This window comes from Pongo abelii, chromosome 11, assembly GCF_028885655.2.
Source record: "Pongo abelii isolate AG06213 chromosome 11, NHGRI_mPonAbe1-v2.0_pri, whole genome shotgun sequence".
Lineage (NCBI taxonomy): Eukaryota > Metazoa > Chordata > Mammalia > Primates > Hominidae > Pongo > Pongo abelii.
In genome coordinates, this window is record NC_071996.2 from 59,723,759 (window position 1) to 59,867,937 (window position 144,179).

Consider the following 144,179-nt stretch of genomic DNA (forward strand, 5'->3'; position numbering starts at 1 on the left):
GTAATAACAGCTTAAAACATAAACACATTGCACAGCTGTACAAAAAATATTTTCTTTCTTTATATACTTATTCTACAGGCTTGTTTCTATTTTCAAAATTTTTTATGTTTTACTTTACAAACATTTTGTTAAAAACTAAGACACAACACACACATTAACCTAGGCTTACACAGAGCCAGGATCATCCATATCACCATCCTCCACAACCATGTCTTAACCCAGAGGAAGGTCTTCAGGGATGAGAACACACATGAAGTTTTATCTCCTATGATAACAATGACTTCTTCTGGAATTCCTCCTGAAGGACCCACCTGAGACTGTTTTATAGTTAACTTTTGTTAATGAGTAGAGGAAGTACACTCTAAAATGATGATAAAAAGTATAGTATAGTAAATATGATAATAAATTATAGTAAATATAACTTTACTACAGTGAATACATAAACCAGAAACATAATCACTTATTATCATTGTCAAGTATTATGTACTGTACATAATTACATGTGCTACAATTTTATATGACTGGCAGCACAGTAGGTTTGTTTACACCAGCATCCCCACAAACATATGAGTAATGCATTGAGCTATGAAGTTAAGATGGCTGTAATATCACGAGGCAATAGAAATTTTTCAGCTTCATTAAAATTTTATGGGACCACCGTCATATATGAGGTCTGTTCCTCACCAAAGTATAGTTATGTGGTATATGACTATATGTTTGCTTAAGTGTGAGGAAGAGAAAAAGAACAAGGCAAATTAATTTTATCTTGCCAAAGCTTAGGTGTGTTCATGTGATATCACAAAAACTTCACAACATCAAGGGGTCCATAAGCCACACTTTCATAAGTACTGGTTCATTATTATCTAGTTCCCTAAAAATCAGTTAAAGCATATAGAGACTTTCATACACTCAGCATATAAGATGAATCCAAGTATTCCATTTCCAGCCATTTCAGAAAAATTAAAATCATAGATGACACTGTTGAATGTGTTTTATGTGTCTGTGCTTTTCTAAGCACTTGACTCATATTAATTCATTTAATTCTGACAATAATGTGAGGTTGGTGCTCTTATTGCCCTTCATATTACAGATGAGAAAACAAACACCCAAGAAGCTTAAAGTATTTATCCAAGATCCCAAAGCTAAAAATGGCAGAACCAGGATTCAAACCCAGACAGTCTGTCTCCACAGCCTTTGCCTAGTGTTCTTCAATGGGGCCCTGTTATGTAGGGTAGTATAATACATGATTGGATGGCACTGACATGCATATTGCAGGACATAGAGTGTTCCTCCCCTTCTGCCATTAATTACTACTAGCACCCCCTAGGCATCGTGACAACAAGAAGTGGTACCTAACTTCCAGCATTTCCAAACATCTGAGGGTCTACTCACCTACTCACACATTCTCTCTCTCTCTGTCTCTATCCCACCCCCCGCAAACACAAACACACACACAATCCAGTATACATATATGCATTCACATACTCACACACAGCCAAAATTTGAAGTGAAAATTAAAAGTTAACTGAGTTCAAAGTTTTCCTTTCTCTATTCTTTTTTCTTCCTTGTTGCTTTCTTGACAAACATTGCCTTTACTCCATCCCTTATATCTAGAGGGCATGGGGAGGAAGAAGAAAAGAAAGGAAAAGATAATAGAAACACAAGAATTAAAGGTAAAGAGAAAAGGAGGAAGAACAGAAATCAAACAGAAGGCAAAAAAATAGATATCTATAGGAACTATTGAGATAGGAGTTTTCTGCTCCTAAGCTACTGAATGAAGTAAAAGCAATCAGTAAACCAAAACCATTATCTGACTTGCCTTGCCTCAAAACTCATTTATGTATTTCAGAGAACCATTGAATTTCAGAATGGAGCTGGTCCAGCTAATGCTGTAGTCCAAACCCCCACCTAATGGAAGAATACCCCCTACTGTTTCTGTGACAGATGGCCATTCATCCTCTGCCACATGTCATTTACAAGAGCAGGCATATCATTAACTACTTTTAGAAGAAATCCACGTGTCTTTTGTTTAGTACTAATTGTTAGAAAGTCATTCTCATTTAGAACAGAAATCTGCTATGCTTCAGTCTCAGTTCTCTCTTCTGGAACCATATGGAATCAGTTAAACCCTTCTTCCACATGATATTCCTCTAAAATTTTGAAGCGGTTACTATGTTGTTCCTGAGTCTCCTCCTACCCAAAATAAACATATGCAAAACATATGATCTGCCCTCCAAAAAGTAGTATACCTGGTAGTGTATGGCCAATGTCCTCAAAACGCCTGTTTCATTTCTTCCCGAGTAGTAAATTTTTTCTTACAGAGCTCAAAGTCAGCACCTCTGGTGTGTATTTGTGTGGGTATGCTCTGTGAACTCTACATATATACATATGTATAAATATGAATACACACAAACATGAAGCACACATGGAGTTTGTACATTTGTATATAAATATGTAGACACAAATGTGTACATCCATGTAAAATATGCACATCGCTCCTCCTTCCTTCTCTTTCAAGTGTTCCTTTCTTGTGTGTTTCCAGGCCAGCCCCAATACAACCAGAGCTCACCTATTTTTAGGCTTATTTCATCCCTCTGGAACTGAGTTGGGTGCTTTCAAGTTCTATGTACATTTTTTAGCTTAACCAGGAGTGGATGCTTGACAAACCCTTTTCTCCTGTGTGCCCAGCCCTGAGTATTAATCCTCAGCTTCCAAGAGTAAGAAAAACACTCAAGCACTTGGCATCACAAGACCTGAATGTCTCTGAAAGTATGTGATAACAGCAACGAAGTTAAGAGCCTGGAATAACCAAACCTGACATTAATCTGAACCCATTTTTCTTTTCCTCTCTTAGTTTGATTTCTAATTAGGCATTGCTTCTGCCTTTTTCTCTGTTTATCACTTACCCATTTCCTACCCTATTTTCAGAGGAGAGAAATAAAAACTTTTCTTTGATATTGAAGGAAATGTCCAAAGGGTCCTGAGTTCAAGTCTCTTTCGTTTCTCTAACTGTAACCTGAGTTTCACAGTTCAGTGACTTTGCAAGCCTCAGATGGAAAGGTAATTTCCAGGTTATGATAACATTATTGGATCCAAAGTCACTGTCATCATTTCATTCCACAGAAAGTTATTTTGCACTTTCCCCTGGGAGCAGGAATTGAGTTGGTGGGGAGCAGGGCAGGGGGAGATCTGAAACAGCTTCCAGCTTTTTCAAAAAGATTTTCATTTCATCCCATTTCTTCAGAGCACATGAAAAGAGCCCTCAGATGCCCTCCATAGCACCTGCCGTCTGCTCCTCCCACAGGACTTATTTTTCTACTCCTCTCTTCTTCCTTCTCTTTTCTTTGCTATAATGGAGGCCATAAAGAGGATAGGATCGTTTCAGGAGGATGGATGAGAAGAGGAAGGAGAGTCAGGATCAGATGACATGACCCGTTCTGAGGGCATTCCCAAGGCAGCACCTGGGAGGCTGCAGGGCAGCAGTAAGTTGGATAGGGGTCGCTGCTTGGATGGAGGTTGTCAGGGCCAAGGGTCCTGGACCCAGCACTCATGTTGTTCTGCGTGACGACTTTGCTTAGGCCTAGCCCTACAGAAACTCGCTCAGGTCTTTGTTGTCTTAACTCAAGCTTTGCATATGAATCATTGAAACTTTTAAATGAGTGATTCAGAGAGCAGCTGAAGATTTAATTCAGTTTCTGCCAAAAGAGACAAAGGAAGGATTTTTATATCATTACTAATAGATTTTCAAAGGGCAAAATCCTAACATGCCTGCAGTCGTTAAAGAATGTCTCTTTCTACAAATAAACAACAAAAATCTCTAGTGCCTTCGTTTTATTCTAGCCTGTAGAATTTCTCCTAATGCTTTTAGATATGGCAATTCCACTTTCTAAAATCCTTTCATGATATCCCCTTCTTTCCACGTTTGTCAGAAATTACTCCATATCTGCTTCCCTGTCACCTTTTATCACTCTGTCTCAGGAATGCTGTGGGAGAGTCCACATGCCTTCTTTGTTCTACTGTCACTCAGTGTGTTCTCTCCTTGCTTAGAGGCATTGGTTAAAATGCCAGCAGGACTCTCGAAGCTCTCTGAGAAGTCCTTACTCTTGTTCTGAGGTAGCACATTTCTTTCTCCTCATAACAGCTGATTCCAAACTTTACCAAGTGCATCCACCCCATACCCACTGTTCAATAAAATTTATAGGAAGCCATTGAGTTGGACTGAGCTCCTGAACTAGGCCCCAACAGATCAAATCAAAATGGAGTCACTCGTGCTAAAGTTCCTTGGTACCAAACTAAAGAAGTTGCTTATTTCACCTTTCAAGAAATCAGGAGAGAAAGACCATTGCCAAGTACCCAAACAGGCCAGTTTTAGCTGGTAGAGTCAGGAAACATCCTATCTTTTAACCCTGCAAGGAAAGTAACCTGAAGTAACCTTATGCTAACCCATCTGCTTTTTGTATTATGCTATATGTTTGGTCCTGCTTAGACTGTCTTATAAAAACCAACTGTTCTACCATGCCCATCAGAGCACCTTTTCTAAATTTGTGGAGGAGATACTGCCCCAATCCTGTTAAATCTTTAAACTAAATTTGTTACAGTGTTGTCTTTTGACATTACTCACCCTCAACTCTTCACTGTTCACCACTGGTCTATCTTGTACTTCTCTGAGAAAATCAGAAGTCACCAGGCCCGAACTCTGAACTTTGCTTTCTTCCACTCATTTTTATCTGTCCTGGAACTGGTACAATTTCAAAATAAAAGGTGTCTCTAATCTTTTTTTACAATTAAATAATAAGCCTGTGTTTGTAAACTCACTTCTTGTCTCCTCTGGGGACACATTTTTATCTGATTAGGCCATATCCACTCTCTTTATACTACCAAAGCCCTCACCGTCATTCTTAGAAAGAACCCCTGGCCCAATCTTGACTCTAGACCTGGAGTCTGGAGCTCCTACCCAACTCTGCTCCAAAAATATCAGATTTTATAAAGATTTTCTTCAAACAATACTGTAATTGAAGCCTATAGGCCTTCATTTTAAATGTTATACAACTCAATGATAACATAACAATTTGAATGTAGATGCAATGGGACGAACTCTAATTTTGAGACTGGCTTCCATTTAAATGTTTTAAAAGAATTGGTGGGTACTTTGTGCCTGGGGAACAGAGTGAGAAGGGCATCTGGCTGGGCCCATCCAGGGAGCACACAATGGCCTGCTCTCTTTAACAGCCTAAGGCAGCACTGCACAAACCAGAAACTCTGTACTGACCTTGTGGAGACCAGAACTGCAGCTCCTTCTTAGGACCAAAGAAGTAGGGACCTCATTTCTTGAGAATCTAGAAGCTGTAATAATGGCATCGCCCACTTTTTCCTGCTTGGAATAGTAAGAAACTAAAACACTGCACTCTTTTTTTGGTCCAGGAATTGTCCTTATTCTTTCCTTAGATTTTTTTTTAAAAAAACAGCTTTATTTAGGTATAATATATACACAATAAAGTGCACATTTCTAGGGTGTACAATTGAATACATTTTGATATTGTGTCCATACCTATGAAAGCATCACCAGGATGAAGACAGTAGACATACCTATCATCCTTAAAGGTTTCTTTGTGTCCCTAAATGATAAGAAAACCAATCCATTAACAAATGGATCAAAAATTTGAAGACATAATTCACCAAAGAATGTAGACAGTTGGCAAATAAGCACAGAAAAATCTGCTCAAAATTATTAGTCATTAGGGAAATGTAAATTAAAACACAAATAGATACCACTATATACCCACAAAAATGACTACAATTAAAAAGTTAAGTGTTACTGAAAATGTGGGGAAGTGTCAGTGGGAATATGAAATGATACAAGCACTTTGGGGACATTTTGGCAGTTTCTTAAAAGTTAAACACACGTTAGGTTTAGAAACAGAGGGCATAGCTTGTATATTTGTGCCTTATGTGCACTTTAAGAAACTGTGTCTTTAATGAAGACCCACTCTATTAGTAGAAATGATCCTGCTTCCAGTCTTCCCTCTTGATCTAGAAAAATATCTCTTAAACAGATTAACATGTACAATTAAAGTTCAGATTTTATTCCATGTGTGATTAGACTGTTTGAAAGAAGGGCAATAAATATGTAGCACTTATGTTAATTGGTCTCCCAGCCTGCAGCTTGCTTACTACCAATTTATTCTTCATACACCCACCCGCTCTCTATCCAAAACCCTAAGAGTACCACACTCCAACTTTAAAAAGCTTCTAGCCCTTGAACAGTAAAAATCCAAAATCTTGAACAAATACAACTGAAGCTCAGCCAACAATCTTTACCTCGTTGCTTGCCAATCTACTGTAAAATCTAGTACTATCAAACAAATCTTAATTATCCATTCATGTTATTCTCATGCCTTCCTCCCTCAATGTTTTGAGCCTGCTTTTACCTCTGCATAGACTGCTCTTCCTAAATTACCCTCTCCCTATTCATAAGAGGAATTCACACTCAGTCATCACACCCAGGACACCTTTCCAAACACCTCTTCAAATAAGCTATTCCAGTTTTCTTATTTTAATATTAATATGCTTCTGCCGCTGAACCTGTGAGCCTCAATGTATGGTTGCTGGTCCAACTCTATCAGAATCATTATCTACTCCAGTTAAAATCCAGATTGCTAGGCCCTACAACCGACCTCGAAATCTCTGAGGGGAGAACGTCAGAATCTATATTTTAACAGCCCTTCCTCATGAAATGTTTCATGGACACATACACAAATGAAAACAACTACACTAAATTATGGGCTTTGGCTTCTTTATTTTCCCAAAGCTTAGCACAGGACCTAGTCTAGTATGTGGTCAGTACTCCATAAATATTTTTTAAATATACACCTAGTTACAAAATCTTCATATATTTCAAATACAACATATTTAAATTTGAACTTTTCTTTTCTCTCAATCTATCATTGTTCCCCCTACCATTCCTGTTTAAGTTATTGAAGTTCTTACAGAGCCACCCTGAGCTATTTTCTCCTTTTATCCCCAAAGCTATAATTAACCAATACTAATAACTCAGTTAACTAAGATTATGAGTTGCCAGTTTTGGGCTCATTGACAATATGTCCTTCAGGAACCTGCTTACTTTCTTCATTTTAATGACTAGCACAGTTCTTTGTCCAAGGAAGATACTCAATTAATGTTTTTCTTTTAAATTTATTAAATTTTTCCTAATTAAACTAAAATATTTTTTAAGTAAAAATTGGCTAGGGACCTGTAAAGTAGTATAGTACAAACGTTGGCTTAGCCGCACTACTCAAAAATCAATGAAAACTGAGGTCTAAACACAATAAATTGTCTTTCAATAATAGGGTTCTTGTTTTTTTAAACTTAGGCTTAACCAATTATGATTTATCACTAATATAGGCAACCCTTTTCAAGAACAAATGTCTAAAGGGTATCCTGATTCTCTTGGTCTTAGGAAATAAGGTCATTTGTTAGTCAGCTTCCAAATTTTATTTAAAAAGAGACATAAACCAATGTTTAATGACTGCCAGAAGTTGTGGCTATTCATCTTCATTGGAAGAATTAGTTAAAATGGAATAATATTTCCATTTGTATTTTTACTCTACCTGTTGATATTGCAATAAAGCCTGCCTTTTAGTATATGATTTTAAAACTTTTCTTTCCTTTTATGGATTTGTTTCACAGGATGTTATTATCCAGTTGATTACAACTTGTCTCTTCTCTAAAAAAGAGAAAGAGAGAATTTGGAAAGGAAAAAAAAATCACATTAAAATCCGAAAAAAATAGTAATTAGTATTTACTTGGTTTTCCCATTTAAATTTTCTAGATGAATAGTATCTTCATCCTGTATTGTCTGAAGTCCCAGTGAGTTGAAATTAATTATCCATGTGGATATCCAATTTTTCCAACACCATTTATTGAAGAAACTACCTTTTCTACTTTATGCATTCTTGGCTGTTTTGTCAAAGAACAACTGATTGTAAACTTGTGGATTTATTTCTGGGCTCTCTGTTCTGTGCCATTGGTCTATGTGACTGATTTTATGACAGTATCATATACCTTTTTTTTTTGACACAGAGTCTTGCTCTGTCACCCAAGCTGGAGTACAGCAGTACAAACTCAGTTCACTGCAACCTCGACCTCTTGAGCTCAAGCTATCCTCCCACCTCTGCCTCCCAAGTAGCTAGGACCATAGAGGTGCACCACGATGCCCTGCTAATTTTTTAATTTTTTGTAGAGATGGGGGTCTCATAATGTTGCCCAGGCTTGTCTCAAGACAGTATCACACTATTTTGATTGCTATAACTTGGTAGTATATTTTTGAAGTCAGGTATCATGATGCCTCTAGCTTTTTCTTTCTCAAGATTTTTTTTACTATTCAATATCTTTTATGGTTCCATACAAATTTTAGGATTTTTTTCTATGTCTGTGAAAAATGCCAGAATTTTGATAGACATTTTATTGAATTTATAGATGACTTTGGTTTGTATGAACATTTTAAGAATATTAATTATTTCAATCTGTGAACACAGTATACATTTCCATTTGTTTATGTCTTCCATTTCTTTCATCAATATTTTATAGTTTTCAGTACACAGAGATTTCACCTTCTTGGTTAAAAATGCTTTCATCTCCTTGGTTAAGAAATATTTATTCCTAAGTACTTTTATGCTATTGTAAATAGGCTTGTTTGCTTAATTCCTTTGTGGTTTAAAATCAACACAATGTTGATTAAAGACCTAAACAGAAGACCTAAAAGTGTAAAACTACTAAAAGCAAACACAGGGAAAAATCTTCTTGACATTGGTCTGAGTGGTGATTATTTGGAACTCCGAAAGCACAGATAACAAAAACAAAAATAGACAAATGACACTGCAGGAAACTAAAAAGTTGCTGCACAGCCAAGAAAACAATCAACAGAGTGAAAAGACAACCTATGGATGACAGACTATATTTGCAAACTATACATCCAATAAGGAGTTAATATCTCAAATATATAACCATGTTTATTGCGCTCCTACTGATTGACAAAGAGCTCAACTCAGTATCAAGAAAGCAACTGGATTTAAAAATAGGCAAAAAAAAAATGAGTAGACCTTTTTCAAAAGAAGACATACAAATGGCCAACAGGTATATTTTTAAAATGCTTAACATCACTAATCAGTAAGGAAGTGCAAATCAAAACCACAATAAGATATCACCTTATACATTTTGGAATGGCTATGATGAAAAAGATATAAGATAACAAGTGTTGGTAAGGATATGTAGAAAGGGGAACACTTGTACGCTGATGGTGGGAATGTAAATTAGTACAACCATTATGGAAAATAGTGTGGAGCTTCCTCAAAAAAACTAAAAAATAGAATTACCATATGACCCAGCAATCACACTTCTGGTTATATATCCAGAGGAAATTAAATCAGTACCTTGAAGAGATAGCTGCAGTCTCATGTTCATTGCACCATTATGCATAATAGCCTAGATATGGAATTCACCTAAGTGTCCATCAACAGATGAATGAAGAAAGTGCAACATACATACATATATACATCACACACACACACTAGAATGTTATTTTGCCTCAAAAAAGAAGAAAATCCTATCATTTGCAACACTGTGAATGAACCTGGAGGACATTACACTAAGTGAAATAAGTCAGGCATAGAAAGACAAATACTGCATGATCTCACTCTATGCCAAAGCTAAAAAATTGAACTCATAGAAGTAGAGAGTAGAATGGTGGTTACTGCGGGTTGGGGGATGGAGAAAGTTGGAAGATATTGGTCAAAGAATACAAAGTTTCAGTTATGCAGGATTCGTAAGTTCTGGAGAGCTAATGTACAGCATGATGACCATAGTTGATAATAATATATTGTATACTTGAAACTTGCTAAGAGAGTAGATCTTAAATATTCTCACCACACACAAAAAAAGATAATTATGTGAGATAATGGAGATCAGCTGCATTGAGGCAATCATACCACAATGTATAAGGTTATCAAAAGTCATGTTGTACACCTTAAATATTTAATATATGTATCATTTTATTAGTCAATTATAGCTCAATAAAACTGGGGAAAAAGAAATTCAGTGATGCATCCATGGATAATCATTATTCTCTGTAAAATATACATTTAAATTAATTTTCCTTTTACATCTTTCTTTTTACTTAGGAGTGAGTAGTTGAGTAAATATCATAAAACAAAACAGATAGTAGTTACTTAGGATATACTCACATAGTCAAGAAATTTTCAAATACCCAGAGAAAGTAACTCTAGATGCAAAGCCAGAGAGCTGGAACCAGTGTTTCTAAGATTCTGTACTTCCATCAGGGAGATTTACGGCTAGATATAAATCAGTGTTTACTGAGCTCCTACTTGATTAACAATGAGGATGATTCAAAGACATTTGCCATGAGAATATAACACAAATATACTTTTCACTCTAACTTTATGCAGATCTGTTTTGCTGAACAGTTTATGATCTAGTCTGTGAAAATTAAATGTTGAGGACTAAATGAGATAATGTGAAGTGACTAGTGGCAGGCCCTCAGTAAATTCCCAGTGAATGGTTGCTATTAATACGATTATCCTGACAACAACCAAATAGATTAGAGGGCAAGTCCTCCTCCTATTATACCTGTTTTACAGAAGAAGAAACTAAAATCTGTTTTTAAATGTTTAGTACAAGCTGGAGTCAGACTGATAATTGGAATAACCCCTCCAAATGTCTCCCAAGGATAATTCATAACTCCAGATTTTCAGACGGATATCATCTCCAACTAAGTATGTACAGATTCTTGAGAAATTTGACCAGCCAAAGGTACCTGCATTCTACCACTTGGGATGACAAGCCAGCCGCCCTAACTGTGGGGTACCTCAAATAACCAACCCACTTACATATTTAGTTTCCTGCTGGTAACATGGAAATTAATACAACTAAAATTTTAGAAGCACTGTCATTTACCAATATATAAAGGTCACGTGTTGGGCAATATGTATGTTGATGAAAAGGTAGAATTTCCTAATATCCTTTTTTTCTATTCCTTTTACCTATGCAATTCATTGATCTGAGATGTGAAACAGCATGTGTGTCAGAAAAGAGAAGAAAAAGGAGAGAGATGTATAGCTATGAGGACCACAGAAATTATTACTGAGTGCCTGAAGACACATAGTGTTGAATCAGTGGTATGGTTTATAACCAGCTTCTACTATCATCGCAGATTATCATAAACTCACAAGGGAAAAGACCAAGAAGAGGCTGGGAAGAGAACCTTACACAAGCTTGTCCATGTGTGACACATCCATAGTCATATGGCTATTAGTGGCCAAGTCAGTACTTTAGACCAGGTCTGACAACCAATCTACTCCTCCATTTCTAGGATATTTAATCAATGTTTCCTTACTCTCCTACCCACTCTTCACATTTCATTCTGAATTGTATGTCAAATAGACTGAAGACTAAGCCAGAGTTAATATGTTGCTTTACCCATGATAGATAAACCAAGATTCCCTTTTAATTTTCTTAACATGTCGCTCTCCTGTTGCATGTCATTTGTGTTTTGATTCGCAAGGACAAACCAGAGAGGGATAAAAGAAATCAGTACTCTTTGATAAAATTTATATAGAAACAAGAATATATTTCAAGCAGTGTTTTAAACTGCCAAGCATAGAATGTAACAAGTGTTGACTTTCCTAAAAGACATTTGAGTAATTCCAACTGCCATTTGGGGTGGGATGGTGGCTGGACAAGATTGAATCATGCAGAGTAAAATAATTTTAAAGCATTCTATTTTCATGTTTAAAACAATATTGTAATGCAAACCATTTATCCATGATGCTAAAAAAATTCTCACTTTATTTTGGAATGTGGATGCTAAAGATGTTTGCTATGTTTTTTGCTGGTGGCGTTCTACTGAGGGGAGTTTTAAGGTTGTTAGGGGCAGAGACAATGTCACCTACTTCATGTTTTGGGCATGTAGGGAGTTCTCAGTGAACAATGGTCTTGTTAAATCTATAATTAGAGGAAATAAGAATGGCAAGAATAAAATAAAATACTCAGATTTGTTTCTTCCCCATTGCCAGAATCATGTTAGTCACTAGTTTTCTACTTGTTTTTTTGGGAAGAGCTGGTACATTGCCTCCCACATGCACCCAACACTCCTATTGCAGCAAAGTATTAGCAACAATATGAATGGCTAACATTTAAGGAGTACCTTCAATATAACAATAACTGAAACCATTTTTAAATATATTCACATTAATCTGCAAAGCAGATTTTTTTTATTGCTCAGTAACCACATAAAATTAACTAGCCTGCAAGATCATACAGCTAGAGAGCAGTATTGTGTGATATTGAAACACAGGGACCACAGTCATGTATTCAAGACCCAACTCCTCCAGTCTCTACCAGAAGTTGCTTTACCTCTCTAAGGTTTCATTTGCTGACTACAAAATACATATTGTAATTTTCTCCTTCCCATTAGATTCTTGTGAGGATTGAGTGGGATAGTCAATGGAAAGAACTTAGCAAAGTGCTTGAGATATATATACATACATATATATGAATTTGGAATCTCTCCTTCCCCTACCAAGTCATTGGGAACATAAGTTTACCTCAAAGCATGGAAGCTAGACCCTCCCCACACTAGCGTAATGAACGGCAGTGTTGTCCACAAATCACTCAGAGTTCCTCAGAGAGAAGGACAGTGGTCCTGAGAAGTGCTTCTCAAACTCTATGGACAATCTTTACAACTGGCAATGTCAAAATGTATATTCTGATTTGGGCAAATGTATATTCTGATTTGGCAATGTCAAAATGTATATTCTGATTTGGGCAAATGTTGTTATGGGAATGCATAGATTTTATTAGACTGTACTTTATTTGTCAGGGAAGGAATGTCACACAAGTTGTAGACTGTATTGGCCAGGATTTTTCAGAGAAACAGAACCAACAGGATTCATAGAAATAGATAAATAACCGGCAGTTTATTCAGTTTATTAGAAGAATTGGCTCCTGTGGTTACGGAGACTGAGAAACCTCAGGCCAGGCCACCTGCAAGCTGGAGAACCAGGAAAGCCAGTAACATGGCACATTCTGAGTCCAAAGGCCTGAGAACCAGGGAAGCCAATAACATCACTCTCAGTCTGAGGCCAAAGGCCTGAGAACCTAGTGGGGGATGTGGAGGTTGTGGGGGCAGACTGGTACAAGCCCCCAAGGCCAAAGCCAGAGAATCTAAAGTTCTAGTCCAAAGGCAGAAGAAGAAAGATGTCCCAGCTCACTAAGAAAGAGAGAATCCACCTTTCCTCTGCCTTTTTTTTCTATCTGGGCCCTCAACCAATTAGTGGTACCTGCCCACGTTGGGTGAGGGCATCTCCTCCCCACTCAGTGCACTGAGTCAAATGCCAATCTCTTCTGGAAACACCCTCACAGATATACCTAAAAATAATGCTTTACTGGTTCTCTGGGTATTCCTTAGCCCAGTCAAGTAGACACCTAAAATTAAATGTCTCATAGGCAATATTCAAAAACCAAACAAAAAAAAAAATTGAGACTTTTTTTCTAGACCAGTGTTTCTCAACTTTAGCTGCACATTTGAAAGACCTGGGAAGCTTTGTAAAAAAAAAAAAAATATATATATATATATATATTTTTTTTTTTAATACAATATCAGCCCAACTGTCATCTCCACCTCCTCTCTCATCAATTGACCAGAGTTTTGGGGATCTTCTTTCAAGTGGTTCTAATGAAAAGCCTGTGAGGGAACCACTACCCTACCAGTCAACCAGCATCACTCAAAATCTGGTCCAAGTCCTGGTGTGGTCTTCAAACTGTTTCTTGCTGGTTTATGATGAGATAAGTACTGAAACTGAGAGTAAGTGTGTCTTAATCTGTTCAGGCTACTATAGAAAAATAACATGGACTAAGTGACTCATAAACAACAGAAATTTATTTCTCACAGTTCTGGAGACTGGGAAGTCAGAGATCAAGGCACCAGCAGATTCGTTGACTGGTGAAGAAGGCCCATTTCCTGGTTCATAGATGGCACCTTCTCGTTATGTCCTCACTTTGTGGAATGGCAAGGCAATAGGGCCTCTTTTGTAAGGGTGCTGATCCCATTCATGAGGGCTCTATCCTTATAATGAAATCAGCTTCAAAAGCCCTACCTCCTAATTCTATCACATTTATGATTAGGTTTCAACATATGAATTTTGGGTGGACATAAACATTCAGACCATAACAAAGTGTTTAGAAACTTTTATAGCAATATGACAAATTAAGTTTATTTTTAATCGAATATAATAATAAAAACAGATGGATTAGTGAAAAAAAAAAGTTGGCTTACAAAGAAATACGTTGAAACCCCCTGAATGAATGATCTAAATAACTAAACATATACATCTCTGGAAGTGAGGATATACCAGGCCCCTTCTTTAAGCTGTTATGTCTTAAAGCTGAAATGTTAACTTCAGTGATAAATTCCTCAGGCAGAGCATTGGCACCTGGGTACAACAGGGTTAATGAGCAGGAGTAGGGTAGGTGGGGTTACAAACCAGGAACACATGCCCTCCAAGTTAGATAGCTTTTTTTCCTCTTTAATTGCCGTTTAAACACACATGCTCTCACATAACACAGAAGGTGAGAGCTGAATGAAGTTTTCTGGGTAATGGCATGAAATGTTTTCCTTATGAGAAGTGGTGTTGAGTTACAGCGTGCAGACGGAGAACGGGGAGGAGAGAAACAGCAGTCTCAATCTGGCCCCCACCTTTTCTTGGGCTTGTAGGAAGGTAGACATGGGCTCCCGGAGACAAGACAAGTGATATGTTGAACTATTCGGTGGCTGGAATCAACTGCTCCTGGAGTGACCTAAGGCCAGTGTTTACCAGAACTTAGCCAGGGCCAGCCAAGCAGGCACAGATGCTCTGCTATGAAATGCCACGCAGGCAGAGACTGACAAGCGGTAGGAACTGAGCTTTCCCCTTGGACTGCTGCTTCCTGCTGTGTTCAGGGGAGGGGGTCACTTTCTGGCAACTCTGCTGCTGCTGCTGCTGCTGCTGCTGCTGCTGCTGCTACTTCAGCTCCCTCTCCACTCAAGGTAAGCAGGCTAAGGGAGGGCAGGCTGCTAGGGAAAGCTTTGTACCATGAACAGGATCCGAAAGTTTTTCCGAGGAAGTGGGCGAGTCTTGGCATTTATCTTTGTAGCTTCTGTCATCTGGCTGCTCTTTGACATGGCAGCTCTCCGCCTCTCATTCAGTGAGATCAACACTCGGGTCATCAAGGAAGACATTGTGAGGAGGGAGCGGATAGGATTCAGAGTTCAGCCAGACCAAGGGAAAATTTTTTACAGCAGCATAAAAGAGATGAAACCTCCCCTAAGGGGACATGGGAAAGGGGCATGGGGCAAAGAGAACGTTAGAAAAACTGAGGAGAGTGTGCTCAAGGTTGAGGTGGACTTGGACCAAACCCAGAGGGAAAGAAAAATGCAGAATGCCCTGGGAAGGGGCAAGGTTTTGCCGTTGTGGCATCCTGCACATCTGCAGACCCTCCCTGTGACTCCTAACAAGCAGAAGACAGACGGGAGAGGCACCAAACCTGAAGCCTCCTCTCACCAGGGGACACCAAAGCAAACGACAGCTCAGCGGGCTCCAAAGATCTCATTCATAGCAGCAAAAGGAACTCAGGTAGTCAAAATATCAGTACACATGGGACGTGTCAGTTTGAAACAGGAGCCCCTGAAGAGTCATAGTCCCAGCAGTGACACATCAAAACTAGCAGCTGAAAGGGACTTGAATGTGACCATCAGTCTTAGTACTGACAGACCAAAGCAGCGATCACAGGCAGTAGCAAAAGAGAGGGCACACCCTGCCAGCACAGCAGTGCCGAAGTCTGGGGAAGCCATGGCCTTAAACAAAACTAAGACTCAGAGCAAAGAAGTCAATGCAAATAAACACAAAGCCAATAGGAGTCTTCCTTTTCCTAAGTTCATTGTCAATTCAAATCGCTTAAGGAAGCAATCTATTAATGAGACACCTTTGGGAAGTTTGTCAAAGGATGATGGAGCTAGAGGGGCTCATGGGAAGAAACTCAATTTCTCTGAAAGCCATTTTGTGATTATAACCAAAGAGGAAGAGCAAAAGGCAGACCCCAAAGAGGTCTCTAATTCTAAAACCAAAACAATTTTTCCTAAAGTATTGGGTAAAAGCCAAGGTAAACACATTTCCAGGAATAGAAGTGAGATGTCTTTCTCTTCACTTGCTCCACAGAGAGTACCACTGTCCCAAACTAACCATGCTTTAACTGGAGGGCTAGAGCCAGCAAAAATCAACATAACTGCCAAAGCCCCCCCTACAGAATACAACCAGAGTCATATAAAAGCCCTTTTACCTGAAGACAGTGGAATGCACCAGGTGTTAAGAATTGATGTGACACTTTCTCCAAGGGACCCCAAAGCTCCAGGGCAGTTTGGGCGTCCTGTAGTTGTCCCCCATGGAAAGGAGAAGGAGGCAGAAAGAAGATGGAAAGAAGGAAACTTCAATGTCTACCTTAGCGATTTGATCCCAGTGGATAGAGCCATTGAAGACACCAGACCTGCTGGGTAAGGCCTATTTCTCTTCTCTTTCCTCAACCCCAAGTGCTTTGGCTCTTATGTAGAGAGGATTAATTGCTAGATAATTTTGTGTGATTTTTGGTCACCTAGAGAATTAAAGAAACATTAATCATTGGATATCATTCAAATATTTCACCAGCTACACAGAGAAAAATTCTCTTATTAGCAGTTGCAGAGTTCTCGTTCTCTGAGACTTTGGTCCCCACCATTAGCTCATGTTCAATTTCCTTCCCTCTGTTGAAAACCTATTAAAATGATTAGATGAACTCAGTTCATAATAAAGTGTATATAAATGGTAGAGCTTAAAGTATAATTCCATTAGAATAGTGACAATGAAGTGAATTCCCAATTTTGGAACTTTTCATTATTAGCAAGTTTGTCAGGAATATATTTGGGAAAGAAGCACACAGAAGGACTCTTCTAGGCCTCCCTGGAATCATATCTTAACCAGCAGAATTCTGCCTAATCATAAGTAATGATAACCAGGATAGCAAGAGAAGAAGTGACTTTACTCCCTAAAATTTAATGTCCTTTATAGGTGGAGATGATAGACATTTCAGGAGATGAGTTACATAGGAATAATAATGTTGGAAAAAGTCAATCAGTCCATGACCAGCAAACACCTACAGGAGGTATAAAAAGCATAATAATAATCACTTATATTTGTAGACATTCACTATTTACAAAGAGCCTGTATACACATAGATGAACTCCATATGAGCCCTGGAAAGGAGGAGGCAGGCATTATGGTTCAAATTAACAAGCTGGCGAGGGCGCTCAGAAGTTACAACACTTTCTCAAGGTAATGCAGTTCTAAAGCTACCCAATGGGCCTTCAGGAACCAGTCCTTCAAGAAGTTAAATTCCTATAACTATATCACCAGACGTGGATCAAAGCATAGATATTTAATCTGATTCAAATATAATTGGGTTCCTGGCATTTTTTTTCTTGGCCCACTGATAAGTGAAAGTACTCAACAGCCGTATGTTCAATATCTGTTAACTCAGTTCCCTAAGTCAAACAATATTTGCCAGGAAGTTGGATTGGGGAATGTCAAGATTGAGACTTAGCATATGTGGCATGTAAACAATGGCCTTGTTTGGCTTCTGTAGAAAATTCTTCTTTGTGATCTAGGTAATCAGCATTACATTTTAGTCAGTGTTACTAGGAAGAAGGCAGATACAGGGGAAGCTTTATCCATATTAGAAAGAAGAGTCTCTTCATTGTGATGTCGGCTACAACCAGGTCGTTTTCCATCTCTTAGCCATCAGCAAACAGCTATCAGCCATGCACTGCTTATACCAAGCACTGTGCCATTCATGCTTCACATCCTGGTGATAATCACAGCCTTGAGGAGAATGCAGATATACTCAAAGATGAGGAAACTGAGGCCCTGGAATGCTAGATTGCCTGTGGTCACAAAGCTAGTCATTGTAGAGAAATGATTAAAATTCATGCTCAAAATTATTCTGCACTCTCTTCCATCTCTTGCCAATCTCCCCTCAAAAAGGATCCTAAAATTATGTTGGCCCAGCTCTAATCTAAAGTCCTGTGTACCACAGGATTACACATGCCAGCTTTAAACACAAAGTGCAAGGAAATGAAGTAGCTGTTAAAGCAGTTTCATTTTAACATGCCCTTATTGACCCAGCAGGCTGCTAGGGAGTCTGGGGAGGAATTAGACACTGCACAGAAGCACAAGCTCCAGTTCCAAACCAGAGAAAAGGCACGTGCGTGGCGGGGGTGGGGGTGCTCAAAACAAGTAATAACGATGTTATCACTAGTGTGGCTCACTGAAGGCTCGGGGACTCCCAGTGCTTCTTAGTTTCTATACTTTGGTCTGTAGAAGTTGAGCATTGCAGCCCAGGAAAGTTACAGTCAGGCTCTGTCTTCTGAAGGAGGTTGTCCCAACTGTAGGAAAAACTGACACGTGTGCTTGAGAGGATGAGTCAGAGAGCATGTGGCCAGGCCTCCTCCCTCTTATCACATAACCCACCTTGGCTAAATATAGGTGTGTCTCAAGCTGCCTGGCGGATGCTACGCTCCACTCAGGGGTCTACCACCAGGGATCCTGGACCTGGGGCCTCCCAAAGTATTTTTCAGTCCTTTTGTAGCCCTCTTCTTTGAAAGAGGATAAATCATTTTTTGTTCTTTTACCCAAACACCTTGACTATAAATATGTGTAAATTATGTATTCATGTAGATAAAGGTTAAAGAAAATATGATCGAAAAACATTTGATTTATCAGGTTGGCAAGATTTGGAGTGTTTTTTTGTTGTTGTTGTTGTTGTTGTTTTTACTTTGGCTTTATTTATTTTCAGCCTGGCTCAAAAAGTGTTTGAGGTAGCTGCTTACAGGAATGCACACAATAAGATTTTTTAAGATAATGTTTTCAAAGTCAGCATAAGGGGAAATTGTTATAAAATAGAATAAGAAAATGAGTGTGTGTGTTTGAAAGAGAGAGAGAGAGAAATAACTATAAGAACACAGGAGGGCTAGCTTAAAATTAGCTGGAATAGCATCCTACCACACAACCTTTAAATTTTAAGAGTTTTGGAGAATATCTTCCTTTTTGACCTATTCATTTCCCCAAAATCCACTGTTGTAGATGAATTCACACATAACTGGCATATCACAACTACTCATTGATACAGAATGAACCAAAACATGTAAAAAAAAAAAAAAAGCACATAGATTTGGTATAATTATTTAAATTCAACTTCACCCAGTGAAGATAATAACTAGTCAGTAGTTAACATCATCTTAAAGATGAATTAGCTGATGTGCTAGGGTGAGGTTACCATTAAGAAGTAGAGGACAGGCATGGTGACTCAAGCCTGTAATCTCAGCACTTTGGGAGGCCATGGTTAGAGGATCCCTTGAGCCCGGGAGTTTGAGATCAGCCTGGGCAATATAGTGAGACCTCATCATTACAAAAAATTTAAAATTACCCAAGGGTAGTGGTGCATGCCTCTAGTCTCAGTCACTCAGGAGGCTGAGGTGGGAGGATCACTTGAGCCTGAGAGGTCGAGGTTGCAGTGAACCAAGATTGTGCCACTAGCCTGGGTGACAGGATAAGACCTTGTCTCAGAAAACAACAACAACAAAAAGGTAGAGGAGACAGGCAGGGATTTCCAGGACAACTTCTCTTACTCTAGTTCTAAAATCAGATTCCCTTTTCCAAATCTGCTTTTTCCTCCTTTTTCTCTGGAGTCCCAAAGGACCATTGCTAAAATGTTAAGATTCAATTTCACACCTTTTTTTTTTTTTTTTTTTTTTTTTTTTTTTTGAGACGGAGTCTCGCTCTGTCACCCGGGCTGGAGTGCAGTGGTGCGATCTCGGCTCACTGCAAGCTCCGCCTCCCGGGTTCACACCATTCTCCTGCCTCAGCCTCCCGAGTAGCTGGGACTACAGGCACCCACCACCATGCCCAGCCAATTTTTTGTATTTTTAGTAGAGACGGGGTTTCACCGTGTTAGCCAGGACGGTCTCGATCTCCTGACCTCATGATCTGCCCGCCTTGGCCTCCCTAAGTGCTGGGATTACAGGCGTGAGCCATCGCGCTGGGCCCACACCTCTTTTCTAAAGCACGAGAACTCCTTTCTGTTCTCAGGGTTACTCACACTGTCCTCTTCTGTCTGCCCATGTTTCTCCCCTTTGTGGTATAGCAATAGCACCCTGTACATGACATTTTCTCCAAGCTGGGCCCTTAGCATAAGAAAAGCTAATCTCTTTGCTCTTCTCCACCCTTTATGGTTGTAACCATTCACTAAGGTTTTCATTCACTGGTCCCTTCCCACAGCCTCCCTCCATCCTCACCTTTCTCTTGCGCACATTCTAATTCAACATTACTCAGAATCCAACTGTGGCTTCCTTCCACCTGGACCATGAGGTAGCTGTGACCTCTAAATTGCAATTACTGTTAGTGTACACAGGCATCCTAGTTACTGAAACACTCTTTATTCTGTGTTCTTCATTAACTGAATCCTTCATTAACTGAATCCTTGAACGTCTGTTTTTCCTTCCTAGTGAAATTATAAGCTTCTGAAGGAAAGTCTGTCTTTAGCTTTATTTTGTACTCCTTTAGCACTGATCACAGTGCTGTACATTCAGAAGCAACAGGTTTACACAGTATGAATTTAAAATTTGTTTCTCTGAATTTGTTTCTCTGAAATGATTTTTGAAAATTGATACTACTTTAAAAATAATCAAAAGGTAGCAATTCAAATGAAACCTGCAGCAAGTCTGTTTATAAATTAATAATGACTTCTTAATTTTTCATTATGAATATATAGAATATATTAAAATCTGATTTAAGGCAGATACATTCTGTTTAACACTATAATCTATTCATTAATTTGTGTTTATTCCTTATTTTATATTTTTGTTATTGTTTTGGTTCTTAATTTTAATGTTTTGGCTTTCAAGAGAGGAAAGCCTATTTTATTTACAAGAATGTTTTACGTCAGCATGTAAAATACAACTTCATTGTTGCCTAGAAATTTTGCCGATAAAATTTGCTTGAAATAAAATGCTTTTTTGACAGTTACAGTTCCATATTTAATCTTTTTTTAATTAAAAGCTAATCCTTTCAGTTCTTGCTCCTATGATTGAAGTTTGTTTCTATCAGCAACAATCAACACACACACACACATATACACACGTACACACAGGTTTTGCTAAAATGTGATCCTATGCAGGGCAGTTCTACTTGGAGAAGTCTGTCTTTTGGCCTGAAGCTATAGTTAAGATGGAACTCCAAAAATGAACTTATTTTAAGAGTGCACTTCCTGAATCTGAATTTAGAGAAAAATGACTCAAAGGAATTTTTGCTGCCAGCATTTAGTTTTTAAAGTACAATAAGAATCCTTGCGTGCTTGTCTACCACTGCTGTGTCCTCATAACGTTACTCAATTGCTTAATTTAATGCTTTGCTTTCCCTACAAAACTCTGGCAAGCCCCTCAATAAAGCAATTAAAATGGGTCTTTATTCTCTTAGCCCAGAGCCAGGACTGTCAACCAATAATTTGATTGCTTCCTACACAGCTAAAGAAAGGTTTTTTTTTTGGCACATTTGAAAAGCAAAAGATAGCATCATGCATTTGCCACAAACCAATCTAAATTACTGAGGGGAAAGAAAAACTTCCTGGAACCTTAATTTTGATCCTAGTAGGGTCAAAAACTATAACGAATGAGTTACTGGAGGAGGAAGAGGAGGAGGGGGAGGGGACAGAAGAGAGAAAATAAATTGATCTGGTATCCTCCCAAACTTTGAGCTTCTAAAAGTTTATCAGGCTGAGAGAAAAAAAGAAACTTTAAAGTTAAATTAAATTTAATTTTAAATTTTTACATGGGATACAAATCTTAATTGATGAAATGAATGTGATTTTGTGACTAATAGTGATTGGAGAATATTAATTAAAATTGATTGGAGAAGCTATGAGATCTTGAGAAACTAATTGGAGGCAGGGAAAAAAAAAACCCATGAGATGAATTCAAAAGGATTTACATCCTGCTTTCACCTCTATGGGTAAAAGCAATGCAGTGGTGCCTTTTGAATAGTGTGTATGTGTTCATTTGTGTGTGCATGTGTGTGCATTTGTGAGCATATGCATGTGTTTGTGTGTTAGAACACAGTACTCTTTTTCACTCAAAAGTCATGTAGGAGAGCAGGAAATAAAAAGGAAAACTTGTTAAAAGGGTTCAGACTAGACTGTAACATAATGAAGGTGAAATATGGCCAAGGGACAATGAACTGGGCCTTTGAATACTTTTATTTATCCCACTCTCCTTATAACAAAGGGAATAAATAACAAAGACAAGGATTGGAGGAGAAGAATGGAAAGCACAATTCTGCTACTAGTTCAAATTCTGCTACTAGTTTCTTTCTAAAAAGAAAACAGCTAAACAGTGCCTAATTAATAGAAAACTGAGAAATGTTAAAGCGAACTCCTGACTTTTCCTCCTAAATACTGCGAAAGCCCTAGAAACACTCCTGGGAGAGAGTAGTTAGTAAATGCAGGAATTTGAAAGAAGTATACTTTTTCATATACTGAACACAAGGCCCAGTTTAACCATCAGCATAATATATCAAACTTTTGCTGTAATATTGCCCTGCTACTCTTGGCCCTGAAAATAACTTCCTATTGGGCTTTTCTGGCTGATCCGATCAGAACAGAGCCTCTCAAGAGAGAAACAACTTTTTTGCTCAAGGTTCACAAAATTCAAGGAAAATAGCAATGTTTAGAAGCTGTATTTTGCTGTTTGCTTTCGAAATGAAAGGAGCTTTTTAGAGTCTCCTGGAAAAACAGCTATATTATACCAAACTCAAGTACCTTCTCAATTGGCCATGCTTCTAAAATGTTGATAATATATGGACATGTGTGAGAAGCAGCAATATAAGGAAACAGTGTTTACAAAGACCTTCACAACTTGCCTTCTCATTTAATCCTTAAAACAATTCCTCAAGGTAGATACTATCATCATCCCAGCTTTACCTATAGAAAAACTGAGACTTACAGGGGAAGCTGAGGTTTCAGATAATAGCAGATATTTCAGACAGTGGCAGTTCATTTCATTGCACGTGATATTTGCTCATTGCCTATCAATCAGGAGCGGTGCACCATGCCAGGCAGTTGAGGCCTTTCATCCTTCAGGTATATTATTTCATCTGATCCTTGTGGCCATGCCAGATTAGCAAAGTGTTACCTCTCTTTATTAACAGATGAGGGGGCAAAAAAAAGAGCAAACGGTAAAGTAATTTGCCCAAGGCCTCACAGCTCACAAGTGCCAATGTTGGGACCCAACCTCTAGTTTTCTGACTCTTCCTCACTCAGTAATAATTCCACTGCACCAGTCTGGTTCCCTCTCCACCTCCAGCAACTCTCCTCACGTAGTGACCATCATCACCTGCAAGTCTCCTTAGCTTGCCAAGGCCCTGTGCATAAAGGGGAATCCCTCCATTGCTCAGCTTCACACACAAAGAAAATGCTTAGTTTTGTTTCAGTCAGTGATGTGTGTGTATGCATATATGTATGCATGTAGACATGTGTGTTTGTGTGTGTTTGTATATAAGCAATCCTCACAGCAACACTATGAGATATTAACTTTCATATGTTTTACAGTTCAGAAGAGTGAGACTATAAAAAAAAAATGATTTATCCGTTGTCCCAGCAAGCTAATAGCAAATTTGGGATTCAAAAGAAAATTTCCCAATTTTTAATTCTAGTGTTCTTTCCACAGGGGACAGCCCTTCCTTCCTTTGTTTCCTTATAGTCATATGACATTGGCAGAAATTAAAACACCTCTCTTCCTTATACATGGGTAAGAGATGCATGAGGGGAATTAAGTTTGCATGACATGTACCTCATCAGAGAAAAAAATTATAGAAAAGCATTTCCTATGCAGCACTAAGCAAAGGTGATTCTTTAAAACTCGGCCATAACCACAGCCCTGCAGTGAACAAATCTCTCTGGGCTGCTACTGCAAAGTATGGCATCAGAGCATGGCCATTGACTTCAAGGTGTGTACAGCAAAATGTGATGCTGAAACACAGGGGACTATTGGGAAAAAGGAGATAAAAAGCTAAACCTGTCCTGGGAGAGAACAGAAATGTTTGAGCTGCAACCTGAAAGAGTAGAGTCAGAGAAATGGAGAAAGCAGTAAAAAGGATGATCCATTGAGAAACTGAGGGAAATCTGACATGGGTTGCAGGAGAGCAATGAGGACATAAATGAGGCCATAGAAGTAAGTAGAGTCCAGATCACTCAGGACCTTCAGGTTCTTCCAAGGGCCAGTGGGAAACCGTTAAATGATTTAAAACCATAGAAATGACAATTTAATTTGCCTTTTCTCAGGGGACTTATAACCCAAAGGAAAGCACTTACAGGTAAATGCTAAAGTTGCATAGAAAACCACAGAATGTTAATACTAGGTGAAGATTTGAAAGTTATCTAATCTAGTCCTTTATGTTACAGAGAACGTTCCAGAAGAAAAATGACTTGCCCAAGGTCATACACAGCAGGAAAGACAGAACATCCCCACCTAGTACTATTTCTGCCACATCACACCACCTCCTCCTCTTCTCCCTGCTGTCCCAATTTCACTGTGACAGCTTCCTGCTCAAAATAGACTATTGTTGAAGTGGTGAATGTTTATACTGGTGGCTTATATTTCTAAGCCTGAGTCCTGTCACTTTGATGACTTTACATTTACCACGGCAACCACAGCCGCAGTTGGCTAAGAACTTTGGAGTAGAAGTGATGAGTGTGATTTAAATTTTCTGAATCAGTAGCCAGGTGACTTTGACTGAATGTCATGGATAGTCTACCCTAGAAAGAACAAAACATGAAAATACAGTTTTTATATCAGTGTACCTTCTTATCAGTGAGAGGGAAAGCAGCCCCAACAATTCTAAGGTCTGGGAGAAAAGAATACAATCCCAGGCAGAGCTCTTCAGCTGTGTGCTCAATTCTCCTCCTGATGTTCCTGAGATACCAGTGCTTGGGGAGTGAAGGCCCCTGAAGGCTCATATCAAGGCAGTAGTTGAATTGCAAATAGAAGTTAAGAAATATTCTCCTTGACCTTCTGTTCAAACCTGTGAAGCCTGAGACTTGACCCACATAGTACATCTTGACTATCTCGGAATAAAATGAAAAATTCATAGAAATGAGAGAATGTTATCATTCTCTCAATCTTATGATTTAAAACCTTCTCTATTTGATAGGCTACATTCAAATCATGTTAGTGGCTCAGCATTAAGCACACAGAAGCCAGGAGGGTGGGATGCATCACTTTCTGGGTCTCTCGATAAATGGTTGAGTACTTGATAGATTCAGATTAAAGGACTGCCTCAGAAAAGGACAGTGTGCTCCCTCAAAATGTGTGTATTTGCATTATGGGTAATCGTAGGTTCTCACATGAGTTTTTCAGCATGAAACTCACAAAATATTTTTACATCCATTATCTCATCAAATCTTCACCACCGTTCTGTGATGAAGGCATTGTAATCTTCATCCTAAAAGTGAGGAAACTAAGGTTCTAGGGGCCTAACTGACTTGCCCATGGTCATAGGGCCAATAAATGCTAAAATGAACTAAAAACTTAGCCCCTCGTCATCTTTCTCAAGTCCAGAGTCTTTCTGTCCACCACAGTAGTATGTCAGCTAAGTGCAGGATAGTGAAACTCCCCACATTAGAGGCCCCATTTGTTTTTAGAACTTGGATTGGCTGCAGTAATCTAAGCCTAGTTTCCCCCCAGACAAAGAGATTGGATTAATTTTTTAAGTATAGCATGGGACCAGTAGACTCTAAATACCTAATTTGTATAATAAATAGGCATATAGAATATAAATGTGATTTCTTAGCCTCAAAAAAATTACAAACCTAGAAATATCTGGCATTCAAATTAGACTTTAGCAGCAATTCCTACTCCCACGATATAGGCAGAAATTAAGGAAAAATTGAAATAGAGGAAACTTGCTTGAATTAGGTTGATGTAGGATAACTTGAAATGGTTTTTAAAACCTATGCCAACTAGATGACATAGTGTCTGTCCAGAATATTCTCCATTCTCCTCAAGCCCCTACCCTATTACATTAGTAAGTAACCTTTCTTCCAGTATGAAAGACTAGAGTAAGAGTTTAAAATGCTGAAAGCTTTGCGGGGTTTTCCCACTGTTCCTTTGAACAAAACAAGCACACTAATTTTTCTAGATACCCAGAAACATGTTTAATCTGTTTAGTAATGCAGGAGAACAGGCCTCTGTAAATGTCAGAGTGCCTTGACATGTCAGTCATCCCAAATCAAGGCACACCCTGAAACTTTGTATTGGAAATCTCAGGCATCTCTTTCTGGGTCCCTCTTTCCCATCCTGTAATATTGCTTTTACCAGGCACTAATACAATCTGTACCATATAATCTTCCACAGAATTTCTTCATTGTAATTCTTTAAACACATCTAAGATATATATTTGTCAACAATTGGCAGAGGTACTACTTATTTGCTGGGATATTAGCATCTAGTGGAATCTCTCATGATCTACCCATGTAGGGTACTAATGGCGAAATTAAGGCACCATGACACAATTGGGGGAATGGAGGATTAGATATTTGGTGATTAGAGGTGCCTTCCCCAAATCTCTCAAATTTCTGAGAGTTTTTCTTACCTCCAATTTCAGACTGTCTAGCACTTTTTAGAACTTGCTTCTAAAAAGACAAAAACTACTAATTTAAAATATAGGAAGAGTCATTTGCACGAGCCTGCTTAGTTAACTCCTCCTGATACAATTCCTTTTGTTACTGGATGTTTCTAAGACCAACCAAATTTTAACCATAAAGCAACTCTCAGGACTTCACAGCTGGGCTTGTTTGTTTATGCAGAATTTGTGTAATTGATCCTTTCTTTTTAGAACTGATTTGATTTTTTTTCTGCACCAAATACCATTAAAAAAATGTAACTGTGAAATGTGAATTTCTCATTAATTTATATTATAAAATTAGAGATGAGGAAGTCATAGGCCGTAGCTGTTTTCTTCTGTACCCTCCCTTTCACTCAGGCTATTAAACTCCTCTTAGCTTTACTTCCTCTTTCCCTGACCCAGAGCCCATGCCAGAACATTCAACCACCTTACACCAGTCCCCTCAAACCTCACTACCCATTCTCTTTCTACCTCATGTGCTCTGATGTCCCTTAGACTCATATTAATCCAGCAATTTGCTTTATCTCTTCTTACACGCAGGCTGGCAGGCACTGGTGGAGCAAATCATATATTGAAATTTCGTAAAATTTTGGCATCTCCAGTTTCAGGAAAGTGCTCACTGTCCCTCTGAAATCCTAGCTAGCTGGCTAGCATTCTCTCCCATTGCCCATGGTATCTGTCCAAAATATTCTCCATTCTCCTCAAGCCCCTAGCCTATTACATTAACAGATAACCCTTCCTCCAGTATGAGCTATGAATATTTTCAACTTCTCATCCCATGTGCATAAATATATTTGTATACATTACCACCTTTTTGTACTTTCTATCTCAAAGGGAAATATTTCTTCCACTATTTAAGCTTTAAATTTAAGCTCCATCTCATCTCCATCCATCCATTCATGCATTCAATACATATTTATCAAATATTTATTGTGTAACTGTGCTGGAAGCTTGTGGTACTGTAGTAAGCAAGGCAGATTCGTCCTGCCCTCAGAAAATTTTGGATGCAGAAGATAAGGAAATAAGATTGATAAATGAATGCTGTGACAGAAACACAATAATAGGGAATAATAAAAGAATAGCTAAATTTTGAGAGGGTAGGCCGGGTGCAGTGGCTCACGCCTGTAATCCCAGCATTTTGGGAGGCCAAGGCGGGTGGATCATAAGGTCAGGAGATCGAGACCATCCTGGCTAATATGGTGAAACCCCGTCTCTACTAAAAATACACAAAAATTAGCCAGGCGTGGTGGCAGGTGCCTGCAGTCCCAGCTACCCAGGAGGGTGAAGTAGGAGAATGGCGTAAACCCGGGAGGCGGAGCCTGCAGTGAGCAGTGATCATGCCACTGCACTCCAGCCCAGACTCTGTCTCAAAAAAAAAAAAAAAATTGAAAGGGTAGTCAGAGACGGCATCTCTATGAAGGGAATATTTAAGATAGGAACTAAATGAACAGAAGCAGCCAGCCACGAAGACATGGGAAGGGTAGCAAAAATGCTAGAAGTTAAGCAAATAACAAAAGCTGGAGCGTTCTTCAAGGAACTGAAAGACGGCCAAGGTGGAGTGTGTGAGGGGAGAGTGGAATGACAGGCAGTTGAAAAGTTGAGCAGGGGTCCTATACACTAAAGAATTTGGATTTTTTTCCTTTTCACTTTGTCCCATAGAAATTGACTGAGGATTTTAAACAGAAGAGTGGTGTTGATCTGACAAACTGTGAAAGTAGTGTCCCGTTAGGAGACTCCAGCAATAATCCTGGAGAAAGAGAGTGGATGCTCAAGACCTAGGGGAGGCAACTGTGGAGGTATAAAGATGTTATAGTTGAGATATCTGTTGGCAATACACAGAATAGAAGTTGATGGATTGATTGTATTTATGGTCACGAAGAGGGTGACGTCTAGATGAGAATCCATATTTCTGCAGCAAGGTGGGTGGCGATGCCATTATGAGGGAAATGCAGAGGCGCTGGTTGGGTTGAGTGGGGTGAAGTCAAGGTTTCTGTTTCAGACACATTATGAGTGAGATGCCTGTGAAACATTCAGAGGAGATGTTCAGAAATTGTTTGGATATAAGTTAAGTCTGCAATTCAGATGGGAAATCTGACCTGGATATAAACTAGGAAGATATTATCACACTTAAAACTGTGAGCGTGATGGGCTCATACAATCATATCATACATAGAAGCCCCAGACCCAGCTCTGAGAATCTTGTGTTTCTTAAGAGGAAAGGAAAGCTGAGAAGGAAACTGAAGGTGAAAAGCCAGTGAGTGATGGGTGAAAACTAGGAGGGTGTAGTGTCTCATGGGAAAAAAAATTTAAAAATGGAGAGTGGCCAAAGGAAACTAGACTTGTTAATTGCATCAATTGCCACTGTAAGGTGGGTTAACATAAAGAGACCTTGCTTCACTGATAATCCTATCAATTACTGATTTTTTTTCAACTCTCAGCTCTATCTGTACCTACTCTGATGCTCATAAATATGATTCTGTCCGTTTCTACTCAAGAGAGGAAGGGAGAACAGAGATGACAAATTTTCCTGGTATCCCACCTATCTACCCTCCTATTTCTTTCTTTTCTAGGTTTTCTCCCAAAATTGTCCGCAAAATACTACCCTTTCCTTTATTTACCTTTTACTCCTTTTTTAAATAATTTCAACATTTTAGATTCAGGAAGTACATGTGCAGGTTTGTTACAGGGTATATTGCGTGCTGCTGAGGTTTAGGATACAAATGATTCTGTCACCCAGGTACTGAGAATAGTACCCAACAGTTAGTTTTTCAACTGTTACCCCTCCTTCCTTACCCTCTCTAGTAGTCCCCAGTGTCTATCATTGCCATCTTTATATCTATGAGTACCCAATGCTTAGCTCCCACTTATAAGTGAGAACATGTGATATTTGGTTTTCTGGTCCTGTGTTAATTTGCTAAGGATAATGTCCTCCAGCTGCATTCATGTTGCTGCTAAGGAAATGATTTTATTCTTTTTTATGGCTTCATAGGATTCCATGGTATATATGTATCACATTTTCTTTATCCAATCCACCATTGAGGGGCACCTAAGTTGATTACATGTCTTTGCTATTGTGAATAGTGCTGAATTGTTTTGGTAGAATGATTTATTTTCATTTGGATATATACCTAGTAATTGGATTGCTTGCTCAAATGGTAGTTCTGTGTTAAGTTCTTTGAGATACCTCCAAACTACCTTCTACAGTGGCTAAACTAATTGGTAGGAACTACATTCCTACCAACAGTATGGAAGTGTATAAGCATTCTCTTTTCTCCACAGCCTTTACAGCATCTGTTGTTTTTTGACTTTTTAATAACTGCCATTCTAACTGGTATGAGATGGTGTCTCATTGTTCATTTACCTTTTACTTTGTAGTTCATTGTGCTCTAGCCCCACCAATTCTCTCGTTGGGCAACTTTAGTCTCATCACTCTGGTCTTTAATGGTCATCACAAGAGATTCTGAGAATTAGAATCTTATTTTGGAGATGTTTCCTTTTTTGCCTTATGAAAAACATTTCAGAGTTTAAAGTTTGTCCAGTTCCAAAATTGTCCTTTAATTGTTGGAATTGTTGGTAATTATGCAACCAAATAAACCAATTTTTTAGTACTTCTTGGAAATCCCTCAATTTATATTCTTTCTTCTTTTTTTCTAATTATCTTTCTTTTCTAAAATAGAGTTTCAATATGATAGTTCATAATTTGGTATCACCAATTAACACTTTCGTGGACTTCAGTGTGCAAATTCCTCAAACTTAAAAGAAGCTTCAAATTTAGGAAAAAAAACCCAGCATGACTAACAATTCTGTAAATTCAAAATAAACCTACATTTTGTTGAGAGATAGAGAAGCAATTTTAAATTTTTTATTTGAAAACAACATATTTCTTGCTTTTTTTTTTTTTTTTTTTTTGAGACAGAATTTTGCTCTTGTTGCCCAGGCTGGAGTGCAATGGCACAATCTCAGCTCACCGCAACCTCCACCTCCCGGGTTCAAGCGATTCTCCTGCCTCAGCCTCCCAGGTAGCTGGGATTACAAGTACCCGCCACCATGCCAGGGTAATTTTTTGTGTTTTTTTTTTTTTATTATACTTTAAGTTCTAGGGTACATGTGCCCAATGTGCAGGTTTGATACATAGGTATACATGTGCCATATTGGTTTGCTGCACCCATCAACTCGTCATTTACATTAGGTATTTCTCCTAATGCTATCCCTCCTCCAGCCCCCCACCCCCTAAAAGGCCCCAGTGTGTGATGTTCCCCGCCTTGTGTCCAAGTGTTCTCATTGTTCAATTCCCACCTATAAGTGAAAACATGTGGTGTTTGGTTTTCTGTCCTTGTGATAGTTTGCTGAGAATGATGGTTTTCAGCTTCATCCATGTCCCTACAAAGGACATGAACTCATCCTTTTCTATGGCTGCATAGTATTCCATGGTGTATATGTGCCATGTTTTCTTAATCCATTCTATCATTGATGGACATTTACGTTGGTTCCAAGTCTTTACAATCATTAATAGTGCCGCAATAAACATATGTGTGCATGTGTCTTTATAGTAGCAGGATTTATAATCCTTTGGGTATATACCCAGTAATGGGATCGCTGGGTCAAATGGTATTTCTAGTTCTAGATCCCTAAGGAATCGCCGCACTGTCTTCCACAATGGTTGAACTAGTTTACAGTCCCACCAACAGTGTAAAAGCCTTCCTATTTCTCCACATCCTCTCCAGCATCTGTTGTTTCCTGACTTTTTAATGATCACCATTCTAACTGGTGTGAGATGGTATCTCTTGTGGTTTTGATTTGCATTTCTCTGATGACCAGTGATGATGAATATTTTTTCATGTGTCTGTTGACTGCATAAATATCTTCTTTTGAGAAGTGTCTGTTGATATCCTTTGATATTAAACCCACTTTTTGATGGGGTTGTTTTGTTTTTTTTCTTGTACATTTGTTTGAATTCTTTGTAGATTCTGGATATTAGCACTTTGTCAGATGGGTAGATTGCAAAAATTTTCTCCCATTCTGTAGGTTGCCTGTTCACTCTGATGGTAGTTTCTTTTGCTGTGCAGAAGCTCTTTAGTTTAATTAGATCCCATTTGTCTGTTTTGGCTTTTGTTGCCATTGCTTTTGGTGTTTTAGACATGAAGTCCTTGCCCATGCCTATGTCCTGAATGGTATTGCCTAGATTTACTTCTAGGGTTTTTATGGTTTTAGGTCTAACATTTAAGTCTTTAATCCATCTTGAATTAATTTTTGTATAAAGTGTAAGGAAGGGATCAAGTTTCAGCTTTCTACATATGGCTAGCCAGTTTTCCCAGCACCATTTATTAAATAGGGAATCCTTTCTCCATTTCTTGTTTTTGTCAGGTTTGTCAAAGATCAGATGGTTGTAGATGTGTGGTGTTATTTCTGAGGCCTCTGTTCTGTTCCATTCGTCCATATATCTGTTTTGGTACCAGTACCATGCTGTTTTGCTTACTGCAGCCTTATAGTATAGTTTGATGTCAGGTAGCGTGATGCCTCCAGCTTTGTTCTTTTTGCTTAGGATTGTCTTGGCAACACAGGCTCTTTTTTTGGTTCCATATGAACTTTAAAGGAGTTTTTTCCAATTCTGTGAATAAAGTCATTGGTAGCTTGATGGGGATGGCATTGAATCTATAAATTACTTTGGGCAGTATGGCCATTTTCACTATATTGATTCTTCCTATCCATGAGAATGGAATGTTCTTCGATTTGTTTGTGTCCTCTTTCATTTCATCGAGCAGTGGTTTGTATTTCTCCTTGAAGAGGTCCTCCACATCCCTTGTAAGTTGGATTCTTAGGTATTTTATTCTCATTGTGGCAATTGTGAATAGGAGTTCACTCATGATTTGGCTTTCTGTTTGTCTGTTATTTGTGTATAGGAATGCTTGTGATTTTTGCACATTGATTTTGTATCCTGAGACTTTGCTGAATTTGCTGGTCAGCTTAAGGAGATTTTGGGCTGAAACAATGGAGTTTTTTAAACATACAATCATGTCATCTGCAAACCGGGACAATTTGACTTCTTCTTTTCCTAATTGAATACCCTTTATTTCTTTCTCTTGCCAGATTGCCCTGGCCATTCCAACACTACGTTGAGTAGGAGTGGTGAGAGAGGGTATCCTTGTCTTGTGCCAGTTTTCAAAGGGAATGATTCCAGTTTTTGCCCATTCAGTATGATATTAGCTGTGGGTTTGTCATAAATAGCTCTTATTATTTTGAGATATGTTCCATCAAAGCCTAGTTTATTGAGAGTTTTTAGCATGAAGAGCTGTTGAATTTTGTCAAAGGCCTTTTCTGCATTTATTCAGATAACCATGTGGTTTTTGTCCTTGGCTCTGTTTATGTGATGGATCACATTTATTGATTTGTGTGTGTTGAACTAGCCTTGCATCCCAGGGATGAAACCAACTTGATCATGGTGGATAAGCTTTTTGATGTGCCTCTGGATTCAATTTGCCAGTATTTTATTGAGGATTTTCGCATTGATGTTCATCAGGGATATTGGTCTAAAATTCTTTTTTTGTTGTTGTGTCTCTGCCAGGTTTTGGTATCAGGATGATGCTGGCCTCATAAAATGAGTTACGTAGGATTCCTGCTTTTTGTATTGATTGGAATCGTTTCAGAAGGAATGGTACCAGCTCCTCTTTGTACCTCTGGTAGAGTTCGGCTGTGAATCCATCTGGTCCTGGACTTTTTTTGATTGGTAGGTTATTAATTATTGCCTCAATTTCAGAGCCTGTTATTGGTCTATTCAGGGATTTAACTTCTTCCTGGTTTAGTCTTGGGAGGTATATGTGTCCAGGAGTTTATCCATTTCTTCTAGATTTCCTAGTTTATTTGCATAGAGGTGTTTACAGTATTCTTTGATGGCAGTTTGTATTTCTGTGGGATCAGTGGTGATATCCCCTTTATCATTTTTTATTGCGTCTATTTGATTCTTCTCTCTTTTCTTCTGTATTAGTCTTGCTGGTGGTCTATCAATTTTGTTGATCTTTTCAAAAAACCAGCTCCTGGATTCATTGATTTTTTTGAAGGGTTTTTTACGTCTCTATCACCTTCAGTTCTGCTCTGATCTTAGTTATTTCTTGCCTTCTGCTAGCTTTTGAATGTGTTTGCTCCTGCTTCTCTAGTTCTTTTAATTGTGATATTAAGGTGTCAATTTTAGATCTTTCCTGCTTTCTCTTGTGGGCATTTAGTGCTATAAATTTCCCTCTACACACTGCTTTAAATGTGTCCCAGAGATTCTGGTATGTTGTGTCTTTGTTCTCATTGGTTTCAAAAAACATCTTTATTTTTGCTTTAATTTCGTTATGTACTCAGTGGTCATTCAGGAGCAGGTTGTTCAGTCTCCATGTAGTTGTGCAGTTTTGAGTAAATTTCTTAATCCTGAGTTCTAATTTGATTGCACTGTGTTGTGAGAGACAGTTTGTTGTGATTTCTGTTATTTTACATTTGCTGAGGAATGCTTTACTTCCAATTATGTGATCAATTTTAGAATAAGTACGATGTGGTGCTAAGAAGAATGTATATTCTGTTGATTTGGGGTGGAGAGTTCTGTAGATGTCTATTAGGTCTGCTTGATGCAGAGCTGAGTTCAAGTCCTGGATATCCCTGTTAACCTTCTGTCTCATTGATCTGTCTAATATTGACAGCGGGGTGTTAAAGTCTCCCATTATTATTGTGTGGGAGTCTAAGTCTCTTTGTAGATCTCTAAGGACTTGCTTTATGAATCTGGGTGCTGCTGTATTGGGTGCATATATATTTAGGATAGTTAGCTCTTCTTGTTCAACTGATCCCTTTACCATTATGTAATGGCCTTCTTTGTCTCTTTCGATCTTTGTTGGTTTAAAGTCTGTTTTACCAGAGACTAAGATTGCAACCCATGCTTTTTATTTGCTTTCCATTTGCCTGGTAGATCCTCCTCCATCCCTTTATTTTGAGCCTATGTGTGTCTCTGCACATGAGATGGGTCTCCTGAATACAGCACACTGATGGGTCTTGACTCTTTATCCAATTTGCCAGTCTGTGTCTTTTAATTGGAGCATTCAGCCCATTTACATTTAAGATTAATATTGTTATGTTTGAATTTGATCCTTTCATTATGATGTTAGCTGGTTATTTTGCCCATTAATTGATGCAGTTTCTTCATAGCATCGATGGTCTTTACAATTTGGTCTGTTTTTGCAGTGACTGGTACCGGTTGTTTCTTTCCATGTTTAGTGCTTCCTTTAGGAGCTCTTGTAAGGCAGGCCTGGTGGTGACAAAATCTTTCAGCATTTGCTTGTCTGTAAAGAATTTTATTTTTCCTTCACTCACAAAGCTTAGTTTGGCTGGATATGAAATTCTGGGTTGAAAATTCTTTTCCTTAAGAATGTTGAATATTGGACCTCACTCTCTTCTGGCTTGTAGAGTTTCTGCTGAGAGATCCACTGTTAGTCTGATGGGCTTCCCTTTGTGGGTAAGCCAACCTTTCTCTCTGGCTGTCCTTAACATTTTTTCCTTCATGTCAACTTTGGTGAATCTGACAATTATGTGTCTTGGAGTTGCTCTTCTCATGGAGTATCTTTGTGGTGTTCTCTGTATTTCCTGAATTTGAATGTTGGCCTGCCTTTCTAGTTGGGGATGTTCTCCTGGATAATATCCTGCAGAGTGTTTTCCAACTTGGTTCCATTCTCCCCATCACTTTCAGGTACACTAATCAAACATAGATTTGGTCTTTTCACATAGTCCCATATTTCTTGGAGGCTTTGTTCATTTCTTTTTCCTTTTTTTTCTCTAAACTTGTCTTCTCACTCCATTTCATTAATTTGATCTTCAATCACTGATACCCTTTCTTCCACTTGATTAAATCGGCTATTGAAGCTTGTGCATGCATCACGAAGTTCTCTTGCCATGGTTTTCAGCTCCATCAGGTCATTTCAGGTCTTGTCTACACTGCTTATTCTAGTTAGCCATTCGTCTAGTCTTTTTTCAAGGTTTTTAGCTTCCTTGTGATGGGTTTAAACATGCTCCTTTAGCTCAGAGAAGTTTGTTATTATCGACCTTCTGAATCCTACTTCTATCAATTTGTCAAAGTCATTCTCCATCCAGCTTTGTTCCATTGCTGGCTAGGAGCTGCAATCCTTTGGAGGAGAAGAGGCGCTCTAGTTTTTAGGATTTTCAGCTTTTCTGCCTTGGTTTCTCACCATCTTTGTGGTTTTATCTACCTTTGGTCTTTGATGTTGGTGACCTACAGATGGGGTTTTGATGTAGATGTCCTTTTTGTTGATGTTGATGCTATTCCTTTCTGTTTGTTAGTTTTCCTTCTAACAGTCAGGACCCTCAGCGGCAGATCTGTTGGAGTTTGCTGGAGGTCCACTCCAGACCCTGTTTACATGGGTATCACCAGTGGAGGCTGCAGAACAGCAAATAATGCTGCCTGATCCTTCCTCTGCCTGAAGCTTCGTCCCAGTGGGGCACCCGCCTATATGACGTGTCTGTCAGCCCCTACCAGGAGGTGTCTCCCAATTAGGCTACATCGGGGTCAGGGACCCACTTGAGGAGGCAGTCTGTCCATTCTCAGAGCTCAAACGCCATGCTGGGAGAACCACTGCTCTTTTCAGAGTGGTCAGACAGGGACATTTAAATCTGCAGAAGTTGTCTGCTGCCTTTTGTTCAGCTATGCCCTACTCACAGAGGTGGAGTCTATAGAGGCAGTAGGCCTTGCTGAGCTGCGGTGGGCTCCACCCAGTTTGAGCTTCCCGGCTGCTTTGTTTACCTACTCAAGCCTCAGCAATGGTGGACGTCCCTCCCCGAGCCAGGCTGCCACCTCCCAGTTTGATCTCAGACTGCTGCACTAGCAGTGAGCAAGGTTCCATGGGTGTGGGACCTGCCAAGCCAGGCACAGGAGAGAATCTCTGGGTCTGCCAGTTGCTGAGACTGTGGGAAAAGCACAGTATTTGGGCAGAAGTGTCCCATTTTTTCAGGTACAATCTGTCACAGTTTCCCTTGGCTAAAAACGGGAAATCCCCAGACCCCTTGCACTTCGCAGGTGAGGTGATGCCCCACCCTGCTTTGGCTCACCCTCTGTGGGCTGCACTCACTGTCCAACCACTCCCAATGAGAGGAACCAGGTACCTCGGTTGGAAATGCAGAAATAACCCATCTTCTGTGTCAATCACACTGGGAGCTGCAGATCGGAGCTGTTCCTATTTGGCCATCTTGGAACAGACCTCAGTTTTTTGTATTTTTTAGTAGAGATGGAGTTTCTCCATGTTGGTCAGGCTGGTCTCGAACTCCCGACCTCAGGTGATCCACCCACCTTGGCCTCCCAAAGCACTGGGATTACAGGCATGAGCTACCTCACCCAGCCTATTTCTTGCCTTAACTCATTAAGCCCTTGTGTCAGGCTAAAAGACATGGTTCTCCAAAAATATATTTACTTCCTAATTCTCAGAACCTGTGATTATTACCTCACCTGGAAAAAGAGTGAATATTACCTTCTGAAGCAAGAGATGTGATGAAGGATCTTGAGAGGAGACATTTACCCTGAATTACCCAGATAGGCCCCAAATGCCCTAAATCACATGTATCCTTATAAAAGAGAGCCAGGCAGAGGTTTCATCCAGAGAGACACAGAGGAGAAAGTGATGTGAAGACAGAGAGACAGATTTGAGTGATTCAACAAGTCAAGGATTGCCAGCAGAAGCTGAAAGAGGCAAGGAACAGAATGTCCCCTACAACATGTCGAGGGACTGAGGTCCTATTGACATCTTGGTTTTAGAATTCTGGACCCCAGAAATGTGACAGAATATGTTACCAAGTTTGTGGTAATTTGTCATGGCAGTCAGAAGAAACTAATATAAATTTTGGTATCAAGGAGTGAGGTGCTGCTATAACAAATACCCAAAAATACAGAAGTATCATCCAAGAAATAGCCAAGTGATATGGTTTGGATGTTTGTCCCCTTCAAATCTCATGTTGAAATGTGACCTCCAATGTTGGAGGTGAGACTTGGTGGGAGGTACTGGATCATGGAGGCAGATCTGTAATGGATGACTTAGTGCCATCCCATTGGTGATATGTGTGTTCTCCCTCAGTTCACATAAGATTTGGTTGCTTAAAAATGTCAGAGACCTCACCTTACTGTCTCTTGCTTGCTCTGTCATGTGACATGCCTGCTCCCACTTTGTCTTCTGCCATGGGTAAAAGTTCCCTGAGGCCTCACCAGGAGCTGAGCAGATGCCAGAGCCATGCTTCCTGTACAGCCTGCAGAACCGTGAGCCAATTAAACCTCTTTTCCTTACAAATTAGCTAGTCTCAGGTATTTCTTTCTTTCTTTTTTTTTTTTTTTAGATGGAGTCTCACTCTGTCACCCAGGCTGGAGTGCAGTGGTGCGATCTCAGCTCACTGCACACTACAACCTCCACCTCAAGGGTTCAAGCGATTCTCCCTGCCTCAGCCTCTCAAGTAGCTGGGATTACAGGCACCTGCAACCATGCCAAGCTAATTTTTGTATTTTTAGTAGAGACTGGATTTCACCATGTTGGCCAGGCTGGTCTTGAACTCCTGACCTCAAGTGATCTGCCCACCTTGGCCTCCCAGAGTGCTGGGATTACAGGCACCCAGCCAGGTGGATTTCTTTATAGCAACACAAAAATGGCCTAATACACCAAGGAATTCGCTAATAGGTAGAGGCTGGAAGAATTCTGTGAAGCATCACAGAAAAAGCCTAGAATGCCCTGAAGTCACTGTTGGTAGCAATATGGATATCAAGGATGCTGTTGGTGAGGGCTCAGAAGGAAGTGAGTGGCACAGTAGAGAAAGCTCCTATCAAATTGTGCCATGGTACTCCCGCCTGGGTGACAGAGAAAGACTCTATTTCAGAAAAAAAAAAAAGAAAGAAAGCTTCTATCAATCATCTTTGAAAATATGTATGCCATCTTGAGCAGAATGTTGGCAAAAATATGAGCATTGTAAGTACTTCTGGTGCAGGCTTAGAAGGAAATATAGACCACATGATTGAGAAATGGAGGAAAAATGATCCGTGTTACATAGTGGCAGTGAGCTTGGCTTAATTGTGTCCTATAGTCATGCGAAAATTAGCAGAACCTGCCAATGATGAACTCGGATATTTAGCTGAGGAGAGTACCAAGCAAAATGTTGAGGGTGCATACTGCTATCTTCTTTCCGTTCAGAGTAAAAATGTGAGAGAAAATAGATACATTCAGGAAGGAACTGTTAAGCAGAATTTTCAGTAATTTGTTATGGCAGCCAAAGTAAACTGATAAAGCTCTTAAGTGAAGAGAGGAATATCTTCTCATATTATTCAGAAGTGCTAATGCATGGATCCTTTGTGTAGACTAATATTAGTTGAGACAGTCTGATATTTTAAGTTAGCATTAGATACCTGATCACTACATGAAGATACTGAATCAAAATGTGTTATTTTAATTCTCTGTCACTTCAACATTTAGGACATGCTCCTATCAGCCGTCATTTTTTTTTTTAATATTAGCCTCAAATAATAAGAATAAATTAACTTTATCTTGAGCTCAAGTTCTTAAACTCACCAATCAATGATTTCTGAGTCATTCTTTTGTTTGTTGGTTGGTTGGTTTCTTTGTGTTTTGTTTTATTTGTTTGTATTTTAAGACATGGATTCTTGGGCCCTCTGCAAACCTTGTAAATTGATTTTTTGGGGCTGAGGATTGGATATTTATGTTTTTCTAAGGCTTTGTCAATTATTATGATAAACAACCATTTAGGAAACCATTGAAATTATGAAGCATAGCTGGATTTGTCTACCATTTCTTAAGTACCCCCTATGTGTCAGATATATATTAGATGGGTTTTACATAATATTTATAAGTAATCTTACAGGTACATGTTTAATTTCAGCTTTGTAGCTGGCAAATTGAGGTTCAAAGAAGTAGTAAAGCTGTTCCAAATCAGTAATTAGAAAAACTGATATTTGAGCACATATCTATTTCCAAAGCCCATTCTCCTACAGAAAAACCAGCAGTGGAGTGAAAATATTATTTGTTCACATTTCCTTATATATCCTATCTAGGTGGATGATGTGGGTAAGTCATTTAACTTCCCAGGATTTGAAGAAGTGTATAATAATATATATCTCAAGCAGTTGTTATGAAGACTGAATTCAATTATGTACAGAATAGCACTTTGGCAACACTTGAGTGTCATGCAAATGTGATTTGCTTTACTATGGTTTTTGCTCTTACCTATTTTTTATTTATGGAATAAGTAAAGTGTAACCATGTTATTTGGCAGAAGTGCCAGCTCTCACAAAATGTCGCATCTACTGCCAGCTGCTTCTATTCTTGTGGTCTAAGGCTTCTTCAATGGTTACTTTTGGAGCCAGACTGGATCAGTGTTCGAGTCCCAGCTCTGCCATTTACTAACAATAGAATCATGGACTAGTCTTTCCATGATTTTGATTATTCACCAATAAAAAGGGAAAGAGATGCTGGTAATTTGAGGTCGACATTGAAATAATATAGAATGCTTATAATATTTATGATCATCATCATTAATGATCACATTACTGACGGTAGCTGTGTTAGTAAGATGGCAAATACATTTTGTGAGGTTCCACTGGACACTGCCTATGAAGAGTGGCACAGGCAGGGGGTGAAAGAATGCCAGCAGTGAGGCAGTGTATTCCACAGGGCATGGGAAAAAACCCAGGCCAGTTGCAACCTACCTGAATACTAACTCCCACTGTAGCCTGGATTGCATTCCTATGCCAGCAAAATGGTTTTTCAACTGTGGCTATTCTGTAGCAGAGTATCAGCAAGGGAGCCCCGGATATGGAAGCTAAAAAGAGTTTAATTATTTGGCACATATATATTATGCCATAAGTACATACACAAGCAGAATGGGAGAAAAGAATAAATCCCATGGCACTTGGCAGATAGCCAGTTGGAAAGGCAATCATAAACCACTTCGGAACATTAAATAAGTCAGAATGCTATCTTCTAGCATATAATCTAGTAATGATAGCAATAACTACCATTTCATAAATTCCTGTGCCAGGAACCCTGCTAGGCTTTGTATGTACATTATCACTAGGCTACAAAACTCTATTGAATAAGAACCATTTATTACCTCATTCTGCAGATGAGGAAACTGAGGCACAGAGAAGTTAAAGAAGGCATTAATGGTTAAAGACCTGAGAAATATTGGCCATGAGATTTGAAACAGAGTCTAACTACCTGTAAACCCATGTCCTTTCCACTGCAGTGTGATGTCTGCATGGGACATTCTCATGTCTTGCATCTCTAGTCCTTTTATAACAATCACTGTTACGGGTAATTCTTCTGCTTTTTTATTTTGCATGTACCCCTCCCCCAAAAAAGGCACATGATAAATAATAAAATCATCATTGGTATATATAAATAGATGATAGATAGACCAGACAGATCGATGACAGATTGAGTGTGTGTGTGTATGCACACCATCACACTCTGTGACTTTTAAAACTTTCTTGTGGATCTCCTTAGCACATCTCTTGTGCTCTACTTATATTCTGGCCCAGATGTGCAGAGCAGCTAGTTCACAATAACCTCCCAACCACCAGTGTCATCATGTGCTTTGTGGATGAAGTGTGGTCCACTCTCCTGAGATCTGTTCACAGTGTCCTCAATCGCTCTCCTCCACACCTCATCAAGGAGATTCTGCTGGTAGATGACTTCAGCACCAAAGGTAAGAAAACCACTCAGGCTATCTCTTGAAATGTCAAAGTTTGGCGGAAGCAAAGTTTGGTAGCAGTTTGCATGTCAAAATTATAGGATAATTTGATGAAGCATAAACATTGTACAAATGCTTTGCTTTACGTGGAGCCTCAGAGACATAAGTCTAAGCATCTATGGACGTTAAAAGTCATCTGGAGCTCTGTTCAGTTAGTTGTCTCAGTTGTAACTCTCCTACCATGTTGGAATGATCTAACTATGGCTCCTTGGAGATGGGCACTTTGAAGTATTGGAGTTTAGATGTCCTCTACAATTGCACAAATCCCTTTTAATGGAATCACAATTAAAGGGAGGCCTTGCCTACTGGTAATAACTAGAGTTACAGTTAGACTCTATGGAAGGCAAAGAAATTGAGATCTTATGGCTTCTTACTTGAGAGCAAGGCATATGATGTGTTCAGCTAAGTGTTAAGAAGACAAATTGCCAATAGGACAAGAGAGATGAGGTGATTCCAACAAAGTTCAAAAGCAGAATCCATCATAGCCTTTATGTTCGTTTTTGCTTATTACAGTGAAGAATCTCACTCTTTGGGTTGTCAAATAACCGGTGTATGTAGGTGGTCTGACAGCCACATTACAAATTCCCAAAATGGAACCCATTTTTCAGAAAAGTCTAGAAAATAGCAAAGACTTGGCAATGCTAATAGAACAGCTTAGCCTTGAGCTGTGACCACAGCAACATGGGAAGTTTCTTTAGCTTCAGAGTTTCTACCATAATCACACTGAGCTCAAGAAGCTGTGGGATGACAGAGAAAAACTGGCTGAAAAACATAAAATGTGGCCTTGGAAGCATAAACAGAAATAGTACCCAATTAGTAAGTAGATAGGAGTCCCTTCATGAAGGGCAGGTCCAGATTCTGTGGGACCTGAAGCTTATTCAGTTTTCAGGGTCCTGTCTAAGAAAAACTTCCTTAGAAAGTTTTGTGGAAGCCATTCCAACCTAGGATAGCTGTCAATAGCTTGATTACACACAGAAGTGACTGTAAGTCACATAAACATAGCTCATAAAGCCCCCGGAAAACTGTTCCTTTAGCTGGATCCCTCCATAGCCATCTAATAAGAGAGAAAAGGTGTAATGGAAGGGGATGTCAGAGTAGAGAACGAAAGGGTCTTATTTGCACACATTGTTTAGCCTCTTCCTTGGGTTATGGAAGGGGCTTTTGCAAGAGGTGGGGCTGAGAGTAGAGGCAGAATTGTGCATAAGCCTGAGCTACATTTATTTTAAGGCAAATCTGCCCCCATCTTGACAAATACTCAGAAAGGTGTGCCCTCCACTGTATCACCTTGCAACACTGAAAACAAAGATGTGGGGTTTGAAAAATCAGACAGCTTTGAATGTTGAAACCAGAGAGAATCCTTCCAAGAAAATGACATCAGAAAATAAAATTATGACCCGAGGAATAAAATTCAGTGATGATGGTAATGTCATAGTTTTTGGCATTTGACTTTGGGGAGCACTTCTGATACTATCCGGACTTACTTAATTCAAGTATTTCCTGGTTTATCTTTACTCTGATGTAGACTATCTAAAAGATAACTTGGATAAATACATGTCCCAGTTTCCAAAAGTTCGGATTCTTCGCCTCAAAGAGAGACATGGCTTAATAAGGGCCAGGCTGGCAGGAGCACAGAATGCAACAGGTAAGAAGTTACTCATTTTTTTGTTTGTTACATTTTTATTTTAATTTAAAATGTTTCTCAAACATACAGCAAATGTGAAAGACCAGCACAATGATGCCTATATATGCATCACTTAGTTCCATCAATTTTAAACAGTTTTTATAATATGTGCTTTATCATAAACACACATAGACACCTATTGTATATACTTTTTTCCTGAATCTTTGAAAAAGAAGTTACAGACATCATCATACTGCACCCCTAAGTACTTCAGTAGGCATCTCTGAAGAACAGAAGCATTCTCTTAAATAAGCACAGCTTTCATAACTAAATATAATACCTACTATATGCTCTTTTCAAGTTTTCTCATTGTTCCCAAAATGTTTTTCGTTTTGGGTTTTTTTTTTTTGTTTTTTTTTTTGAGATGGAATCTCACTCTGTCGGCGAGGCTGGAGTGCAGTGGTGCCATCTCAGCTCACCACAACCTCCGCCCTCCCGGGTTCATGCCATTCTCCTGCCTCAGCCTCCCAAGTAGCTGGGATTACAGGCACCCTCCACCACGCCCAGCTAATTTTTTGTATTTTTAATAGAGACAGGGTTTCGCCGTGTTAGCCAGGATGGTCTCGATACCTGACCTCGTGATCCACCCGCCTTGGCCTCCCAAAGTGCTGGGATTATAGGCCCCAAAATGTTTTTTTAAATTCAGGAACTAATTAAGTTTCATACTCTGCATTTGATACTTTGGTCTTCTTAGTCTGAATAGTCAACTCCTCACACTTTGTTTAAATACTAGTGTGTGTGTGCGTGTGTGTGTGTGTGTGTGTATGTATTGTAAGTTCATGCCATTTGTTTGGTACCACTGACCATGTTCTGAAATTTTCGATTTCCTCTTGTTACCTGCAGGATAAATGTTTCTGGAGTGAAAATATTATATAGAATGCTACTACATAGGTGATAGAAATGGTATACATCTCATCAAGAGGCATATAATATAACATAATATCACCAGTATTGTTGATACTAACTTTGAGAGGTTAGTTAAGATGTTGACAGCTAAATCTTTACTTTGGAATTAAGAAGTAATTTGTGGAATGATACATTGATCCATGAGAATATTCTGTTTTTCTTACAATGTTTTACCCGGTGGTTTTTTGTATCCATTGATGATCCTTGCTTAAATCAATTATTACACTGAGGACTGAAAATTCGCTTTTCTATAATTCATTCTTTTTTATTTAGCTGGCATTCATGTGTAAGGGGAAAATCTCTATCTCTCCCTCTCCTGCTTTCTAACTCTTCCTCCCTTTCCCCTCAATCTCCCTCTCCCCTCCCTCTCATCCCCTCATCGATATGGATTTATGGCTCAGAAATTAAATGTGTATTATATCACCATTATTCTTGTTGGTGTTCAAATTGTCCCAAATTTGACCACTAGGAGCTTCTTCAAGCCTGTACCCTTTTGACCTGACCCATCAATATTTCAAGATTTCGTAATGTTTTAATTCTATAATCCTCACCCCTCTCTTCTCTGACCCATGTCTATTCTTCCTATGGTTCTTTCTGCCTTCCCCAAAGGCCGTATGCCTTCTTTTCCTCTCCCCTTTTTAGTGTGCAGGTGTTGGTGAGTGAATGAGAAGTGAATCCATTTTATGAGTATTCTAAAAACAACATCAAACATTTGGGTTCATGTTCATACGTTTCTATGGAAGGATCTGTGCCCTGTAATACTAGCTGATTTATATGCTAGGTGCCATTCTGAATACTTTGTATATTAACTGATTGAATCCTCACAATAACTCTATGAGATGAGTACAATCACATCCTCATTCTACATTTGGGAATATATAGGCACAGTGAGGCTGTGCCTTATGCAAGCTCCCCCATCTAGCCAGTGGTAAATCCAAAGCTGGCACCTGAATGCCCTGACTCCAGAGTCTGTCCTCTTATCAACTACACCTTGAGGCCTCTAGACATTTAGCCACCACTCTGGCCCTGTAAGCCCTGCTTTTACAGGTCTCCACCAGCTTAAATTCAAGCATGTTCTGATGGGAAATTATCTGCTTACCTGAGTTTAGTTTTCTCATAACTGGGCCCCATATTTGAAGCTCTTCTCATTTCATTGGTTTGCTAACAAATGTCTTCTCTTTGTAGAGGAAATTTTAAGTGAGCAACAAATACATCACACCAAAATTGGCATTGCAGTGACAGTTAAGATTCTTGATGAGAGACTGCATTCAGAAAAATTTAATGGCATTCCATGCTTAATTTCCTTTGGAAAGTAATTATCTATAAATGATGTAAAAATAGGATACTCAACAACTAGTTTAAATAGGTAACTTCTGAGCTGAGGTCTGGGTGAAGAATATTCCCAAGCAAATGGAACAAGAAATACAAATGTCCTAATGAAGAAATGAGCTTGGCATATTCAAGGTAAAGAAATAAGTTCACTTTGACTTATGGGTGCTGACCATGGGGAGAGTTATAAAAGATTCATTTGGGGAGAAAGAAAAAAGCAAGTTTTTCTAAAGTTTTGTTCATCGCTTAAAGATTGTAGGCATAATTCTCAGTACAAGGTGAAGCCAATGAAGAATATTAAATAGGAACAAAAATGTTTCAAAACATTTTGAAAGCTCATTCTGGCCACTGTGTAGAGAATGGATATTAGGAAGATGAAAAAGGAAGTAGGGAGGCCAGTTAGGAGGCTACTATAGTTGTCCAAGTACCAGGGAGGTGCCAGGGTAAATGGAAGAAATGGTCAGCTTCATCATAGATTGTGCACATGGAACATGTAAGACTTGCCATCAGATAAGATGTGAAGAGAATAAGAATGACACCAATCAGAAACAAACCCTAGGACTGGTATCTGAACAACTTGGTGGGTGGTAGGCTCAAAACTGGAGGAGCAGGTTTGGAATTGCAGTTGAGTTTTGATTTTGTCCATATAAATTTGAGATGAAAATTAGATATTCATGCACAGAAAGTAGAATACAGAACCAAATATGGGTTACTTATTTAAAAATTTTCTCTCTGCCTGCACGGAGCACAGAGTATGTTAGTAATGGCCTCCAACACAGTCCAAACTATTAGACAACATGGGTGGAGTGTCTTAGAAGGGGTGTTACGAGCTTGATTAAAGCAGTTGCAACTGCTTGTTCAAGTGCTTGCAGTTAACATCCATAATGTCATTTCTTTGAATTTAGCAAATCTGAATGTAAATTCAGATTCATTAACAGCCTTGAGAATATTAGGTCAGTAACTGTCAAACCATTTTGAAGATGGCTTATGTAGAAATAAATTTTTCATCACAACTCAGTACATGTGTAATCACACATATAACTACAGTAGACATTTTATCAAATAACATGTGGAATAGATTCTAATACCTTCTTTTCTATGTTATTTATATTTTAGATCCTGGGCAATCTCAATAAATTGATTTAGTGATTGATTCACTAAAGGAATCTACAGTTCTCAGTTTGAAAAACCCCAGCTAGGTGTATCTTAATTGCTTGCCACTGCCTAGTAGAGTGATGCTTCCCAAACTGTCTGAAAAGGACTTTTTTCCCCTAATTTCCAATTTTTTATTGACCTACCCCTTTGTAAATTATAATCAATATTAATTACCCAAAAAGGAAAGTAGATATATAAAACACAAACCCATTTTTATTATATATAAAATATATATGGCTGGGTACGGTGGCTCACGCCTGTAATCCCAACACTTTGGGAGGCCAAGGCAGGCAGATCACCTGAAGTCAGGAGTTCAAGACCAGCCTGTCCAACATAGCAAAACCCTGTCTCTACTAAAAATACAAAAAAATTAGCCGGGAGTGGTGGTAGGTGCCTGTAATCCCAGCTACTCAGGAGGCTGAGGCAAAGAATCTCTTGAACCCGGGAGGCGAAGGTTGCAGTGAGCCGAGATCACACCACTGCACTCCAGCCTGGGCAACAAGAGCAAAACTCTGTCTCAAAAAAAAAAAAAACAAAACATATATATTTATATATATGCATATGTATCTACATGTATATAAAAACAGTAAATAAATAATAAATTTATAAATTTGACAAATTGCTATAAAGTTTCAAAATATTTTTTCTCAATTTCTATTGCTATCTCCCTGTAGACAGCAGGGTCTGTGGCCTACACTTTGAGCAGCATTAGTGGAGCTTGGGTGCCTGAGAGTTTGGAAAGAAGAAAGGTGTGTCTCGATGTATCCTTGCCCAAGGATATATCCAATGCCAGGAAGTACACCTGTCCCCTGTGGGGGAATTCAAGGCAATGCAGGATCAGTTTTAGCAGAGAATGTAATTCAGAGACTGGCATTGAGCAGAGATGGCAGGCGTGGTGGGTCCTCTCCAACTCCCCTGGGTAGAGATAAGTAAGAGACTCAAGAGTAGAGATAAGTAAGAGACTAAGAGCCTCCTGAAGAGTTCCTGTAAATTAGAGATCAGCAAAGACAGCGGACAAAAATTTTCTCTAGGATGCCTCACCAAACAAGGAGTTTAAAGATAAGAATCTGAGTCCAGAATCTGACAGGCCTTGACACTACTGTTCCCTAAAATTTGCCTTTTAGGACTCAAAGAAAAGGGAAGTAACAGGCAAGGGTGAGATCAAGAGATCCAAAGACATGCAGAAATAGAAGTCAGATGGCCTATTTTGGTCCCAGGGTATTATGAGGCTCTCTGAAGTTCTGCAAGAGGCTCTCTGAAAGTCTGCAATCATCTACAAAATAATAAGGGGCCAAGCAGTGATCTGCCTTACCATTAGCAATGTCTACTATGCATTCAGTTTCCAGGGCATGTTAGTTCTTCATCTGAATCTAATTCAGGCAAAAAGATTAGGTCCAATCAGTTGCTTGCTGTGAATGAGGAGGTTGAGAGGCCCAAGTAGGATTTCAAAATTTGACAGGTAGGCCAGGGGCAATGGATCTCTAAGAATTGCTCACTATATGAAGCCAACAGAATTAAAAAGATAGAGTAAATGAGATATCAGGGAAGAAGTAGATCACCCATATCCCTTCCTAGTATGGAATAGACCAAGTGATTTACTGCCCTGCCAAGAGGAGTTACAGTCAGGCAGTAGAGAGTCAAAGTAAATATTAGGTTTTCATTTCCTTCATGACATGGCATTTAGCAAAATTTCTGACATTTCTATGAGCATTCTAAATAATCACTTGGCTAACTTTAAGTAACTGGACAAGTGACATCTAACTCCTAGCAAACTTCAAGGTCTCCTAAAAAGCAACAGTAGACATCTTTCTGCAAACTTTTATAACTTGTATCTGCTGCAGATAAAAATTGTTTCCTTAGCATTACTTAGGAGGCATTATGTAAAATTAAATGGCACGCCAAGCTAACATCCCTCAAGGAATCCTAGACATAACCATCCAGCATTAACTGGTACTGCAGCAATATTTCAGGCTGGTACACTGGATATAAGTGGGGGTCCATGCTCAACAAGGACCCAAAATTTTTGGCACATTGAACAGTTGTATGTTATCCCCCACCCCCCAAATTTTTAAGTTACAAATGAAACCCATCTGTAAACAATCCAGTATTATTGGGACCTATCCTTACAAAACAGAAAATCCTACCAGGTAGCAATCAAGGTTGGACTAAAATTTTATATTCTTTAACTAACCTCTCCCTATATCCCTTCTCTCCTACCCTTTCCAAATCTAGTGCTCTATAGCACTATAGGGTCACTATAGTTAACAATAGTTTATTATATATTTTCAAGTAGCTATCAGAGAGGATTTTGAATGTTCCCAATACAGATAAATGATAAATGTTTGAGGTGATTGATATGCTAATTACCCTGATTTGATCACTACACACTTTATGTATCAAATATCACTATGTACCCCATAAATATATACAATTATTATGTGTCATTTAAAAATTTTAAGTGATTGGGTTGATTATTCTGACAGTAAATTATACTAACAATTTTTAAAGAATTTAGATATCAGGTAGATCTTAGAAATATCTTCACAGGGCAAAGCTCAAAAAGGTTAAGTAACTTATCTAACCTGGCTAGGAAAAGCAGAGCTCGGATTAAAGGCTGTTGTATGTAACTTTAATGCTATGCTTATTTCACTGTGCCTCTCACCTCTCCGAATCAGGAACAGTGTGTACAATGTCCATAGACAATAACCACGCCAGTCAGAAATTCCACCAAGAATCAGCTACACAGAGAGCTCCCTGTTTTCTCACCTAACATAGTCCTAGGATCTTATTTTAAAACAAAGTGTCTGAAAGTAGAGCAATAGCATGCATGCATAGGAGGATTCTCCTCTTCCCCAAAATAAAACAATATAAAATTCCAGACTATGTTTTGAGCAGATGCTGCTTCCCTTAGGTCCTGGCAGCAAATGAATGAGAATTTTCATAGGGATCTGGGCCAGGTGGGAAGTGAATGCAGGTTTGGGTACCCATCCTGCTGCCACTGGGGACTGAGAAAGATAATCCAGGCCCCTTTGACTTCATAAAGCTGCTATGGCGATAGGGACAGGTGGTGTAGTAAAGAATGCTCTTTAAACTCTAGGTCTGAATGGACCACAAGTAGAAATCTTATTATTATTATTTTTTTGAGACAGAGTCTCACTGTGTCACCAGGCTGGAGTGCAGTGCCGTGATCTCTGCTCACTGCAACCTCTGCCTCCCAGGTTCAAGTGATTCTCCTGCCTCGGCCTCCGGAATAGCTGGGGCTACAGGCACACACACACGCCCAGTTGATTTTTGTATTTTTAGTAGAGATGGGGTTTCACCATGTTGGCCAGGATGGCCTTGATCTCTCAGTCTCATGATCCTACCACCTCGGCCTCCCAAAGTGCTGAGATTACAGGCGTGAGCCACCACACCCAGCCAGGAATCTTTTTCTACTACATTGTATACCACTAGCCAAGTGGACTTTAGCAGGCCACGCTTCATACACCTACATGACCCTGTGAGTCTTCCCATGACAGGGGAGAGGACTGTCCCAAAGGTGCCATCCCCAAAGGATACCCTTAGGAGATGGCTTAGTCCTTTTGGGCTGCTATAACAAAATGCCTTAGACTAGATCATTTATAAATAGCATATATTTATTGATCACAGTTTTGGAGGCTGGGAAGTCCAAGATCAAGGCACTAGCAGATTCGGTGTCTAGTGGCAGCTCACTGTCTGCTTCAAAGGTGGCACCTTGTTACTGTGACCTTACATGGTAGAAGGGCAAAAGGGGCTCACAAACACTCTCCAGCCTCTTTCATATGAGCACTACTCCTACTTAAGAAGGCTCCACCCTCATGATCTTATCACAAAGGCCCCACCTCCTAATACTACCATCTTAGGGTTAGGTTTCAAAATATGAATTTTGGATTGACACATACATTCAGACCATGCAGGGGACAATACCCTGTCATTGTCAAACAAGCGTTAATGCCCTGAAAATATGACCCTTCCAGCCTGGTCAGGAGATGAAACTGCTATCTCCAAGAACAGAAGACTACATGGAGGGGGTTTGCTTCTCACAGATAGTTTCACTAAACAGACTCCTCAAGAACACTCCACACCAATACTTTACCCTCATGCAAAAATGCCATTGTTAACCAAGTAATTAATATGATGCTAAATTCTATTAATTGAGAGGTAGTTTGCAGATTTCAGTGATAATGATCTATCATCTAGATAACTATCCTCATTTTGTTCTCTAAGCCTTCCCATACCCAAAGCTCTGCCTCCTTCTAGCATTTTTTAAAGAACGTAATCTATGGAATGAGCTACTTATTTTCTAATATCACATTGCTGTTTGTTAGCTGTGCAACCATAGAAAAGTTACCTAGGGTCTTTGTTCTTTAGTTTCCTTGTCTCTTAAGTGGGAATAAAAATTAGTTCTATACTTCAGGGTTGTTGTAAAGACTACATAAAACATGCATGAAGAATGTTTAGAACAGAGACTGGCATAGAACAAGCGCTTAGATGATGGTTGCTCTTACAGGTATGTCAAGAGCTGAGCTGAGCACCCAAGTATCAAAGTAGTCAATTAAAATGATAAGCCAAAATGAAAGCAGTAGTCAAGCCTTAATCCCTTACTGCAACAGGATCAGCAGGAGGCTGAAGAGGAGACGGCACTGGCTCCTCCTATGTTCCATTTTCCCCTCTGGAATGTTGCTGAGTGGTGGATCAGAGCAGAGCAGAGCAGGCAAGAGGGGCATCTCACTGCCTGCCCAAGGAACCCCGCACAAAAGGCTCCTTCTGTTATGTGGCCCTGGGATCCAGAGTAAGAAAGGGAAAGGCTAGGAGTGGGAAAGCACTGAATAGTGAGTCAGAGTCGAGCAAATTGTCTTCAAGACCCATTCCATCTCCAATAAAGTGGTCCTGGCAGAGGTTTTGGCCTGAATGGAGGCACCTGAGTTAGGAATGCAGATAGGCAGAAGAGCAAGTCCTGCAGCCGAGTGGAAGGTCTGAGACCTGGACCGCAACTCCCTTTAGAGACTTCAACACACTGGCTGGGCACCAAGTCTGAGTGAGAAAGCAGGTTTCCCCCATGGGCCCCACTAGGTAGAGCCTTTGTATTACCTGTGGTTGGGCCTGAAAGATCACACATAGGATGTGGACCAGGAGCTTATTTCCTGGGTTGTTACACTCTCTCACACACACATCACACCACACACACACACACACACTTCACTTGTATAAGATCCTCTGGAGCAATGTAGATGCTACTGAGGTTTCACTGGGGAGAGAGAGAGTGTTACTTCACACAACTAACAGGGAAATAAAAGAGTTCTTGATACTACTTCTGGCCTCCAAGTTTCTTTTCCTTTTTTTTTTCCCTCCTCTAAGTCTTTTTAAAAATTGTGTAAAATACATAGAATATAAAAATGTACCATCTTAACCATTTTTAAGTGTACAGGCCCATAGTGTTACCATACATTCACATTGGTGTGCAGTCTCCACGACTCTTTTTACCTTGCAAAAATAAAACTCCATACCCATTAATCAGCAACCTCCCATTCCCCACTCCCGTCTCCTGTAACTGTTTTCCAGTACCTCCTAGCCTTGCCGGTTTGTCCACTTTAATTTCTTTCATCCCTATTGTGTGAAGTAATTTTTCCTCTTCAGCATTCCTAAGGCCAAACTTGTCATCTCAGTCTCTCTGCTTCTTAAAAACAAAGTTCCAAATCCTGCACCCCCAGCGTTAATGGGCACACTCTCTTAGAGGGGACTTCAGCAAATACATTTAATACCAAGTATTCTTTTCAAATTATTTTACCCATTCTAAATGGCTTATCAATTTTTTCCAAACATAAATTATGTTTTTACCACAGGACTCCTAGGAGCAAAGTTCCTCTCATTTCAGTATGAAATGAAATTATAGTGACCAGGAATTCAGGAAAAAAAAAAGATCACTGCATTTATAGCCACATTTCTGGAGCAATCATCAATACCTTTGAACATGAAGTATGCACATTCAATATATTGTATTTTCAAAGTTTTGTGTGTGTGTTTGGCCCTCTAGGTGATGTGTTGACATTTTTAGATTCTCATGTGGAATGTAACGTTGGTTGGTTGGAACCTCTTCTGGAAAGAGTTTATTTAAGTAGAAAGAAAGTGGCCTGTCCAGTAATCGAAGTCATCAATGATAAGGATATGAGGTAATATTTACACATTCCACAAGATACTTTCAAGCACATCTTTAATCACAAGCAGCAGAAAGTGCTGAGTATATGCCTAATATGTGTGTTTTTTGAAAATCCAAGACATACACAGTTTATCTACTTAAATAAATGGAAAAACATGGTCGATATCTTGGGATCAGAGTCTGCTGATGCAATAATCTATCTGGTCACTACAAATTCTTAACTCTAAATACCAATAAATCCTAACACTCATGACCTAGTTTTTTCCCCTTTATATTTAGCTGAACCCCAAATATTTATTTACCTCAAATTTAGTTCTTATTTCTGTGGGAAGCGTATATGTGCTTTTAAGTTGCTCTTGTATTTTTTTTCTTCAAAACTGGCTAGGATATTATTAAAATAAAAGTATAAGTTAAGCACAAATAATCAAGCCAATTAGTTACTAATGCAAATTGTACTTGTAAACATTCTTGAACTATTATTAAAAGGTGGTGATCTAAACTCATCATAAGCACTTGTTTCATTCATTTGATTACATCGTAAAGCCAAATTGATAAAGTATATAAAGATGTATATAATCCCAGATAACACTTTGTCTTTCATTTCCTGGATTAGTTACATGACAGTGGATAACTTTCAAAGAGGCATCTTTGTGTGGCCCATGAACTTTGGTTGGAGAACAATTCCTCCAGATGTCATTGCAAAAAACAGAATTAAAGAAACGGATACAATAAGGTAAGTGTGGGAAATTTAAGACTAGAAAGCAGGCATGTATCTTTTTGTAAAAGCATTAAAAAAATTCTACAAAACAGCTGTATCTTGTTATTCTATAGAACATTAAGAATTACAGTTCTAGCCAAGAGATTACCAAAGCAAACACAGTGTTCTTGAGAAATTTGTTCCCAAAACTCATTCTTCACTGGTCATTTGTACCCCACTCAGGCCTGAACACAGAAAAATTCACTAATGCTATCCTGTCCCCTAGGATTTGCAACCTAAGAAACACAAACTAGCAAAATGTGCTGCATACATACTATATAAACACATGTAATATTAAAGTAAACGTAAGTGCAAATTAAAAGTAAATAATGGTAATAGAAATATCATTCTAATGATAGCAATGGTTAGGATTTTCTTTTACAGCCTAATCCTACCCCTCCATGAGAAAAGTGCCAAATTATATGAATAAATTTACAAATCGATTCAGAAGCTGGATATGAATTCAAGTTTGGGCTTTTATTTCCAAGAAACTGCATTGAAGAACACAGCTTAGACTTGAAGCTGAAGTGGAGGCTTCCCATTACTTCTTCGGAATCTAGGCCCACAGGACAAGCATTCAGCCAGCCACAGCAAGAGCTGCAGGGGGCTTAAACTTTCCCTGTTGTAGTTACCACTTAAGCAGACACAAGCCAGCCAGCCCCAACAGAAAGCCAAGCCCAGACCGTGCACCGAAGCGTGTTTTCCCCAAACTTACCCCTCAATCAGTCATACCCGCCTTCCTTGCCAGGTGTGATGCCTTCAGAATTATTCCACCAAGCAAAGAAGTGAAGGTTCTACCATTTATTGAGCACTCTGTGCCAGGCACCTAACTCTCTTCCTAACTCTAGGAGGGAGGTGGAAGTATTCACCTTAAAGAGATGAGGAAATTTAGACTTTAAAGCATTAAGTAGTTTTCCCAGGGATACACAGCTAATCAAAGAAGAATTTGAGACTCAAACCCAGATCTACCTGGATTTAACACTCTTACTCTGAACTTACACCTGAAGAACCTCTGCTTTTTCCAAACTCTCATGTTGAGGGCCAATGTAGTGGTTGAGTTCAGACTATATTCAACATAATGTTAGGAAGAGAATGCGTTCTGGATAGTCTAGTAGGAAAATTGAGAGCAGAAAGAAAATGAACATAAATGGTGGCGGAGGGGAGAGAGGTGTGGGACAGGAATTATCTCCCCCTTGAGATCACTGTATACCCTAAGCACAAAGCAGGCTCTCCACAGAAACTACTTTAGCTGGCTGAGTGGTGACCACCATAGGAAGTGATTCCAGTCTTGGCTAACTGCTGACTAAAATGTAGTTTCTATCCTCCATGATCAATATTATTAGTGAAGGCTGTGGAGACAGTTTGAATCTCAACTCTACCACTGAGAAGTAGTATGAGCTTGAAAAGGTTACTTATCATCTTGAGCCTCTGTTTCCTTATTTTTACATAAAGACTCACAAAAGAAGCTGCTACTTAGATTGTTTTAAGAACTGAATCAGATAATATATAAAGTGCTTCGAAAGGTGCTTGCCATATAACACACTGTCAATAAAGTTTGTGTGTGGTTGTGAGGCAGGAGAATAGGGTCTGGAGGCAAGAACCTTAAGGCCAATTCATGCCGACTTCCTAAAGCTGAATCAAGGAAAAACACCAAGGTCTGGGGGCAGGGAACCTAAGGCCAATTCCTGCTGACTTCCCAAACCTGGATCAAAAGGAAAACACCTGGGTCTAGGGGCAGGGGCTCTAAGGCCGATTAGCACCCACTTCCTAAAGCTAAACCAGAAGGAAAACCCCATTTCCCCACACCCGAGTAACAAAGGATCAAAGGCTACTCTCCCTACAGCCCTCCCCTTCCACCACGTCTCAGACGGAAAGGGAGAGTCTCTGCCTTGGACTGGCCAAGCAGGGACCTTCCCTTCATCTGCATAGGGCGCCAATTCACCTCAGCCTTTCATTAGCCAACAAAATCCTCCATCCAGATAAGGGGCAGCCGGTAGGGACCTCGAAAGGAGTACTTGAAACCCAGAAAACTTGGTAACCCGGCCCTTGAACCGTTTGCTCCGGCCCACTCACACCCTGTGGAGCGCTTTCCCGCTTTAACGAATCCCTGCTTGTGCCGCTTCGTTCATGTGTTTCGTTCCTTTGTTAGTGTGTTTTGTTCAATTCTTTGTTCAAAATACCCAGAACGTGGACAACTCACACTCACGGCCTTCCTTCCAGTAACGGCTGAGAGGCCGTACAGTGGAGTGAGTGGCACAGCGTCCCCTCAGACTGCCCAGAGCAAACCCAAGGTGTCTACTGTCCTTGGGAAAGTTTCTTACCTTCTCCGTGTTGCCGATTCCTAAGAGCTTGCTTGGAGGTTCTAGCAGGGGGCGCAGCTACTCATATACCCTTGACGGAAGACCCGCCCTCCTCTATCGGGGATGGTCGTCCTCTTCCACAGAGCGCGCAGCTTTCGGGAGGGACGCACATGGTGAAGCGGTGAGGCAGGAAGAAGACACCCTCCTAGCCAGCTAGATCAGCCGAATCAACCCTGGCAATCAATGGGGTGACAGATGTTGCAGCCAGATCGCCCTCACATCCAGTGTTGCAGATTCTGGATAATCGTACACACTTAAAAGATTTTTTGTGAAGTCTGGGCTGGAATATATATATAATACTTACAATAGTGCCTGATACTCCCTTAGCCCTGAATAAGTGTTAAAAATAACATTCCTGGACAGTTTGTGTCACAGTATAAAGGACAAATAATACTAGTTCCAGGATGCATCTTTGCTGAACCTAATCAAGCTCTGCCACCATGATCTGGGGATCTCATCACTTAAGCCCTATTTATGACTCCATCCCAGGGCTTCCCTGCATCAGGTAGCTATTCTGAAAAGTCTCCTACCTCCAGTACAGATGTACAGAGGAACAACTCTGAAAGTCGAGCTTTCATGAGATGCAAGTTTAAAAAACAAACTTTTCTTTTTGTAGGTGCCCTGTCATGGCTGGTGGATTGTTTTCTATTGACAAAAGTTACTTTTTTGAACTCGGAACATACGACCCTGGCCTTGATGTTTGGGGTGGGGAAAATATGGAGCTCTCATTCAAGGTATTACCAGGTGTTTCCCAAATTTTCTTTACAATAATGAGTTAATCAATTTTAAATGGTTTGATTTTACTACCATAATCAGATATGTGACTGCCACTGAGAGGAAATTTCACAGAAATTTTAGGGTCTCCGGATTAATTTTTTCATATCTCAGATTGAATTTGGAAGAATCAATTGCTGTCATGAAATTTATTAGCATTCCGTAATATTTCACAACACCATTTCTGCCTGTAAATATGGGGGAAATGACTTTCTGCCACTCAGAGTAAATGCTGTGGGAGTCATACGTGCTACAAAATAACTCTCCTGGAACATCTGTCTAGAAGATTGGAAAGAATAGACTCAATCTGTAATGGATCATCTTAGAGAACACAAATGACAGAAGGACATAAAAATACCTCTAAAGCAGGTCACCAACAGGTCAGGTGTGCCTCATAGTACAGCTCCTTTGGGCACTTTATACAATCTATTATACAATCATTGATTACAATCTATTATACAATCATTGATTAACTTCTGAGAAAGCTTTGGCAACAGCAGTAGTAGAGAGTGTCCAAAAAGTAATTGCTTTCCTATTGGGTGGGTGTTCTGTATGTATGTAAAAGGGTGTAATTTTGGAGCTGCTGATCATGAAGAATGGTTTTGAGTTGTGTTCCACAAGCCTTTTGGTTCTTCCCAAAAATGAGAGTAGAGGAATGTGAACAAATGGGCATCTATACTTCTTTCCCTGATTCAACCAAAACAAGAACTCATATTTTACAAAATGGGATTCTGTGAATATTTATTTACAAATTAAAAAAAAAATTTACATTGCAGGTTAGGAAATGAAAAAATTACATTTTACTAATCCTAAAATGATCCACAGCAATATACAAAATTAAATAAGCCTGTTGAGTTTGATTTTCTATTGCAAAAGTGTTTTTGAAGTTGAGTATTGCTTCAGGTAGGGGGAAACAAGGTGGTTTCTTGTCATTGTTAAGTGCCCATGATTTGTGGATAATCATTTGATAATTGATGCTTATCATCAAATTCTTCCAGGTGTGGATGTGTGGTGGTGAAATTGAGATCATTCCCTGCTCCCGAGTGGGCCATATATTCAGAAATGACAATCCATATTCCTTCCCCAAAGACCGGATGAAGACAGTGGAGCGGAACTTGGTGCGGGTTGCTGAGGTCTGGCTGGATGAGTATAAGGAGCTGTTCTATGGCCATGGAGACCACCTCATCGACCAAGGGCTAGATGCTGGCAACCTCACCCAGCAAAGGGAGCTGCGAAAGAAACTGAAGTGCAAAAGTTTCAAATGGTACTTGGAGAATGTCTTTCCTGACTTAAAAGCTCCCATTGTGAGAGCTAGTGGTGTGGTAAGTTCAAGTGGCAATTTAAAATCTTACTCCATAAAAACAAAACACAAAACCTCTTTCAAAAATGTGTGGGAAGAGTGAATAATTACATTATAAATAAACACCAAGTATGAGCAAAGATGGGACAAAGCATGGCTGAGAATTAAATATAGGTAAACTTGAGGAAGGCTACCAAGTGGTCATGTTCATTGATTAACTCAACAGGTATCTATTGAGTATGCGTAGATCTGGGAGTATTTCAGACTTGGATTACAGAGTGATGAATGAAGTAGACTTGATCCCTTCCTTGTGGAGCTTAATTTGGGTAGGGAAGAAAGATTATAAACAAATAAGCAAGTTAAGTGTAAATACAAAATATAATAGCTCTCATTTAGGGAAAAGGCCACAACTGATGACTCCTCAGTTAGAGTGGCCGAGAAATCCTCTCTGAGGAGACTTTGTAACTCAGGCCTAAAACACTAAGTGTCAGTCAGCCAAGCTCTAAAGAAGAGTGCTAGGCAGAGGGTAAAAGTCATGTAAAGCCCTAAGACAGGTCAGTGTTCTCCATCCAAGCACTGGAAAGAAGACGAATGTTGTTGTCAGGGTGTGAAGGAGGGAAGAATGGAGCCAGATGAAGGTGAAGAGGAAGGAAGGAGCCAGATCACACAGGTCCTTGTAAGCAAAGTAAGGATTTTCTTTCTTTCTTTCCTTCTTTCCTTCCTTGCTTCCTTCTTTCTTCTGAAAGTAGTGGGAAGTTATTGAGCAGAGTTAAGCAAGGGGGTGATAAGATTTAATTAGGGTTTGTAAAGATTTCAAAGAGGGACTTAAAATAACAGAAAATATCAGAGAATAGCAGATAACATTCCAGGGCATGAAGGACGGTATCCAAAGGGAAGAAGCTAAGCCAGATAAGGTGGGCAGAGTACAAGGCTAAGGAAACATCAAGGAAGAGGAGAAGCTGGGGGAAAGCCCCATTTCAAACCCCTTCTAGGAGTGAAGCTGCATTTGAAGAGGATGGTAAGACATGTGGGTTTAAATATGATTAGTCAAGCCTTCAGCTGGGGTTCTTAGCCAGTCATGCTTATTTCTAATCTTTTATTTCTAATTTAATTTGACTTATAACTATCCCCAATGTTTTTGTTTTATTTCAGCTTCCTTTTTCTTCATCCAAGAAATACTTTAAAAATGTGACCATTAGTTATCCTGCCCTTTTAGGCCAAATTTTTTCAGTTCTTCTAGAGAGTGGATTATATCATGCTTTCTGTCTGGAAAATCTCCTGATAGCAAAAACTTATTATAATATTCCCCCTTGAAAGCATTCGGGAAATCTGGGAAAGCTATGAAAGACAGGAAACTAGTCTTAAAAAATGGTTCTTTTTTTAATAAAATTCAACTGATAAATAAGTATATGTGACCTGTTTTTAGGTAACGCACTGTATTATAAAATTGCCATTTTTATCGGTCCAAATAGGATGGCAGCTACTTTAGGTGGCTCAACCTGGTAACTTATCAGACATTTTGGATTTATATACACTGTTCAAATAACAACACGTCAAATGTAACTGTAAAATAAATTTACAATTTTTAATTTCAACCACTGAGCAGATAAAAAAAGAATAAAGGAATTTCCACTATTGTAATTTTTCCCATTCCAACAACACAGAATCTCAATAAGAGTAATACTAAGCTTTAACCACCAGAGGGCACTAGAAAACTACCTTTTGGCTCCACTGTTACACGCTAACTTGTGTGAGTTCCTACGAAATTTCTGAAGAGCTCTCCTAATGAAACAGCCTTCTGCTGATGCCTCCGCTATAGTATATCAAAATGCAGCAAGTATTTTAAAAAGTGATTTTAACAAATTCCTTCTATTTTCCTTTGTTGCCTTCCTTAAACAAATTTCGGTGAAGATGTAGTTTGCTCCCTTCTGAAGCAAACCAGCAGGGAGCTTTACTACCATTTTTAAAAAATTAGAACGTTTCTCCAGGTAATTTAGAACAAATTAAGTAGATCATTATTTTAGATAGACAATCTTGGAAAGTTCCAAGAAAATAAACTCCACAACTTCTTTTTGTTACTTGCTTCGTTTCCCTTCTTTCAACCTCCACTATGGAATTTAAATCCAGTGAAATTTTTGTGTTTTGTAATAAGAACAAATATTTTCTTATTGAACCAACAATATTTGAAGCTAATAATCTCACCAATAATGTATTTTTACACTGGATTAAACTGCTGGCAAACAGTCTATAGCTCCGTTTCCCTTTTTTCAACCTCCACATGTAGGAATTTAAATCCAGTGAAAGTTTTGGTTTTTTGTAATAAGAAGAAATGTTTTCTTATTGAAACGACAATATTTGAAGCTAATAAAAGAATCTCACCAATAATGTATTTTTACACTGGATTAAACCGCTGGCAAATAGCCTAATGTTTAACAATTCTGTCATAAATTGTGTGGAATGTCTACTTCCTAAATTGGAAAATGAAATAATACAACATGGATAATTTAAAATTCATACACTGCCTATTTTTTTAAAGATTAAAATGGTTTACAGTAAAAACATGGATCAATTATTTTTAAGTAAAAGGGAAAATTCTGAAAACAATTAATAATGAAGAATAACAATTCCAAAGCACTTCAGAGACGATGTCTATATGAAGAAAAGTATTAGGTTGGTGTAAAAGTACCTTCCATGGCAAAAACCACAATCAAATAGTTTCCTCAGTAATTTCTAAGAAAAAGGAAAAAAAAAAATCTTCAGGTCAAATGAGGGAGGGACATGGACAGAAAAGTTTTGTCTTTCCTTCCAATGCTTTTCGGTTCTTGGAGGGATTATACAAAATAAACACAAATATCAGTTAACGGGGGGTTCCCAAACACTGTCCTGACCAATGTTACTTGTGCCGTCTCAGAGTTCCATGGTCAAGCACATTTGAGAAACATTTGTACAACATTCTGACAGCAAGCTGAACATTAACACCCTGAAGATTTTGAGAAGTTCTGGAGTAGAACCACCTGTTCAGCTCTGTGGAAACCAGAATTTTCCAAATTTGTTTGAAGATAGAATATTTCTGCATGATCCACAAATACAGGAGCTTACATAATATTTATCTCTGCTTCAGTACAGAGAGCAATTGCAGCATGCTTTCCTTCCTTTAAGCCCCGAGATTATTCTACCTTCATGTCTTTCTATTCACCTTCCTCTCTGAAGTTCGGGGGTGGGATTGGGGGGCACTGAATCCTTCTGTGCCTTGTGATGCCCACATTTACTAACAGCGAGCTGTCTCCTCCCATATTTGTCATTTTAAATTGTGAATAGAGCTTTCTCTGAGGATTTTTGATAGAGATTCCATCCTTCCATAGTTGCTTTGTTTCTGCCTGTGCCAGGCACCTCAGAAGTAATTATCAACCTGGTACTATTTTTAATGTTTGTTTCTATGCCTTGAAAGTCTGTGATGGTTCCTATCCAAGGCAGGTGGTGTAAATACTCATCTCAGATCCAAATGAAGGCTGGTGTAAAGTTTCAGATTCTCAGGGAGAATCCAGCTTCCTTGTTTTCTCCCTGTGCTAATGGACAAATTGTTTTTCCTAGTGCAGCATTCAACTGAAGATCTGTTTTTCCGCTGTTACGTGGAAGACCTGAATTCCAGCTTTTTGGCTTACCCATGCCTCTGTTTTTCTTCAATCCATATGAGGGAACAAGTCTTTCTTGCCAACCTTTGCAAGTTTCCCTGTAGCCTTTAATTTTTTCCCCGTATTCTGATCCCTGAAGATGTCCCTTACTTTCTTGTCCACTAAGCTAAGCATGTAAAATTGAGGACCAAGGTACTGAGCCCCCTTTTATGAAGTCTGGCAATTCTGTGAGCATCCAGCCTGCATCAGTGCAGCACCCTGAGTTAGAGCTCTTTGTTAGGCATCATAGAACAGGAAGGACACAAATAGTGCCCCTGGCAACAAAGACTTCAGCTCCTCCCAGCTCAGGAGGCTTTCCCAGGACATGTCATATAGATTCGGCTCTGCACAGCTGTTCTAGAAATCTGAAAACCCTAAGTTGCACTATTAACCCACCATCTTGTTAGCCCTGCCCAGGATGTCAAAGGGGGAAAGGAAATCAACATTTTTCTGCATTAAATGGTGACTTAAAGAAAGCTACCTCCATATTTGACCCTGTAAACCCATTAAAAACCTGGGGACCTGCCAGAAAGTGCCTTTATTCTTGGCTCTGTATTAGCTTTCGTGACTTTCCTATAATGAATTGTAGCTCGCTTGAGTCATTAAGAAGATTCTGACAGGGAATCAGCTGGAATCTGCTGTTCTTTGAAGGACTCAATTTATCTATGATTCAGTGCTTAAGCAGTCAAAAGGCTTGAAGGGGTCAGTCAGGGAACATAGCTCATAACTCTTATAGGTGCATTGACTTTTAGTATATGCATTAGATAAACTTAAGACAAGAAAATAACTACTTTTCTTGCCACCTTTGCTCATTTGTTATTTAGCATTCCAGGCAAGGGTTAATTAAAAGCTTCTGTGTGTTGGCTCTATGGCTGATCACAGGCCAAAATTAACAGATTGAAGCTGTACTATTACAAGATTACGTTATGTCTCTGTTAGAGATAGCAACCAATAAAACTGGATAGTGCTAAGTAATGCTAAGCTATTAACTATCTTTTAACCTTATTATAGTTTTATATTCTGTATTTTCTAAATGTGTCTGAATGTCTTGTTCTACTTTAAAATATTTTGTAATTCCTCTTTCGTATTTTGCTTCTTAGCTTATTAATGTGGCTTTGGGTAAATGCATTTCCATTGAAAACACTACAGTCATTCTGGAAGACTGCGATGGGAGCAAAGAGGTATGCTAAACTGTTTTCTATCTCATGGTAGCTGATAGGTGCAGGGTATGACACATTCATTGCTCAATTGAGAAATTCATCTTTGCCCAACAGAAAAATAATTTTCTAAATTTCTTTGTAATAAGAGAGTCCACCACTAAACGCAAAGACAGTGACTAAGGGAATAAAGGTGTGAGTCCTGCAGTCAACTCACTAGGTCCAGAATGAATCCAGTTCTGGCACCATCACTTGCAAAAGCGTGTTAACTTCTGCAGATTCCTTAACCTTTGGGTAAATGGTAGTGATAATAATCGTGCCTACTTTTAGAACTGGTGTGAGGCTGGAGTTAGGTAATACATATGAAGCATGTAGAACAATACCTAATGCTTACTGCTCTGTAAATGTTTGCTGTAATAATAATAAAGATAAAAATGTAAAAAATGCGTAACATAGATAAAGATACTAAAGAGACAACATATTTCTAAATAATCATTCTAAGGAAGCAGTCTTATTGTCTGATTCCATTCCTCTTTCCCCTTATATTCCCGCATTTTAAGGGAGTAATGGAAATAACCAAATCCATGATCCATGGTAGAAACTCCTATAGGATAACTCCCCAAACCCAGAGCAAAATGGTTAGTAGAGGGAGTCGGGCCAGGAAGCAGGGAATAGAGACTCCTTCCACAGTGCTGGAGGTGAGCTCTGAGTGATTACACTTCCCTCTCTAACATACATTCCTTAACAGTTCTGTGTTTGCAGAAACAGTTATTGGTTTGAGTGGCAAATAGGACTCAGAGGAAAATGGATTCATGAATAGAAATCAGTTCCCAAAACTGCAGATTGTTCTTTGGTACAGAGATTATTTTGCAATGGTAATCTAGGCTTGTTAAGTCTTACATCTTTGCTTTGACTTCAAGATACTGTTTATATTTTTTGGTGCATCCCATCTCTACCTCTTAACTCAGAGCTGCTACTAGAAGAAAAGGTATCTCTGTTGCTATATTTAGCTGTGAATTGTAAACCTGAAGCCAAGGCCACTCTTTTTTAATTAGGAAAGAAAGGAGTCAAAGGGAAGTGAAGAAGTGTTAAAACTCATTAAAAGAAATAACTTTCACTTACTAACAAAGAGGAAATAAAGTTGTAAATTGTAAAAACAAAACCACAATTATTTCACATTATATGAAAGGAAAGTATTAAAAAACACATTTTTTTTTTTTAGGAATCATCATTGCAGGGAGTTTTTGTGCCGGAGTAACCAGCATTTTATCTGAAAACCCAAGTTCTATTCTTGATGACCATTGAGTCTTTCTCAATTGGATGCTGAGAGGCAAAAGTATAAATTATGCAGCCTTCGCCTTCCACAAAGCCCCAGCTCCCTTTTAGTCTTGTTGCTCATTTTTAGCTTCTGCCTCTTGTGGTTTGCTTGGGTAATAAAAAGTAAAGAAATGTGGAGGAAGTTAACTCATTTTCGGCAGAATTGATGAGGCTTAATACCAAGCCAGTGACTACAGCATTCATCCAAAAAGGCTCAAAAGGAATAAGACCCTTAGATTGAATCATCAAGCTCTATCCCTTACCTTACCTAAAAAGTCTCCTTAGTTATTAACCTTTAAAGCAGTTGAAACGTATTTTTTCAAGGTAATATCTAGCTTCTCTTAGTAGCACATAACTTCCTTATATTATGCCATAGTTCCATGCTTCCTACATGTTAATGTTCACGTTAATCACCTGGGGAGTTTGTTACACTGCAGATTCTGAATCAGTAGGTCCGTGATGTGGCTGAGACTCCGCACTTCTAAGTAGCTCCCAGATGATGCGGATGTTGGTCCAAGGACCACCCTTCCAATGGCAAGGTCCAACACAATGACTTTGATCTAACCTGATAATCAAAGTTAAACTTCACTTACGATACAAATGATTCATTAGGTAAAGGCATTTAGACAGATTTTACCAGAAGCCTATTTTTTTCAAATATGTTTATATTAGTACAAAACAATAAATTTCCCACAGACCCAGAGCATTAGAGTAAATTGACCAGGTAGACAATAGTAGGTGGTAAACGACTGAAGAAAAATGTTTCAGGATTACAAACATGGTTTCATTCCCTGAATTGGGATTTATTTTAGACACTGGCAACTTCTCCAAGAGCAGTTTCTATGAACTGGGGGATGCCAACCTGGTAGCAACCTGATGATTCCTCATGCTAGTAGCAAAGAAAGATTTCCACCTTTCCTACAATCGGACAAAGCCTTTGTGATGGTTTTATACAATGAAGCATAAAATCTCCACCCAAGAAATTTAGGGCTGTGACTGGTATCTCCCTGTAGCCACCCCTGGCTTAGAACCTTAATCATGTGGTAGACTGAACATTCCAATTCTTTAAGCACCAGGCTTGTCGGGATTCAGAACACTGAAATGACATCCATATGCAGACAGAATTAATTTCACTGAATAATTTTTATTATTGTAACTAACATTTATTGAAGGCTTATTGTGTGCTAAACACTTGATAGTCATTACCCCAACCCTCTGAGATAGATACAATCGCTATCCAACTTAAAAATTAGAAAAATAAGATTAGATAGGGTAAATAATATGCCCATACTATCAGAATTACAAATGATAATACCAGGACTTGAATATAAAATGTCAGATCATAGTTCCTATATTCTTAACTGCTGCTAACAAAAATGTTTGACAAAGCCCCTGCCTGTGTTTGCTGCCTGAAGTGACCTCTTTATTCATTTCCCCCACAGCTTCAACAATTTAATTACACCTGGTTAAGACTTATTAAATGTGGAGAATGGTGTATAGCCCCCATCCCTGATAAAGGAGCTGTAAGGCTGCACCCTTGTGATAACAGAAACAAAGGGCTAAAATGGCTGCATAAATCAACATCAGTCTTTCATCCAGAACTGGTAAGCAAAAGATTGGTACCTCTTCTTTACGACAAATTTGACTTTTGATCAAATAGGACATAAAATTCTCATTGTCATCTTCCTCAATCAGAAGTTTTGTGTGTTTGTGACAATGGGATTATGTAAAAGTTCACTCACAGAGATGCATGGGTATCTTTTGAAAGTTGACAAGTCCTTTTTTTTTCTTTTTCAAAATTTATTTCAAATGAGTTATTTTAAATAGAAATCACCAAGTTCTTCTAGTTACATTGCTATCATTTGCTTCAGTCAATCAACAACACCAAAAGTCAGGCTTAAAGGCTAGAATTGGTCCCCACTGGTCATCAGAAATGCTTATAAGGAGAGGACATGGGCAACACAGGAAGCAGCATGTCTCCTACAAGTCCTGCCCTTTAGAGTGAATCTGGTTCCTCATTCTGCCCCCTTTCCATAGGAGACTCTTCCCATCCCCTGTGGTACCCAGAGACCGGGGCTTCTAAGGGTCTGCTGGAGCCAACTCTCACCAGCTCACTGGAGCCGCTTGTGCGCACCCTTGCCAGCTTTGCATTCAATCATACCACATTGGTAGCTTGAAACTGGCCATATTGGGAGTATTTATACCACAGAAATTGGAAGATGTTACTGGATCAGGGATACTTTTCTGAAGGTCCAGTTGTTCCATTTACCAGAACATTCCTGGTCTACTGTATTCATTCTCAAAGTCCTCTCCATTTGTCCCAATTACATTTTAACAGAATACGGAGTCATAAGCCTTGGTGTAGGAGCTTGGGGTTGGCGAGAATAGTCTCAGAATTGCCTTCTTAAATTTTCTACCATCTCTCTAGCAGGTAGCCACCAAATCTACTGTCTACAGTAAATATTTGGGTATTTGGAGACTCTCAGTTTGTCCAGGGCTATCCCCAAAGTAAGCACCTTTGCTTCCTTTAGGTGCCTCCATTCCTTTTAACAACACAGCCAATGACTATTCCCTTCTCAACATTTTTCTTCCTGGTCAGAGCCAAAACTGGGGCCTGAGTAATGTATTCTCCAACATTTCTCCCATTAGATCTTCTCTGTTGTATTTCAATTCTTTCTGGACAGTTTTTTCTCTTTAGTAATAATGGTTATTATTGAGTTATTCAGAAAGATTAGGAATTATTAGCATATATGCTGCTAATTTTATTTTGCATAGTGTTAGGAAATCCATAAACATGTAGTGTAGTGAATAACTTACATCTTACCTTCTCCCTGTGCCAAAGTCAGGAGGGACGGAAGGAGAAAGGGGGGGATGGGGTAAAGAGAGAGAGAGAGTGAGAGAGAGAGAATATGAATAAGAACGAGAACTAAAACACATTCTTCATCTCCAGAATTGAATCTTGGGAAAGAGTTCAAGCATAGCAGTTTCTCTTAAGCCGTAAGCTGATTTGGTAAAGGAGGTAATTTAGTTAAGATAGCAAAAATTAGAAAGCCTTTTCCCTACCTTGTTTGTACCTATGACTTTGGAACATTTTACACAGCTGCATTCTGTCTTGGGTTTCCCTTTTGATGTTACCAAATGTCCTGGAGATGAGTAGCTTTGTGATCAGCTTTCTTCTTTTTTCAGTTTTTCAGTAGTTTTCATGCTATTGCTACTAGGTCCCCCAGTACCTGTAAGTCTTAAACAACAAGAGAAGTATAAAATGAGACTTTCTTAAAAATCCTTGACAATACTCAAGCATCGTATTTCCAAAATCCTGCAAGGGTGACAATACTTTTGTAGGAGCAATCTTTAAAATAAATTATTATGAAAGTCACCCCTGTTTGATAACTTTTTAAAGTTTAAAAACAACATGTGTAATTAAGATTGTCTTTGTCATAGTCATAAGTAATCGAGAAGATTTATAGATGAAAAAATATATAAACCATTAGTAAGGTCTATCTAATTTATCTACCATTTCTAGGATATTCACTAAATATTAAGCAATAATATAACTTTCTTTAATGCTGTTGACTTTTTCCTAATCTGGATTTTGGACATCAGTTATTATGAATTGTCAGAGATGATGGTAAGGAGCTCATAAATAAAATACTTCACTTCCAGAATTTTGTAATCCAAACTCACAAAGACACCTACATTAAAAATTAATTAACTTTTTGTTACGGTATGTATTTTTTCTTTACCATCAAAGAAGTAGTTATCATCTATCAAATCCAATAGATGTCGTCTGTAATGTTTTCTCTTTAAAGAGTATAGTTCTCAGCCATGTCATCAAAAAATTTTTCTTTTGCCTCCTGAGGATTTAAAAGTCTTATAGCTTGGTGGAGGATGATTACTTAGTCTGAGACAGAGACAAATTTAATACTTTTCAAAGTCTGTGTTTATGTTAATAATTTAGTTCAGAAGGATTCTTAAAAATCAAAAATATAACTGCCTGTCAGTTGTTTTTAATTGGTTTTCATTTCTTTATATTGCAGTTATCAAATTCAGCCTGTGGCTCATTCCCAGCTTTTCTTTCTTTCCAGGTGAATCACATTGTTTTTGAAAACAGTCAGCAATTATTATGCTTGGAAGGAAATTTTTCTCAAAAGATCCTGAAAGTAGCTGCCTGTGACCCAGTGAAGCCATATCAAAAGTGGAAATTTGAAAAATATTATGAAGCCTGAAGTGTAACTGATGTTTTTATATAGTAAACCCATTAAATACTGTGAAAATAACACTGAACTTGGTAACTATATTTCTCAGCGGTAGTTTAAATTTTCAATTTTAATAGCATTTGAATGGAAGATTTTTTATAAATGACAATATTTGGAATACCAAAAGATAACTCAGGAAAACAGTCCAACATTGGACTGAAGTCTTTCTTCAGAACTGGGTGGCCTTTTGAATTGCCTGCTTTCCACCCTATGCTAGACCTCATCCTGCAAATTTCCCTGTGAAAGCTAACAGGTAACTGGAAATGAAGACAGAAGGACTTGGGAAAGCATGAGGATATTCCCAATGACAATGTTTGATAATAATCAGCTCTTCTGGCCCATAAGTAGGAATGATCAATGAGAACTTAACTTAGTCCTTTATTTGGGGATTTTTTCATCAAACAAAAATTTCTTGAGTTCTTATGGCTAGAAGACCTCAGATGCCCACAGCTATCACGTTTGTGAAATCCCTCCTGACTACATGCGTGCTTACCTAACAGTCTGAAATAGTATTGATCTACTGCTGGTAACCCTGCTTGATGGCAGCATTTTGATCTAAATTACGTAATAGTTTTTCCCAATCTGAATCAGTGGAAAAAAATTTAAGTGAGGAAGAAGAGGCCTTCAAATGCTTATTTAATTCTATGTATGAACACTGTTTCAGCTCATTTTGTGCTTTTAAAACTACAATTTTAAAGATTTGTGATACCAATAACTTCCTAGATTCGTGTGGATTTTTTTTAAAGGCAATGAAAAAAGGCTGGATTATAACACACTGTAGCAACCAAAAATGCATTTAAGCATTGAATGCACTCTAGTGCAGGGCCAAGTAAGAGGAGTTGAAATGAGTAAAGCAGAAATAGAGCTGCTGAAAGTTTCTTTTATATAAAAATAATAAAATACTACTTTAGATATAGTAGCATTCACAGGGATGAAATATGCTAAAAATGGGTTCTAAAATATTTCAAAGGGAAAATAAAGTGAAGGAAACATCATGAAAGGGGAAAGGAATGAGGTAAACAAGTCTTAGGAAGAGAGTTAAGAAAAAATTCCCCTGGACTCGGCCAAAGAAAGAAGGGGATCTAGTATCTCTATGAAGGAAAAAAGAGTAAAGCCCTCAGTGTGAACCCACTGAAAACACTGACAAATTTGGGAAAAGTTAAATAACTGATTTCATCCAAATAAAGCCTCTAATCTTAAGCATACCAATACTTTGGCATACCAGAAGACGCCTTAGAAATCAGGATAGCCTTTGCATTCATTTTGGTAAGAAAACTGATGCTGAGAGGACAAATTACCTAAAAATATTAAAACCCAAGCAAGTTAGTCAAAGAATCAAGATTAGAATTCAGGTTTCCAGAGACAGGGCTCATTCTATTGCCTCAGGTCACTGGCCCTAACAAATCTGCTTCACAGAATTCCTTAGAAAGAGATACACAAATTTCTTTGCTGGGATTGGGTCCCTGGAGGACAACCATACTATATTCTTGTTAATATGTTTTTTCTTTTTTTAAATTTAAATCTTTGTTCAGTTGAGATGATTGTGAAACTAGGTATCTTTCGTTCTGACTCCTAGTTTAACATTTAATTTTAACTCCCAATGAGTTACATAAAAGCAAAACTATAATTAAGAATGGAAAAAGAACTATTTCTGCACATTTGTAACATATTTAAGATGTTTTCTTCAAATAATTGAAAACTGCAGATGAGTAAGAGAATGACTAGAAAATGAGATACAGTTATATGACACATAATGATGTTTTAGTCAACAATGAACCATATATTTGACATTGGTCCCAAAAGATTATACTAATAATATGGTATCTTTACTGTGCTTTTCTAGGTTTAGATATGTTTAGATACACAAATACTCGCCATGATGTTACAATAGCCTACAGTGTTCAATACAGTAACATGCACAAATTTGTAACCTAGGAGCAACAGGGATTCCATATAGCCTAGGTGTGTAGTAGGCTACCTACACCATCTAGGTTTGTGTAAGTACACTCTGATGTTCACACAATGATGAAATTGCCTAATGACACATTTCTCAGAATGTATTTGTGTTATTAAATGATGCATGACTGTAATTCTTTTCAAAACAGAGCCATATGGGGCAAGGGGGTGGGGGGACGCAAGTCAGTTGTCAAAAGACTAATTGAGTTACTGACAAACTGAACATGCTAGGTGCCTCATGTAATTCTTCATGTAATTAAAAAATGTTGAGAGGTTTTTTTCCCCTGGGTATATAGGCTCTCTTTTTATCCAAAAATAGTTTCCACAAAGAAGTCAACTCTGTTCTGAAAAAAAATGAATTGTGTTTTGAATACACTTATCTTTCGGTATATCGGCTAAAGGAAGTTGGATTTTTTTCCTTAGCAGAACCTTCTGCAGTCCTCTCAGTTCACATCCTTTCTGACTTTACCTTGACAAACTTATTATATAAAGCTATATTTAAATCTATATTGTCAATATAACAAAGAATCGTTTTCGAACATCACAAATTTGTTCTTGGATAGAATTTTATACATTGCTTTTATCATATATTTGCTCAGTTACTCTAAGAAGCAAGGAACTGATCACTAGTTGGGAATATATATGGGCCTAAACTTGAGTGTATTGATTTATTATTAAATCTACTACCAATATTTTCTTAAGCATAGCCTTCTAAATTTTTTCAGGAGATTAGAATAAAGGTATACATGCTACTCGGTCTTCTGGTACTTCTAGTGATAAACTTTTGAATGAGACAGGTCCTAATCAGCACTGAATTCTTCAATAGGAGGCTGTGTTATAGGAGCTACAGATTTTTCCCTGGATTAGCTTAGGTCATTGCCTTTTCTTTAAAAAAAAAAAAAAGTCTATGCATCTTGTTACCTTGAATACAAGGGTGGTCTTGATAATATTTGACAGCACTAACCAACTTACCAAGCCATCTAAGTGCTTCTGAGACTTTTCAGTTTGCACAATTTCTTTCCCCTTTTCAACAGTTACCCAGCGCTTCTGCCCTACTCGCTTGTAAGCTGACACAGCTGTTGTTGGTACAACTGTGTTTCATCACCAGCATCAAATTTGCTTAATACTGCTTGCTGACATCCCCTCAGCTGTCATTCATAGCAAACCACCATGTGCCATGATCACGATGTATTATTAGCTTCACCACACTAATTTGGAAACATTCTTTTAGATATTAAAACACCTTGCTTCTAGTATTAGTTTGGGACTGCAGAGGGGCAAAGATACCATTTACAGTGTATAGGAGTCCAATATTCCCAACCAACCTTGATTTCATGAATTGCTTATAATTATTTCTAGCAGGCACTCATGCAATAGAATGAGGTTGAAACATGCCAGAGAGTACCATCTTTCTTTGTTTTAACATCTCTGAATTCCTATATTCAGAATACAAGAAAAAATATTTACCAACGAGGCCCAGTGGCTCACACCTGTAATCCTAGCACTTTAGGAGGCCAAGGTGGGTGGATTATGAAGTCGGGAGTTCAAGACCAGCCTGGGCAACATGGTGAAACCCTGTCTCTACTAAAAATACAAAAATCAGCTGGGCATGGTGGTGGGCGCCTGTAATCCCAGCTACTTGGGAGGCTGAGGCAGGAGAATTGCTTGTACCCGGGAGGTGGAGGTTGCAGTGAGCCGAGATTGCGCCACTGCACTCCAGCCTAGACAACAGAGCAAGACTCCATCTCAAAAATAATAATAATAATAATTTTTACCTCAGAAGAAAGCCCCAAAATCTTGGATTAAAAACAAAAAAATGACAGTGGGTGATGGGAAAAAAGAAAAGAACTAATTATCATTGAGTATGTGTAGGTACTATTTGTGTAGGCGCTATATGTGTCCCATCTCACTGATGGGTACAACTCATGAAATGACTCTCACGCTCCCTGTTATATGAACAAGAAGGATAACTCCCATATACAGATGAGGAATTTGGTAAATTGCCCAAGGTCATCCCACAAGTAAGAGATAAAGCCCAGTTTCCATTTTATCTGGCTCAAAAAAAAATTTCTCTCACTATACCATGCTGCTATATAATTAACTTTCTTCTTTACATAGGGCTGTCATCTCAGGTGGGTGCATTTAAAAGTTTCTTGGTCTCAGATTACTGATGCCACAGTATTGAGATGAGATTGAATTAAACTTCTTTGGCCTCTTTTGGATGTTGTATGAACAGAAAAAAGAAGCAAGGTCTCTCTCTCTCTGTGGTAACCAATTGATGTGTAGGTATAAACATGGCTACCCCCACATGTTTTGCTGTGATCTGCCTCTTTGACTTCATGCAGAACCTATTCTTTTTCATCTCCTGGACCAAATGTGAAAGAAAGAAGTGGACATGTGGAGGATTCTTTCTCTGTGAATAATATTGAAAAAGCTCCATTTTCTGGGGAAATACCCATGGTTCATTGTCTCACGCCAAGAAAGAATTCAGGACACAGACACACATGAGGAGTGGGTTTAGGAGTGGAAAGTTTAATAGATAAAGAAGAGAGTGAGAAAGCTTCCTCATGTTGAGAAAGCCAGTTGCTCAAGAGAGGGTTTTCTGGGTTTGAGGCAAGATTTGATTGATTTCATACAGAGGCTTGAGGAGGCGGTGATTGATTTACATAGGGTCCAGGGATTGGTTTAACCAGGTGTACTACTTACATAGCCAGTGAAAAGACTGGCCCTCCCACCCTAATCTTTTATTATGCAAAGGTAGCTTCTACCTGGCTGTCACCATGACATTTGCACACGTGGCTTTACTTCACTGGTCACCGGTGCCATGACACCCGCACACCTGGTGACAAGGAAAAGGGAGCAGGAATCGCCATATTGAATGTGCCTGGCTTCCAGGTACAGCTGCTAGCTTTACATATGCGAGCCTCTAGCTTGCATATCTATACTTGCATCTTGACTTTTCAGGCTGCTTTTTGTTAGAAAATAAATGGCTTGGGGGCTGATTTTTATTAAAGGAAAAATCCACCGAGAACTATTTTACCCTTTCTAATGGCCTAAAATAAATTTTAATGACTCCTGTATTAATATTACCAACTCTTGATCCCTCCAACCTTTAATCAAAGCTAGCAGATTGCTCATCTTGAGCAGAAATAAAAAGTTAAAAAGTTGGAGTCCTTTAAAACACAAACCATGACTTTTTATTCCTACTCCTTATGTGGATTGTCACTACTGTGCTTTTGCAACAACTTTTGCATGGGTTACTCAATAGTTGCTACAAGACAAAATGCCTTACAATTAGAAAAAAAAAAAACATTAACCAGAGATATTGTACAAAATATTTATTTTTTGACAGTTTGGAATAAGCCATATAAAGTATTATATATCCCTAATGAGGCTTAATGGATGGTATTCCAGGTGTTGGTGGTGTCTATATCTCAAAGAAAGAAAAAAATAACATCACACTAAACAGATTTAATGCCTCTGTTTTCAGCCTAATGGAACAATAGTTATCATTTCAATTAGAGTCCCTTTGCAAGTTTATGTGAATCTTTGCTTTGTAAAAACACAAACAAAACAAAAGGGAAAATTCTCATTTTCCAGCAAATACAGCAACTTCTAATATGCTGTTTCTAATAATGAGTCACCATCAAATAAGTAATAAATAATTTTTTCAAAAACAAGAGCTTTCTGTTTTATTATTGATTGACAGATATTTACCAGTTTAAGGATATTGGTCATAAGCATCTATATAATAAACCCTTTATATTAGATGTTAAATTAAAATTTTTCATAGCATGAATAGATTTTTAAGTGACCATTCAAAAACATAGCAATTTTTGTAAATATATTGTATGTGTGTATATATATATATGTATCAATATATTTTTTGATGCTTTGATCTGGAAGAAAGAAATATCAAGAGTTTCTACCCACAACATAAAGAAAATAAAATGTTTTTGGATATTTTCAACTCTTTCAGGTGTATAGCTTTTTCTGCATCTGGCCTTCTGCACAAAAGTATCTCAAGTGAACTTACACTCTGGATACCATTTTCCAAACCTGAAGGAGTAATCAAGTTCTTAATTATCAGGGTGCTTGTTATTTAGTTGAAGATTACACACATCTTCTGCTTCAAACAACTACCCCAAATTTGCTAGTTTTATACATATTAGCTGAAAAGCCAAAGATTAAGTGAATTGTGTTAAGGATTGCCTGAAAACATTTGCTAAGGGGAGAATAAAACTAAAACTGTGCAGTATAAAGGATGTTGGAATTAAACATTTTAAAGTACTTTTTTCTGCATCCGATCAACTGAAGTTATTATAAAGAAGGAATCAAGTATGTAACTTTAAATTCTAGGTAAACATCCAAATTACTTTCTAAATTCATTTCCAAAATTCTCGTGTGCTGGCAGTTAGCTACTAGAGATCATCATTTGATTTTGTAGTTTGCCATGTTCTGAGTGAGTTCAGCGGCTTACTACTACCCATGTCATTGTGTTTGTATTGATTGCCTGGCTCAGTTATCTCATGTTCTTCGTGAACTATATACACATTTTCATTGTCTTTAAACAATACTGAGTTTTGAAGTTAAGTAGAATATTGTAGGGGTTATCAGAAACCCATATTCATTGTGGTAGGTTTCTGTGTGATATTTCAATATTGGCAAATATAGTTTTTGACATTGCATTTTACAATCCTATTGTTTTTTAGAGTGATGAAAGTTCAAGTTTTAAGAGAAGTGGTTGCCTTTCTCATACTGTCAAACATATTTCTTCTTTATTATACTCTGGTGCTTTATCCTTCTCCATAATTTTCTATTATTACTTATTTTAAATGTTTTCTGTATCACATTGAAAAACTTAAATGTCCGTTCTCCATTTGAAAATGTGCCAAAAGTACGATCCCATGTAAATATGCAGAAACAATTGCTATGAAAATGTCAGCATAGTTTAAATGTATTACTCTGATGATTACAGAGATTTCTTCAAGTTGTTCGTGTTAAGATGCATCTTAAACAGTATCTCAGTTCCTTAAAAAATGATAAAAATTTTTCATGTGTATTACATATCTACCTACCAGAAATCCTTTTTACAATTTTATATACAATCATTTTAAGACCTTTTTGAAATAAATAATGCAAATGAATTAAAATAAAGTGTTCTCTTGATTTCTGAAGAGGCATTCATTAATTATCTTAGTAACTGCTGATATACAAGGATTATTTCTAAAGTTTAAAAGGCAGCTAAAGAAAATAAAGTCTAGAAACCAGAAATAAAGACACAAACTTTTATCGAAGAGTAAGTCAGACACAGCAGTTCTTTATTTAAATTGTGGATAGATTGGTAGGTAGGGGGAGAGAGAGCTGCTAGCAAATTCTGTGCCTTCAATGTAGCATTATATGAAAGGTAGATTTTATATTGGCAGAGAAATAGAGCTTTTATTAGTTTCTATTTATCTAGCAACAGAGGAAAACAAAAAGTCATGTAAGAAATACCAGCATTTGCACAATAAATTAATTCTCCCTCTTCCCTGGTACCAGAGTCCTTACCACCCCTGAACTTTGAATCACAAAAGCTCAAGTAAACCTTCACGTGTAGCCACCAGTTTGTGTTCTTAATCATGTTCCCCCTGAGTTTCAAATATGTTAAAAATCCCCCACGCAATCTGAATCAGACCTTTGTCTTTCCTAGTTTACAAAGACTTAGATGGCCAACCATCACCATTATGTTACCTGAGGTCACTTAACTCTGGCTTTCAACTCTGTGGCTTTCATGTAAGATGGCGGTATAGGGCCATGGACACCAATGCCAAAGAATAGTTTCAGGGTTTTTTTTGCAAAAACATTGTGTCATCCATGAACATGAAGCATTTACCAACTAAACATACCCTAAAATAGTTTCTGTTGACTAAATGTTTCATAGTTCATTCATTGTCTGGTGAGAGCACAGAGCTAAGAGGACCAGCGTTAGCATATATTAGAGTCCCTTAAGAGCTACTTGCATTGCCGTGCCACATAACCATAGGTCACCCACCTCTAGTTCTACAGGAATCCATCATCGCTGTTGGAATAACTCAAAATACAGGCTCTTGATGGTAGGTTAAAAACATGGTCCTGTTATGTGATAGATAACACAATACTGTGTTTTGAAGTTAAGTCGAAAATTGTAGGGGTTAACAGTAACCCAGAAAAGAAAACAGGTTGTCCATGTAGAAAGATTAGAGGATCTAAATTAAACTGGAAATTGTCCTATTGCATCAATCTTCTCCCTAACTTTATTAATAAAGACCTGATTTCCCTCACTTTATTCTGGAAATTGATATGTAACACATGAAATCCATAGGTTGTATAGAATGAGGGTAACAGAACTTTTATGTTATCTGTTTGAAAGAATAAAAGGAGCACTGTAATCCTGAATTCAAATTGGAGTCTTGTAAACAACTAAATAATAGTATGTGATACTATGGAAATATAATATATGACCCAGAAGGATTAAAGAAGTTGTCATTAGAATATGTGGGATTTATGTTACACATAAATAGGCAGTCATCTAAGAGGACTAACCCAGAGTTTTTCACAAAATGAAAAAGAAAGAAACAAAGGGTTGAATAGTACAATGAAGACTGTATTACATTCAGACAATAAGGAATTGTCTTTTTATTTGCAGGGCAAAACAAAATCTTTATCTGTGGTGATAGAAAGTTCAGGGTAATATATATGGAAGCATGAAATGAAAAATTGTGGAACAAACTATCTAAGAATATAAATATAGTCTCTCTTTTCATAAATATTCAATACGTTATTTGACACATTGGTTTGAGTGAAGCTCCACAAGTACAATTTTAAGCATCTTGATTTGGGCTGAGGTCCAGTAAATTATATATTCCCAACAACTATCAGAGCTCTCTCACTAAAAATACATGCTCACGCTCTACTTTGAAAATATTCTAAGATAATTATTTCCATTTTCATAGTAACTAGTACAGTTATGACTAGCGTTGTCTCAGGTTTCTAAGGAAAGAAAATTATTCTGAGATACTGTTAATAAGAGAAAATGTGGTAATAGAGAGGGGCATTTTCTTAAAATTGTGCTAAAGCTGTCATTTTTATTTTTAATGACTTTAACTGTGCTAGACAAGATTTTATTTTCAGCCACAGAAATAAAACTATCCAACATAACTCTTTAGTCTGCTGCCCACCAATCTTCTAGCCCCTCCCAGTGTCAACCTCACAATGGGTTTAATTCAGTTTGAAAGCATAAAGGCAACATTTAGCAAACAGAATTATCCTGACTGACAATTGCTCATCTCCCTCCGTGAGAAGATTCAGTGAATGGTAACACCTAGGAAGGAGGGCTATAGAATTTTTTCTCTGTAGATGCCAAGGAAAGCCACTTAAAATATTGTTTGGTGATAATAGAAAAGGCACGGAATTTTAGAAGGCTTATTGCCAGAGTCTGTAAAACCAAGTTTAAAAGTAAGAGAGGTTTTAATACCAGACTTTCCATACTCCAATGTACAGGAAGAAAGATACCAAAAGAAATACAGGAATCATTTCAAATAGTCCCCTCAAATAGTCTCATTTGATGACTACCCTTCCAAGCATTGCTACATTTATAGCCAAATTATGCCAGACTCCCCCAGGGGACTGAGTGCTTAGTGCTTATCGCACAATGCTATATTAGTGAAGTTTTAAAAGACAAATGCCCAAGAATTTATTTAAAGCTTTTTGATTTGAGGTTATCAGACTGAATTTTATCTAGGGTTATTTCCACATTATTCTACAGTGAAAAAGAGAGTCAACTCCCACCTCCCTCCAGGTGATAACTCAAATAGGGCATAGAAATATGCACCCTGGGACAATAGAATTAGCTTTTCCTTTAGTGGGCATGAGAATTTCTCAGTTCCCGTTAGTTTATAAATGCATCATAGACTCGAATTCATCAATTCTTTGCTTGGTATTTCCCTTTCTGATTTTTCGATAGGATATTGTATTGTATCTGGAATAAGCATTTCTGGAGATATCACTCTTCTTCCCTAAGGTTGGCTGCTCATCAGGTGTCACAGCTTGGGAACTGGCACTGCTCAGTGGGGAGTCCTCACTTGCATCACCTTCCTCTTTAAATTGAGAAACCTCTTCATGTTTTTTCTTAAATTCTATCACTCGAACTTCATCTTCATCATCATTGCAATTATCATCATCATCATCATCAATTTCTTCATCCCAAACCTTCTGCTCCTCATCATGTTTAGAATGTAACATGTCAGCTTGGCTAGGTTTTCGAAATCCCAGCCATTCAATTTCAGCTGCCTGGTGACCTTTGTTCTTCCTGTCCTCATCTTCTTCCTCTTTGAGAGGTTGCTCAGTAATCCTTTCCTTCTGTCTTCTTATTTCCTGGTTACTGCCACTCAGAGGAATCTTCTCCCACTGATGCCCTGTAGCAAAATCAATTGGTAGATGAGATGTGTAGAGATTCCAAAATACCCAGCCATTAGCCTGTTATTCTCCAAATAATTTTTCTTGCTAATCACTTCCCAACACATGTTTTATGGGATATGATTCTGTGGGTTACCAATATGTTTTGCACAAACAGGCTACACAGCCAAATTAGTTTCAAAAACACTGCATTAAATACAGTTAAATAAGCATCTTCAGAATTTTTACAAGCCTTTGAAATGCTAATGAGTATTGTAAATCTGTAAGAAAGTCAACAACCTAACTTCATTTTTCTATAGAACTCTGTTGTGGACTACTGTATTTAGCGAGACTGGTATTCCCTGAGACACACTTAAAAAAAAATTCTTGTCTAGCCAGTCACAACTGGATACGTGCACATGTAAAAGGAATTGTTTGGACTTATCTTTTTCTCACACATACACACACACGCGCACAAACACACACACACACACTCACACCTCAAGGAAAATTAGAAAAATATTTCAGAAAGAAAAAAATCCTCATTTCCAATACTGAAAATGATGACTGTCCATGTCTGGTCACTTTTCAAACAGCTAGATCATACCAGCATACCCTTAACAATATTTATTGAACATGGTAAGAATTAATTATAAAGAAGCTGAGGTTGTTCTCTGAGCCTTCACCCCTGCAAGGCTTCTGTGGGAAGTTTCAGTCTGTGGTGTACACAACTCCGAAATCTGTCTGGGTTACACCCCTTGTCAGGCCCGAGTTCACCATTTTCTTTTGACACCATGAGAGTCTATAAGTAAGGTGAGAGGCAATGTTCCTCTTTGTCTTTTTCCTCCACAATATTCCACTCTCTCTGAAAGATGTTCACAAGTCCATTTTCATCCAAGGTGTTTAGTTCTCTTTTTATTTTTTTGTTGTTTTCTCATTCTAGGGAATACATAGTAAACTTACAGAGATAGAAGTAAAGATGGGTGATCACCCTAATTTGTTACACACAGCGGCTATCAGGTTGCTAGTGTCCCGTCAATGTTCCTAACATTATCCATAAATACACATTAGAATGTTTGCCATAATCTTATGCTTTGTTTTATTTTATTTTGTTTTCCACAAGAACCAAAGTAAGTGATATTTTGTTTATATTCATGACTCAGCCATGAGATTGTCACATATAAAATTACTCCTTGAATTTAAATTATAGTTTTTCCTCAATATTTTTAGCATCTTTATATGTTTTAATCCAGTAACATTCTTTTTGAAGATTTTATAGCTGTTTGCCACTGTGAAGATAAAAGACACCAAAATCTGTGCCTCTATTATGGAGGAAAAACATACTCCATCAAACAGGAATGGATACATTGAGGGAAAACTTAACCAGCGAGACCATCTAGCTGAAAACTACAGCGTGCTTTCATTCTCCATTTGATGAAAATGAAAGATCTGGACAACTGTTACCTGCAATGGACTCCTGACCAAACATTTGAAAGGGGCTCTAGATGATAGGAGGTTGAGATTCTGCCTCTGAGAGCTTGTTACATTGGAAGCAGAAAAATTAGGGCAAAGAAGTTATTTAGTTCATATTGTGAAGCCTTAAGTCTTAAAAATTATCTCTGGTAATGTGACAGCTTGACACTGTCTATTGCTTGCTACATATTTCCTAAGTGTTGCTACATTGCTAAGCAGACATAGTATGAGAGGTGTTCAGGCAAAGGGAGCAGATGTAGGAAATAGCCAATCACATTCCTGTCCTCCTTGACATCTACTATTTTATGTGATGTTCTAATATTTCAACCAATAGTCTCTTCAATATTTTGCCTGTTGAAGTCCTAACAAAGCTAAATTGGTGAGGTTTAGCAAGCTGACTTCAATTTGACATAAGATGTGTATGGCTGCAAGAGAGGAAAGAAATGATTAATTAGTAGATTTTATCCTACACTTTATTTGGAAACTGTTTAAATGTAGGTGTCTTAGAAAAATCTAAAGGATTTTGTGTCTCTTAGTCTATTAAGTTTATTTAAAATTTAACATAATCACTTCAATGTTCGTTTTATTCTTCCATTTTCTTAAAGAACACAATTAAAATTAACTTTATCACCCTGTCTTTCTTTGACGTGAAATAGCTAAGAATTTTGTACTTACATTAGAGGCCTATAAAGTAAATCATTTCATGAGATTACTTTAAACTGTATGTTGGCTGGGTGCAGTGGCTCACGCCTGTAACCCCCAGCACTTTGGGAGGCCAAGGCGGGTGGATCAACTGAGGTCAGGAGTTCAAGACCAGCCTGGCCAACATGGTGAAACTCCGTCTCTACTAAAAATACACACACACACACACACACACACACACACACACACACACAAATAGCTGGGCGTGGTGGCGGGTGCCTGTAATCCCAGTTACTCAGGAAGCTGAGGCAGGAGAATCGCTTGAACCCTGGAGGCAGAGGTTGCAGTGAGCCGAGATTGCACCATTGCACTCCAGCCTGGGCAACAAGAGTGACACTCCGTCTCAAAAAGAAAAAAAAAGCTGTATGTTAATTGTAGACTTTTAGGAAAGACCCGCTTTTGAAACATTTACCTTTCACAAGGTGCACACACAGATTTGGACACACCAAATCAAAAAGTAGGGTTGACTCAGTGGACTAACTTAAGAGATAGATATCATGTTGGTATGCCAATCAACTATGCCAATCCATGCAGCCTCAGCCTTGAACAGTCTGGAATGCTTTATAAGGTGGAACCCACAGATAAGTTAAGACTCTCTTATCTGCCTACAGCAGCTTTGAAAATTTGAAGTCATTGCCTGGATTGCTGTGTCAACCCCACGTTCAAGCAACATTTCATGGAAAGACTGTCATCCATATTCAGTCAAACAATTTCTGTGTACAAAACTGTAGTTCCTGTTACCTTCTCTGAATGTCATTTCATCAGCACTAGTTTCTTGGAGAGAAAGATCTGTGATAGCCTTATGAACAATAAAGAGTTTCTCTTCTGGGTTTTCTAGAAAAAAATCTAAAATCAGTATTTTAACATTTAAAATATTTATTGTTCAACAGTTAATAAGTTATCAATTTAAACTCTAGGTAGATGTCTTTAATTTTAAATCTGATCACTAAAATTTACTATTTCACTCTTCAGATTCATTCTTTATCAATTCAATTTATTTACTTAATGATCACTTTATTGACTGTAATCTCTCCTTTAATATTTATATAAGGTATATATATATCTATAAGATATAGAACCATAAATTCAGAGAACTTCAGTTATATTTAGATGGAAATTTTAAAAGTTTGAATTCTCTTTGTTCAAATAATATGGGGCTGTCCATAATCATAATAAATAACAGTAGTTAACATTTAGCCAATACTTACCCTACACTTGTAGTTATTATTATTATTCTGCCTTCCTCTAGTGAAAAAACTCAGGCTTCGGGAGACAGAAAGTTGTCTGGGGTCACAGCTGTCAAATAGACCAGCCTGGATTTCACCAGAGGCAGAGGTTTAATCCTTATACTATGCGTAGTAGAATAAAGGGCTACATTTTTGGGGTGTCCAGCTCATTCCGATAATAGTTTATCAAAAAAATCCAGGGTAAATTTATAAGTCAAAACAAGAAAATTAAGGAGAAGGGAAACAGTTTACCTTTTAGAATTTTCTCCTCCATGGATGAGTTGAGCAGCATGTTCCCTTGTAATTTTCTTCTTTCCTCCTGACTTCCTTTGGTGGGTGCACCTTCCAGACTGGGTTCTACCCTGTAGTGTGGCAGGGGGCTGTCCACATCAGTCAATTCCTCACTGATTTTAGTGATTGGTTGTTGACCGTTTTCAGGTGGTTTATCCCCATTACACTCAGCCTGGGTAAATGTAGCTGGAACATCTGTCATGATGTGCGGTTGAATCCGATCTGGAGAGAGAGCTTTAGGGAAACTGAGTTAGTAGATCCTTGATAAGATACCTGCTCTTGCCTTCAAGTCCTATAGTTCCAACCCCTACTCTAAGAGCACAAATTATTCACTTTAGTACGTAATAACAAGGTTCTTTTCCTAAAAGTATCCAGACAGAGATTAGAGCAAAAGCAAGAGGATTTGTCAGATCTGCCAGGAGCCATGAGCAAGAATCCAGCCAATCACCACCTTCTTTGTTGCTTGCCAGTTCCCTGGCAGAGTTAAAGGCATCCTTTTGATTTACATAAACAAACAATCTGAAGCAATCAGGCTTTTGTGTTGGCATGTAGAGAGGGACTTTCAGCTTGTCAGTCCCCCTCTGGGAACAGAGATTTTTGTCCCTTTTCATAATGGCCCATTGTAATTTTCCCTGTAACAGGAGCCACAATTGTCCCACAGCTTTAATCCAGAGAGAATGACCACCTTGAGGCATATTAGTTCTGTGTAACCAGCTTAACATTTCCAAACAGATTTTGTTCAAGTAAAACCTCAGCTATTTTGTAAAGGACAATGGCATTGTTTCTTATTTATTAAAAAATAAAACAGCTTATCAAAAAAACCTATAAACAGGACAACTTTACTGTAAATGGTTCTGGCTGCAGATTTCATGGTGTGCTTTCAGCAGGCTGGAGAAGGGACCTATGAAAAAACAAATTCTACCAACTTGCTAATACCAAAGGTTTCATAATTTCAGAGTAATTTACTTAGTCTATAGCTTCTTATCCTCTAGTTTATGTCCGCTGAAGCCCAACCCATCCTTTAAAACCCTAATAAAATTATCGCCATGAAGTTTTCTCCTCCCCCAATCAGAATTACAATCCTCTCTATTCCGTACTGATATTACATAATGCTGGTAAAATGTAGAGGACCAATGCAATCTGCCCTTGGGAGAAACAGGTGATTATGTTAAATGACTGCTACTGACCACCCCTTCCTTTTTGAGTCTTTTTCTTTTTTGGATTTCTCATAGTACAAAATGGTTCCAGAGCCTTTGCCCACACAGCTCCTTCTATGTGAAATGCCCTTCTCTTCCTCAAGCCCAAGCCCCTGGGCTAAACAACTTCCCTAAATTCTGTTTTTAAGCTTAAATATCATCTCTTTAACTACACTATCCCTAACCCACAGGATTAAAACAGGACTCTGTTACACATTGTCTTTGCCCTTCAGAATATTCTTCATGGTTGTAACTAAATAAGCAACTGCACAATTATCTCTGTAATGTCTGTTTCACCAACTACGATCTAAGCTTCATCTGGCCAGGGGCCATTTTAACTTGCTTACATGTGTCCCCGGCACTTAGCATCTGGCTTGAAATAGTAGCACCCAATAAAAATAATTTTATATATATATATATACACATATATACACAAATAATTATATATATACACATACATAACAAGAATTATATTATATATACAATATATACAATAAATTTTATCCCCAAGAGAATAAATTTCAGACCATTTTTAAAGAGAAGAAGAATAGGTGTTGAAAAGTTGTAGTAAGCATATCACCTTTCAAATTGTGTCTAGGGCTGAGCCCATTCAGGTCTATATCAGGGGCAACACCTCACTCTTGTAGAATCCCCTCTCCCTTGTCCTTGGAAGACATCTCTAATAGATCCTAGATCTCCCTCCCCCGTCATCACCAGCTGTTCTCTAGTCAGCACACTAATTCTATGTTTGTTTGATTGTTTAACTGTTTTAACAAACGCTCATATCACACTTATTATGTGCAAGCTACTGTCCTAATTGACTCATAAATAGTAATACACTTAATCTTCATAACAGTCTTCTGAGGTAGGTGCTGTTGTTATCTCCATTTTATAGACTAGAAAAATGAAGTGCAGAGAGATTAAGGAGCTCAGCTAGTAAGGTCACAGAGCCAGCAAGCCTACTGATGAGAGTTTGCAGCACAGATGAAGCTAAGCGCCAGCCCTGGCCTGTGTGCAGACGTTTCCTTGGACCAGAGATCCCACAGTGGTTCGGCATTAGCACCTTGGCAGTAGAGACAGTTGTGGCCAGGAGAGGGCAGCAGAGAGCCTAAGGCAGTCTCAAGACCTGCCCCAGAGACACACTGCAGCTGCTGAGGATGGTGTTCCGGGAGTGTCCTCCCAAGGAATTCAACCACAAGCTTACTGTTGAGAAAATATTGAGTGGAATCATATGGGAGAATGCAGAAACTAAGACCAAGCTTAGGAACAAACGGGGACATACTAGATTGTGAGATCCTTAGGGCAGGAAGTGGCACTAATTCAACCAAATGCCCTGCAATAAACACAGAAATATAGAAATACATTAGCTCCAAAGGACATGCCTCCAACCACTCCGTTCCCTCGGGCCTGCCAAGTACCTCAATCCAGGGACATAGCAAAGTTGAGAGAGTTCAGATTCATTGTCTCTCCTGCTCCTAGATTTCTATTACCCCATGGCAACGGGCACCTCATACCTATAGCCTAGCTTTTATGGGAATTCGTGTCTTTATTTTTGGATTGCCTTCTTTCTAAAACCATGCTGTGACATTTTTTATGGCCTTAAAATTATTTCAGATTTGGAAAGATAGAGAAATGATCCAGAGTTCTGTCATCCTTGGCTAATCATGTGTTTACATTTATTTAAAAACATGCTTTTATGCTGCCCTAGGGAATAATGAAGTTTGGGTAAATGGTTTGTAACATGTATTATTTTTTCCTAGAAGTAGATGGCAACATGAGACACATTTAGCAACAAGATGAGTCTAACTACTAGATAAAAAATAGGCTATTTTGTTCATAAAGAGGTAAGTTGTCCCCCATTATTTGTAACAACCTATGACTTAGAAAGTATGTTAGAATTTGCACTATCATTCCTTACTTCAAATACAATTGCAGAACGTTCACTGTATGAAACATGACTGTTTTATTTTATGTAGTTTACTGGATCTTGTGGCTTTTTCCTTAGAATAATTTCGCTCTTGTCACCTAGGCTGGGGTACAGTGGCACAATCTCGGCTCACTGCAACCTCTGCCTCCCCAGTTCAAGAGATTCTCCTGCCTCAGCCTCCTGACTAGCTGGGATTACAGGCATGCGCCTTGATGCCTGGCTAATTTTTGTATTTTTAGTAGTGGGGAGGATTTCTCCATGTTGGTCAGGCTGGTCTCGAACTCCTGGCCTCAGGTGATCTGCCCGCCTTGGCCTCCCAAAGTGCTGGGATTACAGGCATGAGCCACCACACCTGGCCCCTAGTTATTATTCTTAATGCTAAAGGACATTGTACAAATGTAACCATTATTAAATCTAAAGCCAAAAAAAGATAATGAAAAGATTTTCATATAAGAATATAAAGAATCAAAACAAAATTATGTAAATATTCACATTCCATTTGTCCAATACCAAATGCTTAATGTTAAGGCTATCTTAGGTCCAGAATCAGGATTTGGGGAAAAGTCATAAAATCTTGATCTTTAATCTTAATCATATGTGAAAAGCCAAGCCACAAGCTAATGTTATGGCTAAGAGATGGTCACAGAGCACTGAATAAAAACAAGAAATACATTTAAAAGAAAAATGTTGATCCTGGCAGCTTGAAGTTAATCTTAAACAAACATTAACTTACATAGTTGGGACAGGGGTATAGTTTCAATTAGGGTTGAAACGGAAAGGCAGAACCACTAAGAGATGGAGCAATCCATCTATCGATCGATCAATTGATTGATCAATCAGAAGGGATTTGACTTTACACAATAGTGGGTGCCAGTGAAGCTGCCTCTATATGTCTGCTGTTGCATTTGATGCTGGAGCCTGAAGTCTGCAGGGCAGGAATTTGGGAAGGGATGATGGATAGAAACATAAAGAGGGAGAGCAAGAACAAACTGGGTTCCCAGGTATAAGCTGGACACACGGGGGCAAACTGAAACCCGCATCGGCTCTCAGTGCCTCTGACCTTAGTGGTTGGAATGCCCTCCCAAAGAAGCTGGGCCCAGGATCATAGAAGCTGGGGGAAGGTCCAGGGAGGTGGAAAAGTTGCAGGCCCAGCTGCTGCCCATGCACCAGGTGAGGCAGCAGACGGGCAGCAGCGTGTACCAGCTACAAAATAGCTGCTTCACTTCCCCCCCACCAAGCTCAGAGAACAATGTTTACTTTGGCTCACGTTTCTTTTTCAGGAAACATTCAGGAAAGAAAATTCAGGGAAATTTAGTTTAGCCTAGTCAGATGGACATACAACAGTCACAATCCTACCAATAACTCATAGAATTTTCTATAAGGAATAGAGCAATGCCCCAGGGAATGTGCAACCCTAAACAAGCCTGAGGAGACAGGATCATCCCAATTGGTTCACTTCAGGGATTAAAATTCCAAATTGAAGGGCCGTCCCAGCTAAAGTGAACTGTTACAGAAATATAGACTATCATAACACAATAAAATCAATCAACAGCCATATATTTTATTTCACAAAACAATAATTGCCTGCCACCTGGTATAAATCAGATTAAATTGATTATCCTGTGCCATGTTCATGCTTTGCTTTTACTTTTATGCCAAGAATGGAATAATGGCTGCCATTCTAATGATACAGTTTCCTAAAGTAAATAATGGTTTCTCCCAGGAAACCAATAGTGAAGTCTATGGGTAGCTCATGAGTATTAAGGGCTTAATGTAACAGAATTTCAAAATTTAACTGCATCTTACAAGAAGCATGCTTTTCAATGTTGGAGGCAGGGGAGGGGATAATTATCTGTTCTCCCTCTAAATATAAAATATTTCTTATACCTTAGGAAATGTATATCTCTGTGGCTCTAGCATCTAGAGCCTGGCCTTCTAGTGATCCAGTTAATACCATTTTAAAGAAAAGCACTGGAAGAAACAGGCTGAGTATTTGGTGAGGATTAGAGAAGAGTGTGGCCCTGAATATAGGACCCTGTGGCCAACATGAGCTGAAGTGGAGGCTGGGAGGGAGAGTGCTGACAGTTAAGAGTCGCCTTCAAATAGAGGACAAACGAGCATTCTCATCAGTGACTCTCATAGGGTAAAGAGTCATTAGCTCCAAAGGACATGCCTCCAACCACTCCGTTCCCTCGGGGCTGCCAAGTACCTCAATCCAGGGACATAGCAAAGTTGAGAGAGTTCACATTCATTGTCTCTCCTACTCCTAGATTTCTATTACCCCATGGCAACGGGCACCTCATACCTATAGCCTAGCTTTTATGGGAATTCGTGTCTTTATTTTTGGATTGCCTTCTTTCTAAAACCATGCTGTGACAGGAGAGATTCAGCCTGCTCCTGTGTGACCTTGGGCAAGTGTACAAATCAGTCATGTTTGGGTTAGAGATTACAGAAACTTAATTCAAAGAATCACAAACTCTGAATTCAATAGCTAATTTGACTGGTAAGTTCAGAACTGGCTTTGTACTTGTTTGGATCCAAAGATTTAAACAAGGTCAGACTCCACGGTTCACACCTGTAATCCCAACACTTTGGGAGGCCAAGGTGGGTGGATCACCTGAGGTCAGGAGTTCAAGACCAGCCTGGCCAACATGATAAAACCCCACCTCTACTAAAAATACAAAATTTAGCTGGAAGTAGTGGCACGTGCCTGTAGTCCCAACTACTCAGGAGGCTGAGAGGGGAGAATTGCTTGAACTTGGGAGGTAGAGGTTGCAGTGAGCTGAGATTGTGCCACTGCACTCCAGCCTGGGCAACAGAGTGAGACTCCATCTCAAAACAAAACAAAAACAAAGATTTAAACTATGTACCAGGTGACCAGTCTCTTTTGATCACAAGGAAAGTGCATATTAGGAGGTACCTGGGTGGATCTGAGGGTCCCTAATGCCTCTAACTGACTGTTGTGGGCTAAATGATGACCACCCTCAAAGATGTCCACATCCTAATCCCCAGAACCTGTGAATTGTTACCTTACCTGGTAAAAGGGACTTTGCAAATGGGATTAATTAAATTAAGGACGGGGAGATTATCCTGGATTATAGGATGGGATCCAATGTAATAATCACAAGAGTTCTAATAAGAGGGAGGCAGGAAAGTCAAAGAGAGTAGTAGAAAATGTGACACAGAAGCAAGACGTTGTAGTAATTCGAGAAGTGGTCATGTGCTAACAAACGTGAACAGCCTCTGGAATAGGCGTGTCCAATCTTTTTGCTTCCCTGGGCCACACTGGAAGAAGGAGGATTGTCTTGGAGCACACATAAAATACACTAATGCTAGCTGATGAGTGAGAGAAAAATAATCACGAAAAATTTTATGTTTTAAGAAAGTTTATGAATCTGTGTTGGGTCACATTCAAAGTCGTCCTGGGCTGCATGAAGCCTGCAGGCCATGAGTTGGACAAGCTTTGCTCTAGAAGCCAAAAAAGGCAAGGAAATATTTTCCTCTGAAGCCTCTGTGTGGAGTGCAGCCCTGCCAACACCTTGATTTTAGACTTCTCACCTCCAGAACTGAATGGGGTGGTGCTGCTTTTAAGTCACCAAATTTGTGGTAATTTGTTACAGTAGTAATAGGAAACTAATTACTAGTTTCCTGCTTCTCTGCCTTCATTTTCTTTTTCTTTTTTTTTTTTTTTTTTTTTTTTTTTGAGACAGAGCGCTGTGGTGAGATCCCGGCTCACTGCAACCTTTGCCTCACGGGTTCAAGCAGTTCTCCTGCCTCAGCCTGCTGAGTAGCTGAAATTACAGGTGCACACTACCACGCCCAGCTAATTTTTGTATTTTTAGTAGAGACAGGGTTTCACCACGTTGGTCAGGCTGGTCTCAAACTCCTGTCCTTGTGATCTGCTCGCCCTGGCCTCCCAAAGTGCTGGGATTACAGGCATGAGCCACCTTGCCCGGCCTCTGCCTTCATTTTCGTGGACTGGCAAAGGCCAGAAAACTTAGCTTTTCCGCCTTTTACAGGATATGTATTTTTGAATCTCAACTATCTTGGATTGCTTTCTGTTCACTGAAAACACCTCTCTTTGCAAGGTTGTATTTTCTCTCTCAGCTTTCTGACAGTCCAGGTTTGACTGAAACTTACTTGTAACAGTTTATAAAAGGTATAAGAAAATCACAAACCCTCCAGCATCCTGATATTTTTCTAACAAGTCTCTAAAATTTAACCTTCAGTAGGAAGTGGTTTGAATCAAGATTCCAGAAGACAGTTTGTAGTAATTATGATCAGCTTTCACAAATAGGGATGGGTGAATTTGTACTGCTTCCCATTGCTCCTCTAATGAGCCAACCCATCCTTGGATACATAATCTGCATCCCATCCTTGGTGTCCATTTTTTGTATGCAATGTTTCATTGGTTGACAGTGAAAGAGACTTAGTCCAAAACAGATTAAACAGAAATGGGACTTAATCTGGCTTCTGGGAAGTTCTCTCTCTCTCTCTTTCTCTGCCTGTCTTTCTCTCTCACCGCTTTCATTGTTCTACTTTCTTTTATATTGGAGTTTTCTCAAGTAAGTTCTGCCTAGGTCATGGCAAATATTCCTCTGGCAACCCTAAGCTTGCATTGTCAAGATAACTAGTGATGCAAAAGAAAGGAACCTTTCTTTCTCATTAATTTCAGCCCAAGTCCCTGGGATGGCTCTCACTGAGCTAGTTTGGGATATGAGTTAATCCCTGAGCCAGAAGCTGTGACTAGAAAGGATAGAATATTCCAATTGTCCAGGTCTAGGACAGTGTCCACCACTGAGTAGAAAAATGGGCATAGAAAATGAGAGACTGTAGGGGAAACAAACAAAATAAACAAACAAAAAGGTAGCAGATGCCCACCACATTAACAAACTCAGATCCCTCATCTGTTAAAGGTGGATAATAATATGATATACTTCTTAGGACTGCTGTAAAAATGAAATGAATTAGTCCAGGGAAAGCATCTAGCACAATGTGGCATAGTAGGTGTTCTTTCGATATGTGTTTTTATTGTGCTACTGTTACTACTACTGTTAATTACTATTATTATTACTCCTAGTCATGTAGCTTTGGAAAGTCACTTAACCCACCTGACTCATTTCTTCTTCTTTTCAAATGGCTGATGACACACACCTTGCAGCAAAACAATGAAAGTTAATAGGCACAAGGTACCTAGCACAGGACTGGCAGATGGTACAGACTTGTGGATACATGATATTATTTTTATTGCTATTTGAGAAGGAAAGTCTCCTGAAGGAATAAGATACAAATGCCTCATCTACATATTCATGGATCTTTTTACAAGCCAAATTCTAAAATTCAAATTCTGAGATGGTCTAGGGTTAGATTACTGAAGAGCTCTTTTTGCTCAGTAAGAAGCAGTGTAGCTGCAGAGATGTGCCTGCTCCCAACACTAGCCCATTGATATGGAGTTCACGTCTAATATGATTTCAGTCCTGTTCCTTCCTGTAGTCCTGGGGAAAGCTTCAGTCATTGGCATCTTTTAGAATGGCTTGTGGTAGGGGTTCATTGAAAACAATGGTGAGTGGCATCTATTCCCTCTAATTATACACACCCAGGTAAGTAACAGAGCTTCACCTACTCATCTTTGATTGAGATTCGTGTGTGAGCACCAGCCCGTGACCACTACAAACATCTCAATGCATGGACTTGGTAGAAACTGATCCTATGAGAGTATAAAATAGTGGGGTGACTCTGTAGACCTTGGCCTATAGATCTGTATCTCACAAGAATCCATGCAGTAGAGAATGAATTGTGTTTTAAACTGTTGCAGAGCAATTGTACATGTAAGAAAGGCTAAATTCCCATAAAATAAAATCATCTCACTCTGTTGGCCATAATTTTAAGAGTATATCATCCTAAATGGATAAAGGAATGTCCCCAGTGGACTGGGCTCTCTATAGCTTTTAGTTAGGCAATTATAATTCTGTTTTACTTACAATGGGATATTTCTTGATGCATTTTAAATAGAAAGAATGGTTTCTCTATTCATGGAGACTCCATAAGTGTTAAATAGATAGAAATGGAATTTGTATGGGTATTTATAAAACCACAGAAAGCGAATTTTGAATTATATATGCATACACGCTCTTTGGTAGTTTGAAAGCATTTTCAGTCCGCCTGGGGAAGCAGAACTGTAGGAAAGTGATATCACTGTCAGCGGCATTCCTCCCCAACTATTTTGAATGTCACTAGGAGTTAAGGCAACATGTTGTTTTTCAGAAGAGAAAGGCAAGAAAATAATTAAACACATTTTTCCTTAAGGAAAAAAAAGAGAAAGCAAGTCTGCTGTGAGTCTGCTTTTGTTAAGAAAGTGATAGTAATAGGACTATGAACAAATACAATTTCTCCTAGGATATCTTTGAAAATTTAGCTGAGTAAACTTTGTCTCAGGATAAGTAGGAAAAATTCATACGCTCTCCGTGAGTAAAATAAATGCAGATATATCAGGATCTCTTGTCAAGATTTTGTGTTGAATCCAAGAAAGGAACATTGGACAGCTGTGCAGATTCTACTGACATTTTAGATGAGGAGAACAATGATTTTTAAACCTATTCTCCATAATTAGCTTACTCACCACCAAGAACTTGAAGCCAGACAAGAAATGCTCTTCAGGAGTCATGCCACTCAGAGAAGCGTGGGAAGAGCAGCACACTCAGTGGGATCTACCCAATAACTGAAATGTAAGCTCTCAGAGTTGCTCATCTGCACCATTGTAATAGTCATCTAACTGGTCTCCCACTTTTAATCTCTAATCCCCTTCTCCCCACCTACATCCATCATTCCCACTACCATCAGATTAATATATTCTGACAGCAAGCTTCTAAACATGGTCAGAAAAGAATAATTAAGATATTATTATAAATCTGATAGCACATTGTCTGGTTCACAGTGTTTGATAAAAAAAAAAATTTTTAAAGATTCTCTACTTGCCCAAATTCCTCCCCACCCCGCCCACACACACACAGACACACTTAAAAACTCAGCTTTTTCCTTTCTACCATTGCTTGTCATATTAAATACGAACTCCTTATAACAGGATCTAACTACTATTTAGGTTTATCATCCAAATTGTCCAGTCCCTTTATTCTACCCTTGCCACAGTGAACTCTTTTGTATCTCCAAACATGGTTTCCATTTCCATGTCTTGGCTTATTATTTCCTTATGTGTGGAATGCCTGCCTCCTCACAATCATCTAGGATCCTTCTCACTGTCTCTACCAAAGCCAGGGCCACATTTCAAGGCCCAGCTCATACATTACATCCTCCACTATGTACTTCATGACACTTTTACCCAAAGGCTCTACTTGTACTTTTCTTTGAGCCCCCTTAGTAATTTATGTTTATGTTGTTTTAATGATACCTCATTATTTGGCCTTGCATTATAATTTATGCAATTGTCTTACTTTGTTACCAGAAAAGATTATATTGCAATAGAAAGACCTCAAATTAAATCTCAGCTCTGCCACTGAAAAGCTACCTGAACTTAGGCAATTTTTTAAATTTTCAGAGCCTCAGGGCATCTGAAAAATGCCTACCTCGTGGAGTTTTTAAAAGGATTAAATTGCATGACAAAATATATGTAGATCATCTGGTACAGTGCCTGACACCTACTGAGAGGTGAATAATAGTAACAGTGCCACTTATTAATATATTGTCAGGTCTTTGCAGACTTTGTGTGATTCATTTTTGCATTTCAGTATAGACAAGCACAGCACCTGGTTCATGGTTTATGTTATATAAATATGCTTTGAGTTGGCAATAATTAGAGGTTTCCAGCATTAGAGTGTGACAGTACATTTATCTGAACATATCCCTTGCCCTATTTTCCATTCTTCCTGTATAAATCTGTTTCTATCTGTTTAAAAAAAAATATTAGGGATTCAGAGTCTAAGGATCGAGCTTCCTACGGTATAGAATTGTGGTGTCGATTTAGCAGACGCCCCCTGCTGGCAGAGTTGATGTTAGAAAATGAAATAAACTATGACCCAACAGAAGATGGTTCTCCCAGCCTTTGCTCTTCACCCACCCTCCTGGCTGTTTATGGACAGCCCTTGCTCAGGAAAATATACATTGGCTATTATATTATTCGTGTGGAGGTGGATCTGTGTCATCTTTGACTAACTTGGAGGTGAATATTCGTCACATTCCCCAAAACAGAAAGCCTCAATACAGGAGGAGCTTGGGTTCTGACAGGATGTAAAATGTTCAGAATGTTTAGGAATACCAATTCTGAACAGGTAGACCCAATTTCATTCCTGATGTGCCCCTCACCAGCAGATCTTGAGCAAATCATTTAACCCAGATATTGTGAAAGCCACAATTTCTGATCTGAAATACTGAGCTCATAATAGAACCTGCCCTCAGAGGCCTCTTGTGAGGATTTAATAAGATTATATCCCAAGAGCCCAGTGGCTTGTGTATAATTTACCCTCCAGAAATTGACTTGCTGCTGTGATTAAGCTGACACCGCCATGCTTGCTTTACTCCATTGTCTTCAAACTCCAATTTGCCTCAGAATCCTCTGGGCATCTCATTTAAAATACACATTTCTAGACTACCCTCCCAGATATTCTGATTTTGTTGCAGACCAGAATGTGCATTATAAACAAGTGCCTAGGTGATTCAAGTACAAATCCTAATAAGCAATGCTACACTTTATAATTTTCAATCCAAAGATAAATGAAAGACAGCAACTCCCTTGGAAGACAAAACTTTTTTTCATTCATATTACTTCAGAGCTTAAAGCCTTGTGACAATAAACTTCTAAGAATAACTAATAATAACACACACATCTAGCACTTATTACATGTCAAGCATTGGTCAAAGGGCTTTTCATACAATAGCGCTTTAATCTTTACAACAACTTTTTGAGGCAGGTACTCTTATTCTCATCATTTTATAAATGAGAAAATTGAAGGACGGAAAGTTTAAGCTCCTTGCGTAGGTCATCTATATAGAAAGGGACAAAGCCAGAATTTGAATCAAAGAAGTCCAGCTTCAGAGCCTATGCTCCTAAACACAAATCTGTACTTCATTAAAAGTATAGCAAAATTCACTGTCTCACCAAATCACATAGACCTCTTCCATATAAGGGGCCAACTTTTCTGTAGTGCTTTTCTATTTAATGGTAGCCCTGGGAGAAAAGGTAACTAATATGGCAGTCACTGACTATCTTTCTGATGCATTCGGCCACTGTGTGTGTGTGTGTTTTTGTGTGTGTGTTGTTGTTGTTGTTGTTTTAGTTTATCTTAATTAGGATGGTCTCTGCTCTTTTTTTATAATATCACAACCTCTATAAAAGGCCATTTTTGAGAGAAATTAATAACACGCGCCAGAAAGCCTAAAGGTTACAGATCATTTTTACCATCTACAATAAGAAATATCATTTAATGGGTAGCATCTCCCAGGCTATGTTCTCATGAGATTTTATAGCTAAGAATAAAATTCATGCCTAGGGCAGACTTTTGTAACCAATTTTAAGGAGTGACTTGCCACTTTTTCCATCCAAAATCCTGAGGGAAAAGAGGAAAAGGAGTAAGAGAATGGCAGGAATCAGAACTCACAGTCATTCCTAAGAAGAAATTTGTGGCAATTCAAAAGTGATTTGTTTTCTTTCTCATGTCTAAGCCCCCATGCTCCTTCTGCACAGACTTTCGGATAATAATAATATGCATGCAGATGGTGTGTTCCAGGTTTCACAGCCCTTTCACAACCAGCCATTCATTTGAGATGATTGAAGCAAATCGTTTCAGGCTGAATGCAACTGTGAGCTGTTCAAAGGCAACACCTGACAGCCCAGGATCACAGACGTCTTGTCATTGACATGACATGGGCTTAGAGAAGCTGAGGGTGAGCAAAGACCTGTGTCTTTGCATCACACACAGAGAGCTAGCACAGTGCCTGCTTACCAAGTTTGTACTTCATAAATGTTTGTTGAATGAATAAATAAAGTATCACACCCAACTGCTTCCTTTTATAGATGAAAAACCCAGACTTCATAGAGGTGGAAAATTTCATGAGGCAGCAGTGAAGCCATGAAGATTAGTCAAGGGAGCCAGGAAAATAAAAGAGAACTTCTCTGCCTGCTTCCCTCCTTTTTCTAGGTTTCTCTCATCCTTCTTTCTCTGTATGTCTCTGAATCTTTCTTATGCTCCTTTGGTTCCTTCTTTACTAAAGTAACTGGTATTAATATGTAAATAAAATATGTTTATGTGTAGAATTAAGGCAAATCTCGGCATTTTAAAACTCTCTTTTTTATGGCTAAAGATGGAAATAAACTCAACATAATGCATATAGTTTACAGAAGTGGGAGAATTACTACTAAGAACCTCCACCTTTTGGTCATAGAACCAAAGATGCTCAGGGATTAATGGATCTTTCAGTTGAGTCTATAAAACTGACTAACTGTAATTGTATCTTCTCTACAACATCCACTCCAGGCATTTGACTATTGCCTTTTTGAACATCTTAAAATAATGGGGAATTCAGCACTTGATGGGGGCAGCTATTCTTTGAACTACTCTGAGTTCTGAAAACTTTTACTTGTGTAGAGCTGAACTTTCATGCCCTAAAGCTTTCACACGTTGATTGTTCTTGATTGAACTCTTTGGAGACACACAGAATGAGTCTAGCCTGTCTTCCACCTGACAATCAAATATTTGAAGACAGATATTTGAAGACAGCTTTCATGCCCACCCCCTTCCCCCAAGTCTTCTCTTTTCTGGAATAAACATCTCTGTTTCCTTTAGCAGATCCTCATATACCTTTATAGTGAGTATCTTCACCCCGTTAAACATTCTTCTCTGAACATACTCTTATTTGCCTATATACAAGGCTGATAGTGGACAGATACATACTGGGATAGATATAATATGAATTAAAATATGGAAATGGTTTTACTAAAGTTGATAAAAAGCCATAGTTCTAATTCTCTCACCAACTGCCCATCACTTGGGACCCTGCTGACATCATTAGGATCAATAACCAAGGGTTGTTCCTGGACGAATGTCCTTTTTCATTGGTAGATGCCCAAATCATACCAGTTGCTAAATAAGTAGGACTCATTCCTAAATATCCTTTTAAAGGTTTTGTCCAGAAATCAATAGAAAAAAAACTTAAAAAAAAAAAAAAAAACCAACATCTACTCAGCACTGTTTATTTGCCCAGCACTATGGCGTGTTTTTAACCTTATCCTTATTTAATTTTCACAGCAAGACTGTGAAATAAGAATCATTATTTCCATTCTATAAATAAGCAAACTAAGATTCTCAGAGGTTATGTATCTTGCCTAGTGTTTTCACAATTGTTAAATTCCAGAACAAGAATTCCAAAACAGATCTATGGTCAAATAAATTTGAAAAATAATACAGGTTCTTTATCCACTTGAAAAAGCATGGATGAAATTGAGCAATGAAAGTTTCTAAGAAGTCCTTCATTAAAGAAAGGTTTAACCCAGTGTATTTGAGATTGGGTCTTTTTCTTGTTTAATACCTATAAGTGTTACAGGACAGGGGTCCTGATCCAGACCCTAAGAGAGGGTTATTGGATTTCTCTCAAGAAAGAATTCAGGGCAAGTCCTCAGGGCAAAGTGAAAGCATGTTTATTAAAAAGTAAAGGAATAAAAGAATCTCTGCTCCATAGACAGAGCAGCCCTGAGGGCTGCAGGTTGCCTATTTGTATGGTTATTTCTTGATGATATGCTAAACAAGGGGTGGATTATTCATTCCTCCCCTTTTTAGACCATATAGGGTAACTTCCTGATGTTGCCATGGCATTTGTAAACTGTCATGGCTCTGGTGGGAACGTAGTAGTGAGGACGACCAGAGGTCATTCTCATAGACAGTTTAGTTTTGGTGGGTTTTGGCCGGCTCCTTTCCTGCAACCTGTTTTATCAGCAAGGTATTTATGACCTATATTTTGTGCTGACCTCCTATCTCATCCTGTGACTTAGAAAGCCTTAACCATCTAACCATCTGAGAATGCAGCTCAGTAGGTTTCAGCCTCATTTTACCCAGCTCCTATTTAAGATGCAGTTGCTCTGGTTCACACGCCTCTGACATGAGCACTTTGGCAAACTGATGCTTTAATTATATTGGAAGCTGATCCCCACTCTTGACTCATGATAACCAAAATGATGACTCAGAGCCCCACATCATTTCCATGGATGTCATTGTTAAGGATCCGCTCCTCTTTCCTATCCGTGAAAGATATGTTTTGAAACCAAAGCAAGAACTTAAAGTTATCCTTCATATGATACATTTGGTTAAATTCATGTCATTATCCAGTTTAATAGTATCACAAATTTGCCACCTTATATTGTCACTGTTCTTATTGGTTTAATTCATCTTCAACTGGCTGACCAAATTCTTTACATCTTCACCTAGACAATTCATAAATGTTAAACATAGAAGAATTGAGGACTTCCAGTTTCAGGTCTAATATGTAAATGTCATGCACGTCTATGTGAAGAGAGTCCATCAACAGGCTTTGTGAGAGTCCATCAACAGGCTTTGTGTGAGCAACAAGGCTGTTTATTCACTTGGGTGCAAGTGGGCTGAGTCCGAGAAAGGAGTCAGCCCACTTGCACCCAAGTGAATAAACAGCCTTGTTGCTCACACAAAGTCTGTTGGTAGACTCTTCACACAGACACACATGACATTTGGTGCCAAAACCTGGGAATAGTCAGGGAAGCAGATAATTTAGTTTAAATGTCTCGACTTAATAAGGGAGCTGGGCAGGTGGGGATAACTGAAAAGGAGTGCATAAAAGAATGTTGCTCAAGTTGGCACCAGAGTTGGGGAGTTTTAAGAGGTTTAGAAGCCTGGTCGTCAATACCTACAACGGTTATGGAGGCAAGGGAAACAGGCCCTTGAAAAGAAGGTAATGTGGAGTGGGTAGCCTCCGTATTGATTAAGAAGGAGGTGGACTTACCCTCCACTGTAAGAATTACCCAAAGCATCTGTGATGGTCCAGGAGGCTTCTGAGGTGATCGGGCAGTGTCAGTCTTCAGCCGCTAAGCTGAGAAGATCTGGGAAGGAGTCAGTCAGAGCGCCTTGGGCCAGAGTTCCAGGGTCTCTGGGAGTGGCTGCCAGGTGAGCTGGACAGCCCAATTTCCAGTGGGTCCCCACACAGATGGGACATGGCTTAGGAGGAATCCCAGGCTGGGCATTCTTTGGCCCAGTGGCCAGATTTCCAGCATTTGAAGCAAGATCCTGGGGGAGGAGGTCCTGGAGGAATGCCTGGCCACTGTGGTTTAGGCATTTTGAAGTTCTTGTGTGCTGGAGATGTGGCTGGGGTTTCTCTCTCACACAGCAGAGGCAAGTAATTGTAACTCAGAAATACATTGCTGTTTGGCTGCCTCTTCTCTATTATTGTACACCTTGAAGCCAAGGTTAATTAAGTCCTATTGTGGGGCTTGAGGGCCGGAATATAATTTTTGGAGCTTTTTCTAATGTTGGGAGCAGATTGGGTAATAAAATGCATATTGAAAATAAGATGGCCTTTTGGCCTCTCTGGGTCTAGGGCGGTAAAGTGTCTAAGGGTTCTTGCCAAAAAGGCCATTAACTGGACTAGGTTTTTATATTTGATGAAAAAGAGCCTAAATGCTAACTGATTTGGGAGAGGCTGGATAAAGAAAAAGGAGCATTAACCTTGACTATGCCTTTAGCTCCAGCCACCTCTCTAAGAGGAAATTGTTGGGCAGGTTGGGGAGAGCTAGTCACAGAATGAAACTGTAAGCTGGAACAGGTGTGAGGAGGGGAAGTGATAGAAGGATTATAGGGTGAGGGAGCAGAGGCTGAGGAAGAATTGGGACCTTGCTCGGCCTAGGGAAGAGCAGCCTGGGGAGGATGGGAGATGTCAGATGGGTTTGTAGAAAAGGAGGATTCAAAGGACTCGGAGCTTGGGGTGGAGACTGAAGGAACAGACAGGAGAGAAGGAAGAAGGATTTGGGACAAGTTGCACTGGCAGCAGAGACTAGGGAGGGACCAATGTGTAAAAGAATGCCTGGATGTCAAGCACCTCAGACCATTTGCCCATTTTTCAACAAAAATTATCTAGATCTTGTAGGATGGAGAAATCGAAAGTGCCATTTTCTGGTCATTTAGAACCATTGTCAAGTTTGCATTGGGGCCAAGCGGTATTGCAGAAGAAAATAAGGCATTTAGGTTTTAGGTCAGGTGTGAGTTGAAGAGGTTTTAAGTTCTTGAGAACACAGGCTAAGGGAGAAGAAGGAGGAATGGAGGGTGGAAGTTTGCCCATAGTTAAAAGGTAAGTTGAGAGAAAAGAGAGGATAGAGACACGGTGTGGGGGAAAGTGGTCTTGCCACCCAGGGAAGGTGGTAGCTGCTCACCAAGGTGAAGGATCAAGGCAGGCATCCCCACAGTAATTAAACACCAAGGGAAGACTGTCTTCCCAAGTCCATGACTGTTGCTGGAGTTTTGAGTTCATGGATAAAACGTGTCCCTCTGTCTCTACCAGAAAGGGAGAGGAACCAAAATTAAGGAAGGGAGAGATTGAAGGGTGGAGGGATAGCAAGACAGGTTGGAGAAGAGAATAAAAAGAGGCCGCTTACCCAATTTAAAATTGGTGAGATGTTCCTTTGGCTGGTCTGAGGACCTAAGGTCATAGGTGGATCTCCTCACGGAGTGAGGGTGAGGACAGGGGACGAGTCTCCTGAAGGAGTCCCCCTGTCCCAGGTCTTTGGCACCAAATGTTATGCATGTCCATGTGAAGAGACCACCAAACAGGCTTTTTGTGAGCAATAAAGCTTTTTAATCACCTGGGTGCAGGCAGGTTGAATCCAAAAAAAGGAGTCAGCAAAGGGAGATAGGGGTGGGGCAGTTTTATAGGATTTGGGTAGGTAGTGGAAAATTAGACTTAAAGGGGGTTGTTCTCTTGTGGACAGGGGCAGGGGTCACAAGGTGCTCAGTGGGGAGCTCCTGAGATTCACTGTCCAGGAGAAGGAATGTGACAAGGTCAATTGATCAGTTCGGGTGGGGCAATAACAAATCACAATGGTGGAATGTCATCAGTTAAGGCAGGAACCGACTGTTTTCACTTCTTTTGTAGTTCTCTAGTTGCTTCAGGCCATCTGGATGTATATGTGCAGGTCACTGAGGCTTATTCCAGAAAGAAGGAAAGGCAACTTTCTCCTTATGTCAATTCTACCCCCGCCCCCAAAATATTTGGACCCCTCACCACACAAACAACTATCCCTGTTGCTGCTCCTTTATGCATCTCCCGACAATAGCCTACTGGAATCCCTTTAGGCAACCTTCCACCGTCCAAATGTTCCTTTACTCTATCTCCAGAACCCAGCCACACACATTACCAAACAGATGGGAGTATTCCAATTTTGCATTACTGATGAGCCCTCTATCATTACTGACAAACTAAAATACATTGGCAGTCACTATTGTTTAGGAAGACACTTACCCTGCATCTCACTCCATCCTTGGCTACCCTCCCCCTGCTCATCTGAATCTCCTCCTATCCCCTCCTTTTGCTTGCTTATACCCAGCCCTATGAATAGCCGTGAAAGGTTACTCATAGACACTATGTGCTTTCTCATACACCATGGAAACCAAACCTCTCCCTCTATGAGTTGCACCATCCATCCCCATTACAACCTCTAATGGCTGCTGCCCTTGCTGGAGCTCTAGAATTTTGGGTGCAGGACTCCTCTTTCAGTACACCCTCTCACCTTTTCGCTTTACATTTCCAGTTCTGCCTGACACAAGGTCTCTTCTTTTATGTGGCTCTTCCACCTACATGTGCCTACCTGCCAACTGGATGGGCACATGTACTCTAGTCTTCCTTACCCCCAAAATCCAGTTTGCAGATGGGAATGAACAACTGCCTATACCCCTCATGACACCAACACAACAAAAAGAGTCATCCCAGTAATCCCTTTACTTGTGGGTCTAGAACTTTCTGCCTCCACTATTGTACTTGGAACTTGAATAGCAGGCATATCAACTTCTGTCACAACATTCCACAGCCTCTATAATGACTTCTCTGCTAGTATTACAGACATATCACAAACTTTATCTGTCCTCCAAGCCCAGGTTGACTCTTTAGCTGAAGTTGTCCTCCAGAACTGCCGAGGCCTCAATTTACTCACTGCTGAAAAAGGAGGTCTCTGTATATTTTTAAATGAAGAGTGTTGTTTTTACCTAAATCAATCTGGCCTGGTATATGGCAACATAAAAAAACTAAAGGATAGAGCCCCAAAACTCGCTAACCAACCAATCAATTATGCTAAACTCCCTTGGGCACTCTCTAATTGGATGTCTTGGGTCCTCCCAATTCTTAGTCCTTTAATACCTGTTTTTCTCCTTCTCTTATTTGGACCTTGTGTCTTCCGTTTAGTTTCTCAGTTCATACAAAACTGCATTCAGGCCATCACCAATCATTCTATACGGCAAATGCTCCTTCTAACAACCCCACAACACCACCCTTTACCCCAAAATCTTTCTCCAGTTTAATCTCTCCCACTCTAGGTTCCCATGCTGCCCCTAATCCCACCTGAAGCAGCCCTGAGAAACATCGCCCATTATCTCTCCATACCATCCCCCAAAATTTTCATTACCCCAACACTTCACCACTACTTTGTTTTGTTTTTCTTATTAACATAAGAAGACAGGAATGTCAGGCCTCTGAGCCCTAGGTAAGCCATCATATACTCTGTGACCTGCAAATATATATCCAATGGCCTGAAGCAACTGAAGAACCACAAAAGAAGTGAAAATAGCCAGTTCCTGCCTTAACTGATGATATTCCACCATTGTGATTTCTTCCTGCCCCACCCTAACTGATCAATTGACCTTGTGACATTCCTTCTCCTGGACAGTGAATCTCAGGAGCTCCCCACTGAGCACCTTGTGACCCCTGCCCCTGCCCACAAGAGAACAAACCCCTTTAAGTCTAATTTTCCACTACCTACCCAAATCCCATAAAACTGCCCCACCCCTATTTCCCTTTGCTGACTCCTTTTTCGGATTCAGCCTGCCTGCACCCAGGTGATTAAAAAGCTTTATTGCTCACACAAAGCCTGTGTGGTGGTCTCTTCACATGGACGCACATAACAGTAATCAGATGAGAAGTCACCACTTCCATTCCTACAACAACAACAACAAGCTAGATAAACAAAAACAATGGCTTTTCTTGGACCCATCAAATAACTGAAGTTTCAGGGCAAAACACTACCCCAAATTTGGAGAGACAGGTGTATCTACAGACACAGCTGGGATCTGCTTACGTGGAAAAGAAGCTGCTGGGATCTGCTTACCTGGAAAAGAAGGTGCTGGAACCATAAATTGTTAGGAGCATTTACATGGTAATGTTGGCAAATTGCTGGAGGCTGTGTGTGGACTCATGTGAGAAAAAAAGCTCAGGAGGGGGCCACCGTTCTAAGGGTACCCTCACACATTTGTGAGCTTTACCTCCAAGAACATGGCCGAATTCTCATAGTAAGGATGTGAGAAAGATCCTCCCCTGGATTTGACAGGAAAAGAGGATGAAATCCCCTTGGAGAGTTCTCCATAACAAAGGCCTGCTTTGCAGGGTGAAAGACTTTCCCAGAGGCTTATTCCAGAAGGAAGGAAGGAAAGGCATTCCTCTCTCTCTCTTGTCTTCTTTAGCTTTCTAGTCCCCACTAAGGGAAAAATTTAAAAGCTATGCCACTGGAGAAACACTTGTGAAGCTGACAGTTCAGAAACATGCCCCCAACCCCCACAAAAGATGGAGTTTTAACAAGATTATGGAATGCTTCTACCTCCCAGAACTTTCTCACCTCAGCAATAGGGCTCCAGTATGACAGTGGATTACAGTTGAAAAATCTGCAAAACGGAGACTCTGAGAAGTACTTAGGGAAGCGCCTAAAGTCAAGGTGAGAGACAAAATTAAGGAAGAATTTGAAGCTTCTGACACCCACACCAATAGCAAACAGTAAACATAGCCCAGCACTTAGCCAGATTAACATAAGTCCTCACGATAAAGGCCTATTTGCCTATTTGTCTATTTTCCTGTCTGGTTTGAACAAAAAATTACAAAGCATGCCAAGAAAAAACAAACACACACAGTCTAAGGAAACAAAGCAATCATGAGAATCAGGCTCAGCTATGACACAGATGATGATATGATCAGACATGGAATTTACAATAATTAATCTGTTAAGGGCTTTAATAGAAAAAGTAGACAACATGCAAGAAGAGATGAGTAAAGTAAGCAGTGAGATGGAAACTCTAAGAATCAAAACAGATGATCAAAATAAAAAACAAAAACAGCTGAGAAAAAAACTATCAGTGAGATTGAAGATCATCAATAGCAAACTGAAATGCAAAGAGAAAAAAGAATTTTTTAAAAATCACATATCCGCTAAGAACTGTAAACAATTTTAAAAGGTATAACATACATGTAATTGGAATATCAGAAGGAAAAAATTAAAGAGAACAGAGAAAAAGAAATAGCTGAAGTAGTAATGGTTAAAAACTTTCCAAAATTGATGACAGACACCACATCACAAATTCAGGAATATCAGAGAATATCAAGCCAAATAAATACCAAAAACAAAACTGCAGAAAACCAAACACGAAGAGAATATTATGAAAGAAGCTAGAGGGGGAGAAAACTTTGCCTTAGATGAATGAAAATAACAATTATAATAGACTTCTCATCAGAAACTATATAAACAAAAGGAGAGTAGCATAAAATATTTAAAGTCTTGAAAGCAAAAAAAACCAACAAGCTTGAATTCTATATCCAGTCAAATTGTCCTTCCAAAGTGAAGGAGAGCCGGGTATGGTGGCTCACACCTGTAATCTCAGCACTTTAGGAGGCCGAGGCAGGTGGATAACCTGAGGTCAGGAGTTCAGATCAGCCTGGCTAATATGGCAAAACCTCATTTCCACTAAAAATACAAAAATTAGCCAGGCATGGTGGTGCATGCCTGTAGTCCCAGCTATTGGGAGGCTGAGGCGGGAGAATTGCTTGAACCCAGGAGGTGAAGCTTGCAGTGAGCCAAGATCGTGCCATTGAACTCCAGCCTGGGTGAAAGAGCAAGACTCCATCTAAAAAAAAAAAAACAAAATATGCCGGGTGTGGTGGCTCATGCCTGTCATCCCAGCACTTTGGGAGGCCGAGGCAGGTGGATCTCCTAAGTTTGGGAGTTCGAGACAAGCCTGACCAACATGGTGAAACCCCATCTCTACTAAAAATACAAAAACTAGCCGGGCATGGTGGCGGGTGCCTGTAATCCTAGCTACTCAGGAGGCTGAGGCAGGCTCCAGCCTGGGCAACAAGAGTGAAACTCCATCTCAAAAAAATAAAAAAAAAGAAGGGGAAATAAAGATTTTCTCAGACAAACCAAAACTAAGCTTCATAACCAGCAGATCTAGCCTGCAATAAATTTTAAACATGGAAAAATTCTGGGAAGCAACATTAAGAACCTCCTCTTTGAATGCTATCATTTTGTTAAGCAGCCTGTGTTCAGATACATAGGAACCATCTTCCAATTGGGTATTTAGTATTGCATTAAACCCATTCTTCATGATTTCCCCAGAAATATAATGAAAGTGTTCCCAAAATGCCCGTGGAATATCAGATACACTCATTCAACAGTCACTATTTCCTGCTAAAGAACAAAATGATGTTACTCCATTGTAAAGTGATCTTGGTGATCTCTTGCTGAATCTCCTTCTAGATTTTTATGAATCACATCTTTAATAATTCATTCTAGGACCTTGCCCAGGGTTAACTTAAAGCTCTCTAGTCCTGAATAGCAGCATGTATCTTTTTTTCCTCTAAAATGTGAATCTACGTTTTTATTTTCCTCTTTTCCATTTTCCCTTTCTCCTTCACATATCACTGTCCTCATTTGCACCTTAGGATATTATATTCTGGGGTTAAATTTGCTCACAGGAGGAAACTTGAAATCATTTTTAGCAGTAGGATTATCTCTTATAATATTTTATCTCATTTTCATCTTCTGTTCCTCCCAATCAATGTTTATTCTACACAGCTTAGTGTTGAAATCAGTCTCTTTAAGAGAAAAGACAAAGCAAAATAGAGATTAAAGAGTTCTCTCCTATGTCAACCATCAACTTTATACTCTAAACCACAGCACTGAGTTTATTCATTTGATGATCTTATTCTTACCCTAATGTAACTAGGGTCTTCTGGTTATCATTGGCTTTACCAAAAGTTGCAACCCATTTTATCCTTTAGTCTTTCTAAATCTTATCTTCAGTTCTTTGCTTCTCCCTCAATCATTGCCTTGTATTTTTCAGCATTAGGAGACCCCATTTCCATTGCTCTAAATCTGAGGTCACTAGAGTACATTCTGTATACTGCCACCCAGAGGCACATCTCTTTCCTCCCCATGTATCTATTACTATATACAAAAACAGATGAATAAAATTTACTTACCAAACTACATCCCTCTTAAAGCACACTGTTAGCAGAGGCTGAGTGTTTCTCTAATTAATAAAATGCTTATCATCAGGGTATTAAAATATGGAAAAATCAGCTTCCTATAGCTTGATAAAAAAATCATTAATTGTTATTATTACTCACTTATTTGAGTTCATTAATAATAAAATGGCATGAAATAATAGCTGTGCAATATATAATACATAATAGTATATAACATAATAATATAATGATTGTATAAAGGGAAACAACTTTTTTCCCTCAAAAATCTGTGTTTGTGTCCATATCTACCACTGATTAAACACAGGGGGGTGCCTTTTAACCTCTTTGTGCCTTTGTCTCCTCATCTGTAGAACTGGGTTAATAAATGAATATGTTGTTATTCTTGTAAGGCTAAACAAAATTAAGTACATACACTTGACCTTGGAAGCCTTAAGGCAGTGAATACCAAAGTGTGGAACGTGATGATTTTAGATGACTATTGGACATGCATTTAATAATACTAAATCACATGGTATGAAAATTACTTCAATTTTGTTTTAACCCTTGTAATTACATAAAAAGGAAAATCCCTATTTGGTACCAGTATGTTTTCACATCTTCTAGCACTTGTTATTCACCCTTTTAAGCAAAGGAAGAGTAGGTGACAGGCTTTCCTTCAGCAGGCAAAAGTATTTCTCTTGAATTGAATTACATTATTTTGTTTTAATTGCACTTATTTTTACAATTGTATTTTATTATGGCAAGCAATATTTCTTTTCAAGTTCCCATTTCTTTTTCTTTTTCTTTTCGAGACAGAGTCTGGCACTGTTGCCTGGGCTGGAGTGCAGTGGCATGATCTCAGCTCACTGCAACCTCCACCTCCCAAGTTCAAGCGATTCTCCTGCCTCCCATTTCTTTTTCAAGTGAATTAATTGAAATAAAAAGAAATAATTTGTTTTAGATAATAACTAAATGTATTACAGGTGGTTTGAGGTTTGGCAAAAATTACAAAGTTAGTATATGAAAGACTGAGGAAATATTCGATAATGTAATAAACACATTTTAATCTATTCACCTGTTATTATCAATGAAGTTATATTTTTATTAATTATTATTAAAAAATGTCTCTGAAAAATTTGTGCTTTACAGGTTCCTAAGCCTGATTCTTGAAGTCTCTCACACAGAAGTTTTAAAAGATTCACTAGTAAATAATAAAAAGAAAGTTTGCATTTGATATCTGACTTTTATTTCCTCTAGGTTAAGGGGAATATCTACCTTCTTTATATGCTCTACAGCATCTATTAGAAGGCTGAGTGCACAAGTGTTTCTAAGTAAATATTTAAATGTGCTGAATTGACATTTAGGTGTGTCAAAAATGTTTGTGGTTGATATATGTGTGCCTCCCCTGCTCTTCTCAAAGTACCTCCAGCTGTTAATACTACCAGAGCAATTTCCACCCAATTTCCCTCTCAACTCTGAAGTTATAGCTCAGATAATGTGGTGACCAGTCTGAATCACAGAATCTTTAGCTATTTGTCATTTCCATAATGTCTGCTAGCATCTTGTAAGCTGGCTACATGATATCCAAGACCAGAAAAAGGAATTGCACTTTTCTCCATAGCTTATATATGCTAAGTCCCTTTACCACACTATAATGTCTTTAATTTTTTCCCAATTCAGTCTCTGCTCTCCAATGCCATGACAACACACATCCTATGAAGAGAGTCTTTACCAATAGTCATAAGATAAGGACTTTTGACATTTCTCTTCAGGGATCTTACCCACATCCATTTTCTCTGCCGGTTGGTTCTTGACATTTTAATGTCTGAAGAGCTTACATTCTATATAAGCAAGAGGAAGGGGAAAATAATATCTTTACCTTCTGATCACAAAGAAAGTTGTTCAAAGTCCTAAGCTCAATACAGTATGCAAAATGTTTCCAGAATTCTTGAGTGAGGTATTTCAATATTCATGAGAAACATTATTTACCATTACAGTATCTAAAGAGGAACCCAAAGGCTGCAGAAGTAGGCAAGTTAACACTAGATTTAAAATTTTTTGGCCTTGAAGCTGTGTTTGTAGAACCCACACCAATTCCATTTGATTAGCATCTTCTCTAAATCTATGTAATCTTCTCAACCTGTTCTATACTTTTCCTTTATCTCTTACTCTTGGTGTTAAAGCCCTTAATTAGAAAGTAACACAGATGACTAACAAGCACATACATATACATACACAATTGGCTAGAATCCAAAATTCTAACATTTGTCTGGCTTGCTAGGTTGTCCACTGGAGCCTAGATTTTGAACCTTTTGAATATCAGGCTGGCTGACTGCCAACTGATGGTTCAAACATTCAACCAGTCTTCTATCTAATCTGCCCTCAAGAAGGAATCTGGGAAAAGCCAAAACCTGATTTTCCCTTTATATATGAATTCTCCCATCATCCTCCCAGCAGCCCAATAAGATAGGTCTTATTAACTGTATCATATGGCATAGGAAACCTGAGATTAGAAAGTTAAATAAGTTGCTCAAGGTCATGGAACTAGTGAAGGGCAGAGTGTGGTTAAAAGTCAACTCTGTAGGATGAGAAAATCCATTTCTTTCTATCATACCAGCCACCTCCATAATGGTGTTATTCAAAAAGCTAATCTTAAGAAAGCTTTAGAATAGTAAAAGAAATATTAACTTGCCTTTAATATTAGCTTATCACTTGCTTCAGGAAGCCACTCTTCTTCCTCGTCTGTCCAATCAGATACTCGACTCTTAACAGCTGTAAAATATAATCTCTGGCAACTTTTGGTGATAAAACAACTCCAACGTTCAAATGCTACTGCTGTTGCTTCATGCAGGTGTACCTTGTTTTATTGTTCCTAATTGTATTGCTTTTTGCAGATATTTCTTAGAAATTGAAGGTTTGGGAAAATTCTGCATGGAGCTAGTCTATCAGCACCTCTTTAACAACAACTGTGCTCACTTCATATCTTGCCTCTGTGTCATACTTTGGTACTTCGTGCAATATTTCAAAGTTTTTCTTTATTATTATATCTGTTATGGTGATCAGTGATCTTTTTTCACTGTTTGTTTGCTTCTTTTTTTTTTTTTTAATTTGAGACAGGGTCTCACTCTCTCACCCAGGCTGAAGTGCAGTGGCACAATCGTGGCTCACTGCAGCCTCAACTGCCTGGGCTCAAATGATCCTCCTGTCTCAGCTTCCAGAGTAACTAGGACCACAGGGTATGCACCACCACACTTGGACAATCACTGATCTTTGATGTTACTTTTGTCATTGTTTTGGGGTGCCACAAACAAACTGTACCTGTATATGACAGTGAACTTAATTGATAAATGTTGTGTGTATTCTAACTGCTCCACTGATGGAGGAGCAGGTGGTGAACTTAATTGATAATGTTGTATAAGATGGTGAAGTTAATTGATAAATGTTGTGTGTATTCTAACTACTCCACTGACCGGTCATTTCTCCCCTCCCCACAACAGCTCCTTGGGCCTCCACAATTCCCCAAGACACAATGGTATCAAAAATTCAGCCAATTAACCCTACACTGGCTTCTAAGTGTCCAAGTGAAAGGAATAGTCTCTCACTTTAAATCAAAAGCAGGAAATGATTGAACTTAGCAAAGAAGACATGCTGAAGGCCAAGATAGACAAATGCTGGGCATCTTGTGCCAAACACTTAGCCAAGTAGTAAATATAAAAGAAAATATCTTGAAGAAAATTAAAAGTACTACTTCAGTCAAAATATGAATGATAAGGAAGCAAAACAGCCTTTCATTGGAAGAAGATGCCATCTAGGACTTTATAGCTAAAGAGGAGAAGTTAATGCCTGGCTTCAGAGCTTCAAAGGACTGGCCAACTCTCTTATTTGGAGCTAATACAGCTGGTAACTTTAAGTTGAAGTCAGTGCTCACTTACAATTCTAAAAATTCTAGGGCCCTTAAGAATTTTGCTAAATCTACTCCGTTTGTACTTTATAAATAAAACAACAATGCCTGGATGACAGCACATTTGTTTATAGCATAATTCACTGATTTTTTTTTTTTTGAGATGGAATTTCACTCTTGTTGCCCAGGCTGGAGCACAGTGGCACAAGCTTGGCTCACCACAATCTCTGCCTCCCGGGTTCAAGCGATTCTCATGCCTCAGCCTCCCAAGTAACTGGGATTACGGGCATGTACCACCATGCCCAGCTAATTTTGTATTTTTAGTAGAGACAGGGTTTCACTATGTTGGTCAGGCTGGTCTCGAACTCTCAACCTCAGGTGATCTGCCTGCCTCGGCCTCCCAAAGTGCTGGCATTACAGATGTGAGCCACCATGCCCAGCGATTTACTGAATATTTTAAGCTCATTGTTAAGATCTGCTGCTCAGAAGAAAAGATTCCTTTCAAAATATTACTGCTGCTTGAAAATGTACCTGCTCACCCAAGAGCTCTAATGGAAATGTACAAGGAAATTTATGTCCTTTCCATGTCTGCTAATATAACATTCATTCTGCAGCCTATGGATCAAGAAGTAATTTTGACTCTGAAGTATTATTATTATTAGCCCCCTGCAGCCTTGACCTCCCAAGCTCAAGCTATCCTCTCTCCTCAGCCTTCTGAGTCACTGGAACTATAGGCATGTGCCACCACACCCAGTAAATTTTTTTAAATTTTTTTCTAGAGACACGGCATCACTATGTTTCCCAGGCTGGTCTTTAACTCCTGGGCTCAAGCAATCCTCTTGCCTTGGCCTCCCAAAATGTCAAGTCTTATTATTTGAGAAATATATTTTATAAGGCTATAGCTACCATAGATAGTGATTCCTCTGATGTATCTAGGCAAAGAAATTGAAAATCTTCTGTAAAGGAGTCACTATTCTAGGTGTCATTAAGAATATTCGTGATTCATGGTAGAAGGTCAAAATATCTACATGAACAGGAGTTATGAATAAATTGATTTCAACTCTTACGGATGACTTAGTTGGTGTATTAGTCCATTTTCACATTGCTGATAAAGACATACCCAAGACTGGGTAATTTATAAAGAAAAAGAGGTTTAACTGGCTCACAGTTCCATGTGACTGGGGAGGCCTCATAATCAGAATGACAGAAAGCAAAAAGCCTTTCTTACATGGTAGCAGGGAAAAAAGAATGAGAACCAAGTGAAACGGGAAACCCCTTATAAAACCATCAAATCTTGTGAGACTTATTCACTACCATGAGAAGAGTACGGTGGAAACTGCCCCCATGATTCAATGATCTCCCACTGTGTCCCTCCCACAACATGTGGAAATTATGGGAGCTACAATTCAAGATGAGATTTGGGTGGGGACACAGCCAAACCATATCAGATGGATTCAAGATTTCAATGAAGAAAGTCACAGCAGATGTGGTGGAAATAGAAAAAGAAATAGAATTAGAAGTGGAGCCTGAAGTCGAGAGTGAATTGCTACGATCTTATGGTAACACTTTGACAGATGAGGACTTGCTTCTTTTAGATAAGTGAAGAAAGTGCTTTCTTGAGATGGAATTTACTCCTGGTGAGGAGGCTGTGAACATTGTTGAAATGACAGCAGAAGATTTAGAATATTCCACAAATTTAGTTGATAAAGCAGTGGCAGGATTTGAGAGGCTTGACTCCAATCTTGAAAGAAATTCTACTGTGGGTGAAATGCTGTCAGACAGCATCACATGCTAAAGATAAATTTTTTATGAGTGGAAGAGTCAATTGATGTGGCAAACTTCATTGTTGCCTTATTTTAAGAAACTGCCACTGCCACATCAACCTTCAGCAACACCACCCTGATTAGTCAGTGGCCATCAACATTGAGGCAAGACCCCTCCACCAGCAAGAACATTATAACTCAGGCTGAAGTTGCATGTGAACATTAGCATTTCAGCAATAAGGTATTTTTGAATTAAGGTAGTATATTTTTTAGACATAATGTTCTTGTACACTTAACAGACTACAGTATAGTGTAAATATAACTTGTATATGCTCTGGGAAATAAATAAAAATGTGCAACTCACTTTATTGTGATATTTGCTTTATTGTGGTGGTCTGGAACAAAAGCCACAATATCTCCAAGCTATGCTTGTATATATATATGATTAGAATGAAATGTGGATACTATGCCTTTTTCCTTCTCCAGAAACCACAAAAAATAAATGGGCTTCCAATTATAATGGTCTGTCATTCAGACTCCTAAGCTGCTGTTTAAATTCTGCTTTTCTATTCACCTTCTGTGGTTTCTTTTTTACCACTAACTTTTGACTGTTGCTTTTTTATCCAGTTCAAGAAAATCATACCTCCTGGGGCTCTTTAACAACACTCCCCACTGACCAACAGCAATTGGAAATGTAATAAGCCTGAGCACTCTGCAAATATCACTTCCCCCATGTATGTATAATGAGGCCATGGAGAAATATCCTATGATCCTTTTGGCTTGCTCAAAGACGACAAGATTCCATCTAGAGGAAAACAAAGTTTGGAATAATTGGCTGCCTGCAAAAAGCTTCCATATGGAAGTCAGTGATTCTGAAATTTTCTGACCAGCAATGCATGTTGGAATCTCTTCATGCAGATAGAGGCAGTCTAGAGTATGTTAATTTTATATCCAGATTATTTTTGTCTTCATGTCTCTGAACAAAGTTTTCTTCCTTCATAGTATCTGTAAGTCAGAATTCTTTTTCTGTTTACTCTCTGAAACATACCCTCTTTCTACATTTGTGCCATACTTTCCTGAGTTCTTCCAACAAACAAAGTGTTAGGAGAAAACACAACAGGCTCTTCTACCCCAAGAATGCTTTCATGAAGTTCTAAAAGTCCTTAGGACACAGTTTTTAGAAACATCAACAAAATAGAAAGGAGAAAGCAAGCCCACTATCATTATCATTTAGTGGGACAGCTTATTACCACCACTCTTCAGTTCCCATCGAGAACAAACTTCCACACTTCTCCTAAGAGAAAGCAGTTTGGGAGGATGGCCTTCTCCCTCATGACTCACGCTGGAGGAACGCCTTTATTGTTGACATTGAGGAGATGAAACTAAGCATGTGTAGCCCAATCTCTTCTTGCCTTTCTCCTCTCTTACTTTGGGACCTTCCCTTCCTGCAGACTGAATATGTTCTTCTTTCCAGCTCCTTCTTCCTTTACACCTCTCTCTCTGCTCTCTCTGTTCCTGTCAGAGGAAATTTACTGCTGTCCAGCTGTTCTGCTTCTGACTAGGTATATAAGTTCAATTCAAAAGAAGGTAGTGAGAAGCTTATTTGGCCTTTGATTCAAGCCACATTCTCCATTATATAATAACAATGAAGTAGATCTTTTCATGCCTGTCTTACTGCTGTGTCTGTTTCTTAGTTGGGACAGATTGGCACAGAGAATGGTATGATTGATTAGCACCTTCAGACCCAACTCAAGCTTTCCCACTGGTCTCACTTTGCTATTTTGTAAATGAAGTCTTCAAACAAATGTTGTTTGCCCTGTCCTGCCTTCAAAACATGGAATGAGGCTCAGTTCTTAATTCCCCAGGCTATATTTATTAAAAGCTTGAAAATGCTTGAAGTTTAATATCCTGAGAAAAAAATAAGTACTCTTAGAGAACTACCAATCTTCACCAAACTTCCCTCTCCAGGCTTAGGATCTGGCATGTTCCAAGTCACAGGGAGTCCACTCTGTCCCCACAAGTGAGAATATCCAGACATCCCTCCATATTAGGGTCCTGATCATAATTCTATAAGCCTCAGACAGAGAAGCAGGTTAGTCTACATCCTAATTTCAGACTTGCTTTCTTTCTTGCTCTAAGATGATTGACAATGGGAATGTCCATTTCCTTTAGAGGAAATCACACCACACTGTCTGTATTTACAGTGTGTTTTTTACTCCATAGCCAGACAAAAAGAAAATCATCATATATGACAGCACATTTCCCAGTCTTAGTCTTAAACAATCATGTGAGATGTACAAAACATTTAGTCGTATTACGTCATGCTGTATTACATCAAGCTATATCTAGCTTACTTGATTGTTTTATAGAGAGATGGTAAGCAACACATCTCTGAGATGGTGCTCAGACTCACCTCCAAATCTTGAGCACTTGAATGAAGAGACCCACATATCACCACAGAACAAATAAATATTTTAGTCAAAAGGCTGAAGAGATCAAGACTTAGGAAAGGAGTGTCTCCAAATCTTTAGGTATATAGCTAAAATGTATGCAATCTATGTTACTAAATAGGATTCAGCATTTCTGTGGTACATCAGCACTCAGATGACTTCACTGGTTCAGTCTTCCCAAAGCAATGGGTAGATGCATGCATGACTTGCTTCTGCCTGGCTCACTATGGCAATTCTTCCCAGAACAAATGCAATTTCTGCCTCGAAGATCCCATTTTCACCTCCCAAGTGACAAATTTTAATAAAGTTAAGACTCCAAAATAACAAATAGCCTGCTACAACAAAAATTAAAATTTAGTCTGCTCTAGGTACTCCATTACATTGTTTGTATCACCATTACTGACTACATGATCTATTCAGAACTTTTTATAATAATATTACTTAATCATGAGCAAGTACTTTTATTATTCCTAATTCATAGATGAGGAACCTGAGGACTCAGGGCCTATGTACTCTGCCAATGACTTCTGTGTTAAGTCCTGAACGTATTTGACTTCAAATGTATTCATCCTTTCCTGCTCTGGATTACTTGGGGCTGCATTTCCTAGGCTTCTATATCAGCTGAATTATACAGGTAGGGATTTGCTGGAACACTGACAGCAAGAAAGGCAAAAGCTATAGTTTTCTCCCTACCCTCTCTATTTGTTCAACATCTTTAGTATTAGCTCTGTCCCCCATGTGCTCCAATTCCTGACACAGATACCTAAAACAAATGTTCTGTCTTAGCCACATCTTTTCCCCTATCAGCTATCTTTCTTCCCTGCCTTTTCCATTTCTGGGTCACTTCACATCACAGGTAAAACAGGCAGCTGGGGTATTCTCTGGGACTACCCCCAGACATCTGAGTGGAGAGACACACAGGGGAGGCATTACTGTTTTGTATGAAGAAAGGACACACCAAAACAGAGAAGTTACAAATATGGTCCTAATCCTGGTGTCACTTTCACATATTTATTTAATTCTTCTTTCAATTTCTGCCACAGGCAAAATAGGAAGAGACCAAAAACTTTTTTAACCTGAAAAACATTTGCAAATATCAGAAAAGATGATTTTGAGATTGAATTCTCATTTGGAGTATTTATTATAAACAGCTGTCATCTCAACAGGCTCAGTAGGCAAAAGCTGTGTGTCTGATTTAGAGGTTGGGTTGAGACAGTCAACAAAAGTTTAAAAAACCTTAGACCCAATGTAATGACACTCAGAGAAGTGAGAAAAAGGATGGAAAAGAGGAAAGATTTATGAGGCATAGCAAAGAAAGCAAAAGTCAGTGTGAATGACAAGACTTCTCAAGAAACAGCTGTTGAATTTAACTTAATCAAGACTAGCTGGTAAAGTGGAATTTTAGTTTGATATTTGAATAACAGACTAAGATAATTCTACATAAAAGTACATAATATGAAGAATAAAGAAATAATTTAGAAGAGAAGCGGTCTGGTAATTTTATTTAAAAATGAAGATATACATGAGCATTTTTTATGAATTTTGATGACAAAATATAAAAATATAGCAAGAAAAATCACATAGTGAAATAAAAATCTTAAAAGATAGTAATAAGAATAAACATTGTTTGAGCCCTTTCTATGGCTCAAGCACTAAAAGAGGTACTTCAAATACATCATCTCCTTTAACATTCACAATAACCTTATGAGACAAATATTATTCCCATGTTATGGATTAAGAGGCTACAATTCAGGAAGATTCATAACATGTTTAAGGTCAAAAAGGTATTTGTGTTCCTGTAAATATTAGTAGGCATTCAACAAAATAGTTCCATAATAAAATTTTTGAGAAACAGCCAACACTATTTCTCTCTGCTAGAGATTAGGCTCTAAGGTTGTACAGAGATAACTTTTTTAACCCTTCTTTACCCTAAAACTTATCAAACTTATAACATGGTGGGAAATAAGTGTATGTGTGCGTGTGTTGTATAAATGTGTGTGTAATTACTACATTTGTGGACATGAATCTTCCACAGAACACAATTTGGAAAAGACAGCAAAAAGCTATAATAGAGCCAAATCACTAACGCTAAATTTAATAGAGACAAATTTAAATCTAGCACTGATATTTTTAAAGTCCCATTATTCAAGAACAAAATTCAGGCCGAGAGTGCCTTTTAAATGCCCTGGAGGTGGACTACCATGAGTCAGAAGATGATGATGAAGCTGATGGTTAATGAAATCTTAGGCTAATTTAATAGAAGTGTACTGTCTATATCAAGAGAGGTTAAGGTATATGTCTGGCTCTGCATTAAGCCTTTAAATAGAGTGTTGACAAATAAAAGGAGTGGCAGACTTTGACAATTAAGTTGAAAGTTATAGAATGATGTTATATAATATTACTGTTGAAACTGGAAATAATATTTTAATTGACATAAATATATGGCTGGTTTAGGGTTGTTAAGTGTAGCTAAGATGTGACACTTATGTTCCTATAGTTAACAGATCATCATTAAAATAAGGATGTAGACTTAACTCGTGTTTCTCTAGAGTCCTGGACTAGGATTAACAAATGATAAGGAATTAAGTTTAGGTTTAACATAAATAAAATGTTTCAACAAGCTGTCTCAGAAGGAAATAGACTGACCAAAAATTAGAGAAAATCCAATCAAATTAAATAGTCTCTTAGAACTTGCCACAGAAAAGAGGCATTGTCCAGTTACCTAACTTACCTTACTTACCCTGGAAATTTATTAGTGAAAAAGGAAATTTCAGAAATCTCATATTTAAAGAAGAAATGGAAATGTATGTATGGATGTCCATAATTCAATAGCATCTTTGGTCATCAAAGAACTGCTCTCTTGACTCAAGGGCATCAACTACGCTTGAGATCTCACTTCTCTTTTCTGCTGTAAATGATTTAACTGCCCCACAAGCAACTGATGTCTTTGCTTCTCATGGCTACTCCTATTCTAGGCTTCTCCTGCCCCATGACTTTTCCACACTAGTTTTTTTTTTTTTCCTATGGTGTTTTGTCTTCTGACATCTCTGCTATCTGATGATTTTTCTCCATGACTTACTTTAAAATATCCTGCTAGATAATCTTTTTTGTTTCTTGAGACAGGGTCTCACTCTGCCACCCAGGCTGGAGTGCAGGCTCACTGCAGCCTTGACATCCCGGGTTCAAGTGATCCTCCAACCTCAGCCTCTTGAGTAGCTGGGACCGCAGGTGCATGTCACCACACCCTGCTAATTATTGTACTTTTGTAGAGACAGGGCTTCCCCATGTTACCCAGGCTGGTCTCAAACTCCTGAGCTCAAGCAATCCACCCACATTAGCTTCCCAAAGTGCTGGGACTACAGGCATGAGCCACCACACCCAGACTAGATAATCTTATTGAATTGTCCTGTCAACATCGAATACAGTGCATCACTATTAAGTTCCTCTCACCAGGCCATCTTACAGATTTCTTTCTCCAAATAGTTGCCTTTGTAGCAGCTACCCAGCCATAATCCTCTCAATTGTGACCAGAACATTAGGGTCACAAGACAGCAAACACTGAAACCTATATGAGGGAAGTCCTTAAGAGGGAATAAATGGTGGACACTATAAATGGACTATCCAGGACCACCATCTCATAGAAATTCTCTAGAAGATGCTTCGGTTTTGTATTAGAGGTTAAATAAAATCTCAAAAGTCCCTTCCAACACTAATGTTCTACTACATGAATGTATAGCTCTAAGCCATTATTGTTTCTTAATATTGATAAAAAATATTAGGGCTTATGGAAAGCATAGGTTTACTGGCATCATATTTAATACAAAGCCTATGATATGGTTTGGCTGTGTCCTCACCCAAATCTCATTTTGAATAGTAGTTCCCATAATCCCCACATGTCATGAGAGGGGCCTGGTGGGAGGTAATTCATCACTGGGGGTGGATTCCCCCATACTATTCTCATGATAGTGAGCAAGTTCTCACGAGATCTGATGGTTTTGTAAGAGGCTTCTCCCTTTGCTCAGCTATCATTTTTCTCCTTCCAACCATCATGTGAAGAAGGACATGTTTGCTTTTCCTTCTGCTATGATTGTAAGTTTCCTGAGGCTTTCCCAGTCATGTGGAACTGTGAGTCAATTAAACCTCTTTCCTTTAGAAATTATACAATCTCAGGCAGTTCTTTATAGCCATGTGAGAAAAGACTAACACAGTAAATTGGTACCACAGAGAGTGGGGCACTGATACAAAGATACCTGAAAGTGTGGAAGCAACTTTGGAACTGGGTAACAGGCAGAGGTTGGGACAGTTTGGAGGGCTCAGAAGAAGACAGAAACATGTGGGAAAGTTTGAAAATTCCTAGAGATGTGGAGGGTTCAGAAGACAGGAAGATGTGGAAAAATTTGGAACTTCCTAGAGACTTATTGAATGGCTTTGACCAAAATGCTGATAGTGATATGAACAATGAAGTCCAGGCTGAGGCAACCTCAGATGGAGATGAGGAACTTGTTGGGAACTGGAATAAAGGTAACTCTTGCTATGCAAAGAGACTGGTGGCATATTCCCCCTTCCCTGGAGATCTGTGGAACTTTGAATTTGAGAGAGATAATTTAGGGTATCTGGCAGAAGAAATTTCTAAGCAGCAAAGCATTCAAGAGGTGACAGAGTGTAAAAGTTTGGAAAGTGTGCAGCCTGGTGCTGTGATAGAGAAGGAGCTGAATGTTAATCAGCATGACAACAGGGAAAAAGTCTCCAGGGCATATCAGAGACCTTCACAGCAGCCCCTCCTATTACAGGCCCAGAGGCCTAGGAGGAAAAAAATGGATTCCTGAGCCAGGCCCAGGGCCTTGCTGCTTAGTGCAGTCTAAGGACTTGGTGCCCTGCATCCCAGCCATTCCAGCTGTGGGTAAAAGGGGCAAAGGTATAGCTCAGGCTGTGGCTTTGGAAGTTTCAAGCCCCAAGCCCTGGCAGCTTCCACCTGGTGTTGAGCCTGTGCATGAACAGAAGTCAAGAATTGAGATTTGGGAACCTCTGCCTAGATTTCAGAGTATGTATGGAAATGTCTGGATGTCCAGACAGAAGTCTGCTGCAGGGGCAGAGCCCTCATGGAAAAACTCTTCTAGGGCAGTGCAGAAGGGAAATGTGGGATTGGACCCCCCCACACAGAGTCCCCACTTGGTCACTGCCTGGTAGAGCTGTTAGAAGAAGACCACCATCCTCCAGACGTTAGAATGGTAGATCCACCAACAGCTTGCCCTCTGCGCCTGGAAAAGTCACAGACACTCAACGCCACCCATGAAAGCAGCCAGGAGGGGGCTGTACCCTGCAAAGCCACAGGAGTGGAGCTGCCCAAGGTCACGGGAGTCCACTTCTTGCATCAGCATGACCTGGAGTCAAAGACACGGAGTCAAAGGAGATCATTGTGGAAGTTTAAGATTTAATGACTGCCTTACTGGATTTTGAACTTGCATGGAACCTGTAACCCCTTTGTTTTGGCTAATTTCTCCCATTTGGAATGGAAACATTTACCCAATGCCTGTACCCCCATTGTGTCTTGGAAGTAACTAACTTGATTTTGATTTTACAGGCTCATAGGCCAGAGGGACTTGCCTTGTCTCAGATGAGACTTTGAACATGGACTTTTGGGTTAATACTGGAATGAATTAAGACTTTGGGGCACATTTAGAAGGGTATGATTGTGCTTTGAAATGTGAGGACATGAGATTTGGGAGGGGCCAATGGTAGAATGATATGGTTTGGCTGCATCCCCACCCAAATCTTATCTTGAATTGTAGTTCCCATAATCCCCATGTGTCATGGGAGGGGCCCAGTGGGAAGTAATTGAATCATGGAGGCAGTTCCTCCATGCTATTCTCATGATAGTGAGCAAGTTCTCATGAGATCTGATGTTTTTATAAGGGGGCTTCCCCCTTCGCTTGGTTCTCATTCTTCTCCTTCCAACCATCATGTGAAGAAGGACATGTTTGCTTCCCCTTCTACCATGATTGTAAGTTTCCTGAACCCCCTACTCTCAGTCATGCAGAACTGTGAGTCAATTAAACTTCTTTCCTCTATAAATTACCTAGCCTTGGGCAGTTCTTTATAGCATTGTGAAAACAGACTAATACAGCCTAATTGAAATACTATTACTTCTTCCAACAGACACCTCTTATCCAGACCCTTTATTAATAAGTGAGATCAAAGAGAAATGACAATAAGATATAAACATATACAGATATAACTAAGTGTTTTACATATTCCACCTTAGCTCTTACATGCTGAATTTAAGCAAATCTCTTTGTCTGAGACTCAGTTTCCCCATTTGAAAAACTGAGAAATTATCACTTGACTTTCAAGGTGTGGAAATTAAATTTTACCAGTATGCTAATTCTTTGTAACTTGCAAAATCTTTATAATACTCTTAACCAATAATCTAGAAGCAGTTTAAATAATTGATTTTTTCTTCCTCAGTTAGCAAAACAGACTTTTTCAAACAACTATAGAGTACCTGTTTGGCACACAGAAGAAAATTAGACATTCAAAATTTTCAAGTAGGCAAAAAAATTTCAGCATCCCCCTAGGTGACTGACTTATTACCATTTAGCTCTTCTTCCTCAGTTCTCCTCTTTCTCTCCCCAACTTTTCTACCATTTGATTTTCCTGAATGACTCATAAGTATAGAACCACCAATTATTTTATATTTCATATTAAGCTGTGCAAGCCAAATTGAGTTACAGCTTAGACAAGAAATCCTAGAGGAAACACCCAGGAGACTGTCATGACACATTTCTTGTTCTCTGGCATAACCAGAGATAATAATTAAGCATCACATGACATATTACTCTAAAAATAGATGCCCTGTGTGGTTTTTGTCATACAAACATCCAAGGTGTTTTAAAAAAATGTTTATTTTAATGTATTACACATTTAGCCTCTGGGAATCATTTCACTGAGCAGCTGAAAAGCTGCAATAAATTATTGGTTACTGAAATGACATGAGGATAAGTTATTTAAATACCTTTATGTTCATAACATAGACTGGTTTGAAACAAATCTTCCTGCTGTGGCTAACTCGTAAAGATCTCATGATCTAAGTAGGAGATGCCACACATCTTCTTTTTTTTCTCAATGCATGACTCTCTTTGGATATTCATTCATTCAACAAATATTTATTGTGTATGCACAAAGTACCAGGCACTGTTTTCAGGACACAGGATACTGCAGTCAACAAGACAAATGAGTACAATGCTTGAATAAACCTACAATTCTGTTTTAAGATGGCAAACAGTAAACAAGGAAATAAATTAATGCATAATTTCAGATGGAGATAAGAGTTATAAAGAAAATTAATGATAATAGAATAAGGAAAATGGGGACAAGGAAGAGCTTATTTAGATTAGGTAACTAAGACAAGCTTTCTAAGAAGTGAAGAACTGAATGAGAGGAAGCCTGCCAGTTGAACCCTGGCAGGAAGAACAATTATAGAACAGGGAACCACAATGGTAAGCAAGTCATGTTTACAGAAAAGAGGCCAGTGTGGCTGAGGCACAGAAGTCAGAGTGTGGTTGGAAATATAGTCAATGTGGTAGGCAAGAGACAGATCCCTCAAGAATGCAAGAAATATGGTCTGTGGTAGGCAAGAGACATTCCCTCAAGAATAATTGTGGAGGTGAATGGATTTAACCCAAATTCAAAGAGAATCAATTGGGGAGTTTTAAGCAAAGAAGTGATATGATTTAATTTATATTTTTAAAGTTTACTCTGGTTAGATGGGAGTGGAAATAGGAATGAAAGAAGGGAAATCATTTAGGTATTTGAAATATTCAGTAGTATAGGCAAAAACAGCTGATGACTTAGATTACCATTGCAGGCAGATGAGTAGCAAAAATGGTGGTCAGATTTAGTATATACTATAGGGGTAAAACCAATGTCCTCCTCTGATTGATGTGATTTACAAAATAAAAAAAGGAATCAAGGCAACAATTTCTATACTTTATTTCTCAGTCTATTTTATGGTGCTCACTGCATTTCATGGTAGGATTTCAAAGGTAACATTAAAAATAAGGAGTATCTACACAGCAGAAGGTTGGAGAATGAGGAAGCATTGACCAGATATGAGAGAATTACAAAGCACTGCATTGTGACTCCTGTAGGAACAAAAGTAAATATTGTCTCTAGCTTTTGTTATCACTGTAGGAAGACCAGGGATCCTAGGGTATGCAAAATTTTCCATCTCCTTCTTATAACAGACTAGTTCTGTCTTTACATTTTACACAAGACCATAGATTTTGCACAGTGTTTCTTTCACTAAGCCCCACCAACATATTATCTAATCTTAATGAAATTTGGTCAGCAGAGATGTAAAAAATGCAGAGAAAACAAAATAAAAGTAAAAAATAAAATGTGAAGGCAAAGATGATGAAAAAAATAGAAGATAAAGGCCTAAAATATGCCTGAAAAGTGCAAAAAATGTGCATTTCTAATTATCAGCTTCTGTGTACTTTTGAACTGCGGAAGTTTTGAACTGAATGAGTTCAAAAGGTGGCCAAGACTGATGAAGTGTCTTTGTTAATAGAAAAATTTAAACTGAGTCTTCTCTAGAGAGGCATATTTAGAAGCTCTAATGAGCTCCTCGGTGGAAGAAAAATCCGAACCTAATCTTTTGGTTCAATAAGTTAATTCTCTTAGTGAAAGATGAGTCGAGTGAGCCAAGCTTTATGAACACTGAAAGCAAAATGGCAGAGAATTGAAGCTCTGAGCCATTGCACTTCAGGCCTTTCCTCCCTCTTTTTTTTCCCCTTTCTTTCTTTCTATCTTCTTTGTTGGCTAATCTAGGAGCAGTTTACCAGGCTGCCAGGCAATGCAAAGGTCTAAACTCTTTCTGAAGAGAATTTGAAATAATCACATTATGTTTGTCAAGGCTTTGTATTTGTGGAGGTGAACAGTAACAAATAAGAGAAAAAGTCTGTGATCTGTGTTTGTATCACAGGGATAATGCCCAGGATTCTTTGTATTTTGTGGAAGAATAGCATGGGATCTCAGACTCAGTCCTTGAAGTACAAATATGATTGTACAAGGCTTCCGATAGAAAATGTCTACCTTGAATTTCATGGCCCTTGGTATTTTGGTAAACTTAGTTTTATAGCCTTATAAGTGATGCAATCAAATTTCCATAAGGACATCATGAAACTAGACTTAAGTTGTAGAGAATTGTATGAAGTTTACTTCTGTATGTCTCAATGTAACTCTAAACATCCCGTTTTACCAGCTATGGCATCTAGGAAATATTCAGCTCCATTTAGCCACAGCACAAAGGGTAGAAGAAATTTAAAGGTCAGAGCCCTAAACTATTTTACCCAGTTACAGAAGATGTTTTGTCAACATGAATAAATAAAAGTGGTACTTCAGTTAAAATTGAAGGTATTGCTTCACTAAATAAGTATTTATACAGAATGTTTCATGGTAAAATAACCAAGGTAAACTCGATAATGGGGCTGGGGATGGTGCTCATCATTTTTTGTGGTATGAAACTAAAGAACAAGTTTTCTTTTTGTGGTCATCAGCAAGTATCAGTGTGCTACTCTGGAGATAATATTTTCCATCAATGGAGGGAAAAGAACTAGTATATATGAGTGGTTAAGTGGAATCTAAAAAAAAAAAATATCAAAGGCAAGACCATGCATTATAGCTTAATCCATGTATGTAGGCTACTTGACTGGAAAGCCATATGGTATTGCAAAAAAAGTGCAGAGTATCTATAAGAAAGACATGTTTGTATCCATACTCTACCTCTCACAGGAAACTGATCTTGGGCCAATTACTTCACCTTTCTGAGCTGCAATGTCCTTAACTATAAAATAAAGATTCAAAAATCAATCTTATGGGGTTGTCAGAAGAAATAAATGTCTCCAGCTTAGAGATGTTTATAAATGTCTATACCACCTTATAAGTACCTGACCCATAGTAAATATTATGTAGAACACCTTCACATCTACTTCACAGGGTCTTCACTGATATAGATAGAAAAAGGTATATCAATTTGTATTCAAAGAAAACCAACATCTATTTAAGAAATTTTAAAACTACAAGAATTAGTTGGGTATGGTGGCTCACACCAATATCCTAGCACTTTTGGAAACAGAGTCAGGAAGCTCACTTGGGTCCATGAGTTTGAGACCAGCCTGGGCAACATAGTGAGACCCTGTATCTACAAAACTTAAAAATATTAGCCAGGCTTGGTGGCATGCACTCGTAGTCCCAGCTACTCAGGAAGCTGAGGTGGGAGAATCACTTGAGACTGGGAGTTCAAGTCTGCAGGGAGCTATGATCACCACTGCACTCCATCTTGGTCAACAGAGTGAGATGCTGTCTCAAAAAAAAAATCTATGTTTTAATTTTCCTTTAAAACACTGCATCCTCCTCTGTAATTACATCTAGAGCATTTTATTAGTGGCAGGGCATTAACCACCTCTTTACACAAATACACTTCTTCCTGTTACCTTAGAACCTCAGGTAACAATAGGAAACTTGCCTTGTTTATAGGCTGAGAAAGAAAGAGAATATATTCAAGTAAGAAGCTCACAAAATCAGGAAATTTCTTCTCTCTAAGGCATTTCTGGAAAAGTTAGCAGAGTTTCTAGAGAAGAGCACCAACTGTGTATTTATATAAGGTGAATTTTATTAGTTGAAAGTAACGATCTGCATTACAGGAACTCAAGTGAGATTATCTATAAATATACAGAAATTCTAGAACTAGTGAAAGAGTTTCTCAACATTCATCCTCTTAAAAGAATTTGGAAGACAAAAGCCAAAGTATGGCAGTTTCTAAACATAATTAACATTGGCTGAATCTTTCTTATGGACCAGACACTGTACTGAGAGCTTCCATTAATGACCTTATTTAATCATCCAACAACTCTGTGAGTTATGCAACAATTTAACCTCTATTTTAAAGATGAGGAAATAGGCAAAGGTCACACAACTATTAGAGAATACTGGCATCTGATTCCAAAGGCCAAATTCTCAACTATTTTACTGTACTCTTTGCCAAGACGGGTAAATCTCATGAGCTTCTGCTCAAATATTTCCACTTACCAGTTACAGCCTCCTGGTGTTTACCCTTCAGAATCAAATTCTTCAAAAGGAACTGTATCACATGAGATATAGTCTGACTATTTGGTATTATTTTCTTAAAGAGCCCATGAAAGTTATATCGGGATTTTGGGGGGTATTTTTTCAAAATAGTTTATAAACAAAACTATTCCCATTTTATTTTTCTGTCACCACTATCACTAGATACCAATTTTACTAAACTTTGACTGTCAGACTGATTTGCAAGAATTCCCTCCTCTGATATAACCTCCTGCATTCAATAGAGAAATAAATAAATTACTTACAGTCCTTGTAGATAGCACTTACTGAATGCTTACTCTATGCCAGCCATTCTGCTAATTGCCATACATATTAATAACTTATCCCATTGCATCCTAACAAATCCCTACAGGTAGTTGCTGTTATTATCTTCATTTTATAGCCCAGGAAACAAAGGCTCAGAGAAATGTCATGCCCAATATCACAAACACAGTAAAAAGTAGGAACAAGGTTTGATTCTAGAGCCATGTGACTACAAACTCAAGATCTTAGTCATCATAGAATAGAATTACCTTCAAATTTTACCAGTTGTGTGAGTCCGGGGAAAGACATATACATTAGTCTGTTCTTGCACTGCTATAAAGAAATACCTGAGACTGGGTAATTGATTTTCTTAAAAAGAGGTTTAATTGGCTCATGGTTCCAGGAAGCATGGTGGCATTGGCTTCTGGGGAGGCCTCAGGGAAATTACAATCATGATGGAAGGCAAAGTGGAAGTGAGGCAGTTCACATGGCCAGAGCAGGAGGGAGAGAGAGAATGGGGATGTACTACACACTTTTAAACAATCAGATCTCACTGTAATTCTATCATGAGAAAGGAACTAAAGGGAGAAATTCACCACATCATCTAATCACCTTCCACCAGGCCCCAACACCAACATTGAAGATTACAATTCAACATGAGATTTGGGCAGAGAAACAGATCCAAACCATATACCATTCTGCCCTGGCGCCTCCCAAGTATCATGTCCTTCTCACATTTTGAAATACAGTCATGTCTTCCCAACAGCTCCCAAAGGCTTAACACATTCCAGCATTAACTCAAAGTTCCAAAATCCAAAGTTGCATCAGAGACAAGGCTATTCCCTTTCACATATAAGTCTGTAAAATAAAAAACACATTAGTTACTTCCAAGATACAATGGGGGTAGAGGCATTAGGTAAATATGCCCATTCCAAAAGGGAGAAATCAATCAAAAGAAAGGGACCACAGGGCCCAAGCAAATCTGAAACCAAGCAGGCAGTCATTAAATCTTAAAGTTCCAAAATAATCTCTTTTGAATCTATGTCTCACATCCAGGGCACTTTGATGCAAAGGGTGGGCTCCCAAGGTCTTGGGCAGTTTCATGCCCCACTAGGCGGTGCCCTCATGGAGACTCTGTTTGGGGATCCAATCCCACATTTCTCCTCCACACTTCCCTTGGTAGAGGTTCTCCTTGAGAGCTCCACCTACCCAGTAGGATTCTGCCTGGACTTCCAGGTTTTTCCATACATCTTCTGAAATCTGGTTGGAGGCTACCAAGCCTCATCCTTGCACTCTGTACACCCACAGGCTTACTACCGTGTGGAAGCCACCAAGGCTAATGGCTTGCACTCTCTGAAGCAGTGGCCCAAGCTATACTTGGGCCCCTTTTAGCCACAGCTGAAGCTGGAGCAACTGGGATGTTCAATGTCCCTAGGCTGCAAAGGGCAATGAGGCCCTGAATCTGGCCCATGAAACGATTCTTCCTTCCTAGACCTCTAACCTATGATGGGAGAAACTACCTCTCTGAAATGCCTTCCTTTTAGTTATGCAAATTTGTGCAGCCTGCTTGAATTCCTCCTCTGAAAATGGGTTTTCTTTTCTACCACATGGCTGGGCTGCACATTTTCCAAACTTTTACACTCTGCTTTCCTTTTAAATATAAGTTCCAGTTTCAGGTCATTTTTTTGCTCATGCATATTAGCTTAGGTTTTAGAGGCAGCCAGACTACATCTTGAACTCTTTGCTGCTTAGAAATTTCTTCTTCTGGATACTTTAAATTATTTCTCTCAAGTTCAAAATTCCACAGATCCCTAGAGCAGGAGCACAATCCAAACCTCTTTGCTAATGCATAACAAAAGTGACCTTTGCTCCAATTCCCAGTAAGTTCCTCATTTCCATCTGAGACCTTATCAGCCTGGCCTTCACTGTCCATATTATTATCAGCATTTCAGTCACAACAATTTAACAAGTCTCTAGGAAGTTACTAACTTTTCCTTATCTTCCTATCTTCTTAGCCCTCCACACTCTTCCAACCTCTACCTGTTACCCAGTTCCAAAGCTGCTTCCACATTTTCAGGTACATTTATAGCAATGCCCTATTCTTTGGAACCAATTTTCTATATTAGTCAGTTCACATGCACTGCTATAAATACCTGAGACTGGGTAATTTATTAAAAAAAAAAAAAAAAGAGGTCAAATTGGCTCACAGTTCTTCAGGCTGCACAGGAAGCATGGCAGCATCTGCTTCTTGGGAGGCCTGAGAACTTACAATAATGGCAGGAGCAAAAGGGGAAGTAAGGCACTTCACATGGCCAGAGCAAGAGGGAGAGAGAGAGAGTAGGGATATGCTACACTCATTTTTTTTTTTTTGAGATGGAGTCTTGCTCTGTCACCCTGGCTGGAGTGTAGTGGTGTGATCTTGGCTCACTGCAATCTCTGCCTCCTGGGTTTATGCCATTCTCCTGCCTAGCCTCCGGAGTGGCTAGCACTACAGGCGCCTGCCACCATGCCCAGCGAATTTTTTGTATTTTCAGTAGAGACGGGGTTTCACCATGTTAGTCAGGATGGTCTCGATCTCCTGACCTCGTGATCCACCCACCTCAGCCTCCCAAAGTGCTAGGATTACAGGGGTGAGCCACCTCGCCCAGCCAAGATAACGTATATCTTAGAGTTGAAGAGTACTGGAGTATATATAGTAAGTATTAAACAAATTCTGACTAAAATTTTAATTCCACCCAATAATGTTCTTTGAATAGAAATTATCAACTCTATACAAACACAGTCAGGAATATCTTGGGTCCCATGAAGCATCAGGTTGCCATAATGACAAGACAGAGAAACATCTTAAGAAGACCTCAACATGATCACATATTGCTAAAATGCTTCTGTTGTTGGAGGTTACTTTTGCCTGAGTTTGTTCTTTAGCTCAAATCCCACTCTCAATGTGAACAACTGTCTGAGATTTACAGAGAGGGTCAGGTATAGTGAAAGCTCACGTAATGTTTTTGTATTCAAAATGTCTATAAGACTCTGGAGGATAAAAACTGGAATGCAAGGTGTCACTTCATGATACAAATAACATGAGGGAAAGGGATTCCTCTAAAAATGTTTTTTTGGAAAGAAGTTTATAGTGCATGCACTCTTTTTCTTGTTCTGCTATTAGGTTTGGCCACTTTGCAGCTAGCTTCTTGTATTATACCACACCAACATCAAAGGACTATTCTCCAGGTTTACATTTAAAAAGAAACAAGCTGGGCCTTACATTTAGCCCTATCTTTATGAAATTGTTTGGGTTTTGAATTTAAGGAAAATATATCATATTAAAGACATATTTATTCTACACCCTTCCATGAAATCTACCAAAAGTAGCAAAAACAGTTTAAAATTTAAATAATGTAATATCTACAAGTTCAGAAATGAGTGACAAAACAAATAAATAATTATGGGAACACACACACTGTCTACTGATTTCAATAAAATGTGGACCAAAATGAGGGATAAAGCAACAAACCAGTACATCTCAAAGTAATACAAAAGACCTGTAAAGACTCTTCCAAAGACATTTTATGTAAAATAAGGAGGAATGAGAGTATGTGAAGTCCACAAAAGACTCAGGGGATACCTCTAAATAAGTCAAAGTAAACACTGCAAATAGCATAAGAAAAACTGCCTCTGAGGCTAGGATACCTTGACCTCAGAAACCATCTGGAGGTAATATGAGGAGGACAAGAATCAAAGAGAAACACTGGCCAGATTTGCAGCTAAAAATGAATGCAGCTGAGCAGAAATAAATCCAGAATGATTACTTCTAAAACTCTGGTAAGCCAAGTAGCTCTACTGAAACCAAAGGTAAACTCTCACTAGTTCACCTGATCATGCTGAAAGGAAATGTGCCAGATAAAGATGTTGAATTGATGAGTAGAAGTTGTAAAGTAGCATTCCTTTAAAGAACAATTAATAACAATTTTTCTCAAACTATTCCAAAATTTAAAGCTGAGGGAATTTTTCATAACTCATTTTATGAAGCCAGCATAACCCTGGTACCAAAATCAGACAAAGACACAGCAACGAAAAGGCAACCATGGTTCAACATTCCTGATGAACACAGATGCAAAAATCTTAAACAAAATGCCAACAAACCAAATCCAACAACACATCAAAACAATAATATACCACAGTCAAGTGGGATTTATCCCAGGAATGCAAAGATAGTTCAAACTATGCAAATTACTAAACGTTATACATTACATCAATAGAATGAAGGACAAAAATCACATGATCATCTCAATTCAATAGATTCAGAAAAAGATTTTGATAAGATTTAATCTCACTTCATGATAAAAACTCTTAATAAATTAGGTATAGAAGGAAAGTTCCTCAACATCATAAAGTCCATATATGACAAACCCTTAGCTAACATCATTCTGTATGGAGAAAAAACTGAAAGGCTTTCCTCTAAGAACTGGAATAAGATAAGGATACCCACACTAACCATTCATATTCAGCGTAGTACTAGAAGCCCTAACTAGAACAATCTGGCAAAAAGGAAAAAAAAATGGCATTCATATTGAAAAAGAGCAAGTCAAATAGTCTCTGTTTGCAGATGACATGATCTTATCTTATATTTCAAAAAGCCTAGGACATTGGACTTGGAAAAGATTTTATGAATAACACCTCCAAAGCATAGGCAACAAAAGTGAAGACAAATGAGACTATATTAACCTAAAAACCTTCTGCACAACAAAGGAAACAATCAACAGAGTGAAAAGAGAAGCTGCAGGATAGAGAAAGTATTTGCAAACTACTCATTTGACTGGAGATTAATATCTAAAAAGCTTCTGCACAACAAAGGAAGCAATCAACAGAGTGAAAAGAGAATCTGCAGAATGGAGACAGTATTTGCAAACTACTCATTTGACAGGAGATTAGTATCTAAAATATACAAGGAACTGAAATATCTAGATAATAAAGAAAACAATCTGATTAAAGAATGGACAAATGATCTGAACAGACATTCCTCAAAAGAAGATATACAAATGGCCAACAGGTATATGAAAAAAAAAGCTCAATGTCACTAATTATCAGGGAAATGCAAATAAAAAAGACAATGAGGTATGATCTTACTCCAGTTAAGATGGCTATCATCAACAAGATGATAAACAACAAATGCTGGCAAGGATGGGGAGAAAAGGGAACTCTTATCCACTGTTGATGGGAATGGAGAATATTACAGCCACTTTGGAGAACAGTATGAAGGTTCCTCAAAAAAAAACTGTAAATAGAACTACCATATGATCCAGCAATCCTACTACTGGGAATTTATCCAAAAAAAGGAAATTATTATATCAGAGACACATCTGAACCCTCATGTTTACTGCAGCACTATTCAGAATAGCCAAGATACGGACTCAGCCTAGATGTTCAACAACAGATGAACAAGTAAAGAAAATGTGGTACATATACATCACAAAATAAAATTCTGTCATTTGCAGCAACATAGATTGAACTGTAGGACATTATGTTAAGTAAGATAAGCCAGGAATAGAAAGTTAAACATTGCACATTCTCACTCATATGTGGAAGCTAAAAAAAGTTAATCTCATAGAAGTAAAAACTAGAACAGAGGATACTAGAGGCTGGGAAGGACAGGGGGAAGGGAGGAATAGAGAGAGATTTGTTGAACAATACAAAATAATGGCTAGATAGTTTTAGTGGTCTATACCACTGTAGGATGACTATAGATAGCAATAACATGTTATATAGTTTTAAATGGCTAGAAAGAAGATATTGAACATCCCCAACACAAATAAATGATCAAGGTTTGAGATGATGGATATGCTAATTACACTTAACTGATCATTAAACATTATATATATCAAAAAATCACTAGGTACCCCATTATATATACAATAATTATTGTCAATATAAAAAGGGAAATTTTAAAACAGAAAAAAAATCCACTTTGAAAGAATTATAAATTAATCAGACTTCTAAAAAGCAAAAACTGAAGAAAGAAATAGTGAAATAAAATCTTCAATATGTTGTGAGAAAAAGCTACATGTCTATAGTTATAAACCCAGAAAATCCTCATTTAAGAAAATATAAAATAAATATTTTCGTATATTAGGCCATGCGTCATGGCACACACCTTTAATCCCACCACTTTGGGAGGCAGAGGCAAGTGGATTGCTTGAGCTCAGGAATTCAAGACTAGCCTGGGAAACATGGTGAAACCCCATCTGTACAAAAAACACAAAAGTTAACTGGACATGATGTCACACCCCTGTAGTCCCAGCTACTCGGGAGGCTGAGGAGGGAGGATTGCTTGAGCCTGGGAGTTCAAGGCTGCAGTGAGCCATGATCACATCACTGTACTCCAGCCCAGATGACAGAGTGGGAACCTGACTCAAGAAAATAAAAATTAAAAAAGGGTTCACCACTAGATTTTCACTAAAGGATCTTCTGAAGCAGAGGTGTCCAATCTTTTGGGTTCCCTAGGCCACATAGAAAGAAGAAGAATTGTTTTGGGCCACACATAAAATTAAGTATCACTAATAATAGCTGATGAACTAAAAAACAAAACAAAAAACGCAAAAACATCTCATAATGTTTTAAGAAAGTTTACAAATTTATGTTGGGCTGCATTCAAAGCCATTGTTGGGCCACATGCAGCCTGTGGGCTGCAGTTTGGACAAGCTTGTTCTAAAGTGTCAACATGAGGAAGAAAGAAAATGGTCTTAGAAGTAGTGCCTGAGATACAAAAAGAAACAGTAAGAAATTAATAAAGATGAGGGTAATAAATATTGTCCTTATAAAGTAACAACTATTATTATATTTAACTTGTATGGTTAGAAAAACAGAGTTGAAATATCAGAAAACAATATCATGTATGTGAAGAGAAGAGTGATCAGAGGTAATGGGTAACATTCTTCCTTCAAAAGAAGAGATTGTTTTTATTAACTTCAGAATTTGCTAGGTCATTAAGTGCACATGGTACAAGTTCTAGGGTGTCTAGTAAAAAACCAGAAATAGAATATATACTCTCCAAATAAACCCAATAGAGTGAGAAACAAAAAATAAAATTCATTATCTTAAAAGGGATAATTGTGACAAGCACAGAAAAGCAAAATAAATAGCACAATATATTAGGACATCTACTAATAAATGAATAATTAAAATAAATAAAATAGCAGTATTACTTTTGCACCAATCTAATATTTCAAATTAAAGACAGACATTGTATGGATGACCTTTCAAAATCCAGCTATATTCTATTTACAAGAGACACATATAAGAATAAAGATCCAAAAATGTTGAAAGCATAGAAAATAATATGCCAGGAAAATAACAACAAGAAACCCCATAATATTTATATTAGAAACGTAGATTTGAATACAAGTATTATTAGAGATAAACACATCTCTTTCACATCACATAGTGATGAAAGGTTCCAGTCATCATAAAGATATATTTCTAAGCTTTTATGCATCTTTATGCTTCAGAATATATATAGCAAAATTTTACTTAAATGTGAGAAATTGACAAATGTAACTCAAAGTGGAAGACTTCTAAACACTTATTTCAATTTAATGACCAAGCATTAAAAATTAAATTATATATAATTCTGCATCCAAAATGAGAGAATATATAACAGCTTGAATGCACATGAAGCAACAGTAAAAAGTGGCCATGTAACAAGCAAAATACAAATCTCGGCTAATTTTAAACAATAACTGTTATGTACATCACATACTTGTATTGTTTATCAAATGCCTTTGATAAACACAGTCAATATTATACTGAATGGGCAAAAGCTGGAACCATTCCCTTTGTAAACTGGCACAAGACAAGGGTGCTCTCTCTCACCACTTCTATTCAACATAGTATTGGAAGTTCTGGCCAGGGTGATCAGGCAAAAGAAACCAATAAAGTATATTCAAATAGGAAGGGAAGAAGTCAAATTATCTCTGTTTGCAGATGACATGATTTTGTATTTAGAAAACCCCATTGTCTCAGCCCAAAAACCCCTTAAGCTGATAAGCAAATTCAATAAAGTCTCAGGATAAAAAATCAATGTGCAAAAACCACAAGCATTCCTATACACCCACAATAGACAAGCAGAGAACCAAATCATGAATTAACTGTCATTCACAATTGCTACAAAGAGAATAAAATACCTAGGAATACAGCTAACAAGAGATGTGAAGGACCTCTTCCAGGAGAATTACAAACCATGGCTCAAAGAAATAAGAAAGGACACAAATGGAAAAACATTCCCTCTTCATGGATAGGAAGAATCAATATCATTAAAATGGTCATATGGCTGAAAATAATTTATAGATTCAATGCTATTTAAATCAAACTACCATTGACTTTCATCACAGAATTAGAAAAACTACTTTAAATTTCATATAGAACTAAAAAAGAGCCCATATAGCCAAGACAATCCTAAGAAAAAGAATAAAGCTGTAGTCATCACGTTACCTGACTTCAAACCATACTACAAGGGTACAGTAAGAAAAACAGCATGATACTGGTACCAAAACAGACATATAGACCAATTGAACAGAATAGAGACCTCAGAAATAAGATCATACATCTACAACCATCTATCTGATCTTCGACAATCCTGACAAAAACAAGCAATGCAGAAAGACTCCCTATTTAATAAATGGTGCTGAGAAAACTGGTTACCCATATGCAGAAAACTGAAGCTGGACCTCTTCCTTATGCCTTATACAAAAATTAACTCAAGATGGATTAAGTTAATGAATTTACAAGGAACTTAAACAAATTTACAAGAAAAAAACAGACAACCCCATCAAAAACTAGGCAAAGGACATGAACAGACACTTTTCAAAAGAAGACATTTACGCAGCCAACAAATACATGAAAAAAAGTTTAGCATCACTGATCATTAGAGAATTGCAAATAAAAAACATGATGAGATACCATCTCACGCTAGTCAGAAGGGTGATTATTAAAAAGTCAAGAAGTGGCTGGGCATGGTGGCTCACACCTGTAATCCCAGCATTTTGGGAAGCGAAGATGGGTGGATCACCTGAGGTCAGGACTTCAAGGCCAGCCTGGCCAACATGGTGAAACCCTGTCTCTATTAAAAATACAAAAAATTAGCTGGACATGGTGGGTGCCTGTAATCCCAGCTACACAGGAGGCTGAGCCAGGAGAATCACTTGAGCCCAGGAGACAGAGGTTGAAGTGAGCCGAGACCATGCCATCGCACTGCAGCCTGGGCAACAAGAGTGAAACTCTGTCTCAAAAAAAAAAAAAAAGTCAAGAAGCAACAGATGCTTATACTCCATTGGTGGGAATATAAATTAGTTCAACCATTGTGGAAGACAGTGCGGTGATTCCTCATGGATCTAGTACCAGCAATACCATTTGACCGAGCAATCCCACTACTGAATATACACCCAAAGGAATATAAATCATTCTATTATAAAGATACATACAAACATACATGCACATGTGTGTTTATTGCGGCATTATTCACAATAGCAAAGATATGGAACCAACCAAAATGCCCATCAATGATAGACTGGATAAAGAAAATGTGGTACATATACACCATGGAATACTATGTAGCCATAAAAAGGAATGAGATCATGTCCTTTGCAGGGACAGAAAACCAAACACTGCATGTTCTCACTCAGAAGTGGGAGCTGAACAGTGAAAACATGTGGACACAGGGAGGGGAACAACACACTGAGTGGGAGTAGGGGGGTGCAAGAGCATCAGCACAAATGGCTGATACATATGGGGCTTAATACCTAGATGATGGGTTGATAGGTGCAGCAAACCACCCTAGCACATGTACACCAACGTAACAAACCTGCACATTTTGCACTTATATCCTGGAACTTAAAGTAAAATTTAGAAAAAAAAGAATCAATAAGCAGGTCAGGTGAGCACTCACAGTACCTGGTTTTAACTTTATATCACTGAAAGGGACACTGAAGAGGTAAGAAAGACAGACTTGAATTGCAGATGCCACTCTTCCTAAGACCATCAAAGCGGTATCTCTATGAGTCTGCAAGAACCACAATGTCCCTGGGCTTAAGGTTCCCCCTAAAGTAAGTATAGCTTAGATCACAACACACAGGTCCTTTTGAATATCTGAAAAACCTTCCCAAAAAGGACGGGTACAAACAAGACCAGACAGAAAAAGCTACAGTAAATATGTAACTTTTCAATGGCCAGACACAGATGAACATTTACCAGTATCAAGACCATCTGGGAAAACATGACCCCACCAAATGAACTAAATAAGTCACCAGGGACTAATCCTGGAGAAACAGAGATATGTGACTTTTCAGACAGAGAATTTGAAATAGCTGTTTTGAGAAAAGTCTAAGAAATTCAAGATAATGCAGAGAAGAAATTCAGAATTATATCAGATAAATTTTTAAAAAAGAGATTGACATAATTAAAAAGAATCAAGCACAAATCCTGGAGCTGAAAAAATGCAATTGGCATACTGAGGCATGCATCAGAGTTTTTTAAAAGCAGAATTGATCAAACAGAAGAAGGAATTAGCTTGAGGACACGCTATGTGTAAATACACAGTCAGAGAAGATAAAAGAAAAAAGAATAAAATACAATGAAGCACAGCTACAAGATCTAGGAAATAGCCTCAAAAGGGCAAATCTAAGAATTATTGGCCTTAAAAAGGAGGTAGAGAAAGAGACCATGGTAGAAAGTTTATACAAAGGGATACATCAGAGAACTGCCAAAACTTAGAGAAAGATATCAGCATTCAAGTACAAAAAGATTATAGAACACCAAGCAGATCTAACCCAAAGAAGACTACATCAAGGCATTTAAAAATCAAACTCCCAAAGGTCAAGGATAAAGAAAGGATCCTAAAAACAGCAAGAGAAAAGAAACAGATAACATACAAAGGAGCTCCAATACATCTTGCAGCAAACTCTTCAGTGGAAAACTTACAGGCCAGGAGAGAGTGGCATGACATAAAGTGCTGAAGGAAAAAAACTTGTATCCTAGAATAGTACATCTGGCTAAAATATCCTTCAAACGTGAAGGAGAAATAAAGACTTTCCCAGACTCACAAAAGCTGAGGGATTTCATCAACACCAGACCTATCCTACAAGAAATGCTAAAAGGAGTACTTCAATCAGAAAGAAAATGACTTTAATGAACAATAAGATCTCATCTGAAGGTGTAAAAAAAAATAGTAAGTGCACAAAAAACCACAGAATATTATAATGCTGTAACTGTGGTGGGTAAACTGCTCTTATCTTAAGCAGAAAGACTAAAGGATGAGCCAATCAAAAATAATAACTACAGCAACTTTTCAAGACTTAGTACAATACAATGTAAATAGTAAGAAAAAAGTTAAAAAGCAGAGGGACACAGTTAAGTTGTAAATTTTTACTAGTTTTCTTTTTACTTGTTTGTTTATGCAAGCAGTGTTAAGTTTTTATCAACTCAAAATCATGGATTATAAGATAGTATTTGCAAGCCTCATAGTATCCTCAAATCAAAAATTACAACAGATACACAAAAATAAAAAGCAAGAAACTAAATCATAACACCAGAGAAAATCACCTTCACTAAAAGGAAGACAGAAAGGAAATAAAGAAGGAAGAGAAGACCACAAAACAACTATCAAACACATAACAGTGGCAGGAGTGAGTCCTTACTTATCAATAATAATATTGAATGTAAATGGACGAAACTGTCCAACTAAAAGACTTATAGAATGGCTGAATGAGTTATGCAAATATGTATAATTAATTTAAATTTTTAAAGATTTTAGGTATTAAAAACTTGATTCTGAATTTTATAAAAACAAACATATACTGAATAGAAAAATAGACATTCATTTGTGAAGATTATAAACAAAGCAAAAATGAAGAAAAAATGGAAATCAAGAGAAAAGAAAGGTAAGACTTGAAGAACAGAATATCCAGTTTTTTTTTTAACTTTTATTCTAGGTTAAGGAGTATATGTGAAGGTTTGTTACATAGGTAAACTCACGTCATGGGGGTTTGTTGTACAGATTATTTCATCACCCAGGTATTAAATGCAGTACCCAATAGTTCTATTTCCTTCTCCTCTCCCTCCTTCCTCCCTCCATCCTCAAGCCAACCAGTGTCTGTTGTTTCCTTCTTTGCGTTCATAAGTTATGATTTAGCTCCCACTTATAAGTGAGAACCTGCATTATTTGGTTTTTTGTTCCTATATTAGTTTGCTGAGCATAGCAGCTTTCAGTTCCATCCATGTTCCCACAAAGGACATGATCTTGTTCTTTTTTATGGCTGAATAGTACCATATGGCTGAATATGTACCATATTTTCTTTATCCAATCTGTCATTGATGAGCATGTAGATTGATTCCATGTCTTTGCTATTTTGAATAGTGCTGCAGTGAACATTCACATGTATCTCTTTATTGTAGAATGATTTACATTTCTCTGTGTATATATCCAGTAATGGGATTGCTGGGTCTAATGGTGGTTCTGCTTTTATCTCTTTGAGGAATTGCCATACTGCTTTCCACAATGGTTGAACTAACTTACAATCCTACCAACAGTATATAAGTATTGCATTTTCTCTGCAACCTTGCCAGTATCTGTTATTTTTTAACTTTTTCATAGTAGCCATTCTGATTGGTGTGAGATGGTATCTCATTGTGGTTTTGATTTGCATTTCTCTAATGATCAGTGATACTGAGCTTTTTTTCATATGCTTGTTGGCCACATGCATGCCTTCCTTTGAAAAGTGTCAGTTCTGCCCACTTTTTAACAGGGTTGTTTGTTTTTCTCTTGTAAATTTGTTTAAGTTTCTTATAGATGCTGGATATTAGACTTTGGTCAGATGCATAATTTGTAAATATTTTCTCCCATTCTGTAGGTTGTCTGTTTACTCTGTTGATAGTTTCTTTTGCTGTGCAGAAGCTCATTAGTTCAATTACATCCCATATGTCAATTTTTGCTTTTGTTGTGATTGATTTTGGTGTTTCATCATGAAATCTTTGCCCGTTTCTATGTCCGGGATGTTATTGCCTAGATTGTCTTCCAGGGTTTTTATAGTTTTGTGTTTTATATTTAAGTCCTCAATCCATCTTGAGTTGATTTTTGTATATGGTGTAAAAAAAAGGGTCGAGCTTCAGGCTTCTGTACATGGCTAGCCAGTTATCCCAGCATCATTTACTGAATAAGGAGTCTTTTCTACATTGCTTGTTTTTTCAGCTTTGTTGAAGATCAGGTGGTTGTAGGTGTGTGGCCTTATTTCAGAGCTCTCTATTCTGTTCTATTGGTTCTGTTCCATGTGCCTGTTCTTTGTATCAGCATCATGCTGTTTTGGTTACTGTAGCCCTGTAGTATAGTTTGAAGTCAGGTGACATGATGCCTCCATCTTTCTTCTTTTTGCTTAGGATAGCCTTTGCTATTTGGGCTCTTTTTTGGTTCCAGATAAATTTTAAAATAGTCTTTTGTCTTTGTGTGAAGGATGTCATTGTTAGTTTGATAGGAATAACACTGAAACTGTAAATTGCTTTGGAGAGTATGGCCATTTTAATGATATTGATTCTTCCTATCCATCATCATGGGATGTTTTTTCATTTGTTTGTGTTCTCTCTGATTTCTTTGAGTAGTGTTGTGTCATTCTCATCATAGAGATCTTTCACCTTCATCATTAGCTGTATGCCTAGGTAATTTATTCTTTTTGTGGCAATTGTGAATGGCTTTCTGGTTGGCTCTTGGCTTGACTGTTGTTGATGTATAGGAATGCTAGTGATTTTTGTACATTGATTTTGTATCCTGAGACTTTGCTGGAGTTATCAGCTGAAGGAGCTTTGGGGCCTAGACTATGGAGTTTTCTAAACACAGAATCATGTCATCTGCAAACAAAGGTAGTTTGACTTCTCCTCTTCCTATTTGGATGAACTTTATTTTTTTCTCTTGCCTGATTGCTCTGGATAGGACTTCCAAAACTATGTTGAATAGGAGTGGTGAGAGAAGGCATCCTTGTCTTGTGCCAGTTTTCAAGTGGAATGCTTCCAGCTTTTATCCATTCAGTATAATATTGGCTGTGGGTTTGTCATAGATGGCTCTTATTATTTTGAGGTACGTTCCTTCAATACCCAGTTTATTGAGAGTTTTTAACATAAAGAGGTGTTGAATTTTACTGAAAGCCTTTTCTGCGTCTATTGAGATAATCAGGTGGTTTTTGTCTTTAGTTCTGTTTATGTGATGAATCACATTTGTTGATTTCCATGTGTCGAACCAACTTTGCATCCCATGAATGAAGCCTACTTGATCATGGTGGATTAGCTTTTTGATGTGTTGCTGGATTCAGTTTGCAAGTATTTTGCTGAGGATTTTCACATTGATGTTCATCAAGGATATTGGCCTGAAGTTTTATTTTTTGTGTGTGTCTGCCAGGTTTTAGTATCAAGATGATGCTGGTCCATAGAATGAATTGAAAAGGAGTCTCTCTTTGTCAATTTTTTGGAATATTTTCTGTACAAATGGAACCATCTCTTTGTACATCTGGTAGAATTTGGCTGTGAATACATCAGGTCCTGGGCTATTTTTGGTTGGTAGGCTATTTATTACTGATTCAATTTCAGAGCTCATTATTGTTCTGTTCATGAAATCAGTTCCTTCCTGGTTCAATCTTGAGTGGTTGTATGTGTTTAGGAACTTGTCCATCTTTTCTAGGTTTTCTAGTTTGTGTGCATAGAAGTGTTTGTAGTAGTTTCTGAAGATTATTTTTATTTCTGTGCAGTCAGTGGTAACATTCCCTTTGTAATTTCTAATTGTGTTTATTTGGATCTTCTCTCTGTTCTTCTTTATTATTCTATCTAGCACTATCTATCTTATTAATTTCTTCAAAAAACAAACTCCTATATTCATTGATCTTTTAAATTGTTTTTTGTGTCTCAATTTCCTTTGGTTCAGCTCTGATTTTGGTTATTTCTTATCTTCTGCTAGCTTTGGGGTTGATTTGTTTTTGCCTCACTAATTCTTTCAGTTATGATGTTAGGTTGTTAATTTGAGATCTTTCTAACTTTTTGATGTTGGCATTTAATGCTATGAATTTCCCTATTAACAGCACTGTAGCTGTGTCCCAGAGATTCTGGTATGTTGTATCTTTGTTCTCATTAGTTTCAAAGAACTTCTTGATTTCTTATTTAATTTCATTATTTGCCCAAAAGTCATTTAGGAACATGTTGTTTAGTTTCTAGGTAATTTCCTGGTTTTGAGAAATTTTCTTAATCTTGACTTATATTTTTATTGCACTGTGGTCCAAGAATGTGTTTGGTAGGATTTTGGTTCCTTTGCATTTGCTGAGGATTGTTTTATGCCCAATTATGTAGTCAATGTTAGAGTATGTGCCATGTGGCAATGAGAAGAATGTATATTCTGTCTTTTTGGAATGGAGATTTCTGTGGAGGTCTATCAGATCCATTTGGTTTATTGTTGAGTTCAGGTCCTGAATATCTTTATTAAGTTTCTGCCTTGATGACCTGATTAATACTGTCAGTGGAGTGTTGAATTCTCCCACTATTTTTGTGTGAGATTCTATGTCTCTTTGTAGGTCTCTAATAACTTGCTGTATGAATCTGAGTGCTCCTGTTTTGGGTGCATATATATTTAGGATAGTTAAGCCTTCTTGTTGAATTGAACTCTTTACCATTATGTAATGCCCTTCTTTCTTTTCAAAATCTTTGTTGGTTTGAAGTGTGTTTGTCTGAAACTAGGATTACAACCTTGCTTTTTTTCTGCTTTCCCTTTTCTTGGTCGATTTCTCTCCATCTGTTTACTATGAGTATCATTTCATGCAAGATGGGTCTCTTAAAGAAAGCACACCACTGGGTCTACTGGGTCTTGTTTTTTCATCCAGGTTGCCACTCTGTTACTTTTAAGTGGAGTATGGGGCCTGTTTACATTCAAGGTTAGTATTGATATCTGTGAATTTGATCCTGGCATTGTGTTGTCAGCTGAATACTCAGATTTTTAAACTATAAAAAGTAATAATTTAAGAAAAAAAGAAAAAATAGATGAAGAAAAAGCAATAATCATTTTAAAATAGAAACAAATTATCTGGATGAAAAGGAAGATTATTTTTCAGATCAAAAGACAAATCTAGACTTCTCTAATAAAAATGAACACCACTCACACTCTTAGTTTTATATATTGGCAAACAATTTTAATTCCAGGAATAAACTGAAAAAAAACACTTTTGGATTTTTTCCAAGGAATAAACTGAAAAAAAAAACACTTTTGGATTATTCATCCATAAAACTAGAAGTCAAAAGAGCAAATGATGTTTATTACCATCTTGAAAAGGACTGTGATCCTAAAATGCACCCTTCTACTAGTATAGTATTCACATGGGAAAGCAGAGACATTTTCAGATATCAAAAACTTACAAATATACTCCTGATGAAATATAAAATAAGTTGTACCGCTGTATATTTGATATCATTTAATTTAAATATATATGCTAAATATTGGGTTTATATGCATATATAAATACCTAGACAAAGGCTGATAAGAAAACTCACTAAACTGTTAACAACAGTATTTCTGAAGAAATGAGTAGGAGTCAACTGAGAACATTTTAAATTTGATTTAATAAATATATAAAAATTGTTTTGTCACTGCCAGCCAACTATGCTCATGAACATTCTCATTTGAGGACGTTCAATAATAAATACTTGACTCCTGTTAAGTATGTTCCCTGTTCTGGCACCTCACAAGGAGATTTTGCTCTTATAAACCTGACATTTTCAAATTCTTTTTTGTTTCCAAAATAAGCCCAAAGGGAACACATATTTCTATTGCTTTCTAAAATGACTGCCAGATTTTTGTCTGTTTCATTCTTAGTGATGCATATACAACTTTTTTTGTTTTTTTGTTTCTAGGGCAAAAATGTCAAACATCTTTTGGACCATTTTGACTGTGATATTCTTCATCCTAAAACAGTAACAATCAAAAACCTCTAATTACACAAATATAAAGCAAATTGATTATTATAATCTCTACAATTATAAAATCAGCATAGATAATGCAAACACAATCACATATTAAATCCAAAAGTTTTGCCAAGATCAATGATAATCAACATAAACATCATCTCATTGCACTGGCCTAGCAATGTACCACTCCTAATTTCAGTATATCTTTTTGCCAAGGGCTGCTTCAGGTGCCATCTCCAAAGACAGAGAGAAAGGAGAAATTCACTTATTACAAATGGCCTGTTAAGTTCTGAGACAGATTCTAAGTCTCCTGAGTATTGAAATACAATACATTAAAAAGCCATCTAATTACCAACAGGTTTGAGCACCCACCAAGTCTGAAGCCTAGTTGAGCTTGCCAGTCAGCATTATTTGATCTCGAGTGAGAGAAGACATAAGAGTTTGGGAGGACAAGAAATAAAGCTCATCTTATTTCCTATGTGTTCAATGATGGTACTGTGGGATGGAACAGAAATGAATAAGTACACAAATCTGCCTTCAAAGAATGTGGCATTTTCAGAAGCATAAGAACACTAATTTCTATACTAAGTATAAAAAAAAGAAATATAATCAATGTTTTTAGGAAAGAACATCATAAAGACTTAGGATGTGTAAGGATGGTGAACTCATATCAAGGTGCAGAAATCAAAGGGAAATTGTGAGTGTGGATATGGATGTGTATGCATATATACATTTACACATGTGTAGAATGATAGGGAAGGTGGCATTTGAGCCAATTTGAAAATAACAGGTTGAATTCCAAAAATTTAGAAATGAAGAGAAGGGGATCTGTAGACTGATGGAACAGCATAAATAAAACCCTAATGCCAAGGAAGCTTGGGAGTGAAATGAGAGTGCAAAATACCAAATACAATCTAAGATCATTTTGACACATAATTGGTCAATCTACAAAGGCTATAGAGGCAGGTAATCATAGAAATGGTGTATATATCTGAAAATGTTTTATTTTAACCTAAAATGTACAGGTGTAGATTCACCAGCATTTTGCCATATGGCCAACTATTCTCTTTTGAAAATGAGTCCACTAGTTGGAATCCCCATGTTATCACCTTTGTACAAACCTTTATCCAGAACATCTAGTCTCAGTTTCTTTAAAGTAAAAAAGGAACTAAAATACCCTTGTGAAGCAATCTTAGTACAGAATTTTGGATTTTTGCTATTTCTTTACTGTCTTTCATATTATCCTGCCCAATTTTGGAAGCAACTTTTAAACCACAAATACCGCTGGGAACAAAATCAACCAAACTTTGAATAACAAACAATTCAACCAAAGGGAACAGAAGTGCCTGAGCACACCAAATGTGAATTAACAGGGGAATGGGGAGCATGACTTAGGCTCATGGAGCGGATAAGCAGAGGTCTTTTAAGTCTCCACTGCAGCCCAGAGGCATGAAATACATGTAGGGAAGCAGGGAAACATAAGGCTGCAAAGGAGAGCTCAGAGTACAGTGAGAAGAGGCTCTAGAGTTCAGCTAAAGTTTTGTGCTTAATTTAATCAACAATGGAATATTTTTCTTGGAAAATGGCATGATCTGTGGTTCACTTTAGACTTAAAAAGATTAATCTAGCTATTGTCATAGAATGAG

General features: G+C 38.4%; 2 protein-coding genes across 5 annotated transcripts; one reads left to right on the forward strand and one right to left on the reverse strand.

The window, feature by feature from the left end:
- The first annotated feature begins 14,541 nt into the window (after positions 1–14,541).
- Positions 14,542–68,438, forward strand: GALNT5 (polypeptide N-acetylgalactosaminyltransferase 5). 3 transcript variants are annotated; one of them, XM_063712818.1, is made up of 12 exons: positions 14,617–15,097; positions 16,442–16,597; positions 23,852–23,932; positions 41,368–41,534; positions 43,102–43,221; positions 52,703–52,838; positions 53,439–53,558; positions 56,559–56,676; positions 57,715–58,038; positions 62,788–62,868; positions 65,604–65,765; positions 68,247–68,438. In XM_063712818.1, exons 3-12 carry the CDS (start codon positions 23,889–23,891, stop codon positions 68,385–68,387), a joined length of 1,413 nt encoding a protein of 470 aa, XP_063568888.1. In that variant the 5' UTR covers positions 14,617–15,097; positions 16,442–16,597; positions 23,852–23,888; the 3' UTR covers positions 68,388–68,438. The 3 variants fall into 3 exon arrangements, with proteins under 3 accessions (XP_024099587.2, XP_063568888.1, XP_002812541.5); XM_002812495.6 differs by having other exon boundaries at positions 14,617–16,597; XM_024243819.3 differs by lacking the exon at positions 23,852–23,932 and having other exon boundaries at positions 14,542–16,597.
- A 7,221-nt stretch (positions 68,439–75,659) lies between these two features.
- ERMN (ermin) lies at positions 75,660–103,093 on the reverse strand. Of its 2 annotated transcripts, XM_024242983.2 has the most exons (4): positions 102,939–103,093; positions 82,442–82,714; positions 81,705–81,797; positions 75,668–78,808 (listed from the first exon to the last, which is right to left on the reverse strand). In XM_024242983.2, exons 1-4 carry the CDS (start codon positions 102,961–102,963, stop codon positions 78,288–78,290), a joined length of 912 nt encoding a protein of 303 aa, XP_024098751.1. In that variant the 5' UTR covers positions 102,964–103,093; the 3' UTR covers positions 75,668–78,287.
- Positions 103,094–144,179: the final 41,086 nt, after the last annotated feature.

Coding starts and splice junctions, on each gene's coding strand:
- GALNT5 (XM_002812495.6), top strand. CDS start 15,144: ATGAACAGGATCCGAAAGTTTTTCCGAGGAAGTGGGCGAGTCTTGGCA. Junction 43,222..52,702: donor AGGAGCACAGAATGCAACAG/GTAAGAAGTTAC, acceptor TTGGCCCTCTAG/GTGATGTGTTGACATTTTTA. Junction 53,559..56,558: donor AAAGAAACGGATACAATAAG/GTAAGTGTGGGA, acceptor TTCTTTTTGTAG/GTGCCCTGTCATGGCTGGTG.
- ERMN (XM_024242983.2), bottom strand. CDS start 102,963: ATGGTTCCAGCACCTTCTTTTCCAG. Junction 81,798..82,441: donor GGAGGAGAAAATTCTAAAAG/GTAAACTGTTTC, acceptor ATTTTTTTCTAG/AAAACCCAGAAGAGAAACTC. Junction 78,809..81,704: donor TGAAATGACATTCAGAGAAG/GTAACAGGAACT, acceptor ATTTTGCTACAG/GGCATCAGTGGGAGAAGATT.